This window comes from Lygodium microphyllum, chromosome 18 (genome assembly GCF_053477565.2).
Source record: "Lygodium microphyllum isolate KBCC chromosome 18, Lygodium_microphyllum_v1.1.10, whole genome shotgun sequence".
NCBI classification, from domain to species: Eukaryota; Viridiplantae; Streptophyta; class Polypodiopsida; order Schizaeales; family Lygodiaceae; genus Lygodium; species Lygodium microphyllum.
The window spans coordinates 40,352,552-40,496,730 of record NC_141152.1 but is presented as its reverse complement, the minus strand read 5'-3'; the positions used below and the strand labels follow the sequence as shown (position 1 = coordinate 40,496,730).

The following is a 144,179-nucleotide window of genomic DNA, read 5'->3' as shown; positions in this document are numbered from 1 at the left end:
AAGCATCCATTGAATTTTTCTCCTCTCAATAATGCCATCTCCTTCATTTTTAGCCCCTTATAATGCTTGTTCTTTATGGCAGTTTTCCTCAACTGCTCCACACCAAAAACATGGAGCCCTAAGACGAACGCTAAGAAAACGAGGGATCTATTGCAAGAAAATCTATCTTGTATCACCAACAAGAATTTTCTTCATATTTTATGTGACACAATAAGGAAAAGAATACCATGAATAAGAAATCTTCACACAGCTTATTCTCCCGCGGATTTAATCTTGAACAAAATCGATTATGCTATTTACATTCTTCATAGAATTCATCAAGAGACCACAAAAACACAAGAGAATACACCACTTTAAATGAAAATCATCACATAGTATTCTTCTTCAAAGGTTCTGTAGCTTTCTCTCACAATCTCTCATTCATAGATACATTGTTTTGCATAGTTCAAAACTGCTTGCTATTTACTACAGAAAATGACCAAAAAATCACCAAAATCGAGAGAAAATGTGAGAAAAGTGTAACCAAAGCTACTACCCACCAAGTACTATTGAAACTACATCATTTTAGAATATTTCAGCATGAAAAATCCATGTCAGTCCAGAGTTATATGCTTGTTGTAATAAATGTCAGTAGAGTATTGTGAGAGGCGATTGCTGACCAAATCACTACACCAAGTCAAGAAATGACAACCAAGACATGACCAGCCATAAATGGGCATAAATCAACACCAAACAGTCATCAAGACCCTAAGCAAACACCCAAACATGTCACCAAAGCATCCATCAGTGTGATGAGTAGGCATATCCCCTAGATAGTAGGGCAAAGTATACATAACACTAGCAAGACCTGACATCAGTAGGTGTATGCTTACAAGAGTGCAAAGCCCAAGCTCAAGTCAAAAGCAACTCCAAGATATCAATGCATGAACCATGCAACATTTAAGTATAAGAGATCCCAAAGTCTCAAGTATCTGCAAAATGCTCAAAATAGCATAAACCTCCTACTCAATGTCGGTCAAGCATACAAGATGCTCCCACTGGCACAAAAGGCAGATAAACAAGCTCAACAGCTCAAGCAAACCAAGTCAAAGTACCAAAGACAAGTAACCAAGACAATGCCTCAATAGCATCCAAGGTCGTAATGGAAAAAGCCAAGTCGTAACGGAAAAATCCAAGTCAATGTCCAACTACTCAAGGGAATACTCAAATGAATGTCGAGAGGAGCTCAAACAACTACCATCCACAGCCAAAGCATAAAGCATTCACCAAGACATCATAACCCGTATTGGGTAGCCTAGGCATAACCATGTCATAGATGAAATGCCAGCTGCAAAGAAGTGACAGTCAAACCCAAATCGAGCTCTAATCTCAGCTCAAAATCATTCCGGAGCATAAACAAGACATGTGGCATAGTCCAAATACAAACCCAACTATAGCATAAATAGCTTCAACCCTGAAGTTTCCAACAGCATATAACCTCTGTAAACTGAGCAAATCAATGCTCAATCCAAGCTCAAATCCATAGGCAAACCATAGGCATACATTCCCGTATGTATAGACACCAACTGGGCATAATCGGGCATCAAATGCCAAGACCTGTAAGCATAAAATTGAAGTAACAGGTGGCTGCCCTATTTTGGATAGATCTTGGATTTTTTAAAACAGTTAATGGCTGAGCTAAATCAGCTCCAAATGCATCTCACATAAGAGGCATAATATCCACAAGTGATCCGATATCAATAGACATCAGTAGAAGCATCACATAAGCCATAGGCATACAAATACATGCTGTCTCAAACCTGAAATCTGTTGCAGAATATTTTTTTATCAGAATTTGGCAAATCCGACATCACCATCGTGTCCGGAGCATGCCAAAACCCTAACTTAGACTCTTACCTTACCTAAATCGTGTTCCGAATGCCCGAGATATGACAAAAAGAGTGATTTTTTTGCCAGATTTTGAAATAGACGCAAAAAAATGTGAGCTAGCTGGGAAGGTCTCTGTCCCACGTGTCAACAATGGAGCCCAAAGGGGTACAAATGGGGACCATGAAGGGGATGCAATGGCAGTGGAAAAGGAGAAAAGGAAGATGCGGGAGAGAAGAGCACACACAATGTAAGTGTTGTCCAACTGAATTGACAGCCTTATTGCACTATCATATTATATATGAATAAAGAATGGGCGGTCACTGTATATATGGGTAGGCCCAGAGGCCTTTTACCCCAACAACCTCCCATTAACAGGCCAATGTGGCTAGGGAGTGAAAACAAAGAAAAGAAAAGAAAAAAGATAAGGTGAAGAATCATAACATCTCACCCAACGCCTAATCAGAAAGTGAGCTGTGCAAGAAGTGTCGGGAACCTCTGCAGAAGAAGAGTCAAGTATCCCCGAGTCCATGACATCCAGGAGATAAGCGATCCCGTAGCTCCATACAATGGAGTAATCCAAGAATGCTTCTCATGAAGCAAGCACAACTCATCAGTGCACGGCTGTAAAGCATTAGAGTCACACATAGCATCAGTGTGGTGCATATAAGATAGCAGAGAGCAGTCAAACTCTCCACAGTCAATCATTAAAAGAGGGCCAACATCCCGGACACTTGTCCAACGGGGTCTCAAGACTACATGTGGCCTCAGCGAAGCGGAAGACTGACATATGGATGGCCGTCTAGCTTGCAAAACTACAAGAAAACGACTCTCATGAGCCTGCAAGGGGTCTAGCAACTGACCACCAACATCCTGACCCTGACTGCTATGCATAGCTACGTCATCTAGGCCAATAAGTGCCTCATTTTCAGCATAAACAACTTGTTGTAATGGCACTGTAGCTGCTATAAAATCAGCCATAAAGCCTACTGAACACTCATCAAGAGGGCTAAGAGGTGTCTACGTCTCATAGAAGACAGCATGACTGTTGCGTATGACCTACTGGGCATCCAAATCCCATAATCTATAGGCCTTAAAGTCATCATCTCCATAACCAAGGAGAATACATCTACGTGACATAGGCTCATGTGGCATACGTACAGATGCTTGGCAGCCAAACATCCTCAAGTAATCATAGCAGGGTTGCATGCCACTCTATGCCTCATGGGGTGTAATACCATCCAAGGTCAAGCACGACGTCCTGTTAACCAAATAGACTACTGTCATAAGGGCCTCAGCCCAAAAGCCATAAGACAACCCAGTTGTGGTAAGCATAGAAGCAACCTTTGCATGTAAGGTCAGACACATGCCATGAGCAATCCCATAATACCATGGGCACAAGAAATCAATGCCATACTGCTGACAAGAGGTCCAAAAGTTGGGAGAGAGAGCACAACTCTCATAATCCATCTGCAAGCACCTAGGCCTGCTACCAACAGAATCCATAAACTTGTCAAGCATAACTATAGCATCCTCAATCTGCACTAAGGAAAAAGCCCAAACACAATGGGTAGCATGATCAACAAAGGTCACAAAGTACCATGCTCCACCAAACAAGTGACTGGGAAGGCATAGGTCCATATACTGCACAATTGACAAGATCTAGAGGAGCATGCCTCATACGATCACCATAAGCCAAGGGGGCTCTACAAGGACCAAGAGTACAATCAAGGCAAGCATCAAGATTTGTAAGCGACAGAGGAGGCAGCAATGAGTCTGAACAAGACAAGATCTCCATCTCTCTGTGGTGCATATGGCCTAGGCGATAATGCCATAACAATGCATGTGGTATCCGGATAACTGCAACCATAGAATCTTCACATGAGAGACATGCACTGGGTAATGAGAACCAAATCGAGAACCTCTAGCCAAAACCAAGCAACCATGATAGATCTTCCATGACCTATCCTGAAGAGAAACAGAGTAACCTGCATCATGCAATTGACTGACAGAAATCAGGCTCTTACTGAGCATGGGAACATGTAGAACATCCCTGAGCATAAGAGAAGTCCCATCAGGCAAAGCTAGGTGTATGTTCCCTGTACCAACAATAGCATAAGTCTGCTCAAGGCCCACATCAATACATCCATCAACCTCCCTGTAAGAAGAGAACCATGCTCTATGAGGGATAACATGACAAGATGCCATAGAGTCGAAAAGCCAATCAAAGGCATGGGCCTGATCATTGAGCAAGTAAGCTGTAGGGAAACTAGATGACAGGAGGACATGCTCAACTGCATCATCATGGGTAATTGCATGTACTTCACCACTAGAAAGAGTGGTAATACCTGTTGCATCGTCGACTCTCTGCTCATGTCGAGTCTGTCTCTGTCTCTGTTGCTCTCTAATCCGGTCTAAAGCATTTTCTTTGAACATGCCCAAGCGTCCCACAATGGAAGCAAACAACATCTGAAGTAGAAGAACCTGTAGAAGATGACAAGGAATCTGCTCATGTCGAGTCCGTATCTGTCTCTGCTGCTCTCTAATCCATCTAAAGCATTTTCTTTGAACATGCCCAAGCTTCCCACAATGGAAGCAAACAACATCTGAAGTAGAAGAACCTGTAGAAGATGACAAGAAATCCAAGTCATCTTCTACAGGGCTATCCATAGCATCCACAGAGCTCAAGCAGTCGAGGGTTGTCCCAACATAGGGAACCTGCTCATGAAGACAATCATCTGCTAGTACATCAGTGGTAGAAGCATGTTGCAAATGCTCATGAAACCTCAATGGATGGGAGGACATAAAGGCATCAATCAAGGATGCAAAAGCTCTTACATGAAGAAGAGTCGTAGCCAACTACATGACATAACCAACCATAGTACAGTAAAGCATAAGACATCTGTCATAAGAGCATATGATATTCAGCCATGAAATCAGCCCATAACCATATGCATACACATAGCTCTGCAGTATATCATGCCACCAAGGAACATCCAAGTCAAGTAAAGACCGGCAAGTGGCAAAGCATCCTGCAAGAGTTAAGCTCCAGGTGAAGCCCAAACATCTATACAACAACATCCAAATAAGTGGCTCTGTAAGATATACAACAGTAGACCATGTGTATAGACGGGTAAGCATACATAGCATCTGCTCTCTAACATGGACGGCGGGCAACAGGAGCCCAACTAGCATAGAAGCTAGACAACAGAGGAGCAAGAAAGCCATAACTGTAAATCCTAAGCACTATCCAAGTCCACTAATCAGTAAGTATCCCGCATATCAAATGCAAACGAGCAATCACAACTCAATAGGCAACTGCCAAAACAAGGGAGCAGTTCACTGCTCAATACCTGTAAGTGCATCCAAGTAATAGCCAAGATCCATAATCGGAGCATCAAATCCCATATAGCATCCAAGGTCATAACAGAAAAATCTAAGTCAATGTCCAACTGCTCAAGGGAATACTCAAATGAATGTCAAGATGAGCTCAAACAACTGCCATCCAGCCAAAGCATAAAGCATTCACCAAGACATCATAACCCGTACAGGGTAGCCTAGGCATAAACCATATCACAGATGAAATGCTAGCTGCAAAGAAGTGATAGTCGAACCCAAATCGAGCTCTAATCTCAGCTCAAAAGTAATCTGGAGCATAAACAAGACATGTGGCATAGTCCAAATACATCATGACATCATACCGAGTAGCCGGGAAGTTTCCAGCAATATATAACCACTGTAAACTGAGCAAAACAGTGCTCAATCCAAGCTCAAATCCATAGGCAAACCATAACCATACATTCCCGTATCTATAGGCACCAACCGGGCATAATCGGGCATCAAATACCAAGACCTGTAAGCATAAAATTGAAGTAGCAGGTAGCTGCCATGTTTTGGACAGATGTGGGATTTTTCAAAATAGTCAATAGCTGATCTAAATCAGCTCCAAATGCATCTCACATAAAAGGCATAACATCCACAAGTGATCCGGTATCAATAGACATCAGTAGAAGCATCACATAAGCCATAGGCATACAAATACATGTTGTCTCAAACCTGAAATCTGTTGCAAAATATTCTGTCATCAGAATTTAGCAAATTCGACATCACCATCACGCCTCGAGCATACAAAACCCCAACTTGGACTCTTACCTTGCTTGAATCGGGTTCCGAATGCCCGAGATATGACAAAAAGAGTGATTTTTGGGCTAGATTTTGAAACAGGCGCAAAAAAAAGTGAGCTGGCTGGGGGGTCTGCTGTCCCACGTGTCAATAGTGGGGCCCAAAAGGGGCACAAATGGGGGCCAAAGAAGGCCTACACCAAGCCTCAACAAGCCTTGATAGGCTGGAAGCAAGATCCAGGTGAAGGAAGCTCCAAGAGGTGTGAGCTATGGCTGCCCACAACCTATGAAAACCTTGTTGAGCTGAAAACTGAGTGAGAATGAAGATCTCATACCCCCCAAGAGGTGTGAGCTATGGCTGCCCACAACCTATGAAAACCTTGTTGAGCTGAAAACTGAGTGAGAATGAAGATCTCATACCTTGTGTGGAAGGCCGGGATGAGCTCTTGAAGACCTGCTCTAATACCAGTTTTGAAGGGGATGCAATGGCAGTGGGGAGAAGGAGAAGAGGAAGATGCAAGAGAGTAGAGCACACACAATGTAGGTGCTGTCCAACTGAACTGACAGCCTTATTGCACTATCATATTATATATGAATAAAGAATGGGCGGTCACAGTATACACGGGTAGGCCTAGAGGCCTTTTACCCCAATAGGCCAAAGAAGGCCTACACCAAGCCTCAGCAAGCCTTGATAGGCTGGAAGCAAGATCCAGGTGAAGGAAGCTCCAAGAGGTGTGAGCTATGGCTGCCCACAACCTGTGAAAACCTTGTATACCTAGACCTGTGGACCGAGATAAATCTCTAATATAATGAAGCGATACCTCAATGTCAATGCCCTAACGATGCCTCAGTAGGCCGGGAAGAAGCTCGAGAAGCTAGGGAGTGACGGGAGCTCAAGAGAATGAGCTATGGCTACCGGGAAGGAGACCCAATGCAAGTGGGGAGTCAATGGGAAGGTGAGAATGCCACGAGCCAAGCTCAAGAGTAAGGAAGCCATGCTCTGATACCAGTTGAAAGGTGAGAAGGATTGAAGCTTGCACTCAAGAGCTATGGCGGGAGAGCAAGAGCAAGAAAGAGAGAGACAAGAAATGGGAACTCCAACAGTCACAATGTGTGGCCGGGCCTTCCTTTATTCAAACTGTCACTAAAAGAATAAAGAATAAAGTGACGGTGACGAGCACTCGCCACCTGCAGTATGCAGTGGCGGTGACTGTCAGTGTAGTAATACACGGGCGGCTAGGCGAAGGTGCCTTTACCCCCAACACTAACTCTAGTATACACACTATGTCCACAGGAAATCAATGATGAGGAAGCAACATGCTTGTGAGAAAATTTTCCCTTGCTATATCAAGTGGCTTTATGATTGGATAACTATTTACACAGAGAAGCTATATTTGAGATCCTAGATATGATATTTATTCCTCCAAATGTATTGTGATCTTGTCTTGAGTAATGGTATATGATTAAAGTTTTGCCATGGGTTAGGTCAAATATGGGGATCTATGTTAGCTCAAACTTCCTTCACCATTATGACCTAGGGAGGATTTGATGATCTAAATGGATAATTGAGATATATATTTTATTTGTTGCTTTTCATGAATCATTACTAGCTTTATTGCTAATGAAATTGTACCTAAGACATTGTAGGTCTATCAAAAAGTATTGCATATAGTATCATCTAAAAGAGTTGTTGTTGTATTGAGAAGGCCTACTTTTGGAACTAGATGTTGGGACTATCCCCAGGAACCACCAACATGTGTTATTTTTCATGTATATGAGAGATCACTAAGATATAAGGAAATAAACATTGAAACTTTCAATACACAAGGGATCCATGAGATGATAGCTTGGTAGATAATCTATTATCAGTAAATATTTGTAAGTACATTTGCATTAATAAAAAACCTCATTTTTTATTTTGAAGCATCTTAGTATAGAGCCTATCTTGATGATTGAGTTACTTTGATAGTTTATATGAATAATTTTTGAAAGCAAGTATGCTACTATTTGCTACTACTCAAATGTATTGGAATTCCAAGAGAGAGTGATGGTTATTTTGGAAAATACACATTTTTGGACTTGTTTGGCTTTGTAAAGAGGCTACAATTAAAGCCCAACTTGGCAACAAACTAATCCACATTTTTTACTTAGATTTTATTTTGTGCAAATATGTGAAAATCAATCTCAAGTTCTTAAAGTGGCTTGAGATTTCAACCTAATAGGACTCTACTTGTATGACACACTTCAAAGGAACGAGGTGAAGTTTATAGATGGAGAGTTTGTAATGGGTGCATGATTAGTATAAAAATTTTATTCATCTTTATAAGATTGCTATTATTGGGCATCTAAAGTCAAAAAACTATGAACTCCCTAAGTACCATGATCTCCCAAAGCATTATCAATTTCTGGAGACTAGGGCTAGTTCACCTTCTTTTGGAATGAGAGAACTTGATACAGTACATTGTTAAACTCTTGTACTTTCTCATGATAAAATATGTCCTTTTTTTATAAGTGTGATTTATGACCTTTTAGGATGTTTTCCAAGCTTATAATAGGTTCATGGTATTCAAGATCATGTATATAACTACTTGTCAATCCTTGAACATTGGATTTTGAGAAACCATGATGACAATCCTTGAGAATACATTGAATCCTCAATATGCTCGAATCCAACAAGGATGGTCTAGAGGACTACCATAGAGAAAGGCTTGCAACTTCTTCACAATCAAGTGTGATCAAACAAGAGTCCTTTGAGTTGATCTCAGGAGAGTCTAATGGATTGAAATTTGAAGTTAGTCCAATGATTCATTTCTAAAGCATAGAGGTTAAATATATTGTAATGGTTAATGGAGAAATGATGACACATAGATACTCTAGATATTTGGTTAAGTTTAAAAATCATCCTATTCAAGAGGCCTAATGGATGCACACCCGCGACCTAAGTGCTTACCCCTCACTGCTCGCTCCACATTGAGCTAATAGCAATTGAGGACAATTGCTATCCCACCCTGGGGGTATGATGCCAGTAGGTATATTCCACAGTGGATTCCGTGAGGTTTTGCAATGGATTCTTAAAAACTATATTTATTTGTCGGGGCTCATACACAAGGTGGATTCCTTGTGTGAGAAGTTGACAAGGACGCCTATCCTTTTCAGGTGTCATGTTAATTTAATGTGCAAGTGGATGATTCCATGGCGGGTAATTCCACAAAATACATATTTAAATTAATGGACGTTTATGAGTTTAGAGTGTAGTCATATTAAATTAAGGTTAGGACAGAGTTCCAACCTATTTATTTATTTTGTAGCTGAAGACTGGTAGGTATTCACTTTTATCGGTTTAATTTTATTATTTTCTAACAATTGTGAATGCTTTAGTTGATGTGTAGAGCAGGCGGTGGCGGCGTTGGGAAGCACTGGACGATAGCGTATATTCAAATTACCTAGAAGAAATTATCATTTTTTATGGACGCGTGTCTTATCATTAAAGGCATGGTACTAATATTTATTTAGGCGCGCTTATTTATTGAAGCGCTTGACAAATATTTATTATTTTGTATGCATATGGGTGCTTGGTTTAAATATTTAATTATTGAAAATTGTGTTTAGGGATAGCCTGACTTTTGGACCGCCCAATCACTTTATTCTTTATTTGGACAAAAGCAAGCATAAAAGCCAAAGCATGCTAATTGTAAAATTGGGCTATTTTTTAGCTTTGAGATAAATAAATTTATAAATACATGCCTTGTGATCCACTCATACAAGGCATGGGGGGAGATTGTACCTAAATTGTCTATTTTCTTCATGTCATGCAAATCTATCTTCTTGCTTTTTGAGCTTAAGTAGAGTTCTTTTGTTCTTGGGGACCTTTCGACACTCGCTACGTACATATCCAACATCCAATTTGCACACCAAAAAGAGAGATAGGAAAAGAGGAAAGGAGAGAGGGAGAAGAAGGAAGGAAGAGGATGAGAGAGGATGAGAGAGAGAGAGAGAGAGAGAGAGAGAGAGAGAGAGAGAGGAAGAGAGAAATGAGATATGAAGGGAGGGAGAGACGAGAATGAGTGAGAGAAACGACGAGAGGGGAAGAGAAACAAAGAGGCAACAAAGAAAGAGAAAGAGAGAAAGAAAGAGAGGGGGAGAGAAAGAGAAACAAAGAGTGAATAAAGAGGTGGAAGAAAAGGGTGAGGTAAAGAGAGAAAGGAGAGTAAAAAGAAAAGAGAGAGAGGGGGAGGGAGAAAAAAGGACAGAAAGAGAGAGATAAAAAGAACAATAAATAGATAGCGAGAGAGAGGGAGAGAGAAAAACAGAAACAATGAGAGAATTAGAGAGAATGGAATGATAGAAAAATAAAGGGAGAGGGGGAAGAGAGACACAAAGAGAGGTGGGGAGAGAGGGTCTTTCAATGTTCTTGTTTTATAAGTTTTTAATTTTCTATCTTTGATTTTAATTATAACAAGATGCGTTGAGTGAGAGTGCAGAGAAAAAGAGAGAAAGAAATAGAGAAAAGATTGGAGGGAAAGAAAAATAGAGAAGAAGTGAGAGTGGGAGGGAAGATGGGGAAGAGAAAGAAACATTTAGAGAGACGGGGGGAAGAGAGAAACAAAGGATGAAGGGAGGCAAATAAAAAAAGGGAAAGAGAGAGAGAAAGAGGGGTGGGAAGAGAAACAAAGAAGGATGAAGGGAAATAGATAAAGACAGAGAGACATAGTGAAAAAAGGAATGGACAAGGAGAGATGAAGGGAGGCAAACAAAAAGGGAAAGGGAGAGAAATAGAAATAGAGATTAAAATGGAAAAAGATTACTAATGAGGGGAACAAAAACCTATTGTTTGCAATAATATAGACCAAATGGAAAACGATGATGGCCGTGATGTCCAAGATCACAAGGCGTATCTTAATTAATGTATCCCATGTCCTTGCACTCAATGCAAGTTGGCACTTAGACGAAAGTGTTGCTTGTCCATAAAACATATACAATGCTTCGATGAGTTTCAATCATAGATCATTGACCTGGCGATCTCAGACTTTGAGCGAACAATAAGAAAAGTGTGTATCAATCATGCTTTACATTTGCAAAGCAATTGAATATCATATACAAAAATATTAGACGTGCCCATGAAATTTGTATAGATGGGTAATGCTTCATCCCAAGGAATGCACCTATTGCGCCCCATTAGAAGAGTTTGTGGGCGTGTGATGGATGGAGTTCCTGAGCCAATACACCAATTGGAGGGCATGTTGCAGACTACATCCTCGATACCAGAGGAGACAATGAACCTTTCGAACCTTCCTTTAATCTTGGAGCTTGAGATGGAGGCAATGATCAATGCATTAAAGCCCATGGATGCCGAGTCATCTGAAGAAGCATATATACCATTATATACTGGGTGCCGAGTATCTCACCAAAAGATGCTGCTTGGGCTCCGAAGTGTGCAGGCAAAGTACGGATGGAGCGATGCGAGTGTGACTGAGTTGTTCATGTACATTCTATGCTACGTTGATTTTTTTGACTCTATTATAAAATAAAAAATACTTGTTGTGCTCTTTAAGGTGTCTTTTGATGTTTTTTCAAGTTGCTAAAGTATCATATATTACTACCTAGAAACACGATGCATGAGTCCCATGAGATGATGCATGATTGATGTTACGAAAGCTTAGCATGGACTACAACAGCATCCATGCATGTGTCAATGATTGTGTGCTATTCGAGGAGACTACGGGACTATGGAGACATGTTCGAGAAGTGTGGTGCTCACAAATATTGACAGGACTTACAAGGGCAAACCATCCCTCAGAAGGTTCTCAGACACTTTTCACTTATACTGTGTATACGCCACATGTTTTGTACGTTGGGCATGGTGAGCTTGACAACGTGGCACGCACAGAATAGATCCATAGATGGAGTCCAACGAATATCAGTAGATTCATGCACATGGAGTCACATTGACTCCACCTTTCTACGCTTTGCATGAGAGCCAAGGAATCTTCAGCTCAATCTTACTATGGATGGCATGAATCCATTTGGTTTTCGCTCAACTTCTTACACTATGTAGCATGTAGTCCTTGTTAACTACACTATTCCGCCATGGCTTTCTACGAAGAAAGACATCTGATCCTTAGCTTGCTCGTTCCTGAGCACTACAAAGTTAAGAACATGAATGTCTACCTACATTCATTAGTTGATGAGCTCAAGATTTTGTGGGAGGAGGGGATCGGTATGTAGAAGACATGAGCAAGAACGATGGTCGACGGTCCGCTAATATATAAGCCATTTTCGTGTGAACCATGCATGACTTTCCAGGATTTGGGGAGTGGTCAAGTAAGTGGACTTCCATGCCCATTGTGGTGATATCTAACATAGCTGGTTCAAGTTTGTGTTGACTAGATAAGGGTGTTGTGACAAGTCTTATTATCTCAGGTTATCATGCATGACCATTGTGTGTGGGCCACAATTAGACTCATGAAGGTCACGAACCATGAAGAAGATGTTATATCAAGGATACGCCACTTTCTTGCCGGAGGGTCATGAATTGAGAGAAGGTTTTCTTGGATGATCTCTAGCACGAATGAATGCCCAAAGCTGGTATGATTTGAAAATGGTCCACAAGGAGTCACATCCAAGCAGAACGCAATGGTTCTCAATTTTCTACGAGTTGCCGTATTGGACCCACTTACAGACTAACCATTTGTTGGATCCCATGCATACTTTCAAGAATGTGGGCAGCTTATTATGGGACCACATCACAAAAAAGAGAGACATTGTAAGGGCACGAATGGATTTGAAGGAGATAACCAAGATGCAAGCACTTGGGTATGGCAAGGTAGCATGCTCATGATACAAACTCACATTCTAGTGCATCTCATAGATGAAGTGGAGGTTGCGGCACCTATCCATATGCGATGGATGTTCTTCTTGGAGTGCTTCATGAAAACCCTAAAAAGCTTTGTGTAACAATGAGCTCGGCAATAATATAGCATGGCTGAAGGTTGACTAGTGTCGAAGGCACTAGTGCATATTTCAAAGTGGCTACCGACAACGGTGGATTCAAACAACAGTATGCTATGGTCGCTAAAAGATGATGATAGACTGACCGAAGATGTAATGGTTGGAAATGGAGTAGAAAAAAGTATGGATACTGCCATGGAGTAGAAAGTGAATTGTTTTTGTATGTTGCATCATGCATACATGGAGAAGTGGCTCGCTAAATACGAGTAGGACAAAAAATACTGGGAAGAAGCGCGATCAAAATTTCGACACAGTACATGCTCGTCGTCACTAAAAGCATTAATATAAGCATCTCTACAAATTCATCACAGAGAGCATCGCTATTAGCATTGTAATTAGCATTTGCGATACTAATTGAAACTCTAATAGTGACACTTTGCGACACTGATAGTGACGCATGCAGCAAATTAACAACCCAAATAGTAATGGTTACAGAGGGAAAAAAATTTGTGGCAAGGCAACAAGCTACCCTGCCACAAATAGCACCATGTGCTGTATAATATTCTGCAAAGCAATTAAATATTGGATACACAATCGTCATCAAGATGGGTGCAAAAACTACTTAAAACCACAAGACTAATAACTCATAAAATAAGTACAAGACTATGAACGTTTGTGTCATTTTAAACGTCGATATGAGGTCTATATCTTGTAGTGATGCAATGAGTTTAGATGTAGAGAGAATGCAAAGGCTGTAAAAGCCCAATTATATGTATGGTAGCCATAAGATTTATATTCAAATAACAAATTTTCCTCTTATATACAAAAGATAACTTTGTAATCAAACTATAATAATCTTTGTAATTGAATTGATATTATCTTTCTATTACTTTTTTTCATGTGTAGAATTGGTGAATCTATATCATTGGCATAACATTGTTTTATATTGTTGTAATTCCTCTCATATATGTGTGGTGGGGGGAAAACTTGTTTTGATAATGCCTCTATATGATACATTTCTCTCTTTTCTCTGAGACACCTAATACATAAGGTTCACCATTATTAATATTATTGATTAAAAATATATATATTGGTTAATCTAACAAAGGTTTAGATTATGTATTTTGTTTACCTTCTTGCATTGAACAAATATATAGTGGTGATACTTAGGTCCTCATTTGCAAGGTCCATTTATATTCAACATAAAGAGACATTTGCCCTTATACTAAGCATCATTAAGAGCTCATTCTCCAACCAAACCTCTAACATCATCATAGGATTATAGTGTCATCCTCTAAGCCTTGATCTATCACCACAAAACTTCCATCCATGTAACGTTATCTCAAGTAATAGAAGGTAAAAATAAAATTTTGTGATGCAATCATATTTATAAACAATGGATTTAGAGTATACTTTTGAAGTAATCTCGTTCACTTTTTTATATCCTAACTTTGATATAAGAAGTCCATGCACTTCCCTAATTTGCATATGAACATCAATGATATTTTCTAAAACTTCCTCATCACATAAAAGAAGTCCACAAAGACATATAATGGCATGAAGATTGTGATCCAATTGTCGACTTGCTACATTGGGTCGTAGATATCTCTGAATATTAGTATAAATCTTTGGTCTAAACGATTCACATGTTTTTGGTTCCATGATTGACCATTCTATGCTATCTAGAGTTGAGAGTGGAAGAGACTTAAGAGGTCCATATAAAAATCATACTTAATGATGCATTGTAAAATTTATCATAAAAGAAAACCCTATCCTCATCCAAACTCAAGTCAAAATATCATAAAAATATTATAAAATTTCTCTCTCTAAAATTAAAAGACCCGAACTCGAGTCAAAATTTTATTAGTTTGTTATCCATGGGAAAAGACAAGAAACTCAATCCAAGAGATTCTGAGCTTGACGAAGTAACCAAGGTGATAGGAAAGTAAGCCTACATACTCAAACTACCATCCTATCTCAAGGTGCATAATCTATTACATGTGAGCCTAGTTAAGCCTTATGTAGCCAATCATGATCATATACTTGATGGTGAATGCATAGTATGCTTAAGAGATTCTTGAAATGCTACCCAAAAGGGTCCTTGAGATGAGAAAAACCTCTAGGGAATCACATCATCAAAGAAGTCCTTGTATAATGTCAAGACTATTTATAAGAAGAAGCCACTTTGATTGATGAGGATACCCTTTTGAAAGAATACCCCTAATTTCTCTCAAGATGAAGACATCTCAATTTCTCTAAGAGGATGAGGAATAATGTTTCCATTATAAAAATGATATTAATAAAACAATAATAATTTCAAAAGAATTAAATTAAAATGTAAAAAGTATGGAAAAAGTACTCTTGGCCACGAAATCTGAATCATTAGCACATGTTCATATTTATATATTGTTAGATGTAGTGTAATTAAATTTATTTTATACCATTAAAATATAATAACCCTAAACATTTTAACACAATCTATTGAACATTGAAATTGCAAAAAACTAATTGCCTAGATGTGTTCGTCTTGAAAAACTAGTCGCTGTATAATTTTACAATACATTAATTTAATACCTAAAGCGCCCTAAACCAAACCTATAAAATATGTGATATGAAAGAACACACTTTTCATATACAAAAATAATAGGAGAAGGGAAGAGAACTTGAAAGTGCAAAAAGAAATTCAAATTTAACTTTTGGGTGAAAGTAGAGGGGGCTAAAAAGAATTATCTTTTTTAGGATAGGAGACATGATAACCAAAGGCACACTTTTTTGGGAGACAATGTATACTTGACAAAGGCAAACTCAAATATAACTAAGATGCCAAGATTGTCAAGATTCTAGTGGTGCTATCCATTCACAAGGAGACAAAGAGTATCAAATATAGCAACCTTTGATATCTTGAAATATGGCACTCTCTTTGTTTTTTAAACGTGTAACATGCAATGTTTCATATTAGCACATCACATAAACCCTAAAGAGACCACCATCTCAAAGACTAGAGATCATCGCAGAGCCACACCCATCAATTGAGCTACAAAACACCATCTTTTTTATGCCCACATTTCCATATTGTCCAAACAATTTATGATCCATCACCATTTAAGCATGTTTATATATACTCTACCCTCCACGCCACTACTTAAGCCCTTGTTTTTGTCTACAAACCCTGAAATGTTATTTGGGTTTCAAAACCACTCTGGATTGACTTTTGAAATTTGAGCACACTTCAATAACTTTACTCTACCCAAGCAATAGCAGTTTTGAGTTTTGATATCGTTCAAATGTGTATATGGACAAATGACATCTCAAACACTAGTTTTAATGGCCTCAAAGAGACATAGGGAGAATGTTCATGTGTCCATCATCAAAAGTCCCATTAATGAAGCTAAGGTGCATCCTAAGACTGAAGTGTAGCCCAAGAGGGCCTTGGAACCCACACAACCCAAGATAGTGATGGTCACACCAACCTGAGGTCGTGTTCATTCCACTCAATGATGGATAGCCAAATGACAATTCCACTTAATGATGGATAACTAAATGATAATAACTAAGTCTTGGAAAATTATGATTAAATAATTTTACTTCAAATATTACTTAAATTTCTCTATTTTTTCCTTGTTAAATTATATAGATGGTCACACGCATAGTAGGAGGGTTATAAACTCGATAATAATTTTAAAAAGCACGTATAATTGGTATTTTGACTAACAATTGAGAACTAACTTGATAAAAAATTGACCTTAAAACCAAGTGTAGTTAAGTATTTACTTTTTAAGAGATAAAAGCAAGTATTTTCGTTCACAACGTGATTATAAAGTGTCAAAAAGTAAAATTTTAAACTATGATGTGACTATCGTTGTATTCTAAATCTAATGGTTATCTTATCCTAAAAATCAATGCTTGTGACAACTAAATGGAAAGGAGATTATTGTGGTATAGGCCATTTGGGATGCCCACATAAACACGCCTAGCATCTTACAAGATGTCCAAAAAACTCACCCTATAGAGAGAGGTTTTTCGGTCCCCTTACTCTAGTATAGATGAGAGAAACCAAGTTTCTAGTTATTTGAAGGGGGGCGGGGGGGGGGGGGGGGGGGGGGGGGGGAGAAATAGCTTCCAAGGCTAGGAGCATCAAGGCCTTATCGCGTACAATTTAATGTTTTTCTTTTTATAAGATAACAAATAAAATTTCAAAATATTTGTCAAGGTTTGTACCACATTTCTTAGATTTAGCTTTGGAATATTTATCATGTGGATATACACATCTCACATGCATTTTAAAGGGGTTTCTAGAGCAATGTTCATGAAAAACATGTTTGGTAGCAGTGGGAAAAACTTGAACTAAAAATTTTGATGCAAACATATCAAGTGGGAAAAGAGAATCCACCTTGCTTCACCTAGCTTACCGTGGAACAAATGAAACTAGCATGACTTACAACTACTTATACTTGATAAAATAGTATTCCATGTAGATAGGTCTAAAGTAGAGCAAAAATCTTGCCTCCAAACTTGGATACTATATTCCAAAACCAAAAGTACTTGAAGAACATTTCTTCCTAGGTTGGAACCTATCAAAAAAGCTTTGAGTCTTGAATCCCATAAATGATTTGAAGAGTGAGTGATTTGATACTATGAGATTTGTAATCCTCTCTTATGCTTACACCATCCTCTCCTCTAAAAATACTAGTTTTTAGCAAGGATTCTCTACTCCCTTGAATCTAGAGTTCATCTATGACCCTAAGACAAAGTGTTATTGCAATGCAACCATCCCAAAAGAGATGGCATAGTGATTCTAATTGGCCACACAAATAGTTTCCATCAAAAACTCCCCTCCGACTAAGTTGTTCTTTGTTAAGAAAGCCTATGCATTCACTCAGCAAAGGAAGAGCTTTTCCTTAAAAGGAGCTTTGAAGACCAATTAGTGATGGTGAAGAGATTCTATTACTCTTTTTATGGCATACCAATACCCCAATGTCTATTGATTCTATTAAGTAGAGAAATCTAAGAATTCCAAAGAGCTTTACTTTTTGAGGTCATGAGAAACTTAGTGATCCTCTTTCCCTTATGCTCCAAGAAGGGCATTGCCTATCCATCAAGAATGATCTTGCATCCATCTAGATTATGTGCAATTACTTACCAACTAGATATGTAGCTATTAGATAGACCTCGACTATCTTTTGCCTCTTGAAGATTAAGGACTATGCTTGGGTCCTTAACCGTTGGCTGGCCTTGTACATGCCCAATTTTACTAAGCAAGCACCTCTTCTACCTAGGACTTTTCCAATTGAGGATTATAGATCCAAGTCCAACAAATATTATCATTCGAATTAATATTCTTGTGACTCTTGTCCTAGACTTCTTTGTTAGGAATAGAGGACCATGATGCAAGAAGATCAGCTGTTGTGAACCTTGAGGCCTTAACATTGACAATAACTTGAGTTGATGGCAAGTCTTCAACTCTTAGGTACTATGTCTTACATAATTTTCTATTATTCATGGCTAATAATTCTATGAGCATTTGAGACCAAGGGGTTAAGAACTACCAGCATTTGTTGAGTAGCTTGCTTCTCATTGCCATCATCTCCACTTTAATATTTGTTAAACCAATTCTCATCGATTAAAATTCATCCTTAAGCAGTCCAAGGAGATGGGGGCTAAGAATCTAATTTTTCCCATTTTACCCCTGATGAACTTTGCCATCACTGAATCCTAAGATTTTAATGTTGCACTATTCCATGTTGAGAGGGAAATATAGGTAGATAAAATGGTTCAAGATCTTAAGGTTGATGTGGAGGGGCCATGTTGTGTTGCCCCAACTACAAATCTTGTTGCATAGCTTGTTTGGCACGATTGATTGATTCCTTATCATCGATTACAATCGAAAACCCCAAATACCTAAAGCACACCCCTCTATTCATTACTCTCCCATTCCATCATAGATTTAGGAGAGATTATTCAATCACATTGATAAGAGCCGATTTCTCGAAGTTAAAGTAGAACCATGTTGCCTTATTGTAGTGTTCAAGGAGCTTGGTCACTCTTTGGAGGTTTTTAATAAAAGCTTCTAACGAGGCATTGGCAATCATTAGTGAAGCCTTGGCCAATAAGTTGACCATTCCTATATTTGATGTTGCATATTTCACCTTTAGAGGCCAAATTGCAAAGCATGTTAAAGAGAGGATGTGTCAGAGAGAGAACTAGAGGAAGAGAAAGAGGAGAGAGAAAGACTGTAGAGGAGATAGAAAGACTGCAGGGAGAGAGAGAAATAGAGTGACGAGGAGAGAGAAAGACTAGAATTGGAGAGAGAAAGATAGGAAAGATGAAGAAGCCATGGAAGCTTGGAACAAGAAGGGAGAGAAAGATTGTAAATGTATTGATTTGTCAAAAGATGTGAAAAATTACAACTTCTCTCCTTATATACCAGTGTCTATGTGACATGGCATATTATTAGCATTCTAACTATTCCCAGCTTCTTACAATCCATCCCTTCCCAAAAAATTTTGTCCTCAAAAAACAAACCTAGAAAGAACTAAGAAGAGATGGATAGAACAGAGTACTACTCTGTTTTACAGCTTTACAAATGGGAAATGAATGAAAGATTATCATTACAAGGGCTGAATTTGAAGAACGGAAAGAGGACCCCATTATATACATGATTTGAGGAACTTCAGAAGCAATTGGAGCCATAGAATCTTCAACAAATAGTTCCAGAAGAAAGTAGACAGCTTGCTGAAATAACAGTCCCTGCTGGACCAAATCTGCCATAACTTTTGATAGAAGTGTCCAAATGAGATGTACCACATATCAAAAAGAAGCTCTTGAAGAGTACTTTAAGCTCGTGTAGATAGCTCAATTCTGAAAATGAAGTACGATAAAAACTGTTCTAAACAACGTGCTGTACTGAACCAGTCTGCATCAATACTAGCTCCATAAGCAATAGGCTTCAGCCACCAATGTATCCCTCAAGTATGGATACTCATCCAATATTGAATCAGGTCTCCAAGAAGCCTCTTCAGAGGGTAAACCTCTCCATTTAATCAAATATTCCACAATAGAACGTGATCGAAGCTTCTTTTCACGCTGACCTACAACAGCCTCTGGGATGTACTGAACAAGACCATCTTCATCAATAGGTGGCAGCTCATCAACTAAATCCACTGGATCTCCATAATAGGGCTTGAGCTGACTAACATGGAAGACGTTATGTATCTTTGTAGAAGAGGGAAGCTCTAGTCTGTATGCCAAATCTCCAATCTGCTTAAGGATCCTGTAAGGGCCATAGAATCTATGGGCAAGCTTATTACTGGATCCATCTTTCAATGTAGAGTACTTGGATTTGGGCACCTTCAACAAAACCAACTCTCCTTCTTGGAACTCTAAAGGCCTCCTCTTCTCATCAGCATACATCTTCATTTGATCTTGAGCCTTCCTTAGATTCACCTTGCATTGCTGAAGAAGGGTCTGCATTCTTTCCAACTCTTCTTTCCCATGAGGTTGATCTTTTCATTAAAAATGAATGTGGGCAAGGGCACCTTATAACCATACAAAGCCTCAAAGGGTGAAACTCCTATGCTCGCATGAGTGGAATTATTATAAGCAAACTCAGCCAAGTGTAACTAAGAATCCCATGAGGTTTGGACATCATAGCAAAAATGGCGAAGATAAGTCTCTAACCATTTATTAACTCTCTCTGTCTGTCCATCAGTTTGGGGATGATAAGCCGTAGATGGAGCCAACTTAGTACCCATAGATGTAAATATCGCTTGCCAAAAGTTACTCATAAACTTTGAGTCCCTATCATGGACAATCACCTGCGGTAATCCATGTAATCTGAAAATATGCTCCATAAACAGGTTAGCCACTTGAGAAGCAGTAAACTGAATTTTTGTTGGGATAAAATGAGCTGCTTTGGTGGGTCTGTCAACCACCACATAAATACTATTCCACCCCTTCTTGGTAGTAGGTAAGCCAGTGATAAAGTCCATAGTAATATGAGTCCATTTACCCGTAGGAATAGGCAATGGCTGCAACAAACCTCCTGGCTAATGGGTGTTATCCTTATTTTGTTGACAAGGCATACACTTCATAACGAAGTCCTTGATATCTTTCCACAGTCCTTTCCAATAAAAGCTCTTCCTGATCCTGTCATAAGTTTTGAAAACTCCCAAATGTCCAGCTAAAGGCGAAGAATGCAACTCCTCCATAATTTTTCGCTTGAAAGAAGAAGTAGAGGGAATAACAATCTTGCCCTTCCACCAAATAAGACCATTTTTAAGCTGGTAATGTGAGTTTTCTTCCATAAGACCTTGCTGTAATTTCTGAAAGATTTGGCTGAATTCCTCATCTAAGAGATATGCCTCTTGTAGCTCTTAAATCCAATCACTATGTAATTCTGTCATGGCTGATACTTTGCAGGCCCACATACGAGAGAGAGAATCAGCCACTATGTTATCTTTTCCCCTTGTATGAGTGATGTCAAAGTCATAATTTTGTAATGTTGCTACCCATCGCCTTTGCTTTGGAGTGAGATTTGACTGAGTAAGGAAATACTTGAGTATCCGATGATCACTATGTACTCTGAACCGGCTGCCATATAAGTAATGGTGCCATTTCTTGATTGCATGTAGAATAGCCAACATTTCCTGGTCATAAACATTCATGGCCATCTCCTTATCAGTAAGCTTACGGCTTTCAAATGCAATTACTCCATGCTCCTGAAGCAAAACAGCCCCAATGCCACGGCCACTAGCATCGCATTGTATAGTAAACTCTTTAGAGAAATCCGGACATACAAGAATAGGAGCAGAGGTAAGTAATTCCTTTACCTGGTTGAAGCTGCTATCTGCAAGAACATCCCAAAAGAAAGCCTCTTTCTTCAACCTGACAGTTAAAGGAGCTGCAATTGCCGCATAATTCTTTATAAATCTGTGATAGAATGAAGATAGACCAAGAAATCCTCTAAGAGAGGTAGTAGTAGTAGGCGTTGGCCAATCTTTTATGCATTGCACCTTCTTGGGATCAGCCTGTATTCCTTTTTCACTGACTATATGTCCCAAGTATTCTACTTCAGTCTGCATGAAAGAACACTTCTTCTCCTTAGCAAAAAGCCTATGATGTCTCAACACATCAAAAACCTTCCTCATATGCGACAAATGATCCTGTAAAGTCTTGCTATAGATCAAAATGTCGTCAAAGAACACCAAGACAAACTGAAAGAGGAAAGGTTGCAGAATCTTATTCATCAGGCTTTGAAAGGTAGCTGGAGCGTTTGTAAGGCCGAATGGCATCACCAAGAAATGGTAGAGCCCACGATCAGTCCTAAAAGCAGTCTTGACCTCATCACCCTCTCTCATACGAATCTGATGATACCCTGATCTCATCAAGCAAATCATACGAATCTGATGATACCCTGATCTCATCAAGCCCCCTTAAGCTCATCAAGCAAATCATCTATCCTGGGTATAGGATACATGTTCTTCACTGTTATCTTATTGAGATCCCTGTAGTCAATGCACATTCTGAAAGATCCATCTTTCTTTTTGACTAACAGGACTGGAGATGCATAAGGTGAAGAACTTGGTTCAATAAATCCCATTTCAAGAAGCTCTTTGATTTGCTTGGCTACTTCCTCTCGTTCACATTTTGATAATCTGTAAGGTGGCTTATTGATTGTCTTTGAGTTGGGTTCCAAATCAATGGGGTAATCCACCGCTCTCTTAGGAGGCAATGAAGTAGGTACTTCAAATAAATCTCTATACTCCTCAAGAAGAGCTGTCAAGGCTAGATGGTTTGCTGAATTATTGGGCTGATCCTGTGTTTCTTTGTTCAAATGCAATACAAATATCTGTGAGCGCTTCTTGTACTCTTTCTTGAGTTGTTGAATGGTGATAAGCTGAAAATCAGATCTACTAGGGATTCCCTGTAAATGGATGAGCTGTCCATTGGAGGAAAACTCCATATATAACTGTGAGAAATCCATAGTAATCCTGCCTAAGGTCATCAACCAATCACAACCAAGTACAATATCTATGGGCCCCATTTCCAAAGTGATCAGGTTTACTTTGACTTCAAAATTTTCAGCCATCTGCAAAGAAACCTGTGGACAAATCTGTGTGCTAATTTCCTCTTCACCATTAGCCACTTGTACTCTAATGGGCTGCTGTAAGTCGGTGGGAACACAATTCAACTTGTACATAATGGATTTATTGACAAAACTGTGGGTACTGCCACTATCTATCAGGATGAACACTGGCTTTCCACATATGCTTCCCTTCATACGAAGTGTATTAGGGTTCTTGGATCCCGTCCAAGCATCCATAGAGATAGAACAATTAGTGGCAGCAGGCAACTCATTACAAAATCCACCCGGATCAAATGGGATATCACCGCCTGGATCAAAAGGAAAAGAGTCAGATGGATCATAAAAGTACTCCTGTCCACCATCATCCTCAAAATCTTCATTTTCAGTATTGTCTATCACTGCATTAGCCTCATTTATGTCATCTTCAAAGTCCTCAAAGACTAGCATACTCAGAAGCTTTGGCTTGACATTCTTATATACACACTTTGAAGCATGGTCAGGAGTATACTTTTCTCCACATTTGAAGCATAAGCCCTTGTCCTTTCTTTCCTTGTAAAGATCCATGGGAATAGATTTGGAATTTGTAATGGCTGAAGTGGACTTAGGCTTGTTATCACCCTGCTTAAATTCAACCTTTGGACTGTTTGCTGTCCTGAAATTGCTTTGAAGCCTAGAAGCATTAAATGGAGGATAAGTTGGTACCCTTAAGTTCCCACTAGGCACGTGATTGTTGCCATAAATGTTACCAACTTGTCCTTGCTTTAAAACAGTCCTTGGCTGTCCATAACTTGGCTGAAATGAAGACTCTTTCCTATACTTCCTTCCATAGCGCTCTGCAAGCTCAATAGCCTTGAAAAGTGAAGTAGGATTTTGCGCCATAACATCAGCTGACAAGGATGATTCTAAACCATACATAAACTTATGTAACTTGGCCTCATCACTGATGCTTTCCACATACATGGTCAAGTTGAGGAATTGGTTTGTATATTCTCTTACACTTAGGCCCCTTTGTTCCAAACCATACCATCTTCGTGCTAGCTTCTCTTTTTCAAGAGGCGAAACAAAGACTTCAGCCATAAGTGCCTTGAAAGCTTCCCAATTCTCAATAAGTACATTCTCTTTCTTGATATACCTCCACCAAGTATGGGCAAATCCTTCTAAGTGCAAGGAGGCAAAGTGTATCTTCATATCATCAGTTTTAGGGAATATGTCAAAATAAGACTCCATCTTAGAGGTCCATTCCTCTAATTCTGATGGTGAAGATGATTGGCCATTGAATTTGGATAAGACAATTTTGTCCTTGAATTCTCTATCATGGAAGGGTTGCTGTCCCAAAACTGGCTGATCAGGATTTCCAAGTACAGAACCTCCATATTGTGACTGAAATCTTCCAACAGGTGGCTGAGAATCACCATGTAATCTTCCTGTTGGTAAAGCACCCCTAGAATTCTGAGTATGCAGTCCAAAATCTTGAGTATTAGCTCCATTCAAAGTGCCCAAATAGTCATCATGCCTTTGTGAAGCTTCTCCTACTTCATGCTGACTATTTGGAATGCCTCTTCTTCCAATGATCCCATTTCCATGTCCATTCTGGATAGATGGCTGAAGTGGGACTGAAGGGCCACTGTTTGAACAAGCTTTCTCATTAACTTCCTTTGATGCCATTTGCAACTGCACAAATTTTGCAATTTGTGCCATGAGTTGTTCGTTGGATTCTACCAACTTATCAATGGAAGCCTTGGTCTGATCAGTAGATTGAACCATCTGCTCCATTCTTGACAAGATGGCCTCATGTCGTTCCCTATGTCTCAATTTATGGGCACACAAGGTATCAGTGAGTATACTGATTTCTCCTTGTTTTTGAGGCTCTTCAGGGTTCTCTTAAAGTGCGCTATCCATCATAGAATCCCTGATTTGATGTGCATAGTCCTCCTGGACCTTATTTTTGCCTTTATGACCTGCCATACTAGTGCAGTCCTGCAGTACCCCCTGTCAGTAAAACGGCTATAACTTTGGCTAGAAAACTCCGATTGCAAAACTTTTTTGTGCGAATCGAAGCTTACAATGCCCTCTTCAAGATGAGCTATAGCACGCTATAACAGGTTTAGGACAGAAAATTCTGTAACTGAATTTCAGAGTCTAAACTGTCCAGTCCTGCACCCTGTTTAGACCTGTAAGTGCCCTGTTTTGACCCTGTAATGCAAAAAAGTAACCTCAAATGGCTACCAAACCCTGCAAAGGGGTATATAGGACCTGTGGGTACCCTGTAATACCTGCACCTGTGCTTCAGTAACCAAGGGTGTACCTGAATCTACCTGTAAATACCCTGTGGGTAACCTGTAAATTCCCTGTTTTACCCTATTTCAATCCAATAGGTACTTGAGTCGTTGGAAAGTCTTCAATCTTTAATTCTCCACTCGTTGTACCTGTGTGAGGGATAAAATGGCAGGACGGGCTTCCTACACGGGCTCCGAATCACCGAGAGGTGGGCAAAGTTCCCCCCGGGTCGGTTGGTTGCACCCCTTCGGGATCTTTGATAGTGAGGGAGGGTCACCTCTCTTTTGTCCCACTATCTCCCCCGGCATCCACCTTTTTCCTCGATGGGAATATCAACATGGCAGAGGCTAATGTGCTAAGCAATCAGCATGATATGCAATTCCAAAAATATTCATTCAGCCTTTCATGAGATGCAATTGATTGAGATAAGAGAACTTGAGATGGGAGAATGGTTTTACCTATGCAATTCAGTGACTCACTGATTGCTAGTACTTACCATTTTACAATATTTCAGCTTGGGGAAGAAAAATTTCAACAAAACAGACCAAGGTTATGCATCAAGCTGATCAAATGTTACCTAAGATGAGTAATGGTTTTAAATCAAAAGGAATTCAATGAAATAGACTGAGATTGAAGAAAATTAATACTATTCTCTGATCTATTGATCAATCCAGTGAATTAATTGATCAATAACCTCTCATCAACAAGTGGAAAAGCCATTAGCAATAGGATTATTGAGAGATTTCAGAGATTAGCAAAAGAAAATACCTCCATTAAGCTTGAAAATGATGATGGATATCAGCTTTAACCCGGTTGATGCAAGAGTTCTTCATAATCCACCATAAATCCAACATAAAGCTTGAAATCTCCATGAAATCAGTCCATACATGCTTCAATATGATGAAATCCTTGAAAGATCAATACTCCAGCCTTGCTTGAACACTTGAACTTCAAAGATTCTAGCTCCTTGATGAAAAGCCCCAAAATAATCCTTTCATTTGAGCTTCACTGACATGCACGGGCTGAAATCTCTTCAATGTCTTCAATCTTGAAGTCTATCCAGCTTGTATTCAGCTTTAGAGAAGCCTTGAAGGTCGGGGAAGTCCAAAATTTTGAGAAATTTGAGCTTCCATGTCTGTGGCTATGGCTGCCCTGCTGTGTATTAGGGTTTGAACAGAGGAATGGCTGATCAGAATGCTTCAGAGGCTGAAGATTGTTGCCAATCAGTGCTTAATGAAGCCTTCAAGAGCTGTGGTCAATGGCTGAGGTTGTGGAGCAAGCTGAGCAGGGAGTAGTGACCAGGGAATTCAGCGCATTTTTCGGCGCATTTTTCGGGCTGTTCCAGGGCTGATACTCCTCAGCAATGATCAAGATTGGTAATCCTCCTGTAGCTCATGCAACAAAGATTCTTTGCCCCATGCTTTGACAGAGAGATAAGTTCAATAGAGAGAGATATTTGAGACTTTCTTGACATCCACCATGAAAGCTTCAGCCAAAAGCTTGAAGGAGAGAGAAGAGAAGCTCTCTTTTGAAAAGTAACTGTAGTTTAGTCTGTAACTAAGCCCGGTTAACCATTCTTTACCCTAGTTACCTCCATTTTTGATTGAAATTTGATGACGTCCAGCCATTTAAGCCCTTATCCGCCATATCTAACCTTGGATATCTCCAGATGTAGTCATTTGCTAACTGTAGTTGTCCTGCAGCACTCCACTAGTCACTGTCTTGTACCATTTTTGTCTGAATTTGGTTTTGAAATAGGAAAATAGGAGTAAAAATGGAAGAAAATAATGGATCAAAGACTGAAGCTCTGATACCACTTGTCAGAGAGAGAACTAGGGGAAGAGAAAGAGGAGAGAGAAAGACTGTAGAGGAGAGAGAAAGACTGCAGGGAGAGAGAGAAATAGAGTGGCGAGGAGAGAGAAATACTAGAATTGGAGAGAGAAAGACAGGAAAGATGAAGAAGCCATGGAAGCTTGGAACAAGAAGGGAGAGAAAGATTGTAGATGTATTGATTTGTCAAAAGATGTGAAAATTTACAACTTCTCTCCTTATATACCAGTGTCTATGTGACATGGCATATTATTAGCATTCTAACTATTCCCAGCTTCTTATAGGATGAGTAGCAATGGCAAAAGACAACCCTAATGGACCTCTATTTATACTTGAAAGGCTTCCAATATTCTTCCATTGATTGATATTTGTGCTAGACTACTCTTGGCCAACATGAGAATGTTTGTAATTTTGGGCAAAATCCCAATTTTTAGTAGAACTGCTTGAAGACACTTCCATTCAACATGATCAAATGCTTTCTCCATATCTAGTTGAAGGGACGTAACCTTTTCTCCTAAAGCTCTAGCCCATTACTCTGCAATTAGGACATTTAAGACATTTTCTAAGTTGGATCTACCCTTCAAAAAACCATACTATTTATTTAAATCTATTTCTGCAAAATAGAACCAAGCCTATTAGCTTTTGTGGACATCTTGTAAATAATGCTCACCAATGCAATTGGCTACCACTAAGATAACTTTAGACATTATTTTTCTTTGGGGATGAGGCTAATGATCACCTTCTTATAGGAATCGGGAATCCACCCTTGAACCCAACACTGATTCAACATGTCAATGATTAATTGTGATGCTTCATTCTAGTAGTAGATCAAGCATTCACAATGATGTTGTTGTGGCCTCGAGCTTTATTTTTTCAAAAGCCCCTCCAAGGCATTAAACAACTATTCTTATGAGAAAGAGATGGAGAGCTTAACATCGTCATCCTTAGTAACTACCCTATTCACATAATTTAAGAGGTTCATGATTGGCCTTCTAGTTTGAAAGAGCTATCTTCTTTGTAAAGATCAAAGAAGAATTGACAACACTCCTTAGTAATCTCAACAGCATCTTGAAGACTACTCCCATCACCCTCTTCCAGGATAGTAAGACTTTCCTTGATTTGCTTGAGGTGGAGATACTTTTGATAAATTGTAATGAAATATGCTAAGGGTCCAAAACTTGGTGCCGAATAAATTGCAAGGACAATTTCTCTAACTCTCTTATGTGCGTTTGGCTCCTAGTTTCATGCACATGCTACAAGAGAAGTACTTCATCTTGGGTCAATTTCATCCCTCTTCAAATTGTATGACTATTTCCTAAAGTGTTATATAATGTTGTAGGGTATTCATGAATGAACTCTAAGGGTCTTGTAGACCTTCTTGTAAATCTTCTTCTAGCTTGCTAATGACCCCCTTCATCATGTAACTAAAAACTAGTAGCATAAAATGTCTTGCCCTCAATGCTACATGCATCAAAGTTCAACAATTCTAATAAAACAAGGACATGATCTAATAATGAGAAGTCAAAATTCCAACCTAGATTTGATTACAACAAGAAACCATGCTCTTGAACAATTGCCTCCACTCACAAACACACACGCCACCTTCAATGCAAACAATATAACTATCGTGACATTTGAGAAGCTAAACATTTTGTCTTGGCTAGAGTGTAGTACAAATCGATATCCCCTATTTTCATCACACCCTCTTTTTCCAAAATTTCCCACCCTCTCATGGCAAGTTTTGATGGCAAATGTTATCTTGCATCAACCTTTTGCATGAGAATGCCCCCTTTACAACAATGGATAAGCCTTAATCAATATGATAGAGAATAAGAACAACATTTGTTTGTTGCACCCTTTATGGATAAACCTTAATCCATGAAATATATGATAGAATGAATAAGACAATGGTTATTTCTTTTGCCATGTTGAAATGGTTGTGAATTTGCAGATTGCACCACAGTAACTAAATGATAACATCAACCCCTCGTAAATACTCCACTAACCCATTAGCAAGCTCAAGCGCCTATAAAAGGCTGCATACATTCTTCCATAGTTTGCCATTTTTTCTCCTTTATCCTTGCATTATTCTCTCTAGTTGCCACATCTTAAGTAGTCAAAGATATCCACAACTACTCAGGAGTAAGCTTTCACTCTCAATCGCATCACCGCATCAATTTCTTACATCCATTTAACAAAATCCTTAATGGTACACAACTTGGTAAGGTCCCTTTTTCTATTCCCACCAATCCTTAATGCTTTCTTTGCTTTGGTGGCTTACTTAGTAGATAAGTAGTCCACTAAATACTCTTGTATGCATTCCCTAAGGTAGTTCCCCCTTAACTAATGGGTAACTAATCCATGATTGCATAAGAAATACTAAAAATATCTACCCTATGGTGATTATTTACAAATTAGTCAATTTCTATTTTATCACATTTACTAAAGTTTGTATATTGCTATATATAATTCCTAATGAAGGTTCCCTTTTTACTCACTCAATCTTTTAACCCATTATCTTTTAAAGATACCTAATCTACATATATAATAAATGCTATGCTTTTCTAACCTATTGTTTTTTAAAATATATATCCTTATATTACTACCTTCAAACTAATCTATATGCTATTAAAACACTCACTTTAGTTTTTTTCAACTTTAACCACACAATTTTAAGGTTATCCTTGGAAAAAAACATCAACCCTAGGAAATCTATGGAGCTAAAAGAATTATTCTCATACTCATATGAAAGGTCTTTTCTCACAAACTATGGTAATTACCATACTAGACGTTCATTTGCAATAGTGGTGAGCGCAACACACATTTAGAGACAGAAGGCAGCTACCACATATCACATATGTCTTCAAATTAGGTGCTATCCATAGGGTGTGAAGGGAATAACAACCAAGGTGGTCCCCTAACACCTACAACCCATTGAATCATTGATACTTTTTAGTCCTCACTAACTAGCATCTTTTGTTGGTTTTGTAGGTAATGGGATCACCTCTCCACCATGTACTTATTACCTTGATTTGAAATATGCAATGTTCAAACAAAATCTTTATCTTTTTGCAATGCTCCAATGTATATTCCTCTTATTAAAGATGGTTCATAGACCCATATTTACTTCATTATGCTCTTTCTCATCAAAATAAAAAATATTATCCACAAATTTGATTTTGTTGTCACCATATCTAAACACTAGTAATTTATGGATTCTTAATATGAGATGCTCACTAGTAAAACACACCTGTTTGAGTTTGAGTTGCCCCACTCTAGGTACACCCAACTGTAGAAAATTAGGTTTATCATTAGTCTCAACATTCCAAAGAAGGTAGACTTGGTTTTTGAAATGACTTACAAGTGGGGTCACATACAATGCTTTTCCTAGACTATTAGCAATATTAGGCTAGAGGTTCCACATGTAACCATGTGGGTCAAGGATTTCCACCTATACCAAGCACTCCCTCTTGAACATGTCTCTCCCCACATTGATTGCTTGAGATTGCATAACATAAAGCAAATCTAAACCCTGACAGTAAATGCCTTGAGCTAAGATCATCTTTGCAACTTCACTCTTGTCAAAAACCACCTCAAAGAAGCCTCTTTCCCCATGGTATATCTAATCCACGTTGCCATTCCCTTTGAGAAATGTGTTGAGCCATACAACCACATCAATGACTTTTGGTGGCCCACTAGTAAAAAACACAAGAATGGACTTTGTGTCGAAACACATGACATTTTAATAGACCTTGTCACGATTAAGAACAATCTTTTTCCCCACTCCTTCATGTTTTCCTCCCATATTCTGCTAAAGAGCCCTAACCAAAATATTTGACAGCACCTATGGATTGGCTTACATACAAAGCCAATAATCTTACAAAGAGTTGATCGATTGATAATCTAGAATGGTTGCCTCTTTCATGGGCTGAATCTTCCATGTTGAGGCCTCTTTGTCCTCCGATAATTCCTCTACTTCTCTTTTCCTTTTGAGGGAAATGTTCACAGTCATTTATCCTCTTGAGTTATTCTCATTCATTGGCTTGTTTTGTAGACTTCTATGCGAGCACATCCTATTCAACCCTTCACAGGAGAGACTTAGCTAAGCTTCATATTGTGAGTTGCATGCAAGAAGCTTCTCCCACTATGCCTTTGTATGACACGTGTCTAAGGAGTTATGATAATATAATGCAAATTAAAGAGCCTTATTGAAGGCCTTAAAAAAACCATGGTACTCGAATGGCTCACTTCACTCCAACCTTTTGCTTCTTCCCTTCTCACAACTTTTTAACACCTTTTATTTTTGGTGAGTTTTTCTTTACTTTCACTTGAACTCAAATGTTTAAAAGGGGGTTTCGAATCAAATTACACATAATTGCCATGTGATAACTACAAATTCTATAAACTTTATAGCTAAAAGGGTTTTTTGAGTCAAATAAAACATAAATTTCCATATTCTAACTAAATTTTTTATAAAGTTCAAGTTTTAAGCCTTCTTCTTTACAAGTGCGGCTATGTGATGCTTTGTAATGATATTTTTTGTTACTTTTTTGGGTTAAAAAAGAAAAACATAAGCGTACACGCAACATTGAAGAAAAGCTTAAACATTTGAAAGCTTTTAGGCTTTTCAAGTTTGTAAACTACAAAAGCTTTTAAAAACATAAAGGAAAGCTTTGAACGTTGGAAAGCCTTAAGTCTATATAAAGGGGGGAGAGTTTAAGTAGTATGGGCCATTATCCTTCATTACGAAATTTGTCTCTTATTTGAGGAGAGAGGAAGGTCATATACAAGTGTGTAGAGACACATAATATCTCAGTTCCTCGGTCATCACATTTGCAAGCTAAAAGGTTAGATTCAACTCTTCGTCATTTGTTATTTGTCCTATATCTTTTTAGTTTATTAAGGTTAGATTCAAATCTTCATCATTCATTCTTTTTAGGATTAGTAAATAGTATTGAAACGAAAATGAAAGAAAACAATCTTTTGAACGTATGGCGAAAATGAAAGCGTAACAAACTTTTGAATGTATTGAAAAAAAGGAAAACCTAAAACTTCAACAAACAGGATATTTTGAATGGATAGGGAAATGACATCTTCTCCCATAATTATTTAATTACGAAGAGATTTATGCCAACTCTTTTGGCATGCTATATAGCATGTTTTCTCATTTTATTTAGTTTTTAAAAAAGTTTTTGTATTAGTGTTATTGTTTATTGTTTTTATTGATTTATTTTTTTAGAATTACTATTCCATAATTATTTAATTGCGAAGAGATTTGTGCAAACTCTTCGACATGCTATATAGCATATTTTCTCATTTTATTTATTTTTAAATTTTTAAAGTACTGCTATTATTTATTGATTATATTTATTTATTTTATTAGAAATACTATTAAGAAGAAAAAAAATCATCATCCTTTCACGTCGAAAATTTAAACTATCTAAAAAAAAAGAAATTGCGAAGTATAGCATGTTTTTCCATGAATAAGGGTACTGCAGTTTTATGATAAAAACATATTGTTCTCATCAGCATTAACATGGATGCTACGAAGAAACAAAGTCATAAGGCATTCTTTGGGACTTCTAGAAAAAGGAAAACTATGGCTTCTAAAAAAACATCATTAAAACCGTTTGATACAACTTGGTACGACATAGAAAAATTCGAATCATCTTGGGCGACAAAATGTGAAAGCATCATTGGAAGACTAACAAATTGCGCATCGTGTGGTATAATCACAATGCAACATCATGTTGTCAACTGGCAAAAGAACGATCCATCTACAAAAGAAATACAAGTTATAACGGCTTTGTCAAGCACTATTCTCATCCTTACATGCCAACAACACGGAGTCAACATGATGATAACTAAATACCGACCATGTCTTGTGAAGAAAGAGAGAAACAAATACATGTGTCACTCGTACCAGACTACACAAAATAAATTCTCAATGCAAAGTCATTACAACTTCAACTATTGAGCATCATTGATACATCCATCTCGGTCTGCAAAACGATTAGAGCAATTGCAAACGGAACCTTGGATCGTCGATCTATTCTCAAAAACCCTCTAGTCTCTTGGAAGGATGGATTGCTTTCGTAGCCATCTACTAGAATTGACTTGGTTACATCCAATATTGCACATGTGTTTGCTTTCAACTTGCTACATAATCCACTGATCCAAAAGTACATGGCTATAATAGAACATCCACGTCTAAGGACATGGCTTTGTATCCTCAACATGCAATCCATCGAAAGGATTATAGAGCTCCATCGTGAAAGATCTCCATTTGACCCAATGCTCCAAGCAGATCACAAAAATGAAAGATGTTACAATTTGCTCGAAAATGTAGTTAAGCCAAGCCGATGACATGCATTCCAAAGAGTTGATCAACACGAGTTCGCATGCATAATATTACGGAATAATAACTGTCTCATTAAAAGAACGACGACGTTCAGGATGGACAGCTTGCTTGCAAGAACCTTACCTTGCCTAGATATCACCTTGGAAAATGCAATGTTTTTGTTCTTATTCCCACATGGCCATGGTGCCTATGACCACTAAAAGAAATGTGAACATTCAAAATCACGATCAATGACTCGAAGTACATATGCATACATATTCTCCTTTCGACAGCTTCCATGTATTTAAACAATGCAATAACTTATCTACATACGTACTTCGCTTCAAAACACGACGCATGTTGAAACACCATCAATAAAACTGCTATATAACAAACATGCAAGAAGTGCATATAGAACTTCCAACTCCTTTATTGAGCTGCACATTTCAACCTAATTAATATTTGCAAGTTTTCTTTTGCGAAAATTTTGCAATTCATTTTGCATTCAACCTGCCATAAACCTGGGTTTTGAAGGCTGCTATGTGGTGACAGCTACCACAGTGAAGCGTCTCGACACGATCGCTGGTGGCCGCGGGAGCGACACAAGATGACCTTGTTTCACTTCTTCAACTGTGCCGCTCTCACCTTCGGCCCACACTTCGTCTACTACACAGCCACTCCACTGTAAGATCTGCGACTTCTTTGTTGGGATTTGCGACCTAATCTTCTTTGATTATGTCGACATGAACTCAGTCAAATATAATCATAACGTGGAGAGGTAGAATGAAAGCAACTGCATGTTCGAGAATACATAAGAATCCATGAATTGAGGTTTCGTGTCAGTAGATCGCTCCTTCCCATGGTCCCGGGTAGAGGGGCGACATGGCAGAGAGAAAAAGCTAATAATACATCGGGGGTGCCATTGACACGTCTATCTAATCTAATACAAACGAACGGATTGCGGCTTTTCGTGCTCGAAACTGAGAATCATGCAGATGCAAACTACACATCCACCACGGACGCATCATGTGCTGCTAATCAACTTGAACACCCCTTGACGACTGTTGTAACTGCTTAGGTCAAGACCACGTAAATATTCCAAGCAGGAAAAAGGAATTTCTTGAGTTCATCCTTTCTTTTATGGACGTTCCTTTTTACCTAATTAGTGTAGAATGGCTAGTGGCGTTGCAGGTGTTTCTGTTGATCCGAAAGCGTTTAGCTGTGCATGGTAAACTATCAGTGGCAAAAGCCTGGGCAAGTGGGCAAGTCAAGAGTTTGGACTAATTACTGTTTACAGCCAGATCACAAGGATCAAAACACTTCTCCTAGACAAAAATGGCCTGGAGAGAGGCAAGCGAAGGCTAGGATTCAGGCAATGTGCAGATTGCATGTTTTTCAGCTTTTCAGCCAATCCGAGTTATCTATTTTGAGGAGAAACGTGCAGTACACAAAATGTCGGTTTCGCATGCACCGATATAGCTCTCCATATGGTTGAAAATAGGGGGGTGTTGTAGGCAGAGTTCAAATAGTTGGCTCTTTATTAGTCCCATTATCCTACTAAGAGAACAATATTGGAAGATGAGCAGTGCAAATATTGCAGTATTACACATGATGTATCTTTTAGAATGTGAGTATATAACACTTGGGATTCTTATCAATTCGTGACACCAAAAAGTAGAAAAGAGCACTTAAAGATTTCATTTGCTAGACCAACTAATATTGTCATTTACATCCATAGTGTAACCAACCTCTCATATATCGACTATTGTCAAGATGTATTGGTTCAATGATTCAATTAATTTGAAGCTCATAGAACTCAAAACGTGATTTATATATACTTTGGACACCCCATCACCTCCTCCTTCCCTCCTTGTGCATCTCCTCCTCCTCCTCCATCTCTTTCTACTCCACCTCATCCTCCTTCATCTCCACCTCATCTCTTTCTACTCTTTGTCCTCCACCTCTTTCGTCACACACTCCACCTTCCCTTGTACCTTGGGTCTCTCACCTCAAGAGAAAATGCCTCCTCACAAGGTTTTCATTCGTGAATATTAGTTTCTACTTTCACTTTACATTATGTATTATATGTATGTTGTAGCCTTTACATTTTGATTTGAATCATGAATACTAATTTCTAACTTAGTAGGTGAAATGAATGTTTTGGTTTTAGGCTTTTGACTTTTGACTTAGCCTTTAGAACTGAGGTGGAATGAATATTTTTATTTTATGGATACGATTTTTTCCTCTAATAATGCTATATATGGATCTATTTTTCTTCCTCTAATATTACTAATCTATTATAATTTTAATTATTGTAAATAATATTTTTCAAAACTTGGAAACCTCAAGATAGGTGTGAAATGAAACCTCGAAACCTCAAAATACGAAATAGGACGAAACATTTCTAGTGACTATGCTAAAATCCCACATAAGAAGTGGTTTCTCATCATGAACCGGTGAATATATATGTTAAGGATCTCATGAATTGAAATTTAGCGGGTCCTAAAATTTAGGAGGTTATTGTTTTTGGAAGTTATTCTGATGGAAATTTTGTTCGCATCAAAAGCTTTGAAATTTTACATGGAACAAATATGTCCTTAGTAACTATATTAAATTCTCAATTAGTTGGAATATCTTTTTGTAATTATACCTAACACTAGTCATTTTTAGCAGACACATGTCTTTTGTATTCTCTACTTTTCACTTTTGATAACCCAAGCCTTACATCTATATATTAAAGATTTCACTCTTCACTTCCACTAGCCATGTCCTTAAAATTTCAGCCACATGCGGTGTATATACCTATATAATACTTGTCCAAGAAGCACTTGTGGAGAGGGTTTGCAAAAGAAAACATTGATTGTACGACCACAACTAAAACACAGAGAACTACAAATGCAAAAATGCAAGACCATAAGCAAAAACTAAAACTTAGACATTTGAGACTCTCTAGTAGTGAAGTTATCAATAGTATAGACAATGAGAAGTTAGAAACTTTGGATGGAGAAAATATCAAACATTTTAATGGAAGTCCTATCAAGGACTATCCTCCAGGTTAATATTTGTTAGCAGATATGTCGGCTCATGTGTGTGTCTATGCATGCTAAATTGGGTTGGGCACATGACTGATATTTAGGCATTTTATCGTGCATTATTTGTGGCATTTTAGGGTATTTTTTGCCAGTTGGGTAGCATTTAATACTACTCGACCAATTGCTACTCATGGTATATTTATTGCCTATATATTTTGTGCTTCTCCTCCTCAGTCAATGTATTCATCACCTAGAGTCCTGATTGGAGAGGGGAGCTAGTGCTAGTGCTGCACAACCAATGACTCATTGATGTATGCGACTGTCTCATGTCTTGGTATATGGATTCCATTTCTTGAGCTTTCTTCTGAGTTCTCTTCTTTTGTAGTGTTCTTCTCTTCTTTTTGTCTTGTGCTTAGCAGTGTATTTCAGCATACGTATACTCTTCCATTGCTTCATTCACTTCTAACATGCTATTAGATTCTAGGATCTACATTTTTGTTGATGTTTTTCTGTTGAATATAAGTCTATTTTACCCCCTTTTGATCAGGAGACTTACTACTGCTTGCTATCCAGCATGTCTCTCGTGTATTGCAGCTTGGGTTTGTTGCACACGAATCTGTGTTTTCAGCCCATGTGAGCATTCTGCCCTATTTTTGTCAATTTGTGACATTTATTACTTCATCCAGTCTGCGTTTTGGTTTTCTGAACTTGATTATTGGCTGGGTGATTGTGTATATAGGTTGTTTTTGCTGTTTCTGGCAAATTTTTTGGTTGTATTTTTCACTTCTTACAGTAGTCACCCTCCTCTTCAAATTTTGGTTTCCACTGTGTGTGAACTCTCATTTTGTGTAGAGTTTGTTGTTGGTTTGGTTGTCTTCTCTTTTTGTCCACCTTCTATCTGCTATCTTCTCTTCCTATCCTCTCCAGATGGCTCCTCCATGTACTTCTATGGATGATAAGTTACATGGCCTTGACTATCTAACTTGGAGTGTTGCGATGAAAGCGTGGTTTGTATAGAAGTAGTTATGGTACATTGTTTGTGGAGCTATTCCACATCTTTAGCATCCTTTTTCCATTCCAGAAGATTTTGATGAGGACAATCATGAGGAAGCTGTGTTTACATGGGATACATATGATGTGTATGCCTATTTTACTCTTCTTCGATGAATTTCTAAAAAAGTTCTACTGGCGATTACCTCCTGTAGGATATCTCTAGAAGTATGATTGACGCTTCAGATGTTGTACGAGGCACCTTTTACCATGCTTGTAGTGACACTTTATGGACAGCTTCAACAAATGCAGCTTGAGTCTAAGGACACTATTTAGTCATTTTTGCTTTGTGTCACACAGGCACAAGACCAGCTTTGACACATGCAGTCTACTTTTCCAAAGGTACACCTTATAGGGACAATACTCTACAAGCTCCCCTAGGAGTTTGATGGAGTGCCCAATGCTCTGAGGGTGCATACATTCTTGACACTCCTAAGCTTTATCCATATGTTCTCCATGTTGCTTGAGTATAAGGTATCTTTTCGTCTAGAGGACAGACTTCCGTCTCATTATATAGGTTTTGGTGAGGCTTTTGTAGCTTCAAAGATGGCCCATGGGTGACAGGAAGAAGTTGAAGACCCAATGTTATCACTATGGTAAGAAGGGACACTTGCAAAAGGATTGTAAAGAGTTAGTGGTTTCGAGGAAGAAGAAGGAGAAGAAGAAGAAGCATGATCCGGACTCTTTTGTTGAGTTATCCTCTTTCTCAGACTTTGATTCAGAATCTTCGGCCCAGATGAAGGCCAAGGTACAGAAGGGATCCCCATCTTCAGATTGAGGGAAGGGCTCGGTTACTCCTTTGTTGCTTTTTAGTATAGGTGATGTAGTCATCCCTCACGACTCTTCGGTGCCAGAGGGGGAGTGTGACAGCGTGGTGAGATGGGGTAGGTGAACCTCATGTATATAGGTATATTGGTGCATAAGTTCTAGAGAAGGATGTCCTTGATGCATCGATCGAAGTCTGACAGATTCAACTTGGAGGTGGGATTGACATCCAGGTTCATGATGGGTTGGTATTTGACAGAGAGTGGGATTGGCTCCTAGTCTGAGCTCACATGAGGGGATACTTTGGCAATTTGGCCAAGAGTAGGGAATCCATGATTACATTTGTTCAAAGGCATTTTTGACAGGATGGTCTTGTATTCTATTGCGAGACATTGTTGATGAACATTAATAGCTAATTTGACTCTTCTCTGAGAGGCACCTTGGTGGTGGCTTGTGTACCTATTGCTTGGGTATCCATGGTTCTACTTTGGTGGACATTGTTGTATATACTACGATGGGACCTTACATTGTGTATTGTATTGTATCAGATCACCCATGATTTGAGAGAGGGTGTCAGCAAATATGTTAGTTCATGTGTGAGTTTGTGCATGCTAGATTGGAATGGACACATGACTGATATTTTAGGCATTTTATTGTGCATTATTTGTGGCATCTTAGGGCATGTTATGCTAGTCAGCTAGCATTTAATACTGGCTGACCAGTTGTTGTTCATTGTATATTTATTGCCTATATATTTTATGCTCCACCTCAGTCAATGTATTCATCACTTGCAGGTCGTGATTGGAGAGAGGAGCAAGTGCTAGTGTCCATGTAGCCAATGACTCAATGTTGCATGCGTTTATCTCATGTCTTGGTATATGGATTCCATTTCTAGAGCATTTTTCTAAGTTCTCTTCTTTTGTAGCGTTCTTCTTTTCTCTCTATCTTGTGTTGAGCAGTTTATTTCAGCATATGTATATGCTTCCATTGCTGCATCCAACTCTACCAATATCTACAAAACCCCCCACAAAGCAACTTGATATTCCCATCAATGCCATCGTGGTGGGTGAATAAACTTGGTACAAGAAACTTGAACAAGAAGCACAACTTAATTGGTTGTCTCAGCTGAATACCTCATTGATAACTTCATACAACAATATGAAGGTTGTTGCCCCTAGTAATTTAGATTGAAGTGAATGAATGAATGCAAAATTTAAGGAAAGTGTGTACAAGATGCTCAAGGGGAGAGTTATCTAACAATTGGAGGCTCTCATGGGACTGGACTGAGGGAGGGTCAATGCGTGTCATCCATGGGAGCGTGAAACTAGCCTCCCTTTCCGGATAGGGTGTTAGATGACCTAATTCAACACTAGTTATAGCAAGCATAAAATTCACATAAAGTGAAAATGCAAATGTTACCGCTTAATCTTGGATGGTTGATTGCCAATTGGTTACAAAATTTGGGCCCCTTGCAGTATTTATTAAGCTTCTATTAAGTTGGATGAAGTACATTGAAATTTGATTCCAATCTCCTTCACTATCCAATCTCTCTTGTTGTCTAAATTGACCAGCAGACCTTATCAATTTGCTCCTTGATCTAACAAGGGATTGGTCTCTAATTGACCCTTGGTTGGTCAAAATTAGCCCCAAGCTCAATTGGGATGGTTGGCTTCTTGAAATCTTTGGCAAGTTTTCAAATTCTAGTTGCTGATTTGAAGTATTAAGCGTTCAATTCCTTGGCACGAGACCCAAGGTGGCTACTAAGCCCTAATTTGTGTTGTAAATTAGGGTTTACACCAACAAAAACACAGTTGCTATTCAGCAGGGCTTGAAAATGGTTGAGACCTGTAGAGGGATTTTTTATAGAGGAGAGAGAAAAGCTGTGGAGAGAGAATCTATGATTTCTATGGCAAGAAAGTGCTTAAGAGTCAAATTTGTTGCTACTCTAGTGGAAATGGTTGAATGACTTGAGCCCATGTGGCATGCCTAGATCCCAAAATTGCTGTCACTTGCATGTAGATAGCCTACAGGGGCTGTCATCTGCCTCCAATGGTCTCCTGATTTGTTAGTAGCAGGTCTTAGACTATCTTCAATGGTTGGGCTGATCACCAATGGCTGGGAAATTGCACCAACACCTCTTTCTCTTTCTCTAGCAACCTCCACAATTTTGGAATGAAGCTCCACCAGCCTCTAATAGCCTTTCTTTCAATTGCATGGGCAAGTTTTGCTAAGAGGTAGTCTTTTAATGCAATTTTCAACATTTTTCAGAATCAATAATTTTAAAAATTAATTTCAGCCCTTGTTCCCGCTTAGAATATTAAATGTGTCCATCCACAATTAAATTGGCCAAGCCATTTTGACTCCCAATTGATCTTGAGTGTTAACTAGCTCTTGAATTGGCAATAATTAATTAATTAATGGCTGGATCGTAATGTCACCACTAATATTTAATGACTAATTAAATACCATAGGTCCAAATTGAGACCAAGTACCACTTATAGTACCTATCAAGTGCAACTTATCATAACTTTTTCATGAATGTTTTTCCAATTCAAGGGTTAGTACTTATGTTTATTTTATTGAAAAAGTTTAATCATTTAATTCGCAATGTAATTCAAAATTTTAAAATAATAATCTTACTTTGAATTCAAATGTGAATATTTAGATCCAATATTATATGAGTATCTTGATATCTTTCTGTTCAAACTGTTAGCAGTCATGTTTGTCATGCCTTGTCGTCTCCTGCCTGTGAGCCTCAGTCTGAGTCAGACGAGGACATTAGGAGCTCTGACATGTCCGTCATGTGTTATGATGGGGGAGGCTAGTCACTCTTGATTGGCTGTCTTAGGATGTGTATTTCTTTTTGGCCTCTTTTAGTGGGCAGCCACTGGCTGCACGGCCACTTTTTGGTCAGTGTTGTGGGGCGTCCATTTTAGGGCATTTTTAGGGTTTGCGCCCATTTTAGGGTTAGGGTTAGGGTTTGTCCTTTGCCTATTTATAGGCAGCCCCCCTCCCCACTTGATCACTTGTCTTCTTGCAGATTCCGACACTCCTCCCCCGTGGTGGTGCTGCCATCATCATTAGCCTGATCTAGTGCCCTCATTGACGTTGTGGGCTGCGTGCAGGGACTGATCAGTCCATTTCAGTGTATTCAGCATTCATTTCAGTCAGTGCAGATTTCTCTTTCTTATTTTCTGCTTTCTCTCTCTCTTCCCCTCGGTGTTCGTATTTCCTCTTCCGCAGCGCACTCTCACATGGTATCAGAGCCGAAGGAGAGTACACGGAGCTGAGATTTACACGGGAGATCACCCAAATCTTTGCGTTTGCTGCTAGCCTCATCCCCAACAGTCAAGGCGGCCCTTCCAGGAGGTCAACATCCTTGCGTTTGCTGCAGGCACCCCCTCCAGAAGCTGCCACGTGTCACCAGCCTTGCGTTTGCTGCAGGCGCCCCCCTCTAGAGGCTGCCACGTCATCACAAACCAGTTCCTGCTTGGGTTTTCAGTCAGGGCGGCCACTTCTCCAGCTGGGCGACACTCCTCCAGTCTGCGTTTTGCTGATCTGGCTGTCGTTCCATCTCCAGGCGGCTCTTTTCCTGCTGGCGATCTATTCCCAGGCTACGTTTTGGTGCTGGCAGCTTCTATCTTGGTGATATTCATCAGACAACCTTGCGTTTTGCAGCTCCAGGTGTCTGTAGGCCTCCCCCGCCTACGTTTTGGTGATTGGTGACCATATTGCTGGTCATTATTCGGCATCGGCAAAGTTTTCTTTGGTGTCTTGCAGATTGGAAGATGTCTTCTCATCAGTTTACGGGCTTTGATGACTCAGATGACGAGCTTTTGTCTCGACACTCATCTGAATGGAGGCGTGATTTCTATCACAAGGACCGTCGTCCGGAGTCTATTCCTCTTTCCCGTCCCCCTTCTATTCATGTATCTCGGCGAGCCCCTTCTAGTGGGCCGAAGATGCAGCCTTTGGTACCCCCTGTACAGGTACCCGTACTTCCTCAGCTGCCCAAAGAGGGCCGGTTGGATGGCTCCAACTTTTCTCTATGGTCCTGCAAGGTGGAGTGTATCTTGGACTCCTTCGATCTTTGGGAGCTTGTTTCTGTTCCTATTCCCCGGCCTCAGGTGGATCCCGCAGATGGGACATCTATGGATCGTGCAGCCTTATGGGATCGGCTTAATTCTAGAGCCCGATCTTTCCTCTTTCTGAGTTTGCAGGATTCTGTCCTTGTTCATGTTCACAGGTTGAAGACTGTAGCGGACGTGTGGAGAAAGCTCGCGTCTCTCTATCAACAGAAGACGTTTGCCCACCGGATATCTCTCGAAAAGAAGTTGCGGATGCTCGCTATTGATGATAGTCCTTCCATGAAGGACCACATCAACAGATTACAGGATATGAGGGATGAGCTTGCATCCCTCGGTCGGACGATATCTTCTGAAGACATGGCTATGATTCTTTTGACTCAGCTGCCATCGCCTCGGTTTGATGTCTTCTACACCAGCCTTCTTACATCGAGGACCCGTGAGAAGCTTCTATGGGAGAAGCTATCCCCACTTGTCTTGGAGCATGACGAGCGACTCAGAGAGGTCAGTGCTAGTGGATCTGACTCCACTAGAGCCTTTGTTACAGGTTCGGGAGGACAGAAGAAGAAGAAGAAGTCAAAGGCTAAGAAGAAGGACAGTTCTTCAGGCTCTGACTCAAATTCAGAGAGCCTGAAGTGCCCACACTGTGGGAAAGGGACACATCCCGAGGAGAAATGTTGGAAGAAGTACCCTCACCTTTGTCCGGGAGCGAAGGGTGGATCTACATCGGAGCCTTCTTCTACCTCTACACCAGCTGTTACCCATGAGTCAGTGTTCCTTCATATCCATGCTTTGGAGGAGGATTCTTCTTCCGTGGCTGCAGTGTCTTCTGCGCAGCCTTGGTTAGTGGACAGTGGTGCTTCGAGTCATATGACTCCCCGAGGTGATTTGTTACAGGATCTCCGTCCATCTGAGGGTTCCGTCACTGTTGGTGACATTTTATCGGTGCCTATTAGTGGTGTTGGCACATTGCCTTTGTTTACCGACGGACCTTCGAGCTCCTTTTCACAGGCCCTACATGTTCCGGATTTGGGCCTTCCCCTCCTCTCAGTTTATGGCCTTACGAGGCTTGGCACACGAGTGATCTTCACCGAGCATGCCGTTGTTATTGAGGATTCTTTTACAGGAGCTGTCTTATCTACCGGTTGGTAGGAGAGCGGGCTTTACAGGCTCCATTCCCCTTCTTTGATGCAGGGTCCTCCGAGGCAATCTATTGCTACACCTGTTCTCGCTTGTGCACCTTCTATTCCACAGGTTCCTTTCCATCCCCCACTCTCTCCTCCGGTGGTTCCCTCGTACCTCCCATCCCTTTCAGAGGGGGACGATCTCGATGATGCGGCTGTGGATTCCCTGGCCCCTAGTGTTTTAGAGGGGGATTCCCAGGATCGTGAGGAGCTCCTTCAGCAGAAGTCTACATCGATGGACTTCATCGACATTGGCATTCCTCTTGCCACCCCAGGATCTATTTCCTCTTCGGCCTTCAGCCACATCTAGGATCTGAGAGGGGGTGTTAGCAGTCATGTTTGTCATGCCTTGTCGTCTCCTGCCTGTGAGCCTCAGTTTGAGTCAGACGAGGACATTAGGAGCTCTGACATGTCTGTCATGTGTTATGATGGGGGAGGCTAGTCACTCTTGATTGGCTGTCTTAGGATGTGTATTTCTTTTTGGCCTCTTTTAGTGGGCAGCCACTGGCTGCCCGGCCACTTTTTGGTCACTATTGTGGGGCATCCATTTTAGGGCATTTTTAGGGTTTGCGCCCATTTTAGGGTTAGGGTTAGGGTTTGTCCTTTGCCTATTTATAGGTAGCCCCCCTCCCCACTTGATCACTTGTCTTCTTGCAGATTCCGACTTTCCTTCTCCCCCGTGGTGGTGTTGCCATCATCATCAGCCTGATCTAGTGCCCTCACTGACGCTATGGGCTGCGTGCAAGGACTGATCAGTCCATTTCAGTGTATTCAGCATTCATTTCAGTTAGTGCAGATTTCTCTTCCTTATTTTCTGCTTTTTCTCTCTCTCTCTCTCTCCCTCCGTGTTCGTATTTCCTCTTCCGCAGCGCACTCTCACACAAACTACCTAACATACTTCTATCATCTTGTAGAACCTTAGGCCATATTTTTGAAACGTTGTTTAGTAGCCATCTTGTCTCTTAGCAATCTTACAGGTTTAGCTTGAAAGAGGAAGATGACGTAGTTAGGCAACTTTAAGACTATTTATTTTGTTGAAAAAGTTCAATCAATTTTTTCGCAATGTAATTCAATGCTTTTAAACAATAATCTTACCATGAATTCATATGTAAGTGAGTATTTGGATTCGATATTATTTGAATATGTTGACATATTTCTGTTTAAACTATCTAATGTACTTCCATCGTCTTGTAGAACCTTAGACCATAGGATTGAAACATTGCTCGGTAGCATCTTGTCTCTCGACAATCTTATAGGTTTAGCTCGAAAGAGGAAGACGATATATCTAGGTAACTTTAAGATTGTTTAGCTAAGGGATTTATTGAGTTGAGTAAGTCCTTATTTGACATGTTTATCCTTCTTACCAAAAAGAAGGATGGCACGATGTACTTGTGCGTCGGTTACAAAGATCTCATCAAGATGACCATTAAGAATAAATATCAATTACCTAGGATGAATGGCCTTATAGATTGGCTTTATGGTGTGTGATGGTCGGGTTACCATTAGATAGTGGGTAGCTTTGGAGTTGAAAATTGTGTTTCGAATGTCATATAGACATCATAAAAATTTTAGTCTTTTCTTTTGGATTGATTAATGCTCTTGCAACTTTCTTGTAGATGATGAATGACTTATTTTGTTCGTATCTTAGAAAGTGGATAGTCATTTTTCTCAACAACATCCTTATTTATAGTAAGTCATTGGAGAAACATCCGAAACATTTACATGCTCTTTTACGTCTCTTAAGATGGGAGTAATTGTTTGCGAAAATTATCTAACTGTAAATTTTTTCGCACAAAGTTGTTGTACCTTGGTCATGTCATCTTGATTGATGGCATTCGGGTTGATCTAGAAAAGGTTTGAGTAATACTTGATTAGTCTATTTCGGGGACCATAAGGCAAGTAAAATCATTTTTAGGTTTTACTAGGTTCTTTTGGACGTTTATAAATAACTATGCCTATATTGTTGAACCCTTAATATGCTTGCTTCAGGGTATTCGAAGCAAAAAGAAGTATGCTAGTCCACTGGTTGTTTGGACTAGTGAGCTTGATTAATGTTTAAAAAGGCTAGTTACCTTTGCATCGATGTTGTAGATTATTGATTTGAATAATCCTTTTGAGATTCATACAGATGTGATTGATTATGCTTTAGATGTGGTCCTTTATTAGGATGACCGACCTATTGCATTTGAGAGCCGTTAGCTCACGAACACCTTATAATATCTAAGAGAAGGAATTATTGGCGGTTATCCATGCATTTAAAGTATGGCGTCATTATTTGTTCGGCGTGTGGTTTATTATTTGGACAGACCACCATTCATTAAAATATCTTTGTGATTAGCTCGATCTTCGTGGCCACAAGGTGAGATAGGCGGAGCTCACGCAAGAGTTTGACTTCAAAATTCACTATAGAAAGGACACAATTAGTTGTGAGAGTGTGCAATGGAAGAGAAACACGAACACAGAGAGAGAAATAGAGAGATGAAAGATAGAGCCCGACTGGAAGTACACAAGGGGAAGCAAGAGCAAAGCAAGAGCTATGGCGGATGGAGTAAGAGAGAGAGACATCGTATGTGGGAACTCCAACAATCACAATGTGTGACCGATCTTCCCTTATTCAAATGTCATTGAAAGAATAAAAAATGAGGTGACAGAAATGGGCACCCACCACCTACAGTGTACAAGTGTGTGGGTATTGTTAGTGTAATGAATACATGGGTGGTTAGACACGGACGTCTTTTATCTCCAACAACCTTCCTCTTAAAGGCGAATGTGTCCCTAGTTGAGGGAATAGAAAAAAAGATAACAACATATAAATGTACACAAAGTACAATAGGATGAGGAATAGATGTCATCTCATTGTACGCCTATCATCTTCCCAAGGAAGGCAAAATGTTCCATTGAGAGATTTTTAGTGAGCAGATGAAACTAGCCTTCCTTCCGCGTGGATGGGTGGTAATTTTCTAATTACAACTCAGTTACGGCAACAACATTTGTTACAAAACCGAGAAATGCAAATTAACTTAGAGAGAATGTCTGTGTATGTCTCCACCTCGAAGATCTCACTCTTCGAGAATCCTGAGGGCAGTCTCCATGGTTTGCAACCTGAAAAATGAGAGCACAACTGACAAAGAATGTGAAGACTGAGGCCAATAAATAGGCTAGAAATAATATATGAGAAAATATAGGTTGGCTGCATTAAATGGAGCCGATTGGACAGAAAAACTGTTAGACTAGAGAGTCCGTAGCTTGTCACATGTCATGTTGGATAGTCCGATTGCCACATGTCCTATTGACAATGCTCTTGCGCTCTTGCCACATGGACTGCTTGCTACACTTACCTGTCCAAGAAATGTCAAGCTCTAATACCCCCTCTCGGATCTTGGACATGGCAAAAGGCTAAGGGATCTGGAGTGCTGTTGAAGTAAAGCTTGAGGAAGCACCTTCATAAACAAGTTTGCAAGATTGTCCTTTGTCTTGTAGTAGACTAGGAAAGCAGTCTCATCCAAAATATTCTCCCGAATGAAATGGTATTGGATCTCAATATGCTTCACTCAAGCATGAAACACAGGGTTCTTGGCCAAGGCAATGCAACTCTCATTGTTGCACTGAAGAACAGTAGGACCTCGTTGCAGGCAACCAAGCTCCTCCAAGAGCTTGCAAAGCCACATTGTCTCACATGTAGTAGAAGATGCCGCATGATACTTTGCCTCAGTTGAAGATAGGGAAACCGTGGGTTGCTTCTTGTTGCTCCATGAAACCGCACCAGCACCCAAGGTAAAGCAATAACGTGTCGTGGATCTCCGATGATCCATATCGCCAACCCAATTTAAATCATTTCATCCTGTAAGGACCAAGTCTGTAGCACTGGTACCTGTTGGATAATAGATCCCATGATCAGGAGTCCCTCGTAGGAACTGCAAAATCCTTTGAGCAGCTTGCTAATGCACCATCTTGGGTTCACTCATGAACCCGGCTAGCACACCAACAACATAACATTAGTCAACACAAGTATTGAGAAGCCAGATCAAGGAGCCAACCAACTGTCAATAACGGGTAGCATCCGCCAAAAGAGAATCGGAATGAGTTGTAGCCTTCCAATTGGAGTCCACAGGTGTTGTAAGAGACTTGCATCCCTCCATGTCACACGAAGTCAGGAGCTCCTATACATACCACTGCTGGGAAATAAAGATCCCCCTTAAAGAGTCTGATGTCAAAAGGCGACGTACTAGCGAGACAGTAGGGTTTGCGGGGAGGAACTCAGAGTGGACTCGACAAACATTGAGAAGAGGAGAAGAGAGAAGAAAGTGTGATGAATGGAATGGATGTGATATAAGGGAACGAGGGTGCCGTAGCACAAGGAAGACGATGAAGATAGTCACGAGCCACAAATCGCAATGTCCTCATGAAGGGGTGTGAGTGTAGAGGAGAGATTGGAGAGAAGAGGTGACGGACTGAATGAATCAGCCGTAAAGAATGAGTAACAGAGGCAGCCTATAAATAGGCAAGAGACTATCTAGGGTGGTGTGCCGGAGGGAGGGCGCTAGCTGTCTAGGGTGGTGCCACATTGTGGGCGCCCAGTTTCTTTTTGGGGCTGTCCACTGGGAAACCCTAAAAGCAAAACGCGAAACCCTAAACACAAAATGTAAAACGCAAACAATTTGTGAAGGGTTTCTCAACACCCCCTCTCTCAGGCCCAAAAAGGGGAAGAAGAGAATAGTGAGGTGATGGAATGCTACAGGTTGAAGAATGCTCATGCAGCAGGTGCCACTTGGACAGTGTCCCTCGTGGGGAAACTAGTCACTTGCCCAAGCGCCCTAGTACAAAGATGATGAAATTATGCAATGCATAGGAGGAATGTCGGACTTTGTGTGGTGGTGAGAACCATAAGGATATGTCCGTACTCGATCTCGGGAGTTGGCTCCATGTTGACCAAGTGACCAAGGCAAGAAGAAGAGGAGGAAGAAGATGTAGAGGATCCCTAAGATCTAAGATTTCCACGTGAAAGGGAACCTGCAGTAAAGAACAGTAAACAGAGTGAATTGGAGAACCCGAAACTCAACCTCAGGAGAGAGAAGCCACTAGCTCCATGCATCCATGCAAGAAGGAATACGAAGGCCTCGTCACCAAGTCGCGGTTGAACCTCCAAGACCCCGATCTAGGTAGATCCTCGAGATCCTAGGTATCAATAGGTGAGATGACCGTTGGAAGGAAGCCACCCATCCAAGGGTAGAAGAAGAAGGTAAAAGGCCTCAGCTAAGGTGTGCAAAGGATTGAGCAGTTGGTGGGGACCCTCTTTGAAATTGGAGGAATAGGAGCCCCCTCTGAAGTCGCAGTAGATGTAGATGCCCCTTTGGAGGGCAAAGAAAGATCATCCCCCTCTGAATCCCCCTTTGAGGTAGATAGGGAATCCAAAAATTCATGGATAACTAGGCGAGGGTGAAGGGCGGGGCCCAGATTGAGCAATGAGTGGGCAATAGTCCCTGCTTCTTAATGGAGCGGATTGGGAAGGCAAAGAAGAGGAAGCCACTGTCTCTTGAAGGAGCAGACTGGCGAGGAGACAGTATCAAACAATCACTGTCTCTTGATGGAGCCACTGTACCAAAAAATAGGTGGGAGAAGATTGCTGTTGGCATTGCAATGATCTCCAGGAGGTCGTAGCACCAATCGATTCTCCATGTGCTTAAAAGGACTTAGTGTGCATTGGATGCATCTTATTGCCTTGGGCATAGTACTCTGATAGCTGATGCAGAACGATCTCTGTGGCCCAAAAAGGAGAGGTGGCAAAGGTAGTGCCGGGTGGGAGACGCATATACTCCGGGGGTGTGGGGAGCAAAGGTCGAAGTCAGCAAGCATCGGTGGTGTGTCCGGTGATGCCACAGTAGAAGCACCTAGTAGATTGGTCATCTCTTGGTAAAGAAGCCATGGGTATCAGTGTGCCTTGCTGAAGAAGGAACAGGTGAGCCATGAACCATGAATTGCAATGTCCGCCTCAAGGGCTGGGAGGGCAGTGGAAGGGTTGAAAGTGAGCTGCGAGCTATAGGGAGGAGCTGCCAACTGCCAAGGAGGATCCACCAGCTACCAAGGAGGAGCTGCCAGTTCCAAGGAGGAGCCACCATCTGGTTGAGCTGCCAGTAGGAGGGAGAAGCCCCCTGCGGCAGGGAGGAGCTGCCAGCAGCAGAGGACAGCCGCCAACAGTCTAGCTGAGCAGAGAATAGCTGCTAACAGCCTGGCTGAGCCTCCACGTTGTAGAGAACACCTGCTAGCAGATTGGCTGAGCCACCAGTAGCAGGGAGGAGCTGCTAGCAGTCTGGCTGAGCGTCGAGCATCAGAGAACTGGTGCTGGAATACTGCCAAGTTTAGTAGAAGAGCTGCCAACAGTAAGTGTAGCAAATGGGAAGTGGAGGCAGCAGCAGCAACCCTGAGCGTAGGCTGGAAAATAGCAAATGCAGGAGGGAGCAGCTGCCAGTTAGGGTGTTGATGCAGTGGAAGAAGAAGAGAAGTGGATGCCGAACCCGCCACCAATCTTTACCTTCACTGGAGTGGAGGATCTTTGCCACTGTTTGAGCAGATCTGGCTCTGATACCATGTCAAAAGACGACATACCAGCGAGATAGTAGGGTTTGCGGGGAGGAACATAGAGTGAACTCGGCAAACACTGAGAAGAGAAGAGAAGAGAGAAGATGTAACCAGCCTTCCTTCCGTGGATGGGTGGTAAATCCTTGATTACAACTTAATTACAGTAGCAAACAATTAGTGCAAATTTGAAAATACAATTTTACCTACTGATCTTGGACAATGCACACCGGATTGGCCCCAAAATTAGTGCCCCTTTTGGTATTTCTTTAGCTTTATTGAAGAAGAAGTTGATTTACAATGGGATTCTCTCAATCCCTTTCGATATTCCAACTCCCCTTGCTGTGATGAATCACCAACAAGTCTTTAATCCGATTTGCCCCTTGATTTGGGCAATCAATTGGCCTTCACCCGCTTTTGATGGAGATGGAAAATGCCCTAAATTCAATTATTTGCTGGTCCCTCCACTTAAATAGGCTAAAAACAGCTTCAGCCGTGTTGAATCTAAGTCTTGGAGCTTCCAATTTCTGGCACGCTTCCCAAGGTTGTTGCTAAATCCTAATCTTTGCTTGCAGATTAGGGTTTACAATAGAGAAATTTGAAATTTCTCAGTCTCCAAGGGTCCAAATGCTGAGACCTTCGGAGCAAAGTTGTGACATGGCTGGGAGATGAGAGGAAAAGCTGTAGAGAGAGAAAATTCAGAGTTTTGTCGCAAAGAATGACTGAAAATCAGTCAAATGTAGCTGCTGCCCTGCCACAACAGCTTGTAGATGCAAAGAACTGAAGAAAATCAGTCATTTATTGCTGTTGCCCTGTCTCAACAGCCTGTACATGCTGTCTCCTGTTGTTGATTGGTCTTCTCTTGCCCTTGGCAGCCTTAGAAGGTCCTCGAATGGCTGCAAATCAGACCAGCAACCTCTCCTTCCTCTCTCTTGGAGACTGAATTTATAAAAATGCCTCTCTCCAATCTCTAAAGACGTTTTTTAGTCTTGCATGGGCATTTTTGACAAGTGGTAGCTTTCCCTAATGGTTTTTCAGTATTTTTCATAATTAAATATTAATTTTCAGCTTTTAAATACTGAAAATTAATCTAATAATTATTTTCGTGTCCTGAAAAATAATTTGATTGGCCAATAGTTAAATTGGCTAAGTAACTTTCATTCCCGAGTGTCTCTGCGTCATCTCTGACCATCAGATTGGCGTTAGGTACCATTAAACGCCACTTCTCTAGTGTTACCAACTGACACTTATGGCCAAATGGATGACCTAGACCAACAATTGGCACCAGATACCACCAAGTACTTGTGCGGCATAACTTATAGCAACTTTTGTCTTTGAGATCCCGTGATTTCTTCGAGTCTCGGGCTTGTAAATTTACTTTAACCCCAGTTGCACCTCACATGTGCAACATTTACCTAATCATATGATTAAAAATTAATCCACATGCTAAGTGAGGTTTCAAAATTACATGTCCTCATGACAACCCTCCCCCTTGAAATCCTTGCAATCGTCCTCGATTGCACTGTCAAATGCATCAAAAGCAAAGTACTGTACTGGAATTTCCATAGGGCATCATAGTTAACACAACATTGCGCATTGCTGTTCAACCATTGCTATATCCAACATATGCTGAAAATTACCAGCCAAAATAACATAGCATAAGACTCACAAAGAATCTCAAAAACATTGCAAGATTATCATGTGATATGTCCATTTCTCATGAGCTCAACTCATCTTGCAAAACCAACCCATGGCATAGTATAACCAAGCATAAACCATGGCTAAAGCATCAATGGCATCATAGCATATGTTGTTGTCCATGGAACTAGATGTAAACCATTGAAAACTGAGCATAATCTGATCATAGACTGATCACTTGCTGATCTGAGAACTAATCACAAATTACTGCAAATGTGACCCCAAATTGAGCACAAACTCATTGCAAAAATTGATCAACAATCATGCAAAAACTCATGCATAATTGATCCAAAAAGTGACTATAAACGATTCTCAAGCTGATAAAAAATTGAGCTGAAACTGATCAAAATTTTTATTTTAAAATTGAGGTAAAATTCATGTTAAATTGATCATAAGTTGATGCAAAAGTATAGTTCTAGTGCCTAGGTGAAACTCATACTCATCTGCATATATCTCACAGTGACTAGTACACTAAGTAGTGATCTCATGGCAAACATACTGTTAGCGCAGTAGTAAGTACCTTGGATGCATGTTGAATACATTCGAGATCCACTACATACGAGAGCCGTCCACAACTGGAGGAGGGGAAATGCTACCTCCCCCTTGAGTATTAAGCAATACTTCGGACCCTTGCTCTGCTGAACTTGACGGAGCCTGAACTAAAGTCGGCTAATGGAAGGATGATGAGAATTTCAGCGTGGTACCCATATTCTCAAACAAGCCCTTCCAAAATAAACTGGTTGTCTGGGGTCTCAATCACTAATGATTGACTTTGCTATATCATGATACTCAAAGATGTGTTGCAAAAACAATTGTGCCATATGATCAGCCTTTATTTTCTTCCTCATCGGAATGAAATGGGCTTGTTTGCTAAACCTGCAAATGATAGTCCATATCCCATCATTCCTTGTAGGTGTCTTAGGAAGCTAAAAAATAAAGTCCATTGCAATGCTCTGCCAAGGCCTATTTTGGAATAGACAATATGCTTCTCTGACAACTTTGTTTGAGTCAGAAAGTACCTGAAAGTTTGATGGTTTGTCTGCACTTTAAAATCAGCCCCCAACAAATAATGTTTCCATGTAGACAGTGCATAAATTACAGCCAAGAGCTCTTTCTCATAGACTTGCAAATTCTTTTTTGCACTGGAGAATTCAGCTCTCATAAGCCACAACTCGGCTGTCCTGCATAAGAATAGCCCCAATGCTGTTACCACATGCATCACATTGAACTATGAATGACCTTCTTAGATCAGGCAACACAAGCACAGGATCTGAAGTTATCTTTTCCTTCAACTTTTCAAATGCTGAAATTTCCACTGCTGTCCATCTAAATGGCACATCCTTCTTCTACAAGGCATGCAATGGAGATGCAATTTCAGCAAACCCGCGCACATACTTTCTGTAGTAAGAACATAAACCCAAGAAGCTGCGGATCTCATGCACATTCCTCAAAGGTGGCCATGATCGTATTGCTTCATGTTCCTAACATTCTCACTATCATCTTTATCCTTAGTAAAAACCAAGTACGTTGAAAGATGATTTTTTGTTACTTTAGAAATGGCAGTTGCAGATACAACAGGGACAGATTCACCTTTCAACTTTACATCAAGTGTGAGTACCTTTCCCTTATGCTGAATAGTGATCTTTTTTGCACGAGAATCAATTATTGCACGCATACGGTGACACCATGGCATACCAAGCAATACATTACCACCCTCAAGTGGAGCAATGAAGAACTCTTCATTGTCCACGTATCCTTGTATGTGCAACCGAAGCTTTCCAATGAGCGGTGTGACAGGCTCTGCATGGCCTTTACATGCCATTCTAACATTGGGCTAATCACTAACAACATCGGGCACCAATCCCACTGATGTTTCAGGCTTCTTTCCTTTAGAATCTCCCCGATTTTCTGATTTTCCTACTTGCTACCTATTGGGATAGTCCCTTGCAATGTGACCCTCTTGTTCACAAATAAAATATTTATTTGCAGCCATCAATTCCTTACATTATGCCAATGTTTTCAAGCCCTTTCTTTGTTGTTTTGGTCTCTTTTCAGGCTGATATTCAGATCTGCCCCTTTTTCCAGGCTTAAACAACTTTTTATTTGGCTTTTCCCCACTCTCCAGGAAGTCTGAATCCTTTCCTCGCAGCAAAGCATCAGTTGTAGCAACAGTCTCTATAAGTTGAGACATGCTAGATACGTTGGATTTAATGCAAAAATCCCTGATTCCTTTGGGCAGCCCACAAACATATTTTTCCACTTGCTCATGAAGGGGTATGGGGCGATAAGAAGTAATAGGCAGCAATGCATCCCAAAACTTATTATATTGCTCCAAATTCTTACATTTCTTAGCATCCAACTTATTCCAAGCTGTCATGATGTCCACCTCAAAGGTACTTGTTGACCAATTTGATGCAAACATTTGCTTGAATTGTACCCACGTTGATGGTGCTCTACCTTGCATGAAAAGAGTGGACCACCATTGTAATGCATTCCCTTTCAAAAAAGTGGCTGCCTTTCGAATCTTTGACGATTCCGTGAAGTTTCCCCTTGAATAGGCTGCATCAAACTGGTGAATGAAAGTTAAAGCTTTCAGCCTATCTTGTACACCGCTGAAGGACTTAAACTTCACTTCTTTTCCACCCTTATCATAGTCTTTTGCTGCCCCTTTGGGTGTCAAGTTGTCATACACTGGCTGCTGCGAAAAGGGTGCATTTGCTGAATTTACATCAAAACCAACACCAAACGGAGCATTTGCATGAACAACATTCATTCCTTGAGCCCCATAAGCATTTAAGAGTGTAGATGCAATACCAAATATGCTACTTTGTGCCCCAGGCATCAAGCCAATGCTGCCATACGTAGGGTTTTGCATATTTCTAGCCATACGCAAATACATTGGGCCTTGCACACCATACATTGGTTGCTGCATACCATAGGGATTTGTGCCATACGTTCCTGTATACGGTCCTTGTCCAACCATAGCATGAAAAATCGTGCTTCCACCAAAACATCTTGGCTACCCCATCATAGCATGCATGCTCGACTGTCCAAAATCCATTGGATTGACACTTTCATGATAGTCTTGCATTTGCATTCCTTGCCCTGTAGGTACCAACTATTTTATTTCATTAGCATCTTTGGGAGCTTCAAATGTCTTTGGGAGCTTCAAATGAAGGGTTTGGCATTATCTTTGGTGCATCTTGTTGTCTTGAAGGTGTAGAAGACGTCTTCTTCTTCTTCTTCTTCTTACCTTTGCTGTCCTTTTGGAGCATTCAGAAATCGGGTACATTGAGGATCCTTTTCCAATTCAGCAAAGAGATTTGCTGCTGTCCTCATCCGATTCTTGAACGGGTCATCAAATTCCTCTTCACTTTGTTGGTCATCAGTCTCCTTATGCCCTGAAGACCGTGCATCTTGCCCAACAACCACATTTTCAGCTTGCTGTCCATAATCTGAGCCTTGTCCAAGGTCAGGCATTGCATTTCCTTCATTCCCATGTGAATGTTCATACCGAGAGGCATCATCATTGCTTGAGTCCATCTCACTGTATGAAGACATATTGCTGTAATTTCTCAGCTGAGAGTAAAAATCAGCACTAGAACAAATCTTTGGCTTGCAATTAGGTGCCTCGAGCCCTCCAAATCAAGGGATTGAGTGGTGTACCGGCAATGGAACCATGTAACCAGCCTTCCTTTCGTGGATGGGTGGTAAATCCCTGATTACAACTTAATTATAGTAGCCAACAATTAGTGCAAATTTGAAAATACAATTTTACCTATTGATCTTGGACAATACACACCGGATTGGCCCCAAAATTGGTGCCCCTTTTGGTATTTCTTTAGCTTTATTGAAAAAGAAGTTGATTTACAATGGGATTCTCCCAATTCCTTTCGATATTCCAACTCCCCTTGCTGTGATGAATCACCAACAAGTCTTTAATCCGATTTGCCCCTTGATTTGGGCAATCAATTGGCCTTCACCCGCTTTTGATGGAGATGGAAAATGCCCTAAATTCAATTATTTGCTAGTCCCTCCACTTGAATAGGCTAAAAGCAGCTTCAGCCCTGTTGAATCCAAGTCTTGGAGCTTCCAATTTTTGGCACACTTCCCGAGGTTATTGCTAAATCCTAATCTCTGCTTGCAGATTAGGGTTTACAACAGAGAAATCTGAAATTTCTCAGCCTCTAAGGGTCCAAATGGTGAGATCTTCGGAGCAAAGTTGTGACGTGGCTGGGAGATGAGAAGAAAAGCTGTAGAGAGAGAAAATTTAGAGTTTTGTCGCAAAGAATGACTGAAAATCAGTCAAACGTAGCTATTGCCCTGCCACAACAGCTTGTAGATGCAAAGAACTGAAGAAAATCAGTCATTTACTGCTGCTGCCCTGTCTCAACAGCTTGTAGATGCTGTCTCTTGTTGTTGATTGGTCTTCTTCTACCCTTGGCAGCCTCTGAAGGTTCTCGAATGGTTGCAAATCAGAGCAGTAACCTCTCTTTCCTCTCTTTTGCAGGATGAATTTATATAAATGCCTCTCTCCAACCTCTAAAGACGTTTTTCAGTCTTGCATGGGCATTTTTGACAAGTGGTAGCCTTCCCAAATGGTTTTTCTAGCATTTTTCATAATTAAATATTAATTTTCAGCCTTTAAATAGTGAAAATTAATCTAATAATTATTTCGTGCCCTGAAAAATAATCTTATTGGCCAATAATTAAATTGGCTAAGCAACTTCCATTCCCGAGTGTCTCTGCGTCATCTCTGACCATCAGATTGGCGTTAGGTACCATTAAACACCATTTCTTTAGTGTTATTAACTGACACTTATGGCCAAATGGATGACCTAGGCCAACAACTGGCACCAGATACCACCAAGTACTTATGCGGCATAACTTATAGCAACTTTTACCTTTGACATCCCATGATTTTTTTGGGTCTCGGGCTCGTAAATTTACTTTAACCCCAGTTGCACCTCACATGTGCAACATTTACCTAATCATGTGATTAAAAATTAATCCACATGTTAAGTGAGCTTTCAAAAATACATGTCCTCATGACATAAGAAAACTCCGATGAATGGAATGAATGTGATACAAGGGAACAAGGGTGCCATAGCACAAGGAAAATGATGAAGACAACCACGAACCACAAACTGCAATGTCCTCTTGAAGGGGTGTGAGGGTAGTGGAGAGGTTGGAGAGATGAGGTGATGGATTGAATGAATCAGCCGTAAAGAATGAGTGATAGAGGTTGCCTATAAATAGGCAAGAGACTGTCTAGGGTGGTGTCTGGAGAGAGGGCGTTAGCTATCTAGGGTGGCGCCACACTGTGGGTGTCCAGCTCCTTTTTGGGGCTGTCCATTGTGAAGCCCTAAACGCAAAACGCGAAACCCTAAATGCAAAACGTAGAACGCAAGCTGCATGTGAAGGGTTTCTCAACATCTGATAGATCTCATGACCTAGAAAGAAGTGAAGAAGTTGCATATCCGTTATCTCAAACTTCTCTTGAAGTGCCGTCTTCGTTTGCTTGACCATGTGAGTATGGTCACTTGTCACAATTAAGTCGTCTACATAAAGGACAAACAACTCTAGACCTCAACTTGAGGTATGAACATAAAGCAGGGGGTCGGCTTTGGAACGCTGATATCCCAATTTCTCTTGGAGAAACGAGTCAATCTTCTCATTTTAAGCACGGGGAGCCTCCTTAAGGCCAGAGAGAGCCTTCCTTAACCTGTATACCTTACCATTAGAAGAACTGAAGCCTGGAGGCTGCTCAATATAGATCTCCTCCTTCAACTCCCCATTCAAGAAGGCAAACTTCACATCCAGGTGATAGACTGGCCATCTCCTATGGCTATCCAAGGTAAGGACTGCGCGAATAGTAGCCATCCGAGCTGTAGGTGCAAAAGTAAACTCGGCCTCGAGCAAGCATCCCATGTGCTAACAATTGGATGCATTGTTGGTAATGACTTGCATCACATTTGAGGAGTCAATGTGCATGCATAATACTTTGCTCAGAGAGAGAGAGAGAGAGAGAGAGAGAGAGAGAGAGAGAGAGAGAGATGAAATGATATATTAACGTCTACAAAAGGCCAAAATGACCTATGAGACCATGAATTACAATTATGTGTATGATGGTACAACTGTCTGGGCAAATTATGTAGCACAAAGCAAAATAAGAAAGGAAACTAACTATGGTTGTGTGTAAAACATAGAGCTCTATCTAGTAACAATGAGCTCCAAATGGTGCAATCTCATGTGGGTATGGAGGACCTAGCTCTAGCGCGAGCAATAATCCCCTGTATTCGCCTATGAAGGTGTCGTCGGTGTCTGTGTGGAGGCCTAGAACGTTTGGATCGACTAAGCTGAACGGCTCGATTAATCAGTACTTGTCTATGTGTGGATTGTGGCGGTGAGAGAGGCTCTCATGTGGATTGTGGCTGTAACTGTATTGAAGTCTTTTGAGTCTCCTTTGCAAAGAAGTTTGTGAGCTGCCTCTGTGAAGGGCCTTGATGTCTTGGAGCAACTATACTCTTGAGGCGCATGTCACAAAGTCGTCATATCTCAAGAAGAAAGAGGCCAAGGCATCGTTGATCGGTAAAATCCATGACTTTGGATAGTGGTCCAAATCCATCTCCAAAGAGACGGTGGAAACGATTACGGACCTCATAATACGCTGGGCAGCGGCATATATAATGCTCCTCTGTCTCTGGCTCTAATTGGCATATCTAGCATATGCGCTCCTCTGGTGGGATGGATCTATATCTTCCAGTCTTAATCTCTAGCTGATGTGAGGAGGTGCGCAACTGGCCAATAGTACATCTGATCCCATGGGAAAGGTGGGTGTCCATGTATCTCGGGCGATCAATAAGTCCATCATCTGTAGTGTGAAGGAAATGCTCACGGTAGAAAGCCATCTTTGTCCCTAGCTCCTACCCTGGCATCAACCATGTCCGCCTGATATCCAACTAGGTAAGATCCATCCTGATGATCTTGTGGATCTCTAACCTTCTCAGATCAAGAGATGGTGCATCAAGGGAGTACTGGAAGGGGGGTAACTTGTCCATGCTAAATGCAGCTCAAACCAGGCCGACATTTGTGCATACCAACATGAAGTATCACCCTCTTTGGCAAGCTGCCTAGAGAGAGAGAGAGAGTCAAGCCTTGAAATATTCAAGAATCAAGAGAGTGAGAGAGGCATTGGGATGGAGGAGGGGGGGAGAGAGGCTTCATGGATCATGATCATTTAATAAATTATAATAGGAAACTTAAAAAGCTTAAATTATAATATGTAACTTAAAAGCTTAAGAAAGTAACAAATTTAGGAAGACAATGTATACCTTAGTGATGGCTTGTTGTATGTGATGGTAGATGAATGTGCATGTGGTTCTTCTCCCTCTCTTGCCGGTGTCTACGGTTGGCGAAAAGTATGTGCCAAGTGGACATGAAATGAGTATGTTGATGATGCTATTGGGTGTAAAGGCCCTTATGCTACTCCCGTGTTGATTGATTTGCACATGTGAACACACCCACCCTTGTGGGTGTAAGTGTATTGTACCCTAAGTATAAATACACTCTTTTATTCTTTGTGTGTACCACACTGGTACACACCCATCTCTCAACTCTTCACTCTCACATTGCACTGAACAGATGCATACACCTCTATTGATGCGCACATTTCTTGAGTGCTTCCTCTCACACTCTTCAAATTGGTATTAGAGCATTGGAAAACAAGTTTGCGTTCTCGAGGACTGGGACAGACAATTAATCAGTGGTTAGTTTGACCAGTAGGAATGAGGCGACAGCAGGCGTGACAGTCTGCAGCAGGTGTGACCAGTTAGGTGACAACATTTCAGGCCAGACGCAATTGTGACTGGCAGCTCGGGTTTTCAGCAGGCAATAGCTGATGGGAGCAGCTTGCATGCAGGTCAAACACTAGCGGATGGCACAAACAGGTCAGTGACGACCAGACGCAACATCTTGGGCCAGCGTTTCAGCAGGTGACAGCTTGCAAGCAATCAACAAGTCAATGGCTGGGCCGTTTTGGCATTTTTTGACATTTTTTAATTCCTTCCAGCAAGCAGGTCCCTTATTTATTAATGGGGTTTCATGCGCGCGAGCACAGGACACAGACCTGTGCAGTTTTATGCCTGGAAATTTGGGGCTTTTCCCGGATTTGATGCTGGTTATGCAAAACAATGACATCTGACCCAAAAATTGCAGACATTGTGTGCCTTTGCCTAAAAAGTTTGGGGCTTCTCTTACACAAGTTAAATTTTGCTCAGCTGAGCCAATTTCACAGTGATTTGCGCACATTTGCAAAATTTTTGCAACATTTGCCCGTATTTGATACTTGGGATGATGAATTAATGCAATTGGGGCAGATTTACAGCAAAAATTTTGGGGCTGCTGAGTGGGAGAAATTTGGACTTAGAATGTATCAAATGTTATAAAAGGGCGGCTGAATGCTTGTTATGCAGTGAAATAGTGATACATACATCACTTGGGTTATTGCATTTGGGCATTGTTGAAGTGGGAGCTATCATTTATGAAAATGTATCAGATTTGATTCATGTACATGTTGTAATCAGCACTTGGGTCTGAAATTGCAGCAAAATATCTACTTCTTGGACACCTTTGGAAGTACAAGTGTGTGTACTTGCTGTTACATTCAGCAACCTTGCTATTGGTTAAAAGTATTCAGCATTTTATTGCAGTCTTTTATTGCTAAAGATGGTTGGCAGTGCGTCTACATTTGACACAAAGAATCTCTTTGAGATACGTAAATTTGATGGCAATGGCTTTGATCTTTGGAAATATTGTATGTAGGATATACATTTTGTGAAGGATTGTGATGATGCTTTGGTAGAACATAAGCGTGTTGCTTTGTCAGATGAGGATTGGGCTAAAATGAATAAGAAAGCCATTGTTTACATTAAAATGGCTGCTATAGATGATATCTTAGTTGATATCAAGCGTCTTACCACTGCTTATGCGGTTTGGGAGAAACTCAAGGCTATGTATGAGAATACAACTCTTGTCAATCAGGTCCATCTCATGTGAAAGTTAGTTAACTGGAAGCTTGATAGTCTAAGCCTGCCTCAGAGCATTTAAATGCTTTCATTGGTATTTTGAGTTAGTTTTACAGGATGTAGGCTTGCCGGCTTTTGATCTTAAGCTGAGGGCTATTTTCTTGCTCATGACTTTACCAGATTCATGGGAAGCATTGGTTGTGTCATTGAGCAACAACCCCAACTTGACATTTGATGGTGTACGTGGTTCTATTCTCAATGAAGAGATAGACGCAAGGCAAGTGGGGAAAACAGTGGATCAGCCTACAATGTAAGAGGACGAACTTAAAAGAGGTCAAATGCTGCAAATAAAAACAAAAATTGCAGCAAAAGCAAGAAAAAACAGCAAGATGTTACTTGCTATCAATGTGGACACAAAGGGCATAAAAGCCCGACTGCAAGTACTATAAAAAGAAGTAAGAACGCAAGAAGCAAGGTAATGCAAAAGTCAAGAAGAGCGAGAAGGATGACAACTCTATCTCTAAAGAAACAGAAAAGGCAAATGTGGTATCTAATGTTGTAATTTAGAAGATAAAAGAAGATAAATATGCTGATTTGCTAGTTGCATCTTCAGATCTACATACTGTGATAGTGGAAGACATGTATATCACTAAAAGGGATGTGATAGATGCCTTGTTGTCTGCTCATGATGGTTTGTCACAATCGTGGATTATTGATAGTGGTGCTTCATTTTATGTAACTCCATCTTTGGAGCATTTCTCTTTTTATACAGAAGGTAACCTTGGGAAAGTCTATCTAGGCAACAACCATGCATGTGATATTGAAGGAATGGGTACCATACACTTGGCTTTTGAAAATAATTAGGAATTGATACTTCATGATGTTAGGTATATACTTGGCATTAAGAAGAGCCTGTTTTCTGTTGGGCAACTAGACAACAGGGATTACTTCACTACCTTTGGTGATGCAATGTGGAAGATACAGAAAGAGTCTATGCTAGCCACTAGAGGTGGTAAAAAGGAAACTCTATATTATCTCCACTATAAGGCACTTCTTGGAAAGTTTGCTGCAGTTATTGAAGTGCAGTCACACATGGAGTTATGGCACAAGCGTCTTGGACACATGAGCCAAAAGGGTTCACATGCACTTCCTTCATTTGGAAGAGTTGATGTGAAAACTCAAAGCTTGACTTTTGTGATGACTGTGTTTTGGAAAAACATGCAAAGAGTTCATACTCTCATGGAGTCTCTAGGAAGGCATGTATCTTGGATTTAGTCCATTCTGATGTATGTATCATGCCAATAAAAACCCATAGTGGTTTTGTATCTTTTATTGATGACCATTCTAGAAAGCTATGGGTTTACTTGTTTAAGCTGAAAAGCGAGGCATTGGATACCTTTAAAACTTTTTATGAATTTGTTAGTACCCAAAAAGGCTTAAAATTAAAATGCATAAGAACAGACAACGAGGGAGAGTATGTATCTAAAGAATTCAATAAGTTTTGTGATGTCAATGAGATTAAACGAGAGCTTACAGCTCCTTATAATCCGTTATCTAATGGTATGGCTGAGCAAATCACACTTTATGTGAGAAGATTTAGTGCATGCCGTCCACAGCTAATCTCCTGCAATTGTTTTGGGGAGAGGCATTGAAAACCGCAATGCATATTTGCAGTCGATCTCCACATTGTGCACTTGAAAGTGGCATCTCTTAAGAGGTTTGGTTTGGCAAACCTGCTTCATATGGCCACTTACGAGTCTCTGGCTGTGAATACTATGCACATGTTGACAGGAGAACCAAATCTGATATGAAATCCCATAGAGGCATCTTCATGGGTTATGGAGATGAAGGTGAAATGGGCTATAGAGTTTGGGTCCAAGTATAAAAAAGGTGCTACGTAGTCGAGATGTGGTATTTAATGAGTCAAAGTTGCTAAAAAATGCCACATCTAATGATTTGGACGAAAAGAAAGTGAAAATTTAGCATGATCAGCAACTCGAACAGCCATCATCCACATTGAAAATTCAGCTCCATTTGATGTTGGTTATGATAATTAGCGCATCATCATTGAGCTAGAACAAAAGGGCAGCAAAGGGATGGCGAAAATTAGTATGCTGAAAATGAATTACAGCAGCTTGAAAATGTATTACAGCAACTTGAACATGTAGGTTAGTAGCCCAATAATGAGGTCATTGACATTTCCTTGGATGTGGATCCCTGCTTGATAACACAGATCATTGGGTGAGAAGGTCTACACGTGTTAGTAGACCTATACAGAGGTTTGATCCCTCTTTAGACTGCATTTTGCTCATAAATGAGGGTGAGCCTCTCACATATAAAGAGGCATTATCATGTGAGTTAAAGAAAAAGTGGGAGCTAGTTGTGTAAGAAGAAATGAAGTCATTGTATCAGAATGATACTTGGGATTTGGTTCCATTGCTCAAAGATAGGAAAGCTATTTTTAGCAAATGGGTCTATAAAATCAAGTGTGTGGATAGGAAACCCAAATACAAAGCTAGGCTTGTGGCTAAGGGCTATACACAGAAAGGGGATTGACTTTCAGGAAGTCTTTTCACCTCTTGTCAAAATGACCACTCTTCGGGTATTGTTTGCTATCATAGCATCTATGGAACTTGAACTTGATCAGATGAATGTTAGAATTACATTCCTGCACGGTGATTTAGAAGAAGAGTTGTACATAAAACAACCAAAAGGCTTTGTTATGCCAGAAAAGGAGCACTTGGTATGTAGGCTTAAGAGAAGCTTTCATGGTTTGAAACAGACTCTTAGACAATGGTATAAAAAGTTTGATGTCTTCATGCTTTCACATGGGTTTGAAAGAAGCAATGCAGATTAGTGCTTATATATAAAGAAGGTTGATGATGGAAGCCTTATAATACTGGTGCTTTATGTGGATGATATGCTTATTGTTGGTAAGCATAAAAGCTAGGTTAATGGATTGAAAAGACAATTGAATTCAGCCTTTTCCATAAAGGACTTGGATCTAGCTGAACACATCTTGGGCATGCGTGTGACAAGAGATAGAGAGTAGTAGCTCTTATTTCTTTCATAAGAAAAGTACATCAGCAAAGTACTTTATCATTTTTCTATGGCAGATGCTAAGCCACTTGGTGTTCCTTTACCACCATACCTTAAGCTTAGCAAAGCAGATTGCCCAAAAGATGATAAGGTAGCCAGCTCTATGAAGGGTGTTCCTTATGCTTCAGCTTGTGGTTCACTCACGTATGCTATGGTTGCCACTAGACCTGATATTACTCATTCAGTGGGAGTTGTGAGCAGGTTTATGTCAAATCCTGGCCAAGCACATTGGGAAGCAATGAAATGCATCTTCCGGTACCTTAAAGGCACACAAAGAAAATTTATTTGCTATGGAAAGTGTACGTTAGATTTATAGGGGTATTAGATTTGTAGGGGTATTGTGATACATACATGGTATGTGACTTGGCTACTCACAAGTCTATTAGCAGGTACATATTTACCTTGATTGGTGGGGCAGTTTCTTGGTGGTGCTATTGGGTGTAAAGGCCCTTACGTTACTCCTATGTATATATTAATTTACACATGTGAACACACCCTTGCAGGTGCAAGTGTACCGTACCCTAAGCATAAATACATTATTTTATTCTTTGTGTACCACATTGGTATACACCCATCTCTCGACTCTTCACTCTCACATTGCATTGAACAGTTGCACACCTCTATTGATGCACACATTTCTTGAGTGCTTTCTCTCGCACTCTTCCATTTCTTATGGTCACTCCATCCATTGGTGAGAATGCAACTACACTTTGTTCATATCGAGGGCTCTATCAATCCTCGCCTTCTATTCATCAAATTTCTTGGTCCGCATGTCATCATGGGTGACACCGGTCTATTCTTCACATGAATCCATGTTGGCAAAATGGCTTTTATGATCTTCTTCAATTGCTCTTGCTTTAGGACATTGAATGCAAGATTGCACTCAATGATGGTGTGTGCAATCTCAATGTTTGCAAGTTGTTGCCTTTTTGTAAGAAAGGCAATCAACCCATGCACATGACTGGGGGCTTGGGGGAGGGAGAATTGCCTCTTCGGTGGTGCATGAGCCTCCACTCTTTGTCTTTTGTTGAAGCTGGATGCGAATGTGGAGTCGGCACCACCAATGGTGGAGGTATCAATCGAAGATAAGGCTATAGTACATGGAGTAACAACAACGTGCTACTTGGAAACATGTATGAACCTCTGTAAATTGATAAAACATGCTGTAACAATAGTATGCCTTTGGTTGCTAGAAAACATATAGTCGACAGTATGCTTGATTGTTGGAAAATATGTATTGCTCATTATGTATGCTGTGTTGGATCTTAACTATGTGCAATTGGGATTGCTTGCAATGTTTCAAGAGGGGGGTATGCCACCAACACAATAAATGAACTTAATGATTCAATTAAATTTCACGAAGATTTTAAAATGAACTTTAATTTTGGTATTTCTAGCTCTTAGCATGGTGACCATTGCATAGGCAGTGAAGGATTTGACGTTGAGCATATAGTGGACTAGTGTATAGGCTATATGGTATAAGAGCAAGCCAAAAGAAGCAAGGTGCAGTATGGAATTTTCATTAAATTAAAAGTTTGCACTAACCTCTTGATCTTGGCTATTTGGGGCGCTCTTTCTCTCTCATTTTTTGGAGTAGCCCAAGTTTGGAGAGCTGTAGCAACAAAAGAAGATGCACGCTTGCTTTTTGTGATGAATAGTAAAATGAGAGTGTTTTGCAGCCTTCCCGAGGTGCTTGACAGCCGGTAATCAATTCCTTTCTTCTCCTTTCTCTGTAAGCTCCGTTTTATAGTAGATTAGAATTAGGATTTGCTGTTTACAGCAGATCAGTAGCTAGGGTTTGCAAAAAGTAGTCATTTTGGGTGTGGAGTTGTCTGCTAAAGACGTTTCAACCAAAACCCCTAATCTCCCTCTTGATTTTCTCTCCAAATCATTGAAGATTTGGGATAGACATTAGGGAAAATGTATTCAGAACATGCAAACCTGATTTTCCAGCCACTAGAAGTGTTTAATTCAACATCCAATCTTAGGGCAAATTCATGCGAGAGATTAGGGTTTATGAACATGGGTTTATAGGTTTGAATTATTTCAATTTGACAATGAATTGAAGGTGCATTTGATAGGGCAAAGCTTTAAGATTGTTGGACAATGAGGATTGAGGCCTCATTCGATGAATTAAATCAGTTTGGGAAGGATTGAGATTCACACAAATTGCTCATTGATGGTAGCGTGGTAGCAATGAGAGACCATGGATGCATTTCTCAAAGTCATGTTGGTCAACAATGGAGCGATTGTAGCTTTATATGCTTGAAGACACCCTAGTTTGAGTGTGTAATTGAGATAGATTCAAAGCTTATTGGTCAAGGTTGGTGAGAGCAACTGAGGACATCGAAATTGGAGTAAATTGAGTTCATTGAGAAACTAGACACATGAGAAATCATTAGGAAAAAGAGCGGCGATCTATGATAGTTGTGTTGATCACACCGGCGGGTTATAAGTGGTTTGTGTAAAGGCTTATCTTCAATATTAAAGAAGTATCGTAAGGAGCCCTCACCTTGAGGGCCAATTTGGTGTTGTACTATGCAAGAGTGCTCCAACTCTTAGGTTCTTTGTATCATTTTATTTTTTGGCTTGAATTGAATAGTATATATGAGTATATGTGTTGTAAGTTTATGTCCATTGTCCTATAGATCAAATCTACAGGCTGGTTTTAGTTTGCACTGAGAAAACATAGAATATACGAATATGACTAAAGACAATAACTTAGGCAAAAACACAAAAACACGAAAATGCAAACTGTAAAAATGGAAAAAAGTGGAGTATAATGAAACTAAATTAATGTTGAATGTGTCATGAGGACGTGAAATTTATTACTTTGCTTAGCATTTGATTAAAAGTTAATTAAATGTGCTAATGTGACTTACACATGTGAGGTGTAAGTTAATTATTTAGCAATGTGGAAACCAAGACCCTGAGATATCAGTTGGTGCCACATGTTAAAGTCGTAATAAGTTATACCTAGTAGGTACTAGGTGATACTTGATGTCAGATTTGGGCCTAGACCAATTTATTGGTAACTAATGTCAATATTGACATTAGAGACTAGACATTAATTAATTACTTAGTGCAAGTCTAAGGGTCAATAATTGCTCAAGGATACTTGGAAGACAAATTGGCCTAGCCAATTTAATGATTGGTTGGTGGAATTGCTATTAAGTACTAGTATAATTATTACATTAAATTTTAAAATTAATATTTAAAAATTAATTTAATAAAATGGATAATGCTATAAAATGGGATTAGAATGTTGTTACTTGGCAAAACTTACCCATGCAAGTGAAAAAAACGTTTTCAGGGAATGATGGAAGTCTATTCTAGCCATTATGAGAGAGAAAAAGACTGTTAGAGAGCAAGGAGAGGCTAGTAATGTGATTTGTAGCCTCCAAGGATTAGTTCTATAGCATGCGACAGCAGTTTGGAGCCTTTCAAGAGCAAGTGACAGTAACCCAAGGTCATTTTGGTACTTACGACAGCAAGGAGGGGGAGACAGACTTTCTGGTGGTCTTAAGTTATAGGTGACAGCTTCCATGGCTGTTTGAGCAAGGTAGTAGTAGCTTTTTCGCTGTTTCTCATATTGAAACTCTGAAATTTTTTTCTCTACAGTATTCTATTTCATTTCTTAGCTATCTATTAAGTTATCTCAGGATTTTTCAACAATTTAAGCCATTAGAAGAAGAGATTTTAGTCAATCTTTGCTGTAAATCCTAATTTGCAACAAAAATGAGAATTTAACAGCCACCTTGGGATGCATGCTCAGAATTAAGGGCCTAGGACTTAAATTCCAGCAGTTGAAATTAAGGAATTTCAAGGAAATTCAAGAGGCTAGCTAGCCAATATCAGATTTGGAGTTGAATTTGTCTTTCAAGGAGCAAGGTGAATGCCAATCCTTGAGCAAACCGAGGGGCCAATTGGTTTGGAGTCTTGCCTCAGCAAGAGACACTTGGATTAGTGGAGGAGATCAGAGTATCTTAGTTGTACTCCTTTCATTTGTAATATGAGATAAAGAAATACCGCAAGATGTCCCAGTTTTGGGGCCAACAGGTTGTCCATTGTCCAAGATTAAAGTGTTAACATTTGTATTTTCAATTTATGTGAATGTCATGCTTGCTGTAATTATTGTTAAATCAGGTTAAAACTACATTCTCTGCGAAGGAAGGTTGGCTTCAACTTTCAAGGTTCCATCATCGGGATACTGTTAATTTCCTCGAATTGGTGGACTCGAGGCACTTGATCAATTTAGAAGCTTTGCTCTAGTACTGAAATTGTATTCAAATAAGCATTATAGCAAGAATGTCTCCAGATACTGAGATGGGATAAAGCAGGGATGATGTCTCTCAATCTGAAAATTCACAAAGTATTGGGAGAAATGCAATGCTTGATCTTGGACAAGGCATGTAACATGGACAATAAGCTGACAATATTAGTTTAGACCTAAATGTTGGTCCTTCTAGGCCTTTAGAAGCTGATGATCAACAAGAGAAAGAGGAATTTGATGACTAGTTTAAAGATCAACCAAGGACAACAACTAAAATGTTTATGCAATTAGCAAATAATCCTTAGTTTATGCACTTTTTGAACCTCTTAAAGGAGGGCAGCAAAGGCAAGGAGAGGAAATCGTTTTCAAGAGCTTCGAGACAGCAAGAGACATTGAAGGAAGAGCCAATAGCATGATGTTCCAAACGTGGGTAGTGAGCATAAGAAAATGATGCTAGTGGGGCAATTGATGTATATACAAGGCCAACTTGGAAATGCCAATCCAATGTTTTTTGGATAGTAGGACATGCATGCAATTATGGGGCAGCTAGGTCACTTTGGTGGTGGTTTTAGTTTCTATGCTATGGCGGGTTAGGAATTGCAAACATGGATGTATGGCACAACTTCTTATGGTATGCAACAACCAATGCATGGTGTGCAAGGCTCAATGTATCTGGGTATAGCTGGCAATACGTATAACCCCATGTATAATAATGTCTGTATGATGCTGGACCACAAAGTGGTAAGTTTGGCAATGCATATATGTAGCCCACTGTGTTTGACCCATGATATTAATGGTGGTCATGCAAATGCTTTGTATAGTGTTGTTCACGAGGAAAAATACAGCTAGTAATGCATGCAATGTATGGGAAAATGTACCTTGTTATAGTTGGTAGTATGTAAATTTCCATGCACAGTCACATTGCAATGGTTGAAAGTATACAAACAAGAATGCTTTCTAATGCATTTGGTGCTCCTAGCATGTTAGGCACACGAGGGGCTAGTCAATTGGATTATAAATGTTAAGTTGGAATTTTAGCAATGTGAAAGTAAAAAGTCTCACAATGCTTAAGAGGAAGAAAGGCTTACAACCTAGTGGAGGCTTGAGGCAAGTAAAGTTAGAGGTAAAGTTTCCATATGCTTCTTGGTGAAGCTTCAACATAGTTTCACCAATAGATGCAAAGTGGATGACTTGGCAGAACATCCTTAGTTGTTGCAACTTTACCAAGATACCTTTAGTTAGAGTTGACTTTGGTTTGGGCTCAGTTAGGTTCAACAGAGCGGGGTTACGGAGCATTGCCTAATGTTGAAGGAGGAGGTAGCACTTCCACTCCACCAGTTTTGGATATCTTTCACATGTAGTGGATCTTGGATGTATTCAATATGCATCCAAGGTATTGTGTTGAATAGTATGTATGCCATGAGGTCACTACTTAGTGTACGAGTAACTGTGAGATGTATAGAGATGAGTATGAGTTTCACCCGGGCACTAAATCTATACTTTTGCATTGGTTTATGATCAGTTTGACATGAGTTTTTGCCTTAGTTTGAGGAAAAGTTTTTGATTAGTTTTAACTCAATTTTTGATCAAGTAGGAATAGTTTATGGTTACTTTTGGGATCAGTTTTGCATCAGTTTCTAATTAGATTTTGCAATCAGTTTGTGATCAGTTCTCAGATTAGCAAGTGATCAATTCATGATTAGTTAATACTTAGTTTTCAATGGTCTACAACTGGTTCCATGAATAACAGCATGTTAGTAAATGCCATTGACAATTTCAGCCATGGTTTATGTTGAATTAATGCTTTTCTATGTGTAACCAGCCTTTCTTCCGTGGATGGGTGGTAAATCCTTGATTACAACTTAATTACAGTAGCAAACAGTTAATGCAAATTTGAAAATATAATTTTACCTACTCATCTTGGACAATGCACATCCGATTGGCCCCAAAATTGGTGTTCCTTTCGGTATTTCTTTAGCTTTATTGAAAAAGAAGTTGATTTACAATGGGATTCTCCCAATCCCTTTCGGTATTCCAACTCCCCTTGCTGTGATGAATGACCAACAAGTCTTTAATCCAATTTGCCCCTTGATTTGGCAATCGATTGGCCTTCACCCGCTTTGATGGAGATGGAAAATGCCCTAAATTCAATTATTTGCTGGTCCCTCCACTTGAATAGGCTAAAAATAGCTTCAACCCTATTGAATCCAAGTCTTGGAGCTTCCAATTTTTGGCACGCTTCTCGAGGTTGTTGCTAAACCCTAATTTCTACTGCAGATTAGGGTTTACAACAGAGAAATCTGAAAATTCTGTGCCTCCAAGGGTCCAAATACTGAGATCTTCGGAGCAAGACTGAGAAATGGCTGGGAGATGAGAGGGAAAGCTGTAGAGAGAGAAAATTCAGAGTTTTGTCGTGAAGATTGACTGAAAATCAGTCAAATGCAGCTGTTGCCCTGCCACAACAGCTTGTAGATGCAAAGAAATGAACATAATCAGTCATTTACTGCTGTTACCCTGTCTCAACTGCTTGTATGTGAAATACGCGGGATCTAGAGCATGGCAGATGCAGAAGCTATGGAGGTTGAAAGAGGAAAAAGAAACTCATGAAGACATTGACCTTGACTAGGACAAATTGTTACATAAGTGAATTAGGTTCCAAGATTGAGACTTGGACTCATAAACACAATCTTGTGTATTGACAGTGACATGACACTTTACTGGAAAGAAAAAAGTACTATCATTGCATTAGAAAAAGAGTATAAGTACAATGCTTTCTAAGATTTGAGTGGTGGTACTTTCTCCTACTGTGCATATGGGATTTTGGTCCTGAGCCCTCACTACTCCTCACAAAGGGATTGAAGTAGGTGTGATTGCAAATATCTCAGCACTGTAGATGCTATCTTCTGCTATTGATTGGTCTTTTCTTGCCCTTGGCAGCTTCAGAAGGTTCCTCAATGGCTGCAAATTAGACTAGCAGCCTCTCTTCCCTCCCTCTTGTAGGCTGAATTTATAAAAATGCCTATCCAGCCTCTAAAGACGTTTTTCAGTCTTGCATGGGCATTTTGACAAGTGGCACCCTTTCCAAATGGTTTTTTCAATATTTTTAATAATTAAATATTAGTTTTCAGCTTTTAAATACTGAAAATTAATCTAATAATTATTTCGGTGTCCTGAAAAATAATGACTGGCCTATAATTAAATTGGCTAGGCAACTTTCATTTCCGAGTGTCTCTACGCCATCTTTGACCATCATATTGGTGTTAGGTACAATTATGCGCCACTTCTCTAGCGTCACCAATTGACACTTATGGTCAAATGGATGACCTAGGTCAACAACTGGCACTAGATACAACCAAGTACTTGTGCGGCATAACTTATAGCAAGTTTTGCCTTTGACATCGCGTGATTTCTTTGGGTCTCAGGCTTGTAAATTTACTTTAACCCAAGTTGCACCTCACATGTGCAACATTTACTTAATCATGTGATTAAAAATTAATCCACATGTTAAGTGAGGTTTCAAAATTACATGTCCTCAAGACAACTCTCCCCTTGAAATCCTTGCAATCCTGCTCAATTGCACTGCCAAATGCATCAAAAGCAAAGTACTACATTGGAATTTCCATAGGGCATCATAGTCAACACAACATTGCGCTTTGCTGTTCAACCATTTTTATGCCCAACATATGCTGAAAATTACCAGCCAAAACAACATAGCATAAGACTTGCAAAGAATCTCAAAAACATTGCAAGATTATCATGTGACATGTCTATTTCTCATGAGCTCAACTTATCTGGCAAAACCAATCCATAACATAGCATAACCAAGCATAAACCATGGCTAAAACATCAATGGCATCATAACATATGTTGTTGTCCATGGAACTAGATGTAAACCATTGAAAACTAAGCATAATCTGATCATAAAATGATCACCTACTGATTTGAGAATTGATCACAAATTGGTGCAAATGTGACCCCAAACTCGGTTTGTGAAGTGCATTTTTTATCTTTGCATAGGCTACATCCAAGTTTTCCACATAACGATCAGCCTCAAAGATCTTATTTATTAGTTTGGAGAATAGGTGGTATCTTCTTGTCACCCTCAACCACTTCAAATGGAGCTTTGCCCATAGAACTATGCACTGTGTTGTTGTAAGTAAACTCAACCAAGTGCAAATACAGCTCCCACTGTGTCTTGTTGTGTGAAACATAGCATCTCAAAAGATCTAGCACTGTGGAATTTGCTTCCTCAGACTGACCATTTGTCTGCGGATGGAAGGATGATGAGAATTTCAGTGTGGTACCCATATTCTCAAACAAGTCCTTCCAAAATAAACTGGTCATCCGGGAGTCTCAATCACTAATGATCGACTCTAGCATACCATGATACTTAAAGATGTGCTACAAAAACAATCGTGCCATATGATCAGCCTTTATTTTTTTCCTCACCGGAATGAAATGGGCTTGTTTGCTAAACTTGCAAATGATAGTTCACATCCCATCATTCCCTGTAGGTGTCTTAGGAAGCTCAAAAATAAACTCCATTGTAATGCTCTACCAAGGCCTATCTGGAATAGGCAAGGACTGCAACAAACCTAACAGTTTTTGGTATATGATGCATGTCTTGACAAACTGTTCTATATCATACCTCAAAGCTGGCCAATAAAAGAAATGCTCCACTGCCTTGACCGTGACATCGATACCTCTATGTCTTGCATACAGAGGAGCATGACTTTCAGTGATAACTCTAGGCCTTAACTACTTTGTGACACAAAGTCATCCATGCATCATTAGAAATCCATCTCTTACACAAAGTGTCCATGCCTTTGGCCATTGCAAAGCTGATCATAAACATTAGAAAAGTTCGAATCAACAACATATTGCTCTTTCATGGTATCCAACTCAGTGTGATAAACCATATTGACAGCCGACAACTGAGGTTTACGTGACAGTGCATCACTTTTCCGACTCTTTTTCTGCGATCTGTTCCTCTTTCCAGCCCTATTTTCAGGTCTGCCTTGATTTTCAGCTTTATTTTCAGATTTACTCTTTTTCTCAGCCTTTTCCTCTTTGACATGTGTCTTGGTATCATCATCGTGGAATCCTGCATCCTTTCCACACAGCAATGTGTCGGCTATAGTAGCAGTTTCTATAAGCTGAGACATGTTGGAAACAGTGGAATTAATGTAAAAATCTCGAATGCCCTTTGGCAAACCACAAATATACTTCTCCACTTGCTCATGGAGGGGTACTGCCCGATAAGAAGTAACTGGCAACAATGCATCCCAAAACTTCTTATTATACTGATTCAAGTTCTTGCAATCTTTGGAATTCAATTGATTCCAAGCTGTCATAATGTCTATTTCAAAGGTACTTATCAACCAATTTGAAGCAAACATTTGCTTGAATTGAACCCAAGTGGTAGGTGACTTCTCTTGGATAAGAAGTGGAGACCACCACTGCAATGCATTTCCCTTAAACAATGTGGCTACCTTGCGTATTTTGGATGCCTCTATGAAGTTGCCTCTAGAATAGGCTGCACCAAATTGCTGAATAGAAACAAGTGCTTTCAGCCTATCTTGTGCACCATTGAAAGGGCTCAAACTTCACGCTTTTACCACCTTCATCATAGTCCTTCAGCAGACCTATGGGAGTCAAGTTATCATAAATGGGCTGCTGCAAAAAGGGTGCATTGGCTGTATTTGCATAAAAACCAGCACTATTTGAAGCAACTACTTGACCAACACCAAATCCTTGTGCTTCAACAATCCCTGGGAGTGCTGACACATATCCATATGACCCGCTTTGTACCCCAAGCATCATGCTTATGCTGCTATACATGGGATTAGGCATTCCACTTGCATTACCATGTGAATGTTCATACTGAGAGGCATCATCATTGCTTGAGTCCATCTCACTGTATGAAGACATATTGCTGTAATTTCTCAGCTGAGAGTAAAAATCAGCACTAGCACAAAGCTTTGGCTTGCAATCAGGTGCCTCGGGCCCACCAAATCAAGGGATTAAGTGGGTTCACAGCAACGGAACCATGTAACCAGCCTTCCTTCCGTGGATGGGTGGTAAATCCTTGATTACAACTTAATTACAGGAGCAAACAGTTAGTGCAAATCTGAAAATGCAAATTTACCTATTGATCTTGGACAATGCACACTCGATTGGCCCCAAAATTGGCGCCCCTTTCGGTATTTCTTTAGCTTTATTGAAGAATAAGTTGATTTACAATGGGATTCTCCCAATCCCTTTCTATATTTCAACTCCCCTTGCTGTGATGAATCACCAGCAAGTTTTTAATTCGATTTGCCCCTTGATTTGGGCAATCAATTGGCATTCACCCGCTTTGATGGAGATGGAAAATGCCCCCAATTCAATTATTTGCTGGTCCCTCCACTTGAATAGGCTAAAAGTAGCTTTAGCCCTGTTGAATTCAAGTCCTGGAGCTTTCAATTTTTGGCACGCTTCCCGAGCCTTTTACTAAACCCTAATTTCTGTTTGCAGATTAGGGTTTACAGCAGAGAAATCTGAAATTTCTTAGTCTTCAGGGAAATGTTGAGTTCTTTGGAGTAAGGCTGAGAAATTGTTGGGAGATGAGAGGGAAAACTGTAGAGAGAGAAAATTTAGAGTTTTGTCGTGAAGAATAACTGAAAATCAGTCTTCTATCTCAGCAGCCTGTAGATGCTATCTTCTGCTAATGATTGGTCTTCTCTTGCCCTTGGCAGCTTCAGAAGGTCCTCCAATGGCTACAAATTAGACTAGCAGCCTCTCCTCCCTCCCTCTTGTAGGCTGAATTTATAAAAATGCATCTCTAGCCTCTAAAGACGTTTTTCAGTCTTGCATGGGTATTTTTGACAAGTGACAGCCTTTCCAAATGGTTTTTCCTGCATTTTTCATAATTAAATATTAGTTTTCAGCCTTTAAATACTAAAAATAAATCTAATAATTATTTCGGTGTCCTAAAAAATAATATAACTGGCCAATAATTAAATTGGCTAGGCAACTTCCATTTTCGAGTGTCTTTGCGCCTTCTTTGACCATTAGATTGGCTTTAGTTACCATTGAACATCACTTCTCTAGTGTCACCAACTGACACTTATGGCCAAATGGATGACCTAGACCAACAACTAGTACCAGATACCACTAAGTACCTGTGCGGCATAGCTTATAACAACTTTTGCCTTTGACATCCCGTGATTTCTTTGGGTCCCGAGCTCATAAATTTACTTTAACCCCAATTATATCTCACATGTGCAACATTTACTTAATCATGTGATTAAAAATTAATCCACATGTTAAGTGAGGTTTCAAAAATACATGTCCTTGTGACACTACGGTTCATAATTAGAATAGTTGAGAATTATAAGTTATGGATGCATTTAGTGGGTTACTATCAATAGTTTTAGACTAATTTTTAGTTTTATGTTACGTATATGTTGGTTGGAAATTTCCAGCAAGTTTGGGACACGTGGCATGGTTGGACAATAGTGGCTAATATGGGGCTGTGATGCCTTATGGAAATTCCAATGCAATATGCTTTTTGTTTGGCACATTGTAGTGCAATTGAGGATGATTGCAAGGATTTCAAGGGGGTAATCTATCTTACAACGATATGAAATTTTATTGCTTTGCTTAGCATTTGATTAAAAGCTAATCAAATGTGCGAATGTGACTTGTACATGTGAGGTGCTAGTTAATTATTTCATAGTGTGGGACCCAATACCCCGAGATATCAGTTGTGCCAAAGACAAAAGTTTAAATAAGTTATGCTTGACAATATACTAGGTGGTATCTGGTGTCAAATATGGGCTTAGACCAATTTATTAGCCACTAGTGTCAATGGTGACATTAGAGACTAGGCGTTAATTAATTAAATAATGCAAGTCTAAGGGTCAATAATTGCTTAGGGATACTTGTAAGACAAATTGGTTTAGCCAATTTAATTATTGACTAGTGGAATTATTTTTAGGGATATGAAAATAATTATTAAATTAAATTTTAAAATTACTATTTTGAAAATTAATTTAATAAGCTTGATATTGCTGAAAAATGAAATTAGAAGGTTGCCACTTGGCAAAACTTACACTTGAAAGTGGAAAAAATGTTTTTGGGGGCTAGTGGAAGTCTATTCTGGCCATTGTGAGAGAGGAAGTGTAGGTTAGAGAGCAACTGCTGATGTGATTGGCAGCCACAAGGGACTATTCCTATAGCAGGTGATAACAGTTTGGAGCCCTCCAGGTATAGGTGAGAGTAGCCTAAGGTTCTTCTGGTGCAGGTGACTGAATACAGGAGTGACGAATAACCTTTCTAGTAGTTCTAAGTTGTAGGTGACAGCTTCCATGGCTATTTGAGCAGGGCAACAACAACTTTGAAATTTCTATCTCTATGGGATTCTCTCTCATCCCCAACCATGTTTCGAGTTATCCTAGCAAAATCCAGCCATTTGAGTCATTAGAGGTGGAGATATTGAAAAATCTTTGTTGTAAACCCTAATTTACAGCATAAATTAAAGTTTAATAGCCACCTCGGGAGGTTTTCTCAAAATTGAGAGCCTAGGACTTGAATCCTATCAGCTGAAATTGAGGATTTTAGGGAGATGCAAGAGGCTAGCCAACCAATACCAGATTTGGAGTTGAATTTGTCTTTCAAGGAGTAGGGTGAAGGCCAATTGCCGAGTAAACTAAGTTTAGCAGAGGAGGTTAGAGGATCTTAGTTGTACTCCATCCATTTGTAATAAAAGCTGAAGAAATACCGCAAGGATTGCTAGTTTTGGGGCCAACATATTGTCCATTGTGTAAGATTAAAGTGGTAACATTTGCATTTTTGGTTTATGTGAATTTTATGCTTGTTGTAATTACTGTTAAATTAGGTCATTTCCACCCTCTCCGAGGAGAGAGTCTAGTTTTGAGAAAGTAAATCAACAAATATACACAATGCTCAAGGGCAGAGTAGTCCAATAACTGATGACTCTAATGGGAGTGTGTAAACGCCCCGAACAACGTAGTATGCTTAACAATTATGATATTCGCTTGTTTTCGAGATTTAATATAAAAGAGAATGAACACTTAAAGCTGAAAATGAAAATTACTCACAAAATTACAGCCATGAAAATGTAAAAGTAATGGAGACAAGATTGAGGGTTGAAGATGGGCAACCCCCCGCGGAAGGAATGTATTTCTGCTCAACCCAAGTCCCTTAGGGAAGAGCTCAGTTACAATCAACCTGAGAGTGAGGAGAAGTAATTCTCACTCTCACAAGATCATGCAAAGATGTACAAACACACATGCATTATCTATTATGCAATGATAAGAACTGATTTCTTTACAGTATGAGAGAAGAAAGAAGGAAAATCAGCCTTTCTCCATCGTTGATCAGCAGAACATGGATAGGGCTTGCTTCTTGTTGCTAAAATGGAAGAAAGAGCTCGAGAAGGAGGTGCTGTAATGAATTTGCAGGCTTGCTGTCCTGTAAAACAGCAGTGATAGAAGAGGGAATATGGAGGAATTTGATAATGGAGAAGTGGGGGATGATGATGGGGATGGATGGGGCCAGTTTCTGGCTATCTGTGGGTACTGTACATGAGTTTACAACAAAGAAAAATGATGCTGAACGAAGAAAAACGAGCTCTTATTTATAGGAGGGGGAAGAGCTAGTACAAAAGGGGAAAGTGGAGTAGCACAAGACAAGTGTCCAGCCACATGTCATGAGATGTGACAAGTGGTGGGACTCTTGGAAACTTGTGTGACAAGTGTCTTGACACTTGTCTCTTCTCTATGGCCTTCCTTTTTGGGCTGAATACTGTCAAGAATAGAAACAACCAAATTTAGTAAGCACAGTCAGAGTATAGAATTTACTATTTTTAGAATGACATCCCTATTTTTTAGGACTAGCATTTTTAGGCTAATTCGAGACTCCTAAAATTTAGGGACCTCCTAAAATTTAGGGATCCCCCAATATGGGTGTCATATGAAAGCTTTTTCCGTGTACATCGCAAAAACGGTATCAGAATCTTCATGTGACATTTCTATGCAAAGAAATGTGCAGTTCAAGCTTTCAGCCCACACATGCACATTGTACAAGCATTTCATGATCATGCCATCTTGTTGATTGTAACTGTTTGTTCTGGCGGATCTAGCCCACACTTCAAGGCATCAATCCTTTCTGTGTGCGAGTCTAACCCTGATATGCGTGAGTTCTGATCACAGGTGCCCAATCGGACCATATAGGTGGAAGTGTGAACTATCTTTTCTCTAACCCACCGCGTGGGTCCACCATAACTTGTAACCACTCATCAGTGGCTAGCTCCAATGCACTTTTCTTTATATCTAATTAGTGCAAAGGAAACAAATTTTTAATAAATCATTATATAGACAAATTAGTAAAAAAGGATACAAATTCTGTTTCTATAGAGTTGTGACAGAGTGGGTTGAGGAAGGTATTAATGTGTGTTGTCCATGGGAGATTGATCTTGAGTGCAATAACCACTAGTTGTAGCAAAGGCTGATAAAGAAAAGTGCTGAAAGTGCAAAAATAACCTGTTGTAGATGGAAATGGAGATCAAGTTGATACTGAAGAGTGCTGGAAAACTGAAAGCGTAGCAACTAGTAGCTGGATTGATAAAGTGGCAGTTAGGGCAGCCTGATCAGTAGTCATGGGAAGTAGACCTGCAGTTGGGCAAGATTGAGAAGTGGCTGGAAACTGTAAATGCGGCTTGGGATGTGCAAAGTGCTGGACATATCTCTATTTATAGTAGACACACGAGCCAACCAACTATTGAGGGTTGCGCTTGGGCTATCTTAGGTGGCACCAGGACACTTTGAGCCCATTAAATATGGGCACCTGGTCACCACAACGGGGATACTCATCCATTTGACCTATATCCCATAGGTTCCATTCATATTCCAAGATCGGGTGATGGAGAGGCATCGGTGGTTGATCTCCCTTTTAGATGTGCCTACCTGCTCCCGCAATCTTGTGATGACTTTGTTTGTCTCTCGGAGACCCCTCTCAGTGTCCGCTTGCCATGAAGCAAAATTTGTTTGTATCGCCTCATAGAATTGTTCCTCTCTTGGAGACCTCTCTCAATGTCTACTTGCCATGAAGCAACATTTGTTTGTCCCCTCATAGAATTGTACTTTCCATGCCTCCATCTTTCGATGAAGGTCCTTAGAAAGGTCAACACACATGGAATACTTCACACCGCTTGTTGTGCATGTGGCCTTCTGGGTCTTGCCCTTAGGCGGTCTCCTTGTGATGCTCCTTTTGAATTGAAGGTATCTTTTGTGCTCATTTTCTTACTTTTGAAAAGGTTGGTTGAGCCCGTGTTTCTTTGCTCATGCCACAGCCCTATGGGTTACTTGCAGTTCCCGCTGTTACACACACACACACACACACACACACACACAGATTTCCATGATGTGGCTACTCCATTGTTAGAGATACGACTTCGATCATTGCTTGTGTGTGGTGTAGGATATTCTTACTGTTGAAGGGCTTCAAACTTCTCATTTTTAAGGGTTTTGTTTTTCCTAGGTGAATATAGCATTCACATGCTGGCTAGATGGCCTCTTGTATATCTCATTATTCTTTATTTTCAGCAACCTTTATTGTTGGGGGGGGGGGTTTTAGAGAGAGAGAGAGAGAGAGAGAGGGAGAGAGAGAGAGATGGGAGGTTGAGGTGGGTTTTGTAAATAGGTCTGAATATGACACATTCCGAACTTGTTGGAGGGCTGCATTGGTTTACCTTGGAACTACCCTTGTGAAGGTATGTGTGGTAATGGATTGTACTTCATGGTGTATGTGTATTTGAATCGAATTGCATGAGTTCTTGACTTTTTTTAAACACTTCAAGTTGGCATGGTTTAACAACGTGAAGTCAAAGTATTCAATTTGAAGAGGTTAACAAGCAATTTTATCTTGTTCCCTTGAAAGACAATTGTGAAAAGGTCATTATTCCTGTTGGTTTGTATATTTTCAATGAAGAATGCCACCTTTTTCTTGATTTCAGTTTGATAGTGACATATAATCTAGATGCATAAGATTGTGTTTGATTTCAATATTGTTGTAGAGGACATTATTAGGACACTACGTGATACTTTAACCCATGTTTATGTCGAAACATTTTTACAAAATTTGCATTTTTGGGAGGACTCTTGGTATACAGCTGTGGAGCATATGAGTAATAATATCATAATTTCATTGGTGCATTGCTTAAGACCATACTATGTTTTTGTGCAAGCAAACCTTCCATCATGTTGTGAAAAGACATACTCACTTGTGTCATGACTCACTCTAACTCAACTTTTTGCCTTGCTCTCTGTATAGATCTCAACTGATTTTGTGTATAATGGAAGCTCAAATGATATCTCTCTCACTCCAAAAACAAAGAGTCCCACAAAAACTCAAGTAGGACAAATCATGCATAGGTACAAGCATAGAGATGATGCATAGCTTCATGTCCCACCTCTCTCGTTGCAGCTTCTTTCTCTATTTATTGGTTTACTTTTAGGACTTTTCTAGATATTTCATTCATACCGAACTTAATTTTGTAGTTACTTGCTTGACCGGTTATTTTTTCCAGGGCTTTGGGCCCTCAATTCCTTCAGTCACGAGGTCTCCAATTTCAGTTGGCAGACTTCAGTTGTTAGATTGAATTTTGTAGATGTGGGTGTCAAGTTTCAACCCTTTTTCCTCTCTCTTAGTATTGTCTCATACATAAGCATGCTAGCTGAAACCATCATCCCTCCTCGGATAGGGTGGTACTAACCTAATTTAACACTTATTACAGCAAGTAATTAATTCACATAAATTGAAATACATACTTTACCACGTTAATCTTGGACAATGGATAGCCTTGTGGCCCAAAAACTGGTGCCCCTTGTGGTATTTCTTTAGCCTTTGTTACAAATGGATGGAGTACAATTGAGATCCTTTGACCTTCACTAATCCAAGTATCACTTGTTGTCAAAACTGACCAGTAAGCTTCCAAACCAATTTGCCTCTTGGTTTGCTCAGAGATTGGCATTCTCCTATTTCTTAAAAGACAAATTCAGCCCCAAATTTGATATTGACAGGCTGACTAGTTGAATCTCCTTAGGATTTTTTAATTTTAGCTGTTGGAATTCAAGTCTTAGGCTCTCAATTTTGAGTACGCATCTTGAGGTGGCTGTCAAACCTTGATTTCTGCTGTAAATTAAGGTTTACATCGGTGATTTTTCAATATGGCTTAGGACCACTAGAAAGGCTACTGACCGCTTCTGTATGTTGTCACCTGCACTAAGATCTTGGGCTATTGTCACCTACACTTGGAGGGCTCTAAATGACTATCACCTGTTGTAGGATTGGTTCTTGGTGGCTGCAAATCACATCAGTAGCATCTCCTTGCTCTCTAATCACCACCTTCTCTTTCACAATGGCTGAAATAGAATTCCACCAGCTTCCAAAAACGTTTTTCCCACTTCCACGGGTAAGTTTTAACAAGTAGCAGCCTTGTAATCCGGTTTTTAGTATTGTCTAGCTTATTAAATTAATTTTGAAAATTAATTTAAGAATTATTATAGTGACCTTAAAGATAATTCCACCAGCCAATAATTAAATTGGCTAGGTCAATTTGTCTTCCAAGTATTCACGAGCAGTTATTCACCATAGACTAGCATTAATTAATCAATTAATGTCTAGTCTCTAATATTACTACGGCCAATAAATTGGTCTAGCTAAAATTTGACACTGGGTAGCACCTAGTATCTTTGAGGCATAACTTATTACAACTTTTGCCTTTGGCATCAACTAATATCTCGGGGTCTTGGGTCCCATGTGAAATAATTGACTTGCACCTCACATGTGTAAGTCACATTAGCACATTTGATTAACTTTTAAGCAAATGCTAAGCAAAGCAATATAATTTCACGTCCTTTGAGGTAGACCATCCTATTGAAATCCTTGCAATCATCCTTGATTGCACTGCAATATGTCAAAACATCTGTTGCCAATAGTGGAAATACATGTTGCCATCATAGTGAAAGATGTGCATCTATTGCACAATCAAGCTCATGCCCTCTACATGTCTGAAATTCCAGTCACTTAGACATCCACACACATGAATCATAACCACTATTAGAACCATGGTCCATTAGTCCAACTGGTATGGAACAGATCTGGAATGGAATAAGGTTGAAAACAAGTCAAGAAACATGTGAAAAACAGTAAATACAGAGTTCTGCAGATTGCAATTCTACACTTGAATTATTGAGTTATGGTCACAGAAAGTGTTTTCCTACTTGGGATGTTGTTCTGGATATGCTGTACTGTCCTTATATAGCTGAAATGTACTCAGAAAAAATGAAAGGGAACTGTTCTTAGGCTTTGTACTTTGTTTGTAACTTTCCATCTTTTAATTGATAAAGAAATACCGAAAGGGGCGTCGGACTTTGGGGCCAATTTGGTGTTGATGGAATAAGGTTGAAAACAAGTCAAGAAACATGTGAAAAACAGTAAATACAGAGTTCTGCAGATTGCAATTCTACACTTGAATTATTGAGTTATGGTCACAGAAAGTGTTTTCCTACTTGGGATGTTGTTCTGGATATGCTGTACTGTCCTTATATAGCTGAAATGTACTCAGAAAAAATGAAAGGGAACTGTTCTTAGGCTTTGTACTTTGTTTGTAACTTTCCATCTTTTAATTGATAAAGAAATACCGAAAGGGGCGTCGGACTTTGGGGCCAATTTGGTGTTGAGCGAGAGAGTGAGGTCTCTATTTGTGTGTGTATGTGAAAAGACCATGTATTAATTGAAGGAACTACCGCTTTATGTGAGTCATAGATCAGTTTCACTTGCTGTCTTGAAGCTCTTGAAGATGACTTCCTTTCCTTGGCTTTTTTGCCCTCCTTTAAGGGGTTTAAAAAGCGAATGAACGGAGGATCATTGGCCAATTGCATAAATATTTCAGCTACTGTCCTTAGCCTATCTTTAAACTAGTCATGAAATTCCTCTTCCTCTTGTTGGTCATAAGCTTCAAGAGACCTAGAAGGACCCACATTTTGGTCTAAACCAACATTATCAGCTTGCTATCCATGCTCTGTGCCTTGTTCAATATCAGGTGTTGCATTTTCCCCAACACTTGTGAATTTTCAGATTTAGAGGCATTAAGAGCAAAGCTTTCGACCTTCAATTAGGTGCCTCAGGCCCACCAATTCGAGGGAATTGATGGTATCCCAGCAATGGAACCATGAAACTAGCCTTCCTCGGATAGGATGCTACTGATCTGATTTAACACTAATTATAGCAAGCAGTTAATTCACATAAATTGAAATGCACTCTTTATCACTTTAATATTGGACAATGGACAGCATGTTGATCCCAAAATTGGCATCTCTTGCATTATTTCTTTAGTATTTATTGCAAATGGATGGAGTACAATTGATATCCTTTGATCTTCTCCACTAATCCAAGTGTCACTTGCTGTCAAAACTGACTAGCAAGCCTTTAAACCAATTTGCCTCTTGTTTTGCTCGAGGATTGTCCTTCTCCTTGCTCCTCGAAAGACAAATTGAGCCCCAAATCTGGTATTGGTTGGCTGGTCTTTGGAATCACCTTGAAATTCCTCAATTTTAGTTGTTGCAATTCAAGTCCTAGACCCTCAATTTTGAGTATTGGCTATCAAATCGTAATTTTTGTTGTGAATTAGGATTTACAACAGAGATTTTCCAATATCTTCATTGTTGATGACTCATGGTTGGATTCTGTTGAGATAACTTGCAAGATGGTTGGGCGATGAGAGAGAATGCTGTAGAGGGAGGAATTTTAGAGTTTCATCATGAGAAATGCTGAAAAACTACTGTTGCCTTGCTCAAACAGCCGTGGAAGCTGTCACCTATAGCTTAGGACTACTAGAAAGACTACTACCTCCTCTTGTATGCTGTCACATGCAACAAAAGGACCTTGGGTTGTTGTCACTTGCTCTTGGCGGGCTCCAAATTGCTATTACCTATTTTAGGAATGGTCTCTAGTGGCTGCAAAGCTCATCAGCAGCATCTCCTTGCTCTCTAGCAGCCTCCTTATCTCTCACAATAGTTGGAATAGACTTCCACCAAACCCCAATAACGTATTTTCCACTTGCATGGGTAAGTTTTGCCAAGTGGCAAGCTTCTAATTCTATTTTTTAGCATTATCTAACTTATTAAATTATTTTTTAAAAGATTAATATTTAAAAATTAATTTAATAATTATTTTAGTACCCAGAAATAATTCCATCAGTCCCACCAATAATTAAATTGGCTAGGCCAATTTGTCTTCGAAGTATTCCTGAGTAGTTATTGATCCTTAGGCTCGCACTAAGTAATTAATTGATGCGTAGTCTCTAATATCACCATTGACATTAGTTGCCAATAATTTGGTCTAGGCCCAAAGATGACATCGGGTACCACTTTGAAAATGTATGCATGTGATGTGGTGGATGGATGTGTGGACATAGCAATAGGGGATGCCCATTTTGTAGCTTCCTGCCGTCCCAGTCCCATCCCCATGTTAGAGCCCCCTCTCATGGTAACAGGGGATGGCAATTTATTATTCTTGTCCCTGTGGGCCCGTCCCTATTCCCATCCCTATCCCCAAAACCGGTCCCATGTTACTGTGTGTGTGGGTGAATGTATACTACCAAAGAACATACAAAAAAACCACCCCTTAAAAGACACCCACTCCCAAAAGAAAAGAAAAGAAAAAAAACTGTCCCGTTAGGGGACGTGACAAGGGAACAAGGTAGGGGATGGCCAGGACGGGGGGACGGCTGTTGGGGATGGGACAGGGGACGTCTCCGTCCCATTTTGGCGTCCCCATTCGGCCCATCCGTTCGGGACGGTGTTCTTGCGTTCCGGGGCCTCGGGACGGCCATTCCCTGTTACTATGGGACAGAATGGTCATTGAGCAAGCTGCAGACTGTGATATCAGCTCTGGAGGTTCTAGATTGCTGTGTTTCAGATCTGCTTAGTTCAAGTAACTTCTGCTTTGGTGTTCTGGACTCACCTTGCTTCTGGAGCTCTGGGCAAGGGTGGGGAATGCCTGGGATACTTCCGTAACTTATTGCATATGAGGCAACACAAGGTCATGTTCCTGCTGGAACTTTTTGAGTGGTCGCATGTTGATGTGCACATGTGAGAGAGGACTTGCTCGAAAAGACAGGTAGATTATTGTTGGACTGCTAGCTAGTGTAGACTGAGACTAAGTGACTGAGGACCAAGGGTGGCTTTAAATAGTGAATAGCTGTTGAATAAGTTAAATGACGGATTCTCTAAAAATAAATACAAAGTCTGCCTAATCATTATTATCTATTTCTTAAGTATCAAAATAATCACCTGGAGCCTGTTTTAATGTCTACAACTTTTGGTCAATTATGTGTCCATGGTTGGGACTTTTTTGAAAAGGTTTGGCCTCATTCTATCACTTGAAACTGTCTGCTTTGTTGGCATTGCCAAGGAAAATGTTGCCTTTCTTGAAAACCTTTTTTTTGATGGAGGTTAAACAGTGGAAGTAAAGGCCGTATTCAGTCTAGAATGACTCCAGAGGTACATAGAAGTTTTATGTGACGAAGGAAGGGTTGCTAATACAAGTATCTGTTATTTGACATCGTAGGATTGTGTTTGTTCTATTTTGTTCTGCCTGTGGGCTGGGCTATTGGGTCACTTGATATTTTTTGCTACCACTTATACTTTTTTTTTTGGTTGTGCCGCAGCTAGTGTGCCTTGCAACATTCCTGCAAGTCTCAGAAAATGATAATTTTGACCTTTACCAGGTAACTTTAAGCTCTCTTTGGTCCAACTATCAAAGAACATTAAACTTTTAAATATGTATACTTCCTTTTTTGATACCATGTAAAATTTCCAAGATTTTCTAGCTATATTGTACTTGATTGATATTTAAGTTGGAAAACCAAAAAGCTGATGATGATTATTTGTAGTGGTACAAGTGAAAAAAATGCTGCTTCATTATCTATTTGAGGAGTCTTCTTTTGTGTCTGAGCTCTATAATCAAGGCTGAAACTTTTCTCATCTGGGCATATTATAATTTGCTTTAAAATGTTGCCCTTCCTAAATGAGTTGGTTCACAACATTGCTCCCCGTGTAACCCTTTCCTATTGCTAAAAATCCTTGCAGAAAGTTCATTTCAGTCCGAGATGGGCATGTATAAACGGCCCAAAAATTGTATGCAAGGGCAATCTGCAGTTTGAGTTGATTATCTATCCAACTTGGGCCTTCCTTTACCTTGACCTTGATCAATTTGCTTTGAAATTTTTCCCTTCCTAAATGAGTTGGTTCACAACATTACCTCCACGTAACCCTTTCCTATCACTAAAAACTCTTGCAAAAAGGTCATTTCGGTCCCGAATGGGTGTGCGTAAATGGGCCCAAAATTGTATGCAAGGGTGATCTGCAGTTTTCGTTTGGTTATCTATGCCACTTGGGGTTTCCTTTACCTTGATCATGTTAGCAGTCATGTTTGTTTTGCAGTCATCTCTTGCCTGTGAGCCTCAGTGAAACTTAGATGGGGACATTAGGAGCTTTGACATTCAGTCTGTTATGTGTTGTGAAGGAGGAGGCAGCGCTTTCTAGAGCATGCATTTCTTTTTTAGTTGCGTTTGAGATGGGTTCACACTATTTCCAGCCAGTTTCCAGCCTTTACATTTCTTTCTCAATGGGCTGCAGGATGTGTTCACACTGGACAGGTGGTGATTTGTGCATACTGGCTGTGATCAGCATTTTACCTAGCGTTTTCATCATTTTCTTTCCAAGATGCAGGTCGGCCAGAATTTTCATCCCCTATTTTGACATGCAGGCAACAGCATTTGGTGCTTCCTTGTTTGTGTTTTTCATTTGCAGCAATTGCTTTTTCAGCCTTATTCTTTCATGCTTCCATTACTGCATCCACTTCTGACACTTGCACCAATTGCACTCTCTTGGAGAGTCTGTAACAGCCATCTCGGGACTTCTTGCTACATTTACAACAGTCCTTTCTTGCTCAACTTCTTGGTCCACTACTAGACGCAAAATACGATCAGTGAAGGGCTGATCTGTGGAGCAGCAACAGCTTGTTGTAATATTTGTTTCTGCATTTACAGTCGGCATGGATCCCAACACAAGCAGCAAAAGATCCTCAAAGACATCACAATCTCATAGGTGGCTGGCATTTCAAATCGATCCTAAGAATAGGCTGCATTTTCAGTAAAGATGACATCTGCATTGACAAAACTTTTCGCATGCAAGGATCATATAAATAATAGCCTTTGCTCTCCGAACAGAATCCAACAAAAATACATTTAAGCGCCTTATCATCTAGCTTCTCATGAAGCTCTTTAAGCACATGAGCATATGCTATACATCCAAAGATATGAAAGCAATCAACCTTAGGTTTCCCATCATGTCATGCCTCAAAAGGAGTGATCATCTTAAGTGCCTTAGTTGGAGCCCGATTAAGTACATGATTTGCACATTAAAGGCCCTCCAGCCAAAACTTATGTGGTAGTCCTTTGCTTTGTGGCATACATTTGAAAATCTTGATGAGTGTGCTGACAAAACTTTTCTCATGCAAGGATCATATAAATGATAGCCTTTGCTCTCTGAACTGAATTAAAAAAAAATACATTTATGATTTAAGTACCTTATCATCTAGCTTCTCATGAAGCTCTTTAAGCACATGAGCATATGCTATACATCCAAAGATATGAAAGTAATCAACCTTAGGTTTCCCATCATGTCATGCCTCAGAAGGAGTGATCATCTTAAGTGCCTTAGTCGGAGCCTGATTAAGTACATGATTTGCACATTATAGGCCCTCAAGCCAAAACTTATGTGGTGGTCCTTTGCTTTGTGGCATACATTTGAAAATCTTGATCAGTGTGTGATTCTTTCATTCAGCCACTCCATTTCATGGAGGTATCATCCTCACAATGGCTTAATGTGTAATGCCATGCTTAAGCAAGAATGTCTCAAATGCACGAATCATGTACTCCCCCCTTTGATAAGTGCCTTAGTCGGAGCTCGCTCGGTTAAGTACACGATTTGCACATTGTAGGTCCTCAAGCCAAAACTTATGTTGTAGCCCTTTGCTTTTCGGCATACATCTTGTCATCTCCATGAGCATGTGATTCTTTCTTTAAATCACTCCATTTTGTTGAGATGTCGTCCTCACAGTGGCCTAATGTGTAATGCCATGCTCAAGCAAGAATATCTCAAATGCATGAAACATATACTCCTCCCCCCCTCGATCCATGTGTAGAGTCTCCACCTTCAAACCTATTGATGCTTTCAACTTTGCAACCAAGTGTTTGAAGTGCATAAATGCATCCAACTTTGCCTTGAGACCATACATCCATGTGTAATGAGAATAGTCATCTATAACAATAACAAAATACAAATGATCATTGAGTGCTTTTGTCCACACAGGCCCACATATATTAGAGTATATGAGGTGCATTTTCCAGACAGCACGCAGTGTACCATCCTTCTTAAAAGCAAAGTGATGCATTTTCCCAAGTATGCACCCCTTACATACATGAGGAGGTGTAGTATCAATTGGAGGCAAAGCATCCACCATTTGATAACTCTACAATATCATCAGACTACCAAAGCTCATATGACCATAGCAAGCATGCCAAATCTCCTCATTCTGCATAGTGGGAGTATGTGTATTAACCGTCAGAGCATGATGAGATGTCTTCTAATAAGAATCCAATAAAAAAAGACCTTTGTATTGCTAGAGATCAGTCATCCCCTGGATGAGCATTTCTGAAGTTACCATTGGTGCAATTAGTTTTCTCGGAGGTACTCTTGGAGGGCACTATTTTGATGAGGTTTGGCTATGCTGCTATATATAGTAGCTAGGATTTAGGGGTAGATTGCATTCTATCATGTAGGTTTCAGCACACTTCGATGTTTGGGACTCTCCTTTGTCTTCCGGTGCTGCCATTTGTCATCAGCCTGGTTTGGTGCCCTCATTGATGTCTTGCGCTGTGTGCAGGGGCTGATTGGTCGTCCTTGTATTGAGCGTTCTTTCAGTTTTCAGTGCAGATTTTCTTCTTCTAGTCTCTTCTTCTGTTGTAATCTTTCTCTTACCTTCTCTCTCTGTTTTCATGTTTCCTCTTCCGTTTTGCATTCTTACAGTTCAATTTGCTTTAATTGTTCCAAGTGTAACCCTTGCTATGTATGTCTTAAATTTTACTTGTTTATAGTAGGTCACTACCATTGTAGATTAATTCTTTGCAGAGGTCCAATATCCCTATGCAAGACGCTTGTATAGTTGCCTTGGATTTTGTATTTTTTGTCTAGGCATTTTTAATGTCTGCATATTTGAGTGTGTTGTGCAAGATGACACCATTGAGATTGTGCTAATTATATTCTATGGGTGGTGTAAATCTTAGAAATTCAATGAGTGCTTTCATGTTGTTAATAAGTAGGCACTCTTAGTGCATCCTTAATAGGCCACTCATGAGAGAGTGGATGCTCTTCACTACATCCATTGAAAGTGCTTTCTCTCTCTTATGCCAGTGTAGGAATTGGATTGGCTTGGAGGGTTGTCCATTAACTAGAGGGGTTTGCTTTGGTACCTTGTCATCCTCCAAGATGGGCCATTTGGTACCTACCATTGAATTGGTAGCACTCAATGTTATGAGTAGCCATATTGTAAATACTGCACCATCTTTAGTTTTGATAGCATTCAGCCTGAATATGCTTGGGATTGTTGCATTGTTTGTACTAGAGATTTTCGACCTCATTTTTCGTGGTGTTTTTTGATGTTTTCTTGCCTTTGTTCTTTTTCTTGCTTGCTTTTTCTTTCTGATGAGATTTCTTATACTTTGTCTATTTTGCTTAATGTTTAATTGTATTATTTGTTTTTCTTGAATGCTAAATTTTTTTAAAACTCTTGTTGCATTTGCATTCTTCAAGGTGTTGTTTTTCTTGCAATAAACTCATCTTGTTTAAGCTTAATAATGCGCAAAAAGGCCTATTGAAGAAAATCAGTGATGAGCAAGCTCTCATGAACGCGACCATAGTGTCTCTTCACCTATTGTTGCCACCCCCCTAGCTCTCGCCTTGCCTCATTGCCTTTCACACCTCTATATTCTGCCACCACACTTGATTAATCAACAATTGTAGTATGTAAATAAATCACATAAACTAAAATGTACACTTTACCCTTTTGATCTTGGACAATGGATAGCATATTGGCCTTAAAATAGATGCCTCTTGTGGTATTTTTTTATCTTGAATCGCAGATGGATGGAGTACAACTGAGATTCTCTAATCTTCTCTGCTAGTCCAAGGGTCATTTGTTGTCATAAATGACTAGTAAGCCTTGAAACTAATTTGCCCCTTGGTTTGCTCAAGGATTGGACTTTAGTCTGCTCCTTGCGAGGCAAATTTAGCCCCAAATTTAATATTGGCTAGTTGGCCTCTTGAATGTCCTTAAATTTATTCAATATTAGTTGTTGGAATTCAAGTCCTAGGCTCTCAATTTTGAGCATGGATCCCATGAAAATTGTCCTAATTTCTACTGTAAATTAGGGTTAACAATAGTGATTAACTAAAATCTCCATCTCCAATAACTTAAATGGTTGGATTTTGCCAAGATAACTTGAGAGATGTTTGTGTCAAAAGATGTCGCACCAACGAGATAGTAGGGTTAGCGGGGAGGAACACGGAGTGAACTCGATAAATATGGAGAAGAGAAGGGAAGAGAGAAGAAACTCTGATGAATTGAATGATAAAGTTCTGAATCATCGAGTGAATGTGATACAAGGGAACAAGGGTGTTGTAGCACAAGGAAGATGATGAAGACAACCACGAACCACGAACCACGAACCGCAATATCCTCTTGAAGGGGTGTGAGGGTAGTGGAGAGGTTGGAGAGAAGAGGCGACGGACTGAATGAATCAGCCGTGAGGAATGAATGAGAGAGTGGTCTATAAATAGGCATAGTCAGTCTAGGATGGCGCCTCTTTTTGGGGCTGCAAACCCTAAACGCAAACTCTAAATGCGAAACGCAGAAACGCAAAAACGCAAACTGCGGGTGAAGGGTTTCTCAACAGTTTGGAGGTTGAGTAAGAATGCTGGAGAGAAGTTTCAAAGTTTTGTCGTGAGAAAAGACTGAAAAATTGTTGTTGTCGTGTCTAAACAACCATGGAAGCTATTGCCTATAGCTTAGGACCACTAAAAAGACATTGCCCTCTCTTCTATGCTGTCATCTATACCAGAAGGACCTTGGGTTGTTGTCACTTACATTTGGAGGGCTCCAAACTACTATCATTTGTTGTAGGACTCGTCCTAGGTGGCTAGAAATCACATCAATAGCATCTTCTCTCTCTCAATAACAGCCGCCTCCTCTCTCACAATGGCTCGAATAATCTTCCACCAACCTCCAAGAGCTTCCTTCTCGGATAGGGTGGTTGTAACCAGCTTTCCTTCTCGGATAGGGTGGTAAATAACGTGATTAAGTACTATTTACAGCAATTAACAAATTCACAAAATTGAAGTGCACACTTTACTATATAATCTTTGACATTTGACACCTTGTTGACCCCAAAAATGGTGTCTCTTTCGGTATTTATTTAACTTAATTGAAGAAGAAGTTGATATACAATGGGATTCTCCCAATCTCTTTCTGTATTCCAACTCCCCTTGCTATCCAAAATGATTAGCAAGTCTTTAATTTGATTTGCCCCTTGATTTGAGCAATCAATTGGCTTTCACCCGCTTTGATGGAGATGGAGAACTCCCCAAATTCAATGATTTGATGGTTCCTCACTTGAATAGGCTAAAAACAGCTTTAGCCCTATTGAATCCAAGTTTTGGAGCTTCCCATTTTTGGCACGCTTCTCTATGCCGTTACCAAACTGTAATTTCTGCTACAGATTAGGTTTTTTACGGCGGAGAAATTAGAAATTTCTCAGCCTTTGGTGATCTCAATATTGTAATCTATGGAGCAAGGCTGTAGAAAGGTTGGGAGGAGAGAGAATGCTGAGGAGAGAGAAAATTCAGACTTTCTTTGCGAAGAACTGAAGAAAATCTGTCATTTACTGCTGTTGCCCTGTCTCAACAGCTTATAGATACAAAGAATTGAAGAAAATCAGTAATTTATTACTGTCGCCCTGTCTCAACAGCTTGTAGATGCTGTCACCTGTTGTTGATTGATTTTCTCTTGCCTCTTGGCTGCCTCAAAAGGTCCTCTGATGGCTACAAATCAGACCAACAGCATCTCCTCCCTCTGTCTTGCTAGCTGAATACACTAAAAATGTCTCTCTCCATCATGTAAAGACGTTTTTTAGACTTCCATGGGCATTTTTGACAAGTGGCAGCTTTCGCAAATGGTTTATTCAGCATTATCCATAATTAAATATTAATTTTTAGTCTTTAAATATTGAAAATCAATCTATAACTATTTTGGTGCTTTGAAAAATAATCCGACAGGCCAATAATTAAATTGGCTAGGCAACTTCCATTCCCGAGTGTCTTTGTGTCATCTTTGACCATCAGATTGGTGTTAGGTATCATTAAATGCCACTTTCCTAGTGTCAGCAAACAGACACTTATGGCCCAATGAATGACCTAGTCCAACAACTGGCACCAGATACCACTAAGTATCTGTGCGGCATAACTTATAGCAACTTTTGCCTTTGACATTGTGTGATTTTCTCGGGTCCTGGGCTCGTAAATTTACTCTAACCCTAGCCACGTCTCACATGTGTAACATTTACTGAACCATGTGATTAAAAATTAATCCACATGTTAAGTGAGGTTTCAAAAATACATGTTCTCATGACAGTGGTAGTAATGTGATTTAACACTAATTACAGCATGCATAAAATTCACATAAATTGAAAATGCAAATATTATCACTTTAATCTTGGACAATGGACAGCTTGTTGGTCCCAAAACTGGCATCCCTTGCGGTATATCTTTATTTTGAACTGCAATCTGAATGGAATACAATGAGATTTCTTGAAATTTTTTTCCTCTCCAATTGCCTCTTGCTCTCATAAATGACTAGCAACCCTTCAATTTGATTTGCTCCTTGGTTTGCTTGGAGATTGGTCTTCACCTTGTCCCTTGAAAGAAAAAATTAGCCCCAAATATGCTATTGGTTTATTGGCCTCTTGAATCTTTCTAAAATTCTTTAATTTCAGCTATTGGAATTCAAGTCCTAGGCCCTTAATTGTGAGCACCCTTCTTGAGGTAGTTGTCAAACCCTTCTTTGTGCTGCAATTAGGGTTTATCGTAGAGATTTTCCAATATCTCCGGAGACATCTAATGACTCAAATGATTAGATTTTGCTAAGATAACTTGAGAGATGGCTGAAGGATGAGAGAGAATGTTGTAGAGAGCAATTTCAGAGGTTCATCGCAAGAAAGGTTAAAAAATTTGTATTGCCTTGCTCAAATAGCCATGGAAGCTATCACCTACAGCTTAAGATCCCTAGAAAGGATGGTGATCCCTTGTCCCCTCCTGTATGCTGTCACTTGCACCAAAAGGACATTGGGTTGTTGTCACTTCACCTGGAGGGTTCCAAACTACTATCATCTACTGTAGGATTGGTCCTTGGTGGTTGCAAATCACATTAGTAGCATCTCCTTGCTCTTTGTTAGTCTTCTTCTCTCTCATTATGCTTAGAATAGACTTTCACCAGCCCCTAAAAACGTTTTTCCCACTTGCATGGGCAAGTTTGTGGTAGCCTTCTAATCCGATTTTCCAACATTGTCCAGCTTGTTAAGTTAATTTTCAGAATTAATATTGTGAAATTAATTCAATAATTATTTTTGTGCTTAGAAAAATGATTCTAGTAGCTAGTAATTAAATTGGCTAGACCAATTTGTCTCCCAAGTATGCTTGAGCAGTTATTGACACTTAGACTTTCATTATTGAATTATTGCGTAGTCTCTAATATCACCATTGACATTAGTAGCCAATAAGTTGGTCTAGGCTCAAATCTGATGCCATGTACCACCTAGTATCTGTTAGATATAACTTGTCACAACTTTTGCCTTTGGTGCCAATTGATATCTCAAGGTCCTGGGTCGCACACTGTGAAATAATTGACTTGCATCTCACATGTACAAGTCACATTAGCACATTTGATTAGCTTTTAATTTAATGCTAAGCAAAGCACTAAAATTTCAAGTCCTCATGATAGACCACCCCCTTGAAATCTTTGCAATCGTTCTGAATTGCACTGCAATGTGCCAAAGAATTTGTTACTACTATTGGAAATACATGTTGGCATCATAGTCAAACAATATGTGCATCTATTGCGTAACCATACTCAAGTCCTTTGCATGTGAAATTCCAATCACTTAAACCAATTACAATCCACACACATGAATCATAACCATTGCCAAAACCATAAGGGATGTATGCATATGCCAAAACCCAACACTATTCTGACCACCAAGGCAAAGTAATGGATGAATTAACCATGACGAGTACCTCATCGCTTGTAAATGTATATTGCATACCATCCATGTATCCCATACATGCCTTATAAAGGTACATTGTGAAAAAATGAGTGAGCAACTAGAGAGAGAGTAGGGTTTACAGGGAGGAACACAGAGTGTGTACAGTAAACATTGAGAAAAGAATAGAAACTTAGATGAACAGGATGATGAAGGATTGAAATAATGAAGTGAATTTGATACAAGGGTGCTATAGCATGAAGGATCGTGTGGAGTAGGGAGGTTTGCTGAAGAAGCCTTTAAGTCTATAAATGCAAGGATGATAAGGTGTCACTTGGAGCAGGGAGATTGCCGTCGAAGAGAAGTCTTTGAATCCGCAATGGAGGGATGATAACTGGTGATGCGTGTAGTAGGGAGACTGCTGTCGAATTGTGAGAAGCCTTTGAGTCTGCAAATGCAAGCCGGAAGACTGATGACAGCTGTGGGGAGTGATGTCGGAGATGAAGGAAGAGTGAGAAATTGAAAACTCAAATGTAGCAGTCTTTGATGATGGAAATGCCAGTAGGAAGTGTCACACTTGATGAAGGGGAGGGGCTAGGAACTAGAATGCAAATGTCCGGAGCCTCGAAAGTTGATGCCAAATGATGATGTAGATGTTGGGTGAGAGGAGGAGCTCCAAGGTAGCCAAATGCAAGGATGGATTGTCGCCTAAAATAGAAGATCTGATGCTAGATAGGTGGATGTTGACACTAGTAGAGGCAAGCACCAGACGTAAGTGGGGAAGGGCCCTCAAAGCTGTTGCTTGTGTGTGGATGATGATGCTAGTAGAGAAGGTAAAGCTTGCCACCATAAACACATCCCTATAGAGGAAGGAGACTAGCGCCTGGCAATAGGGATGGTGGAAGGAGAGGAGAGAGAGAGAGATGATGGTTTCACAAAAGAAGTGAGGGAGAGTGTGGTGTGAAGAGGTAAAGAATGGATGGGAAGTGCTGAATATATAGGCATGAATAGTCTAGAGTCTCACCCGCCACTAAAGTCTCTTGAATGACGCTCTAACACTTTGACACTCTGAGAAGGCCCCAAAAAGCCTTTTTGGGGCTGGAAACTAAAACAAAAATAATGGGAATGAAGAAGGGAAACTGTATGGAATGATGTTGTTTCTCGACATCTCCTCTTAGGCCCAAAAAGAAGCACAAAAGAGGAGTGAGGTGTAGAGAAGAAGATCCACCTTGTAATTCGAGAATGCCACTTTGAGGAGACTTATGAAGATAGTCAGGAGACTGGAAGAGCAGTAGAACTTGAAACACAACCTTGGGTGAGAAGCTAGTAGCTCCGTTACACCATGCTAGTAGGAATACGAAGGCCCTAGTCATAAAGTCACAGCTGAAAATCCAAGGGCCCCGATTGAAGGTAGTTTGGGTTGAAGGAGAGGAAAGGACTTCTTGAAAGAGAGCCACTCCTCAAAGGTAAATGGGGGTAGGGGAAGAACTCAAGAGTAGTAGGGTCCCCCTTGTGAAACGGTAGGAATAGGAGGCCCATCTGAAGTCGAAGAAGAAGTAGATGCTCCCTTTGAAGGCAAAGGAAAAGGATCCCCCTTTGTAGCCGCCTCTAAGAGAGTGAGGAACTTCAACTCATGAATCATAGATCTCAGGGTGTTTGATGACGAAGGAAGTACTGTCGGTTGTGCCAAAGAAGGTATTTGGATCTCGAAAGGAGTAGAAGCTGGAGAGCGCCAAGAGGTGTCTTCTCGAACTTGCCGACGTAGCCATCGGACTTGAAAATGGGTGGAAGAAACCTCCACGCAGTGTAGTGGTCTCCATAAGGACTTTAATGCCTCATGAGGTCTTGAAGCCTCGGTCTGCTCGTAAGGACTTAGTGCATGTTGAATGTGGCTTATTGCCTTGAGCATAGTAAGCTGAGAGCCGATGTAGAACAATCTTTGTGGCTTGGAAAGGAGAGGTAGCACATGGAGTGCCTGGTAAAAGATGCATATACTCTAGTGGGGTAGGGAGCAAAGGTTGATGCCAACGAGCATTAGGGGCATGATGGTTCTTGCCGCGATAGGAGCATCTAGGAGACAAGGAATTTGTCAGTGGAGACGCCATGGTATCGGAGGGACAACCTATAAAAGGGGAGGGTGGGAGGGAGAAAAAGGATATCTCCTAGTGAAGCAATAGAAGTAGAGTAATAATTAGATGTGGATACTGAACCTACAACCTGTCTTTACCTTCTTCGATGCAGAGGATCTTTATGGCCCATAGAGTGCCTTTGGCTTTGATACCGTGTCGAGAAATGATTGAGTAACGAGAGAAACAATAGGGTTTGCAAGGAGGAACACAGAGTGTGTACGGCAAACACTAAGAAAAGAAGAGAAACTCATATGAAAAAGATGATGAAAGATTGGAATAATCAAGTGAATCTGATATAAGGGTGTTGTAGAACGAAGGATGCGCTGGAGCAAGGAGATTGCCGAAGAAGCCTCTAAGTCTACTAACGTAAGGATGATGAGGTGTTGTCTTTGGAGTAGGGAGATTGTTGTCGAAGAGGAGCCTTTGAATCAGCAACGCAGGGATGATAATTGGTGATGCTTAGAGTAGGGAGACTGCTGTTTAAGAGCGAGAAGCCTTTGAGATTGCAACTGCAAGTGTGAAGACTGTGCACACCAATTGTGGGAAGTGACGTTGGAGGTGAAGGAAGAGCTAGAAACTGAAAACACAAATGTAGTAGCCTTTGATGATGGAAACGCCAACATGAAGTGTGACACCTGATGAGGGGGAGGGAGCTAGGAACCAAGATGCAAATGTTTGAGCTTGGAAAGCTGACATTAGATGATGATGCAAATGCCAGGTGAGAGGAGGACCTCCAGGGTGGCCAAACGCAAGGATGGATTGTTGCTTGAAATAGAAGATTTGATGCTAGGTAGGTGGATGTTGACACCAGTACAGGCGAGCACCAAATGCAAAGGGGAAAGGGCCTTGGAAGCTGTTGCCTATGTGTGGATGATGACACTAGTAGACTCACAATGCAAACCATACACATTTTCATGCCAACTCACAATGACTAGTACACTCAATAGTGATTGCAATAGTAGAAATACTGTAAATGCATAGTACCTTGGGTGCAAGCCAAGTACATCCGAGACCCACTACATAACCAAGTTGTCCATCACTAGGGGAGTGGAGATGCAACGTCCCCATTGAGCATTAGGCAATACTCTGGACCTTCTATGCTCTGCTGACCTTGAAAGAGTGCGAGCCAAAATCGGATCTAACTAACCACATCAAGGTAAAGTGCATCATTGAGAATGATTTGCCAGGTTACCCTCCTCCATTCAATTGCATTCTTTCATAGGTGAAACAATCTTGAAGCTTCACTGAGAGGCAGACAGAAACTTTATCTCTAACTTTACTTGTCTCAAGAGTCAAAATCTCCTCTAGGTTCTAGGCCTTTCTTTCCCATAAGCATTGCAGTGCTTTATACTTCCACATTGCTGAAATTCCAATTTAACTAATATGCAATATTGCATCTAGTTGACTAGCCCCTCGTGTTTTCTTGATGTGCTAGGAGTGTCAGATGCATTAGAAAACATTCTTGTTTGCATACTTTGGACCATTGCAATGTGATTGTGCTTGGGCAATCGCATACTACCAACCATACCAAGATACATTTACCCATACATTGCATGCATTAATAGCTGCATTTCTCCTCATGCAAGCATTAGTAGCTGCATTTTTCCTCATGACAACACTATATGGAGCATTTGCATGACCAGTATTAATATCATGAGTCCCAAACACAATGGGCTGCATATATGCATTGTCAAACTTGCCACTTTGCGCTCCAGCATCATGCTATCATTGCTATACATGGGGTTATGCATATTACCAGCCATACTGGGATACATTGGGCCTTGCTCACCATGCATTGGTTGCTGCATATCATAAGGAGTTGTACCATACATCACTATATGCGGTCCTTGACCCACCATAGTATGGAAACTAGTGCCACCATCAAAGTACCTTGGTTCTCCCATAATTGCTTGCATGCCCTACTATCCAAAAAGCATTGGATTGGCATTACCAAGATGGCCTTGCATATGCATCAATTGCCTTGCTAGCATCATTTGCTTATGCTCACTACCGACATTTGGAACATCATGCTGCCGTATTGTCTCTTGCTTCAGTTCATTTTGTTGTGCAGAAGCTCTTTGAAGATGATTTCCACTTCTTGCCTTTGTTGCCCTTCTTTAAAGGTTCAAAAAGCGCATGAACTGAGGATCATTTGCCAATTGCATAAACATTTCAGTTGCTGTCCGTTGCTGATCTTTAAATTGGTCATCAAATTTCTCTCTTGTTGGTCATCAGCTTCAAGAGACCTAGAGGGATCCACATTTTGGTCTAAACCAACGTTATCGGCTTGCTGTCCATACTTTGTGCCTTGTCCAAGATCAAGCATTGCATTTCTTTCAAAACATTGTGATTTTTTCAGATTGAGAAGCATCAACCCTACTTAATTCCATCTCATTATGTGAAGACATTCTGGTGTAATGCTTAGCTGCATACAATTTCAACATTAGAGCAAAACTTTTGACCTTGAATTAGGTGCCTTGAGCCCACTAATTCAAGGGATTTGATGGTATCTCGACGATGGAATCTTGAACCAGCCTTCCTTCTAGGATAGCGTGGTAGTAACTGTTGGCGCACGTGTGGAGTAATTGTGCGATTAATTTAATGGAAAATGAATGAGAATGAAGGATTTTAGCCGCTGCCAATCATATGATGCCGGAATATGCTCAAGCTAATGAGGGTAAAGCGAGTTCTTTACTAGAAGGGGAACATATGGTCGTTGTTATGGGTGCGGATCTGGTTCTACAGCAGATTGCTGCCTTCCATGAGAGGGCAGCCATCTTTTACTTCACTGGAAGGACTCCTTTGATCACTAGAATTTGTGCATGGTTGCAATCTATGCTTGCCAATGTGGAGATGTGTGAGGATGATGCTTCAGGGCAAGGGCAGGCTCCCCTTGTGGAAGAGATTTATGATGGACCGAGGGGTTTTTTTGAGGTCCTCTTCCGCTCCTCAGAAGTGCGTGCTCATATAATGCAACGTATCCTGTTGTCCATGGATGGTTAGTTAGTTCATATGGTTCCATGGAGGCCTATGGCGGAGTTTCAGGAGGTACTTAGGCAAGCATGTCCAATTTGGGTTGAGGTGGTTGATTTTCCAACACATATTTGGTGACTTCTTCCCTTGGTTTTGAGATCTCTTGGTGAGGTGTTGGTGGAGCCTCCGTTGGCCTCCCGTAATAGGAATAGGGCATGTATGCTTTGGGATACAGGGAAACCTCGCTCGACCAATGTTCATTTTGAGGTTTCGGGGTTGCAAACTTTGGTTTATGAGCTGAAATGGGGCACATTTGTTGGACATTGTTTCAGATGTGGACAATTGGAACATTTCATTTCAGAATGTGATAGAAGCCAGGAGGTAATGCAGCGGTCTATGGATTGTGATTTGGATATGTATGACCATCTTCCCTAGCAGATGGTTTAGTAGCTTGAAGTTGTTCTTGAGCTGATTGTCCAACAAGGATAAGTAGATGGAAAGAAGGTTGCTTCTCAAGCTGGTCTTAATCGTGCATCCCTTTCGGTGGGTCAGAACTTGTCTCTTGAGGATAATTCTTGGGTTACGTGGGTTTGCCATAATGCTAGACAGGAGCGTGGGTCAACTCTTCTTCACCCAACTCCACAGACTATCACTCAAACTTTTCAACGCTGAGGTATGGGGTCCTATACGAAACCTCAACATGCAGTTGGTGCGAACGAAAAAAGGGTTTCTGATACTGCTCTGCACGTTGATTCGCTAGGGAGACTAATGCCTCCTCAGGAAGTTTTCCGTGCCCAGCAACAACAGCTTTCTTCTCGTACTTTGATTGCTAGTTTGCAAAGGGCAGATCTGGTAGATGTGATTTGAAGCGAGATGAAAAGATTTCAGATAGCCAAAATAGTTGATGTTAAAGGGGAAGGGAAAGTGGGGGTTCAATAGTTTTCTTTTTTGTGATCCATCATGAGAATTGCTTTATGGAATGTTAAAGGTATTTCTTCAGGCAAGAAGCAGTATCGGTTGTGGAAAGTTGTGTCAGTTGGCAATTGGGATGTTTTTTGTGTTGTGGAGGATAAACAACATGCTTTGGCAGTATTATCTTATGTATATAAGGATTATTCTATCTTTTTTAGTGGTTGTGTTCCATATAAATCTGGAGTAATTTTGCTCGTTAGATCTTCATTGCAACCACCTTTGATTTCTTAGGACCATCGAGGCAAATTTATGATTTTGGAAATCCTATATGAGGGAGAGGTTTTATGGCTAGTAGGTGTGTATGCTCCCTCTACTGCTCTTGAACGTCGTCAGCTTTGGGATGACTTGCATTGCCTTGCGATGGCTCGTCAAAGCTTTGTAATGGGTGATTTTAATGCCTGGACATCTGTGGATCAGACGACTTCACGTCACTCGGTTATGGATGGTCCTGAGCGACAGGCTTGGGATGCTCTAGCAGTTGTGTCTTTGAAATAGGACATGTGGTCTTGGATGCATCCCTCTCAGTCACGATATACTTATTGTTCTCTTAAGCATCCAAACACATGGGCCAGATTGGATAGGATATATATTTGTCAAAGTGATTCTTTTCTCCCTGCAGTCATTGATATGTGGATAGAGCGACAACATGTCTTGTCTGATCACTATCCTTTGATCTTGGAAATGAGACACCGTCTTGTTTATGCCTATAAGGTTCTCGTGGCTTGTTTGCCTCTTCGTTTCAATCAATCCTTTCTCCTGCAAAACCAGTTTTTAGAATGTATCCAACAAATAATTGATTCCTTTCGTTCTAGGGTCCTATCAGAAGGGATGGAAGCCCGGGCTGTTTATAGGGATAATGCGTGTATGTTATCTCGACAGTATAGTATTCAGCATGCTTCCCTTTTATGCGCTGAATTGCTGTATGTGCAATCTTTGTTGGCCCATTCGTTGTCTCTGTGTTAGTTGGGGGATACCACTGATGACTTGCTTACATGCATTGAATGGTTGAAAGGCCAAGTTCAATCTTTATAGGAAGAGGAATATGCTAAATACAAATTGCTGCCCAGAGCGGAAGCTTTGCATGACAATAACTGTCATTCTCATCAATTCTTTGCTCGATTACATCAGAAATACGCCTGGGAAAATATTGTGCGTTTGAAGAATGAGCAAGGTGCTATGGTGACAGATCCTGCATCCATCATTTAGATGTGTGTAGATTTTTATAAATCATTGTTGGGCTCTCAAGAGATTCTTTTTGATGCTATACACTCAGCTTGCAGATACATTTGTGATTTGGTTAGTAATCAGGTTCAGCCAGAATGGGTAGCCTTAATGGAGGCTGATATTTCGGAGGATGAAGTGGAAGAGGTGCTGTCCCATTTGCCTAAAAGAAAAAGCCCTGGTTGGGATGGGCTTCCTAATGAGTTGTTTTCAGCCAATGTTGAGCAGCTTAAGGATCTGTTGACTCGCCTATTTCAGGAAGTTTGGAATTCTGGTGTCATGCCTTCAAACTGGAAGATTGCAGTCATACGGTTATTGCCTAAGGTCCCCTCTGTTGAGAAACCCTTTATCCTTCACCCGCAGTTTGTGTTTTGCGTTTAGGGTTTGCAGCCCCAAAAAGGGGCACCACCCTAGACTAACTGTGCCTATTTATAGGCCACTCTCTCACTCATTCTTTATGGTTGATTCATTCAGTGTGTCACCTCTTCTCTCCAGCCTCTCCACTACCCTCACACCCCTTCAGGAGGACATTGCGGTTGTGGGTCATGGCTGTCTTCATCATCTTCCTTGTGCTACGGCACCCTTGTTCCCTTGTATCACATTCACTCCATGATTCAAGACTTCGTCATTCCATTCATCAGAGTTTCTTCTCTCTTCTCTTCTCTTCTCCATGTTTGCCGAGTTCACTCCATGTTCCTCCCCGCAAACCCTACTGTCTCGATGGTACGTCATCTTTTGACATGGTATCAGAGCTGGATCTGCTCCAACAGTGGCAAAGATCCTCCACTCCAGTGATGGCAAAGACCAGTGGCGGGTTTGGCATCCACTTCTCTTCTTCTTCCATTGCATCAATATCTCGTTTTTGCAGGTTCAGGTGTTTTCAGCTTGCTGCCCACACCCCTTTCGCGGAGGACATTGCAGTCTCAGCTGTCCCTTGTTGTCATATATAGTCTGGTGCCTGTTTGCAGCCTTCCACCCACAGTTTGCAATTGTTTACAGTAGAGCGACTATTGCTGATCACTCTTCATTCAGAAAACAATCTCGTTTTTCCAGATTTCAGGTATTTCAGCTTGCTGCCCACACCCCGGACACGGAGCACTTCGTGGTCCAAGCTGGCCATTGCTGTCTACAACAGTCAGGCGCCTGTTTCCAGCCTATCACACACTGTTTGGAGCTGATTTTAGCATGCTGATTGCTACTGCTGGTTTTTCTTGCATTTCTAGTCTCTCTCTCTCCTGCTGTTTGCGTTTTTATTCTTTCTCTCTCTTGCACTGTAGTCTACATCAGATCCAGCGTTCCTTGGCTGCGCTTTCCCACAAAGATCCTCCTTATCAGAAAAGACAAAGACTGGTGGCAGGCTCGGCATCAACATTTGATTTCTCTATCATTTCTGCTGCGCATTGGGAGATATCAGATTGTCCTACTACGGGGTGCTACTACTGTGGCACAAACGGTCATCCCACTGAAGATTGCTAACTTCGACCTTTGCTCCCCCTCTCCCCGCGGAGAGTATGTGTCTTCCACCAGGCACTCCTTGTGTCACCTCTCTTTCTTGGGCCATAGAGATCTTTCTCTATCGGCTATCAGAGTATTATGCTCAAGGCAATAAGCCACATCTAATGCGCACTAAGTCCTTTTGAGCACACAGAGGCTCTAAGACCTTACAAGGCAATAAGCCCTCTTGGAGACCACCCCACTACGCAGAGGTTTCCCCACCTACTTCCGGGTACAGTGGCTTTCATGGCCCACATCTCCTTCCCAGTCTACTCCACTGAGCCCACGACTGTTGCTCACCCTTGGCTCATCTTGAGCCTTCTTCTTTTTGGGTTCTTTTTGGCTTCTTCTTTCAAGTCCCAGATACCTTCTTTGGCACGACTGGCGGCACTTCCTTCGTCATCGGATGCTTCGTAGTTTGTGAGCCATGAGTGGTTGGTTTCCCTTTCTCTCTCAGATTGGGATTCAGAGGGGGATTTTCTTATTTCGCCCTCAGAGGGGGCTTCTTGTTCTTCTTCGGCTTCAGAGGGGGCTCCTACTTCTACTCCTTTAGATTCAGAGAGGGACCTTATGTGCCATGAAGTTCTTCACACACCACCACCTTTCACTTTCGAGGAGTGGCTCTCCTTTGAGCAGTCATTTTCTCTACTCATACCCAGGATTTAGAGGATCAACCTAGATCGGGGCCCTTGGATCTTCAGCAGCGACTTGGTGACTAGGCCTTTGTATTCCTTCCAGCATGGAGTCGTGGAGCTAGTGGCTTCTCTCCCAAGGTTAAGTTTTAGGTTTTAGAGCTCATCTTGTCTCTTGATTGTCTTCAAAGGTCTCCTTTCAAGTGGTATTCTTAGATTATAGGGTGGATATTCTTTGTCCCTTGGTCAATATGGAGCCATCTTCTGAGATTGAGTACGGGCATATCCTTACGGTTCTCGGCACCACACAAAGTTCGACATTTCTCCTATGCATTGCATGTTTTCATAATCTTTATACTAGGGCTCTTGGGCAAGTGAAAAATTTCCCCACAAGGGATAGTGTCCAAGTGGCACCTATTGCATGAGTATTCTTCAGCATATAGCATTGCACCTCCACCTTACTCTTATCTTGTTTCCCTTTTTGGGCTTGAGAGGGGGTGTTGAGAAACCCTTCACTCTTCACCTGCAATTTGTGTTTTTGCGTTTTGCGTTTAGGGTTTGCAGCTCCGAAAAGGGGCGTCACCCTAGACTGACTATGCCTATTTATAGGCCACTCTCTCAGTCATTCTTTACGGCTAGTTCATTCAGTCCGTCACCTCTTCTCTCCAGCCTCTCCATTACCCTCACACCCCTTTAGGAGGACATTGGGGTTCGTGGGTTGTGGCTATCTTCATCATCTTTCTTGTGTTATAGCACCCTTGTTCCCTTGTATCACATTCACTCCATGATACAAGACTTCATCATTCCATTCATCAGAGTTTCTTCTCTCTTCTCTTCTCCATGTTTGCTGAGTTCACTCTGTGTTCCTCCCCACAAACCCTATTGTCTCGTTGATACATCAACTTTTGACACCCTCTCCTATGTGTTTGAAACAATGGAGACCCATTTCTATTATGGGCTCTTTTTACAAAATCTTCTAAAAAATCATTGCCAACAGATTGCAAAAAGCATTTCCGCATTTGGTTCATCCATGTCAATACGGTTTCATTAAGGGCCGGTATATAATGCACAACATTTTGAATGCTCAACTGGGGATTGACTTTGCAAAAGTTTCAGGCCAGCAGGTGGTCATACTTTAGCTTGATATTGAAAATGCATTTGATCATGTAAGCTGGTTTTTTTTGAGGCAGCTAATGTTCACCATGGGCTATGGGCCACGTATGGTTTCTCTTATGGATACTATTGGTCAGGGGGCAGTGCCTCGTATTGCACTTAATGGAGGGATCATTGATGAAATTGCCTTATCTCGGTCTCTTCGGCAAGGCTGCCCTTTCAGCCCTTTGTTGTTTGCATTAGTCACTCACCCAATGCTTTCTTTGTTGGATAAGTTGGCCAATCAAGGTGAGATCGTTGGTTTGTCTCTTCCCAATGGGGCCTTGTTGAGCTAAAAATGCATTAGCTTTACTTAAACAGCCCCAAAACTTGCTTAATTAATGAAGAAACCTAGTTTATTTAAAAGAAACACGATCCTTGAGAGGTTCTGTGTCCCATAAGCACAAATCCACTTGGGAGGGTCCAAACTTTCTATAAATACACATGCTTCCCTCCATTCAAGAAATAATCTCTTTTTTGTAGATTTTAGGTGTTTTAGCTTGCTGCCTACACCCTGTTCGTGGAGGACATCTTAGCCGAAGCTTTCCATTGCTGTCTACATCAGTTGGCGTCTAATTTCCAGCCCTCTTCTTGTAGTTTGGAGCTAATCCCAGCCAGGCGGTTGCTGTTCTTGCACAGACTTGCTGCCGTATTGTTTGCCACGTCATCTGCAACTTGCGTTTGGCAAATTTCTCTCTCCTTCAGTTGTTGCCCAGCTTCTGCAGGTTGTCACCAGGCTATCGAGCCTACGTTTGGCAGTTCTCTCTCTCCTCCAATTGTTGCCCAGCTTCTGCAGGCTGTCACCATGCTATCCAGTTTGTGTTTGGCATTTTTCTCTTGTGCAGACTGTTCTGCCTGCGTTTTTAGTCTTTCTCTCTCCTCACTATTGTCTGCATTAGATCCAGCTTCTCACTGGTGTCTTTGCTAGTGTTCGATATCCAGAGGCTGCCTTGTTGCGATTCGCGATCCATTCAGAGTACGACATACTCTCCATTTGAGGTTCAGTATTCATTCACTGCCTAGTGTGTTTGCTACATGAGCATTGTATATTTAGTACTTATATCACTTTAGTTATTTTTTGTGCTCATTGTCTCTGAGTTACTGTAACTCTAATTGAGTTCTTTTATTAGTCTGTGGTTTGTTGTACGATTGTTATTTGTGTTTTTGTGTCAGAGTATTTCTTTACATGGTATCAGAGCCTGCTACTCTCTGAGAAACCTAGGCCTTTGATTTGAAAGCTTTCCACAAGAAGCAAGAACACTAGTAGGTTGAAATAACTTCGAACACATCAATACCAATTCAGTCTCTAGAACAACGTATGCCGAGAACCGAGCAAGAGTGGGCAAAATAGCTTGCTCCACAAAGTTTTGACATGGTGGAAGACACTTCTGACAACACGGAAGAAAGGCTATATAAGCTTTTCATTGAAGAATATCATGTGATTATGGACTATAGACGAAAGAAGATTGAGGAGCTCGATCGAAGGATTGCCCTTTAGGAGAAGCTACTCAATGAAGGTATGCATGAATTTCTCTCTTTAGATGTTTTGTATAAATCTGATGATATTTCAGGGCCATCGAGACCTCCCTCAGGGATGGGTTCCCCTGTTGGAGAAAGAGATCCGGAGTATATTCCATTCTTTCATCCTCTTCGGTCCACTTTGGTGCAAGGTACTTTAGATTCTTTTTTTGTTCTTTCGTCTTTTACCTCTTCTGCTTTGCAATATATTGGTAGAAATCATGAGGAAGATAGAGTACAATCTATTGACTATGGAAAAGGTTCTCTTGAGGACCAATTCTTGTATGTTAATACACGTCGTGGGGATTATAAGAAAAAGCTAGGTACCTCTTCTTCTACCCTTCCTTCTTTTTAGTTTACTTCTCAAAATTAGAATGAATTTGGTGTTCCTATTTCTACATTGCACGGTGCATCATCATCATAATCATTTCATTTTCAATCTCCGAGCTGTCGTCTGCACACGAGTGGTTGCTGTTGACCTTGAAAAGCTGTGTCTAATCAACTTGATATGTTGCCTGATCAGAGACCTTGTCGCTGGTCAAAACGAACGCCTACTACCCCTCGACTGATTAAAAAGTGACGACGTGACTCCTCTGTGTGTGCACGTTGCAACAGCTCTGATACCAATTTGTTGGGATGAGTGTGCAATGGGAATGCAAGTCAGAAATGGAGCAAGAGTAGTGTTGAGTGTAAGAATGAGAGAATCCTAGTGTACCAAGTTGTCACGGTACACAAAAAATAAAATGTATTTTTATGTTTGGGTATAAACAAGGGTGTGCTCACACTTGTATAAGTTTATCCACACGGAGATTAAGGGATTTTACACCCGAAGGGACTTTACACCCAACAGATAAAGACGGCACCCTTTACTTTCAGGACTATATCCAATAAATATGTAGCGAATAGCCTTATTATCCAACTTATGCCTTCTTTGAGGACGCACATGAGCATACGCCAATGATCAGAAAGCTTGTCGTTGGTGCCAAGCATGCCCAACAAATCATTATTATTGCTGGTCGCGAGTAATGATCAACAATAAAATAAAAAATTTTAAGCGAAGAGAGACAAAATAGATGCCTGAATAATAATTAGTCAGTGATAGAAGAATTGCGATCTACCTCAATGAACTTGAATAATATGGAGAATAATAATTTCTCTTGCTGTTTTTTTGCTGAGTAGAGAGAAAAAAATGCAAAAAATAATTATTTCAGAAATAAATATTACCCGATCAAGGCAGTGGGCAGCAATATGCTGAAATCAGAGATTAATCGCTGGAAATGCTCCAATAATGTGGACAGCAGCTGAATATACTGAAAATTCACCCAATAATATGCCAAAATGATCAAATTTGTCTTCAATGTTGGGAAAGAGCAGGGCCAGCAGCCAAATAATATAACTTTGGAGCACGTCAAGGGCCAAGAAAATGAATTGAGGCAAAAGCCCCAAATTTTGGGTGCCTTAGTGGTGGAATTGGGCAAAAGCCCCAAATTTTACCCGAAAAATGAAGAGAAGTTGAAAAAATTGGATAAAATTTTTACTCGGCTAATGTTGAATGCAGTGTCTGCCTCAAGGTGAATTGGACCTTGATATTGATGAATTTCAGAAAAGGCCCAAATTTTTTGAAGAAATTGGGCTCGAATGTCGAAAAGTCCTAAATTTTATTGGAAAATTGAAGAGAAATCTGATAATCTTTGTAACATTTTTACTCGAAAGATGTTGAATGTCACGGCTGGTGATGAATTGTGCCTCAATGTCGATGAAGAATGCCAAATTATTGAAAAGCCCCAAATTCAATGAAGACTGATGCCAAATTTCTTTCAATTTGATGAAATTGATGGAGAATGCCTGAATTTTATTAAAAGTTGGGCCAAATTGGGCGAGTTTGGTAGAAACCCCCAATTTTGGCCAAATTTGTACTTGAGAGGGGTAGCTTATGTGGAAACAAGAGCTTGTAGGTAATAAGAGAATGATTAAATAATGCCTTTCCCCCTTTTTTTGTTAAAAAATTTTGGCCAGTCCGGGATAGGGCGGCAACTTATTGGTGATGTGTTGGTAGATGGTCAAGGCGTGTGGCGGCACAGGCATCATGTCAGCAGGTCAGCGGGAGGCATGTGTAAAGGGGACAGGGACTTCACGGCGTGTCGGCTACCTAGAACAGGGTGTGACGGGCAGGTTGGTGTGGTGCCAAGCGTTAGGCAACGTGGCTGATGCCATGATAGGGCAGTGTGACAGGCAACCAGCATGTCAACCTCACATGGAAGTTGGGCAACTTCAGGAGTTGGCTTGCGAGCTTCAAGCAACAATGTTGCTGAACTGTTGGTTGCCTTGGGCCAAGTAAATGTAAGACTCGCGAGGCTAGATAGACTATAGGATAGCACTTGAAGTAGCATGTAGAGACCAAGTGGTGCCGACAATGGTCGAAACGGTGGCGTATGATTGTTGATCACAACTCGTTGATGTTGATAGAAGTCGTGTGATGGCAATGGCTTGCCGAGGTGTGGCACTCAATGGCAATGGCTATGAGGAAGATGGTGTGAGCGATGGTGAAGGTGAAGAAGGTAAGTGGCTTTGATACCACTATTGGCCTAGGCGTGGAGTAATTGTGTGATTAATTTAATGGAAAATGAATGAGAATGAAAGAATTGATTGATGCACAACAATACTCGATCACGAATGAGAAGTGATGAATTAATGAGAAAAAGAGAGTATAACGCTTTAGGCAATTACATTGAATAATGCCACACTTATGCAAAATGAGGCATGAAGTGTCTTTAAATAATAAAATATGAAATCCTAATAGCTTAACTATCATAGGAAAACCCTAACCCTAGTGTCACTTAGTGCAAGGACACTAGGGGCAACAACTACATTTAATGACAGTTTAAATGCCTAGGGAGCCCGGATCATGGATCAAAGGGCATCAATGCGTAGCCCATGAGATGGCCTACAATAACTTGATTTAAAATTAATGACAAGCATAAATCCACATAAACTAAAAATAAAAACATTATTACTTTAATCTTGGACAATGGACAACCTAATAGCCCCAAAATAGATGCCCTTGCGGTATTCCTTTATCTTGAACTACAATTTGGATGGAATACAATGAGATTCTCTTAATCTCCTTCTCTCTTCAATTGCCTCTTGTTGTTGTAAATGACTAGCAAGCCTTCAAACCAATTTGACCATTGGTTTGCTTAGGGAGTAACCTTCACCGTGCTCCTTGAAAGACAAATTCAGCCCCCCAAATCTGATATTGGCTAGCGGGCCTCTTGAATCTCCTTGAAATTCTTTAATATTAGTAGTTGGAATTCAAATCCTGGGCCTTCAATTTTGAGCAAGCATCTTGAGGTGGCTGTCAAATCGTAATTTCAGTTGTAAAATAGGACTTACAATAGAGATTTTCCAATATCTCCATCCTTGATGACTCAAGTGGCTGGATTATTTTGAGATAAGAGATGGCTGTAGGATGAGAGACAATGTTGTAGAGAGAGACAATTCAGAGTTTCATTGTGAGAAAGGTTGAAAAACTATTGCTGTGTTGCTCAAATAGCCCTGGAAGCTATCACTTGCAACTCAGGACCACTAGAAAGGTTGTTGCCCTCTCTTGTATACTGTCACTTGCACTAGACAGACCTTGGGCTATTGTCACTTGCATGTAGAGGGTTGCAAACTATTGTCACCCAGTGTAGGATTGATCCTTGGTGGTTGCAAATCATATCAACATCCCCTTGTTGTTTAAAAGTCTCTTTCTCTCTCACGATGGTTGGAATAGGCTTCCACCAGTTGCCAAAAATGTTCCTTGCACTTGCATGGGCAAGTTTTGCCAAGTGATTGTCTTCTAATTCCATTTTTTAGACATTAAGGGCCAATGAATTGGTCTAGGTGCAAATTTGGCAAGGTTTACCACCTAGTACTTGTTAGGCATGACTTATTACAACTTTTGTCTTTGGCACCAATCAATGTCTTGGGGTCATGGGTCCCACATTATGAAATAATTAACATATACCTCACATGTGCAAGTCATTTGCACATTTGTTTAACTTTTAATCAAAGGCTTAGCAAAGCATTTAAATTCATGTCCTTGTGACACCCCCTATGTGAGACAACAATGCTAGGAGGAGGTGAGGGTCTTGCGGTGAGATCTGGCAGCCATCCAAAGCTTGCTATAGGACTTGCTTAAAGATCACAACCTCCATACCTAGGAGTTTTGGGCACAAGCAGCTCTAGCGAACCTAGAGGATAGGAGGATAGAGTTCTCTCTCCACACCTCAACCAGGTTTTGGGTGCAACAATGGGACACTATGCGCAGAGAGCTGCTAGAATTGGAGTATGGAGATGACACGCCGCTCTGTGTTGAGGATGATAAGGTGATGCTGAAGAGAGCAAGTCTAGCGCTGGAGATTTAGTATGACAAAAGGTGTGAAAATGAAGTGGTGTAAGTCTGTTGACTTTATATAGACCATGACTCTAGCATTGATTGGGGAGCTTACTTGGGGTTTAGGTGGGTGAGTAGGGGACAGATTGTTGAATACCTCGAGTTCCAGGAGGGATTTGACATCACAACAGCCTAGCACTTTGATCTAGTGTTGGATTGCATTTGGGAAGGTGATCTACTGGGACAGATTGTTAAATACCTCAAGTTCCAGGTGGGACTTGACATCACAACAGCCTAGCAGTTTGATCTAGTGTTGGATTGCACTTGGGAAGTTGATCTACTGGAGCATGACACACCTCTCTTGTTGGCAGAGCTTTTTCGACCCGAAAAAAAGGAGAAAACCAGTCAAAGTAAGTTTATATGCTTATTTAGTTTGAGATAACGGTTAGAGTCCTGTTGTTTGTAAGGTTAAAATTTCCCTCAACCTTTTCAAAAATGATCAGAAGTTGAGGTGGTCCATTATTTTTGGCTTGGATACTTGAAGGCTAAAACATTTTTGACTTTGTTATCTTTGTCTGAATTAGTGCTGCATATGAGCTCTGAACATTATCTACATGGATTGCCTTATGCATTACTGATATGCTAGCAGTTTTGTTTCTCTTCTCATATTTTCCATAGCTGTGCATAATCATGAACTTCCTATTAGATAGCATACACGTGTTAATTTGAACACCTATTGTGCATATTCAAAAGCTTGTACATGCCCGCTGAAACCATGATTGTGTCTGCACAAGGTTGATTTGCATGAATCCTCTCTCCTATGTGTTAAGCTCTGATTGATTCCATGCTTTGAATCTTTGCAGGAATCTCTTAAAGCATTTATTGGATGGCTAGATGTTCTTGGATTATACCTTGCGCTCACGCAGCTTACCCATCGAAATATCTCTCAAAACCACAAATTTCAAGCTGTTGGATTAGGTAATAATTAAGAGGCTATTCTTAAACCCACTTCCATTGGACATTTTGTTCAAACAAAACCTGTTCTGGAGTATTGGGAATGTTTTTGTTTCAGGCTGGGCATTCGCAGACTCTCTCGTCCATAGGTTGGCTCCACTTTGGGTGGGGGCAAGGGGTCTTGAGTTTACATGGGACTATCTTCTGCAAGGAGTGGAAGCAAATGCAAACTTGGTATTTTTGGAGTTTGCTTGTGTCAAATCATATTTGCCAAACCAAGTTGTATTGCCAATTTTAACACTATTTTTTTCTATGAATTAACAGATTGCAACAATCTCACTTGCGGCTTTAGGATCACTAATGTGGCTGCGCAAGAATAGGCCAAAGGTCATTGTGCCACTCATATATGCAAGTGCTGGTGTGCTGGCAACCATGCCTTCCATTGTCAGGTCTAATCTGCAGCTGTTTACTCTTGTAGTCCATTGTATGTAAATTTCAGTTGTATGTATTATCTAACAAGAAGTACTTTTTTACTTGTTGCACCCACATTCAAATGAATCTGTTTTGAGCTGTTTTGTTCCTACAAAAAATGCTGGCTAGGCTTGTTGACTGTTATGGTCAGGGCTTCTGGTCTTTTGACTACAAAGAACTCTGGCTAGGGCTGCTAACCATTGTGCTGAGGGCTTCTGGCCTTGTGTGATGAGTCTTGTAAGTTACTTGAATTGGGGGCATTTGCGAGTCCATTAGTTTTTTCTTTGTGCTGAGTAGACCTTGAGGCAGCAAATCAAGAGAACCAAGAATGAAAAAATTTCGGAAGGGAATTGCATGGGGAATTTGAAGGAGGGGTATATGTTCAAGTGTTTTTCTTTAAAAAAGGGAAAAATTGCCCCTTAGCCAAAACAAGAAACAAGATTATTCCCAAACTACTTGATATCTATTCCCCTTCACTTCTTTTAGACACGAAATGAATTTTGTATTAATTGAATATCGGGGCATACATTGATACTTGTGGTTAAGGGGCACCGAGACCCTTGACCACGCGTTTTACAAGGGGTCATAGTACAACGTCCACCTAGGTGACCAACCAAGTGGAGCCATAATCAACTTCTTACATCATACAAGGTGCTGCACCAGTATCCGCGACAATGGAACCCATGACCTTGGATTTATTACACCGTTTCACTACTACTTGAGCTAGCGGTTCCTTTAGGAAGTCACAGATGCTACCTACTTGTATGGTGGGCTGAAGAGAGAGAAAGAGGGGTGCATAGCAGCTAAGAAACGGGGTTCTTTGAATTTGAAACTTATGAAACGTTTCTTAAAGTACGAAACGTTTCTGAGAGTAAAAAACGTGGGCGTTTTTAACTTTTTTTATTTTTTTGGTAAGTTGGAATCCAAAACATGGTTTTTTTGACAAAAACTAATGGGCAATGTTAAACATGATGATGATGATGATGATGATATGTAATGACTCGTGAGGCCTCAAGATTTTGAATGAGAGATTGATTTTTTTGTGATTTTGTATAGTTATTGGACTTTGCCAATCTAGTTTTATTCTTGTCTTGAGATTTGAATATTATACGACTTTAGTCTCATTTACGAGTTATTTATGATATGTTATGATTCATTCTTGATTTTGACATTTTGTCAGTTTGTTTTGAAATGAAAATCATGATGCTGCAACTTGACTCAATCCATATTATAGATAGGCTATTTAGATGTTAATTTCAATTTTCTTTATATGATATGTATGAATCATAATGTTTGAGTTCTAAACCATAGTATAGCTTGTCCAAAGACTAACTTTGACATAAGTGACAAGTCAATAACGGATCATGGATATGTAACATATAATGTATTATTCTCAATTGACTCTATTATCACTCAAGCTCAATTAGCCATTCTTTGTTTAAGAGAGACTAACTTTAACATAACTTTGACATAAGTGACAAGTCAATAATGGATCATGGATATGTAACGTATAATGTATTATTCTCAATTGACTCTATTATCGCTCAAGCTCAATTAGCCATTCTTTGTTTAAGAGAGAGTTTCATAGAGGTTTAGAACCTCTTTCCCTAGTCAAAACTATTAAAAGTCCTTATTGCTATAATTCCAACTTAACTAATATCCAACATTGCATCTACTTGACTAGCACCTCTTGTGAACCTGACATCCTAGGAGCACTGGATGCATTAGGAAACGTTCTCATTTGCATACTTTGAACCATTGCAATGTGTACATTGGAATTCGCATATTAATAGCCATACCAATATACATTTTCCCATACATTGCATGCATGAATAACTGCAATTCTCCTCATGTAAGCATTACTAGCTGCATTTTACCTCACGACCAATACTATATGAAGCATTTGCATAACCAGCATCATGCCAATATTGTTCTATATGGGGTTATGCATATTACTAGCCATACCCAGATACAATGGGTCTTGTACACCACGCATTGGTTGCTGCATACTATAAGGAGTTGTGCCATACATACCGGTATGTGGTCCATGATCCACCATAGTATGGAAACTCGTGTCATCACCAAAGTAACTTGGCTACCCCATAATTGCATGCACGCCTTGCTGTCTAAAAAGCATTGGATTGGCACTTCTATGTTAGCCTTGCATATGCATCAATTGTCCCACTAGCATTATTATGCTTACTTTCCACATTTGGAACATCATGATATTATATTGGCTTTTCCTTTGGGGCACCTTGTTGTCTCGAAGCTTTATGAAGACGATTTCCTCTTCTTGCCTTCGCCGCCCTCTTTTTTTAAGGGGTACAAAAAGTGCTTGAACTGAGCATCATTTGCCAATTGTATAAATATTTCAGCTACTGTCCTCAGTTGATCTTTAAATTGGTCATTAAATTCCTCTTGCTGGTCATCATCCAAGAGACCTAGAAGGATCCACCTCTTGTCCAATTCCGTCATTCTCAGCCAGGCGTGCCTTGTCCTAGATCAAGCATTGCATTTTTCCCAAAACTTTGTGCATTTTCAGATTGGGAGGCATGATCCTTGCTTGATCCCATCTCACTATTTGAAGATACTTGCTGTATGGCTTACTTGAATACAATTTCAGTACTAGAGCAAAGCTTTTGACCTTTAAGTAGGTGCCTTGGGTCCACCAATTTGAGGGAATTGATGGTATCCTAGTGATGGAACCTTGAAATCGGCTTTCCTTCTCTGAGAGGGTGACCTGATTAAGCACTAATTATAGCAAGCATAAAATTCACATAAACTAAAAATGCACACTTTACCACTTTAGTCTTGGACAATGGATAGCCTATTGGCCCCAAAATTGGCACTCTATGCGGTATTTCTTTAGTTTTTATTGCAAATAGATAGAGTAGATTCGTTGATCTCCTCGGCTAGTCCAAGTGTCTCTTTGTCAAATTAACTTGCAAGCCTTCAAACCAATTTGTCCCTTGGTTTGCTGGAGGATTAGCCTTCACTCTACTCCTTGTGAGACAAATTCAGTCCCAAATCTGATATTGGCAGGTTGACCTCTTGGATTTCCTTGAAATTCTTTAATTTAGTAGTTGGAGTTCAAGTCCTAGGCCGTCAATTTAGAGCATGCGTGCTAAGATGGTTATCAAATCCTAATTTCTACTGAAAATTAGGATTTACAGCAGAGATTTTCCATTATCTCTACCTCTGATGACTCAAATGGTTGGATTTTGCATTGATAACTTGAGAGATGGCTCTAGGATAAGAGAGAATTCTATAAAGAGAGAAATTCCAGAGTTTCATTACGAGAAAGGCTGAAAAGTTGTTGCTGCGTTGCTCAAACATCTATGGAAGTTGTCAGCTACAGCTTAGGAACACCAGAAAGGCTGCTGCCTCCTTCTATATGCTGTCGCCTATACCAAAAGGACCTTGGGCTGCTATCACCTATACCCGCAGGGCTCTAGAATGCTGTTTTTTGCTATAGGACTTGCCCTAGTGGTTGCAAATCACATCACGAGCATTTTTTGCTCTCTAACAGCCTCCTCTCTCATGATGGCTGGAATAGAGTTCCAAGAGCCTCCAAAAACGTTTTTTCCACTTGCTTGGGCAAGTTTTGCCAAGTGGTAGGGTTTTAATGCCATTTTCTAGCATCACCCAACTTTTTCTCGTGTCTAGAAAAATAATTTGCCTAGCCAATAATTAAATTAGCTAGGTCAATTTGTCTTCCATGTGTCTCTAAGCAGATTTACCTAGCTAATTTAATTATTGGCTAGGCAAATTATTTTTCTAGACACGAGAAAAAGTTGGGTGATGCTAAAAAATGGCATTAAAACCCTACCACTTGGCAAAACTTGCCCAAGCAAGTGGAAAAAACGTTTTTGGAGGCTCATGGAACTCTATTCCAGCCATCATGAGAGAGAAGGCTGTTAGAGAGCAAAAAATGCTCGTGATGTGATTTGCAGCCACTAGGACAAGTCCGGATCTTCTAGAGGTGCAAGTGGGGCAGATTTTCTAGGTCAATAATGATGCAAATGATGCTTGAGGTGCAAGTCGGGCAGATCTTCTAGAGCCCTCCGGACTAGAATTTGCTGGAAGGATCCTTGAATCTCGCATGGTCTGCTGATGTCAGTTATATAACAGGTCTATGCAGAGGGGCCCTAGGAGCTATAGAATCTTTAGGTGGATCAAGAGTGGGAAGAAGTCTCGGCTTAGTAGGCGCTATCTTTGATGGTGTAGGATGAGGAATCGGCATAGAGGCTAGTGCAAAAGATTGTATTATATATCTCTCGTCAAAAGCTACATCTCTGCTAATGATCACCTTATTTGTCCAAGCATCAAACAAACGGTAGGCTTTCGGTTTGGAGAAGTAACATATAAAGATCAAGAGATCAACTTGGGTAGTGAGCTTTTCTATGTGATCATTAGGAGTGTGCATGTAGGCATGATAGGTGAAGACTCTTAAGCGGGATACTACCAGTTGATCACCAATGAATGCATCGTAGGGAGTCCGCTGAGGGATAGCTGTGATCGGACGTCGGTTGAGGATGTACACTGAGGTATTAACAGCCTCAATCCGTAGATGATTGGGGAGCTTTGCTACTAGTAGCATAGAGCGGGCCATGTTTATGATTGTGTGGTTTCTTCGCTCTAGGACTCCATTCTTTGAGGAGGAGTTAGTAGAGGTGAGTTGGCACGAGATACCATGCTCCTGTAGAAACTTAAAGAACTCGTGGTAGGTAAACTCACTACCGCTATCACTCATACAACCAATACGATGTCTTGTTTGGTTATAAACTAGCAATACCCAAAAAGAAAAATATGTGAAAGTATCTGACTTATGCTTGAGAAAGTACATCTACATGTATCTAGAGAAATCATCCACAATAAAGAAGAAATAGTGCGCCATTCAAGGCAATAGTGTGAATCACTCTTGGAGGAGCCTCAACTCTATGTGTGGACTATTGAGGAAATAGGGTATGGGGTTGTTTCCTGAGTTGACATGCTTTACAAATATCTCAAGATAGCTTCAAGTGTGGAAGGCCCTCAACCATGTGATGATGCAACAACCCATAAAGACAGTTGTATTTGTAACAAGCGAGATACATATCGACTAGGGGTTAGACACCCAGTCACACTGACCGGGGTATATAAGATGTAAGAGTCTCAAATTAGGGTAATCAGTTATTATCAAGAACATACTCTTCATCTTCATCTTCAGCTTCCATGGCTTTCTCCTCCCTTCTCCTCTCTTTCTTGTCTTTCTCTCTCTTCCTCTAGTCTTCTTTCCTCTTCTTCTTGCTCTCTTTCTCTCTCTTCAACTCCTCTTCTCTCTCCTCTCAGCTTCATTCATTACAAGTGGTATCAGAACTTTAGGCTTTGGTCATTTTCTTCTTTCCCCTTTCTCCCTTTTCAAATCCCAAAAACCCTAGTTACTTAAGCTACAGGTACAGGTACAGCAAGAAGAACTATAGTTAACCTCAGCTTTTTGGAGCAAGCAGGAGCTATGACTGGAGACTCAGATATATCTAGAGGTAAAATGGTTAAAATAGCAAGTCGTCACTTCTTTTCATGAAAATTTTAGGGGTTCTAGATCAAGTTTAGAGTTCCACGAGTTGGAAGAGAGCAAAAACCCAAGTTACTTTTTGCCTCAGCCCTCCTTCTCTCTTCCTCTTGCAAGCTGCCATGGCTGCCAGCCCACACAACCTCTACAAACTTGCTCCAGACACCTCCAAGGCATCAGCCAACACCTGAACCTGATTTCCCTCATCTTCAACTCCATTTGGAGTACCCGGGTGACCAAGGAAACCCTGCCACAAGCAGTAGGCAGCAGCCCGCAATTTGTGGCGCAAATTGCGTTGCTGCCCTTGGCTCCTGCTCTTGCTCCTGGCCTTTCCCTTGGCACTCTTGGCCTCCTGGGGGAAGGGTTGAACCCTCTTTAGCAAGATTTGACCCACCCTCCTCGACATTGAACCCCCGGTTGAATCCCTTGCCTGTGGGCAGCCATTATTGCTCACTCCAAGCTCTTGATCCAGCCTACAACCCTAGAGCTCAGCCATCAAGCCGCCCCGCCCCCCCCCCCCCCCCACCCCTTTTCCTTACCCTTTTGCCTCTTTCTTACCCGGATTGAAGCTATGGAGATCAGCATGCAAAGATTTCGTGAGGGCAACCATGAAAGCTTCGATTGAAGCTTTTCTTCTTTGAAGCTCAAGCTCAGGAACAAGCATGGTAGCCATCATCATCATTGCAAGCATTCAAATGCCGAAGCCTTCATCCATGGAAGCGCTCCAACCAACCGGGCTTGCTTGATGGCGAAAATGGGCATCATGATGGGCTATGCTTCAACCATCTTCTCCAAGCTTTGAAGAGGTATGTCAATCTGATCTTAATCTCTCATGTTTGTCCACTTGCTGAACTTAACCCCTTTGTTGGAGAGATTAAAGATTGCATAGGTTTAGTAGCTCAATCCCTCTTGTATGCATACATAATATCTAGTCCTGAAACTCATTGTATTGGCTGACATTAACCCCCATCTTGTCTTGTGACTTTGGATAAACCTCAAAGTGAGTAATAGCCATTGTAATTGGGTAAGTAGCAGCCATTGAGTCACTGGACTGCCAAGGTAACTCCCACCCCAACCCTTGTTCATTTCTTGCATCTCATGAAAAGGCCCAATGTCTCCTTTCCAATGCATCTCATTTTGATTGTTTAATAAAAATGTCTGCCATATATACTCCAACTGAGGAAAAAGGCCGATGCCAAGCGAGGTAGTAAGACAAAAGAGAGGTGACCCTCCTTACCACTTAAGACATGAAGGGGTGCACAATCTCGCCCGGGGGGAACTTTGTCCACCTCCCGGTGATCCGAAGCCCGATACTTGTATGCAAGTGCAGGTGCTTTTCCATGATTTCCACCTTCCTTGATGCAATGATGGCCTTTGAGCATCTCCTCAATGCTAGTGGCACCCATATATGACACTTGAAGTGCATGCAATGAGAAGAGATGTATGGTAGTGAATTCACTTATACATTGATGGCAGAGTAGATGGGTATGCAATGATGCTTGGGATAATGCTCAGTATAGTTAGGATGCTATTCATGTTACTGATTAGGCCTCTCAAACTATACTCCATCCATATAAAGCTTTTGCAATAAGAGACATGCAATGATTTTGGTCACAATCGTGCAAGACAGTCACGAAGATTCTATTACAAAAAATTCTGTGAATCTGTGAGTAAATCCTATACCTCACCTCAAAGAGGGCTTTGTCCCCTTCGTTTTGAATCAAAAACCTTTCCAATCGGAGCTATGGTTTGGAAGTTATGCCCATTTTTGTGCACTAGGGTCACTGTGGATAGGGTGCAGATTGCTCAAGGACAGGCACAATAATTCCATTGCAGAACATTCTGATTATTTTCTGTCACAAAGGTTAATAGCTCATCTCAAAGAGAACTTTGTCCCCTCCAACCTGAACTAGAAAATGTCACCAATTAGAGTTTCCTACAAAAAGTTATGTCCCATTTACTAACAGCAGGTCTTGTGGATTGCACGCAGATGGCTGGTCAGAAAGGCAAAAGCAAGGCCCATGAGGAACTCCAGAGGGAGATTAGAGACTCCCAGACCTCCATGAATGAGGGCACAAGATTACCATGGTGATGTATAGGAGGAAATGCCCGAAACGGACCCATACACCTTGCTCAATCACACCCTATGTCAACACGAGCTTCGTCATATGGAACGGCATAATGACATGGTCACCAATCACCGCCAAATAATGTCCAAGTTTAATGAAGCGATCGAGCATATGACCTCTCAAACTCGAGGACTCAACAGACCTTGGAGTAGCTCACTACTCTTGTTGCTCAATAAGCTACTGCTTCATCCCAAGAGAAGGTCAATGACTCTAGGCATGAATCTAGACATCCTCCACATCAAGAGCCATTGCATGGTCCACAGGGTATACTTGATGCTAAGGGAATTTCCCCTTCTACCTATGAGATTGGTGAATCCTCTCATGCACATGATGAGCCCTTGTTGAACTTCCCTGTCAACCATGTAGCCAATACCCCACTAAGGTCCTCTCCCACCCTTGGTCGAAATTCCCTCCCTCTCCCTAGGAGCCCCCATGCACCCTATATGAATCAGCCCCATCATGGACAATATGGTACCAATGGCAAGCATGGCAATCATGGACAGCCTGGCTATAATAGACAGCATGGGATAAATGCACCACATGGGATGTATGGGAAGCAAGGGTTTCATGGGCAGCATGGCCCTCATGATCTACGTGATAAGATCATCCTAACTAAGTACAATGGGCAATCTCCCTCACCATCTGACTTGGAGGAATGGACGTCCAAGTTGGAGTCCTACTTCAATATCTACCCCCGTATTGATGATCATAAAATACTTTTTACTTCTCTCCACCTGGAAGGATTTGCCCACACATGGTGGTGCTATATCAATTGTGAGAATCATCAGTTCATTGACTGGGAAGATTTTAAAATGCATATGGTCCAAGTGCTTGTGTCTCCTGTGGAACAAGAGCGGTTGGTAAGAAGGTGGCACACTCTCGACCAATGTAACCTCACCATACGTGAGTACACAAATCAGTTCATGAAATTGACCATGTATGTGGAGAGCATTAGCGATGATGCTAAATTGCACAAGTATATCTATGGGTTGGAACCGAGTCTATCGGCAAATGTCATGGCCCAAAAACCTACCACACTGCTTGATGCAATTGAACTAGCTGAGAGATATGCAAGAAAGTACTGTAAGAATGAACATTTTCAGCAAGGTTCTGGATAGCCCTGCATCCCTTCACGATCAGCCCCATACGGAGGTGATTGCCGAAGCACTTCTATGCCTAATAACAGCCCCAAAGTACCCACTTACCCCACCTTCCATGTTGAAAGAAAAATGGACACTTTTGGGACAGCATTTGGCTTTTATGGAGAATAAGTATGCTGAAAATGAACAGTCCACTGCATCACCTTCCCATGGATCGAGTAGCCAATGCTTCATCTCGCCGGATGTTGTGAAGGAACGGAAGGAAAAGGGTCTATGTTTTAAATGTGGGTCTATAAGTACATTGCTAATCATGCCTCCAAGTCCCCATACAAGATCGCTAAGATCAAGGTTCATAGCATGCATATCATAGAAGATTGGCACAATGATGAGGATGACCTACCCACCGACTAGGCTGAGCTCGCGGACGATGTTGATAACGAGCAGTTCTATGACCCGGAGGATGGGTTTCCTTTTGACCCGGGTCACAATCCACCACGGATACTTGATCTGACATCCCACCCACCTACCACTTTCCTTTGCTCTATCTCCTTGGACACTTGGATGGGTTCCCGAAGCCCCAGTACCCTTCGCATTCAAGGAAGTATCCACGGAAAGCATGTCTTCATCCTTGTGGATAGTGGTAGCACTCACAGTTTTGTCAATAAATCAGCCATTGATCGGTTGAAATGCACCCCTATGGAATTACACCACCCCTTGAAGGTCTAAGTAGTAAATGGAGAAGAAGAAATGAGCACACATGTATGTCTTGCAGTCCCCTTATGCTTGGCTGAAAATTATGTGGCATTGATTGATCTAATTGCCCTAGATATGGGCCCCATTGATGTTGTCATGGGTTGTGATTGGCTGAAACAATTGGGAAAAATTGCTATGGACTTATCTCAGCTCTACATGGAATTTATGATGCATGGACAACCCATCCACCTAGAGGGAGTTTAAGATTATGCTGATTTTCAGCTCATTACAGCAAAGCAACTCAAAAGGGAGTTTAAGAAATGTTCATAAATCTTTGTTTTGCAATTGAAAAAGGACAATTCCGGTTAGCCCTCTGTAGTATTTAATGATTCAGCCTTGCAGGCCTTGAGGAATAAAGTGACCTATTTCAGATGCCTACAGCCCTTCCTCCTAAGAGGCAAGTGGACCACCCACTTAACTTAGAGCCCCATTCCAAGCCAGTAAACAAGCCCCCTTACAGACTCTCCAAGTGTGAGCGTGAAGAGGTTGCAAAGCAAGTCAAGGAGTTATTGGAGATGGGTTTGATTGAACCGAGTTCTTCCCCCTATGCATCCCCTATCTTGTTAATCAAGAAGAAAGATGGCTCCTTTCGCATGTGCATTGACTACAAAGACACGAACAAAATCACGGTGAAGAACCGCTATCCCATTCCACAAATTGACAACTTGCTGGAAGGTCAAAACAACCTTTAGGACTGATCATGGACTTCATCATTTTCTAATTATGCCTTTTGGGTTAACTAATGCCCCTGCTACATTTCAAAGCCTCATGAACAAAATCCTTCAACCCTTTCTGTTCAAGTTTGTACTTGTTTTCTTTGATGACATCCTCATTTACAGCAAGTCATCAAAGGAGCACTTGACACATGTCAGAAGGGTATTTGACATATTGAGAGAGCATCAACTCTTTGCTAAGGAGAGCAAATGCACCTTCATGCAGACATCTGTGAAGTACTTAGGACACATTGTGAGCAAACATGGCATTCAGGCTGACCCAAATAAGGTGCAATGTGTTAGGGACTGGCCCACTCCTTCCACCACCACTTCTTTGCATAGCTTCCTTGATCTCTTTTCATTCTATAGATGCTTCATTAAGCACTATGCCACCATTGCAGCACCTTTGACCGATCGATTAAAAAAGGAGTCATTCTTCTGGGATGCCACTATTGATCATAGCTTCAAACAGTTAAAGGATGTGCTTACTTCTGCCCCCATCCTTGTCTGCCCTGACTTCTCTAAGCTGTTTACCATTCATTGTGATGCCAGTGGCCGGGGTATTGGTGCAGTATTGTTACAAGAGCATGGTGTGATTGTATTTGAGAGCCGCAAGCTTGATGAGAAGGAGATGCAAATGACTGTATATGACCAGGAGATGTTGGCCAATCTCCATGCCATCAAGAAATAGCACCACTATTTGTATGGCAACCGTTTCCAAGTAAAAAGTGACCATCGAGTGCTCCAGTACTTCTTGACTCAGTCCACTTGACTCCTAAGTAAAGGCCATGGGTAGCAACCTTACAAAACTATGACTTTGACATCTTGCACACTCGGGGAAGGATAATATTGTGGCTGATTTACTCTCTCGAATGTGGACATGCAGAGTATCCTCTATTTGAGAATTGCACAGTGATTGGGTTGAAGAGCTTCAAGAGGCTTACTTGTTAGATGATCACTTCAGCCACATATTCCAGAAATTACAGTATGGGGTCGTGGCTGAAAACTCCCAATATCAGCTCAAGCATGGCCTTATTTGGTCCCATGGCAAGATTGTCATCCTATATACTTTTCCCTTCACGTAGAAGATGATGGAAGAGATGCATTCTTGCCCCATTGCTAGTCACTTGGGTGTTTTCAAAACATATGACAGGATTTCCAAGAGCTTTCATTGGAAAGGCTTATGGAGGGATGTCAATGACTTTGTGACCAAATGTATTCTATGCCAACAGAACAAGGACAGTACACTCAGGCCTGCTGGTCTCTTGCAGCCCCTCCCTATCCCTGAAGGGAAACAAACTCATATCACAATGGACTTTATCACTAGCTTTCCCGTGACCAAGAAAGGGTGGAATAGTATCTATGTGGTAGTTGATCGCCTCAATAAAGCTATTCACTTTATCCCCACTTAAGATCCAATACACTGCCTCTCAGGTGGCCACTCAGTTTATGGAAAATGTCTTCAAGTTGCATGGCTTATCACAAGTCATAGTACATGATCGGAATGCAAAGTTTATGAGCAATTTCTGACAGTCAGTTTTCACCTCCATGGGGACCAAACTTACTCCATCCATTGCATACCACTCTCAGACTGATGGCTAGACTGAAAGAGTGAACAAATGGCTTGAGACATATTTGAGGCACTTTTGCCATGATGTACAACACAGTTGGGATACGTGGCTCCACTTGGCTGAGTTTGCATATAATAACTCCACACACTCTAGCATTGGAGTTTCCCCTTTTGAGGTCTTATATGGGTATAAGGTCCCCCTCTCCATAGTCTTATTTAATGATAAGATAAACCCTCAGAGTTAGGTTGAGTTAGGTTAGGCTGAGTTAGATTGCATACAAGCCTTACTTCAACAATGTAAAGTGAATCTTCAAAAGGCCCAAACACATGAAACTCTATGCTGATGAGAAAAGAAGGCATTTGGAATTCCAAGAAGGGGAATTGGTCCTTTTGAAAGTGCCTAAGTCTTGCTACTCGACTCTTAAAGAGTGCAGCAGTAACAAGCTGGCCCATACGGGATTCTGAAGTGAGTTGGTGACTTGGCCTACTGCTTAGAACTTCCCCCTACCACCAAAATCCACAATGTGTTTCATGTCAGCTAGTTGAAATCCTTCATGGGGTCTGCAGTGGACTATATGGAAGAACTCCCCCCTCCATAGATGAAGAAGGTATCACTTAGTATATCCCTGAGGCAATCATTGGGCAACAAGATAAGCACTTACGGTCTTGATCCATTAAAGAATACCTCATCAAATGGCAAGGCCTACCCCTGGAAGAAGCCTCTTGGCGCCCGGCAACCATTGTCAATGAATTTCCCTACCTCCAAAATGCCCCGTGCACTGAAGACTAGCTGGTTATGCCCCATTTGACCATCCTCTGCCTGCAGACTACACACTGTTTTAGAACAGTTTTGTACTTATCCAAATCTCAGGCATGTGCATCCTACATAGGCTGAAAGTACTCATCATAAGCTCCGTTTTGATATGTGGTACGCCCTATTTGGAGCAACCTATCAAAAGTTATGACCCGTTTACTTCAGCAGACCGGTCTTGGACAGCATGTTGTCCTTGGTCTTTACCCACCCATTTTTCATTGTAAAAGGGCTCAGAGTAGTACTCTGCAACCCTCCCTTAGCCCACCCATCACTCCCCTCTAGTTCTCCTTGTTTTTTAGGGCAAAAACCTTCAGGGTGGGGATGGATTGTAACAAGTGGGATACATACCAACTAGGGGTTAGACACTCAGTCACATTGACAGGGGTATATAAGGTGTATTAGTCTCAGATTAGGGCAACCAGTTATTATCAAGAACATACTCTTCACCTTCATCTTCAGCTTACATGGCTTCCTCCTCCCTTCTCCTCTCTTTTCTGTCTTTCTCTCTCTTCCTCTAGTCTTTTTTCCTCTTCTTCTTGCCCTCTTCTCTCTCTTCAGCTTCTCTTCTCTCTCCTCTCAGCTTCATTCATTACAATATCCGAGATGTCCAAAGCGAAAATACTATATGTAAAGTGTTCGTAGACTTCTATGTAGTGGCTAAGGCTCAGAAAGAAACTGTATCGTGTCATACAAGCCACTAGGTTATACCTCAGTGCGAGCAATCATTAAACGAGTTTGAGAGTCAAGGACCTTGATGGTGGGTGTTGTAAAGAAGACCGCTCATTCCATTTGGCAAAGCCGCTGCACACGGATAACAAGTTCACACCAAGTTGAGGAACATAATATACATCATTTAGCGTAGTGTGATTTGGACCTTGGTCGGTGGCAAAAGTGATGCAATTGTGAACCTGAATCTTGATCAAGGAGTTGTTCACGAGACTTTCTTGACTGTGGGGGCCCAAGAAATGAAAATATCCGTAACGGGGGTCATATGACGAGTAGCTTTACTATTCACAATACAAGGAGTAGTTAAAGTACTTGGATGTGATGAGTGGACCTCTACAATCACCTTGTCGTCGGGAGGCATTTTGTAGATGTAGATGAGACTCGTATCCTCAAATGTCTCTACGAAGACGATGTGGGCCTATGTAGACCACTCTGATAAGGCTTGTGGCATTGAGAACATCGTCGACTATGATGGCTAGCTGGTGGCAGTGTGAGTTTGACCTCTCCATTGCCCCTGAGATTGGTTGCCACCACCCTACTTTCCCTGCTGGGGATTGTCCAATTGAGGAGTGGGGGTCTAGGACTTGGGTTTTGGCTATGTGCCTCTAGCCTTTGATCAACACTTCTCATCAAAATGGCTAGTCCTTTGACAATGTTGACAATACTTAGATTTTTTCTTAGATACGTTCTGCCACACGGGTTTAAGAGGTGACCAGGCGTTACCTTGGATCTCACTAGATTGATTTTGAGTCTAAGTGGAATTTTGAGTTTCTTGACCCTTCCCTTGCTACCCCTTCTCTTGGGGAAGAAGCAACAAGAGTCCTCTCTATAGAAGATGCCCCATGAAACTGATCCAACGACCAAGTGTAATGCAATAGTTGACACTCGAATTCATAGAACGTGGGCATAGTGTGCTATGAGATCACCTACTACACAAAGTTAAAATACTTCGTTGGCAACTTGTTTAGGAACAATGTGACCTGGTCATCAGGGGACTTAGAAGCCCCCCTTATAGTGGAGAATTCGGTGATGAGGAGTTGCCGATACTCTGGCAACTTGACCTTTGGGTAATCCCCAACAGTGATTTTAAAGTTCTGAAGCTCATGGTTCAGATTTATGCAACGGGTCCTATTCAGAGCCAGATAGCGGTCAGTCAAGTGTTTCCAACGCTATGACGCTAAGTCAACATGCCAAAGCTAGGAATGAAACTATGGCAATAAGCCCTGCATTAGCGCAAGAATAGTAGAGGCATTCCTAGCCTTCTGTGAGCGCACAACCTCATATGGAATAAGTGTGGGATCAGGTGGGGGTTCTAAACCCTACACAATATCCCATAGGTTCTAGGAGTCAAGGATATGTCTCATCAGATTTTACTAGATAGTATAATTGGACGTGTTAAAATGAGTCTTATCATTAAATGCATGCTTGGTTGATGAGGACGAAGAACCATGAGGTGTCTGAGAAGATGGATACGGGCAGTGTGTGTAGGTGAAATAGGTAAAGAAACAGGAGGATAGGCATAAATAGGCTGTGGGTGTCCAATGAGTGTTGATTGATTCAAAGGCATTGGAACATGAATGTTTTGATAAGGTGCCGATGGAGGTGGAGACACTGGGACACATAAGCCATGCCCAAATGTTAGCTGAGGCACTACAAAATGAGTAGGGGGTCCACTAGGTAAAGCCATAGAGGTGAACTCTGTTACCAAATGCTCCACACTTGATGCTGTCCCTGCGGGGGGGATAGTCGGAAAGTGTGTGTGGAAGGATGAGCTTCCATCATACACTACCTAGATAAGTGAAATGAGAGGTCCTAAAGGTTGTGCCTAAGTGTGAGAAACCCCTTAGCATGGTGTGCCGAGTATAATAAGGTGCACTTAAGGGAAGTGGAAAGGAGTGTGCAATGGAAGATGAGGAAGGGATGGATGGGAGATTAAATGGATTTATAATAGGTGTAGTGGTGGGAAATGAGTTAGTTTCCTTTTGTTCATCAAATGCAAATTATGATTCTCCAAAATCAAATCGACCATGATATGTAAAAGTGGAAGGAAGAAACGAAGAAGGAGCACTCATCAATGAATCATGTATCTTTTGCTTACCTTTTCTTGAGTTCAAATGGAGAAATCTATCTTCTTCAGGAATTATGAACCGATACTTGGTTTGAAGAGTTCCTTCATCTTGAGAATCGCCTATATTTTGCAAAAAAGAGAAAGTAAATTCAAAAGATCGAGAAGTATCGATTTTTGACATTTGTACCTAACATAGGAGTGAATGAAAGTAGAGATATGTATGGAAGAGATGAAAGAGGTAGAGATGGAGATGTAGGTGATAGAGAGATGAAGGGTTTGTACTCCATGCTAGTTTCCATGTCAAGATGGCCAGTCCTTTGAGTAGCTTCCATCCTTCGTGCAAAATCATTAGGCAAGGGAAAACTCAGATTTACCTTCAATTGTTGTTGAGCTTGATGCATCAAGATAATATCGTACTTGGCTCACGTAATCTCATAAGGTCAAGGGACTCCATGGTAGTGTGATAATTCACCAACTATGTTTAATCTTTGCAGAGCAAGTTCTGTGACCCACTTTGGCTCGAATCTTGATGTGCTAGATTGTCGTGATGTGGTGAAGATGTATTCTAAGTCATCTTCCTTTTTGTGGTTTTGGCTTTGCGAGGGGCTTTGATATCAAGGCTAAGGTTTCTCAAAGAGTGCTTAGCTCTGATACCATGTGAACAATGATATGAACATAGAAAACACAAGACAATTGTACAACAAAGCACAAAGTGAACACAAAACACAATTAGGGTTAGGGTAACATAGCGACAATGAACACATGGAATGAATGAAAGCGAATATTGAATATACACTGCCCATGCAACAAACAAACCATGCAATCAGCAATAGGTCACTTGGCTGACAGCAGCAAATAGAGGGCTGGAAACAGTCACAAACAATGTGGCATGGCCGAACCCTAGGCGCCTAATGGTGGAGAGTGATGATGGGCAGCTCTGGCTGAGATATCCTCCATGAATGGGGTGTGGATAGGAAAGTTCTATGAAGTGCAATATGCAAAAACAAGATTAAGGCTAAATGAAGGGCAGCATGCCCGTTTATAGAAATTTCGGGTCCTCAATAATCTAGAATACCGCCGTCGTCCTCTTCTACAACTGTTGATTGGCTCTTCTATTCTACTTGCCTTATTTACACCAGCTATGCCATATCCTTGCTCATGCAATCAATGCCCAACTCTGCTTGTTCACTTGCTGCTTGAGCCACACGCATAGTTCATCTAGTGCCTCCATCTATTGTGCCAGTCCTTTTGTCCATGTTGCGTAGCTTCTTAGGCACTCACCATTGCCTTGTTTAATCGAGTTGCCAGCTGTTGTTCCGGCTAGTAGCAATTGCCTCGATATAGAGCACTTATGAGAAACTAGAGAAAAAAAGCTGTTGCTCTATTTAGGCAGCCATGAAAGCCATTGTGGAACTATGCAATTGTCAAGAAGACTTGAGTTGGTGCGGCGGCAATGGCTCGTAGGGCAGACAACTGAGGTTTGGCTCTCAATGTCAATGGTTGCGTTGAAGGTGGTTGTGAGCAATGGTGGAGGTAACTTGTAAGTGGTTTTGATACCATTATTGCCCAAGATATGAAGTAACTGCGCAATTAGTTGATAGAGAATGAATGAATTGATTGATGCACAATGATACTTGATCATGAAATGAGAGATGATGTATTGATGAATGAGGGAGTCTAGAGAGTACAATGCTCAATGTGATCACAATAAAAAATGCCACACTTATGTGCTAGTAATGCAGAAAGTGCCTTTTATAATAAAACTTTATCCTATTTCTAATGTTGTTTAGTGTCTAGGGCACTAGGGAAAACAAATGCAAATGTCAATTTAAATGCCCAGGAAGCTTGGATTAGGGATCAAAAGGCATCAATGTGTAGTCCATGAGAAGGCCTACAATAACTCCATGAACCTAGACATGGTGGAGACAATGAAGTAGAAGTACCTCAATTGGAAGAGGTGTGTCAGAAAAGTAGCCACTATGGTAGCATCAATAGAAGCCTGGTGTTGAGAAACTAAGTCATTCAGTACATTTCGCCTACTTCATTCCTATTTTGGTTTCCATTTATAGCCCCAAAAAGGCTTTATTTGGTGGCTAGGCTTGCATATACCTTCCAATATGGAGTAACAGAGCTTATAGCTTCTCTCTCGAGGTTGAGTTTCAGGTTCTATTAGCTCATCATATCTATTGTTCTTCAATACATGTCACCTAACATGTGGACCACCAGAGGTTAATATTTCTTCTCTCTCGCACTCTTTTTCGTTTCTTTTTGGGCCTGAGAGGGGGTCTTAAGAAACCAATTCATTCAGTACATTTCCCCTACTTCATTCCTATTTTGGTTTCCATTTACAATCCCAAAAAGGCTTTATTTCGATCATTATTTAGTGTTAGGGCACCACTTGAGAGAGTTCAGTGGCCACCACTCTAGAGAGTTGAGGCACCACTTGAGATAGTCCATGCTTGTAAATATGGCACTGACTTTCCTCATTCTTCATCCCACGCATTCATGCTTTTTGACACTCTGTCACTATTTTCCATATTCTTGTCTTCTTTATCCATCCTCTCCATTGCCATTCTCGCCCTATGAGGAGAACATTAGGGTTCATGGCTTCGGCAACCATCTCTAGTTGTGGTGTTTTGCAGCCTACATCTTCTGATGTCAACCATCCTCACTTCGCATCATCATTAGGCTTCATTTGCAATAGATTCAAGCCATTTATAGCAGGTCACACCCTCTTTATTAGCCCTATATTAGATACTTGCGTTTTTTTGTTTTCTTTTCTCCTAAAGGATTGCCTAGCAGTCTACGGCTTGCGTTGTCTTATTTAGCTGGTTGACCACCAATCACCTTGATAGCAACTATAATCTCGGAGAGATTTTGGCATATCTTTCATTGCTAATAGCTTGTGAGGATTGCGTTTCACTCCCTACAGCTAGTTGTCCTTTTCTTCAGCCTTGAGTATTTACCTTCGATATCCTATTGCTAGAGGATTGCATTTTACTCCCTTCACTATGTGGATTCCCTATAGGCTTTGCTTCTTGATTCAAAGAGGACAATGCAATTATCTTCAAAGCTTTGGGTTTGTTGTATCTATTTGATTCACTTAGCACGATTTTGTGATCCATCAATCATTATCTTCTTTTGTGTTTTTTGAGTTTTTGTTCTCTCTCCATGTTTTCTATATACACACTGTGTTTCTTCCCTCAAAACCTATTGTCTCTCTGGTTTACTTTCACAGCTATCATATTTTGAGATGGTATTATAGCATTCCTTTTATTTTGACATGATATTAGAGCCAGAGGTGCTTAGAGAGCCAAGAAGATCCGATGCATTGGAGAAGGCAAAGATAGATTGTGGGAGTGGCAATATCTTTTGATTATGCCCCCAAGAAGATCCGGTGCATTGGAGAAGGGTGGGAGGGAGAAGGCAAAGATAGGTTGTGGGAGTGGCAACATCTTCCTTTTCTAGGTGATTCCACCCTTCCTTTTCTAGGTTGACACTTTGGTGCAGTGGCTTATCTTAATAGACACTCCACTAGGTGCTCCTTGTGTTGCAAGAATGGTCATACAACCAAAGACTATCGACCTCGATTTTTCTCCCCACACCACCAACATATGTGTCAACCATCAAGCACTCCTAGTGCTACATCTCCCTTTTGGGTGAGAGAGATTGTTTTGCATTGGCTATCAGAGTATTAAGCTGAGGGCAATAAGGCGTATCTAATGTATGGTAGGTCTTTTTTACAAGCAAAAGGAAGATCATTAAGTGCCACAACCACCTAGAGATTGCTAGCAATGCGCTATGGAGATTTTTCCACCTATTTTCAAGTTGAATGGCTTCCATGGCCATGGTTTATGGTTCTATAGTCCGCTCAACGGAGAGACAATGATTGTTGGATAACCTCTTCTTGTTAGTCCACTTGTTTGAGAGATAGAGGTTGTTCGACTCCTTGCTCTTCTTTTGTAGTTCACTCCACTAAGGGACAGTGATTGCTGTCCATGCCTAGCTTCTTAGGAGTTACCCATTTCCTCACCTCCCTTGCCTTGCTCCATGGACACTAAGTCTGATGTGGACATTGAGGAGATTTTGTGTGATACCACTCCCTCCACGCCCTCTTCTACTTAGGTTTGAGAGGCCACCTTTGGAAGCTACTTAGCCTATGTTCTAGTGGAGCCTCAGATACCTTCTTCGGTACCGCCAATGGCATTGAGCGGGGGATCCTATTCCTTTGGCTTTAGAGGGGGTTCTCTCTCATGCTACAGCTCTTCACCCATCTTGTCGACAAGCCTTTACATTCTTGGGGTGGTTGACTTATCTCTTTCATATCAACCATTTCCTCAACCATTTTGTCCTGCATTTCTTCATCTATTTACTCATCCTCTTTTTACCATTGACACCTTGGATCTACAAGTTCTTCCTAGTTCAGGGTTTTTGAATGATTCGGCCATGGCTTGGTGGCTAGGTATGCATATACCCTCCAACATGGAGTAACGGAGCTTGTGGCTTCTCTCTCGAGGTTGAGTTTCAGGTTCTATGAGCTCATCATGTCTACTGTTCTTCACTACATGTCACCTTATAGGTGGAATACTGGGGATTCTTCTCTCATATACTCCTCTTTTTCGCTTCTTTTTGGGCCTGAGAGCGGGGTGTTGAGAAACCAAGTCATTCAATACATTTCCCCTACTTTCTTCTTATTTTGGTTTCCATTTAGAGACCCAAAAAGGCTTTATTTGGATCATTATTTAGTATCTGTGTGCCACCCATTCATCCCACACATTCATTCCTTCTGACACTCTGTCACTCTCTTCCATATTCTTCTCTCCTTTATCCATTCTTCTCAGTACCCTTCACACCTTGCAAGGAGGAAATTATATGATTCATGGTTTCTATAGCCATCTCTACTTAGTGTTTTGCAGCCTACATCATCTTTGACGTGATCCCTCTTCACATGGCATCATCATCAAGCTTCGTTTGCAGCACACTCATGCTGTTTATAGCAAGTTACACCCTCTTTATTAGCCCTACATTAGATACATACGTTTTTGTGTTTCTTCACTCTTGAAGGGCTACCCAGCCACTTACATGGGGAGATCTTTATCAAATTTCTTGTGTTTTCTTTTTTAGCTGGCTGCCCAACAATCGCCTTAAGAGCAGCCATAATTTTAGAGAGATTTCAGCATATCCTTCATCTTTGACAACTCTTGAGGATTGCATTTCGCTCCCTCTAGAGCAAGCTGTCCTTTCCTTCACCCTTCAGCATTCACCTTCGATATCCTACTATTTGAGGATCGTGTTCTGCTCTCTTCACTGTGCGGATTCCCTACAAGTGCTACCTCCTTACTCAAACAAGACAATATAGTTATCTTTAGAGCTTCTGGTCTGTTGTATTTGCTTGATCACTCAATATGATTCATCATTCTTCATCTTCTTTTTCTATGCTTTCTGAGTTTGTGTTCTCTCTTAGTGTTTCCCATGTATACTATGTTTCTTCTTGCAAATCCTACTCCCTCTTTGATTTGCGTTCATAGCGGTCATATTTTGACATGGTATCAGAGCATACCTATTACTATGAGATGGTATTAGAGCTAGAGATGCTTAGAGAGCTAGTACTCCCCAATTCCGTTATGTCATTGGGAGTTATTCTTATCTTCTTCCTCCCACCCTTCCTTTTTCAGGTTGACACTTTAGTGTTATGGCTTCTCTGGACGAACAGTCCATTGGGTGCTCCTACTATGGCAAGGATGGTAAGACCACCGAGAATTGTTGACTTTGACCTTTGCTTCCCTCACCACAAGCCTATATACATCTACTATCAAGAACTCCTTGCCACATCTCTCTTCTAGGCCCTATGTATCGACTATCAGATTACGCTCAAGGCAATAAGATGCATCTGGTGCACTCTAAGTCCTTATGAGCAAAAGGAGGATCATCAAACCCCACGACCTCCTAGAGACCATGACAATATGCTATGGAGGTTTCTCTCACCTATTTTTAGGTCCAATGGCTTGCACAACCATGACCTACAGTTTTGCAGTCCAATCAACCAAGAGACAATAATTATTGGATAGCGTATTTTCTTAGTCCACTCGTTTGAGAGATAGAGGCTATTTGACTCCTCTATCTCGTTTGGCTCCGTAGTCTGTTGCATTGAGAGAGAGTGACCGTCGTGTATCCTTGGTTTCTCAGGAGCTATCTATTTCCTCACCTCCCTTGCCTTGCTCCAAGGACATCGATTTGGATGTGGGTATCGAGGAGATTACACTTATTGGTCTCCATACTTGGCTCCTTAGGAGTTATCCATCTCCTCACCTCCCTTGCCTTGCTCCATGGACATCAATTCAGATGTGGGCATCGATGATTTTTTGTGTGATACTTTTCCCTCTACTCCCTCTTCTACTCAGGTTTGAGAGGCTACCTTTGGAAGTTATCGAACCTCTATTCCAATTGAGGTCTATATACCTTTGTCAGCATCGTCAGTGGCATTTTCTTCCCCTTTAGATGATTGAGACACCGTGATCCATGAGTTTCTTAATTTCCCCTCTCTTAGAGGGGGATTCAAGGGGAAATTCAGAGGGGGATCTCATTCCTTCGACTTTTGAGGGGTTCTTTTGTATCCTACGGTTCTTCACCAACCTCACTAACAACCCTTTACATTCTTGGGGTGGTTGACACTACCAGATCAACCATTTCCTCACCCATTTTATCCCCCATTTCCTCATGTATTTGCTCATCCTTTTCTTACCATTAACACCTAGGATCTATACTATTTTTCTATGTTAGGGCTTTGGATGTTTGGCTTGGAGGATAAGCTTGCATATACCTTCCAACATGGAGTAACGGAGCTTGTGGCTTCTCCCTTGAGGTTGAGTTTCGGGTTCTATCACCTTATCATGTCTACTTTTCTTCACCACATGTCATGTTACAAGTGGAACATTGGACGTTGATATTCTTCTGTCTCGCACTTCTCATTTTCACTTCTTTTTGGCATGAGAGGGGGTGTTGAGAAACCAAGTCATTTAGTACATTTTCCCTACTTCATTCCTATTTTAGTTTTCATTTATAGCCCCAAAAAGGCAGTATTTGGATCATTATTTAGTATCGAGATGCCACTTGAGAGACTTTAGTAGGCGTTGCTCTAGAGATTTGTGACAACACTCGAGATAGTTTGTGCCTATAAATCTAACACTATGTATCACGAGGATGTTAAATTTTATTGCTTTGCTTAGCATTTGATTAAAAGTTAATCAAATGTGCTAATGTGACTTGCACATGTAAGGTGTAAGTTAATTCATAGTGTGGGACCTTTCGGTATTTCCTCAACTTCAATTGCCAATTATGTAAACATCCAAGATTATTAAGGTAAGTTGTGCATTTCAATTTATGTTTGTTTTCCGATTGCTGTAATTAAGTGCTTGATCATGGAATTACTACCCTATTCGAGGAGGAACACTCTTTTTATGGTTCCATTTCTAGGACACAACTCAATCCTTTGATTTGGTGGGCTCAAGGCATCTAATTGGAAGCCAAAGCTTTGTGTTGGTGCTAATTTCTGCTCTTAGCAGATAAATTACAGCAATATATCTTCATAGAGTGAGATGGAATCAAGCAATGATGATGCCTCTCAATATGGATACTCACATGGGGAAGAAGTAAATGCAATGCTTTATCTTGGACAAAGGCTCGGACCATGGGCAGCAAGCTGAAAATGTTGTTGTTGCGCAAGATGCAGGGCCTTCTAGGCATAATGAGGCTGATGATAAGCAAAGTGAAGAGCAATTTGATGACTAGTTCAAGAATCAGATTAAAATGGCAGCAAATCTCTTTGCTGAATAGGTAAAGGATCCTCAGTTTACCCGATTCCTGAATGCTCCAAAGAAGGACAGCAAGGGCAAGAAGAAGTCGTCTTGTACACCTTTGGGACAACAAGGTGCACCCAATGCAATGCCAAAGCCTTCGCTTGAAGCTCCCAAATAATGAGCTAGGTTACTTTGGTGGTGGCACTAGTTTTCATGCTATGGTGGGTTAGGGGCTGCATGTAGGTATGTATGACAACTCCTTATTATATGCAGCAACCAATGCGTGGTGTGCAAACCCCAATGTATGCAACCCATTGTGTTTGGACTCATGATATTAATGCTGGTCATGCAAATTCTCAGTGTAGTGTTAGTCATGAGAAAAAGTAGAGCTAGTAATGCATGCAATGTATGTGAAAATGTATCTTGGTATGGTTAGTAGTACGCAAATTCCCATGCACAATCACATTATAATGGTCCAAAGTATGCAAACAAGAATGTTTCCTAATGCATCTGGTGCTCCTAGCATGTTAGGTACATATGAGGAGCTAGCCAACTGGATGCAATGTTGCATATTAGTTAAGTTGGAATTGCAACAATGTGAAAGTATAAAGCATTGCAATGCTCAAGGGGAAGAAAGGCCTACAACCTAGTGCAGGTTTCAAGGCAAGTAAAGTTAAAAGTTTCTATATGCTTCTTGGTGAAGCTTTAATATTGTTTCACCAATAGACGCAAAGTGGATAGAAGAGGATGACTTAGCAGACCATCCTCATTTGTTGCAACTTTACCAAGATGCCTTTCAATTAGAGTTGACCTTGGTTCAAGCTTAGTCAAGTTCAGTAGAGTAGGGCTTCAAAGCATTGCCAAATGCTCAAGGGAGAGGTAGCAGTTCCACTCTACCAATTTTGGATAGCTCTCGTATTTAGTGGATCTTGGATATATTTAGTATGTATCCAAGGTACTGTACTGACAATTTGCTTCCCATGAGGTCACTAATTATACTAGTCACTGTGGGATATATGCAGATGAATATGAGTTTCATCGAGCATTGAAACTGTACCTTTGCATCAGATTATGATCAATTTGGCATAATTTTTTGCCTTAATTTTGAGGATAATTCTAATTAGTTTTAGCTCAATTTTTAATTGGTTTGAGAATTATTTATGGTCACTTTTGGGATCAGTTTTACATCAATTTTTGCATTAGTTACTGATTAGTTTTTGCAATCAATTTGGGATTACATTTGCAGCAATTTGTTATCAATTCTCATATCAGTATAAGTGATTAGCTCATAATCAGATTATGCTAAGTTTTCAATGGTTTATAACTGGTTCCATGGACACCAATATATTAGTAAATGCCATTGATAGTTTCAACCATTGTTTATGTTGAGAATATGCTTAACTGTGGTTTTGAAGTTAGAACAATTGAGAAACATGGGTTAGGGATGCATCCAATGGGTCTTTAGCAATAGTTCCAGACTAATTTTCAATTTAATGTTATGTATATACTAGCTATAAATTTTTAGTAACTTTGGGGCATGGCATGGTTAGACAATAGCAGCCATGTTGTGACTACGATGCCTTATGTAGATTCCACTGTAGTATGCTTTTCCTTTAGCACAATGTAGTGCAGTCAAGGACGATTGCAAAGACTTTACGGGGGCAGTGTGTCACGAGAACGTAAAATTTTATTGCTTTGCTTAGCATTTGATTAAAGTTAATCAGATGTACTAATGTGACTTGAGCATGTGAGGTGCAAGCTAATTATTTCACAGTGTGGGATCTAAGACCTCGAGATATCAATTCATGCTAAAGAAAAAAGTTGTAATAAGTTATGCTTGATAGATACTAGGTAGTATCCGATGTTAGATTTGGGTCTAGACCAATTTATTGGCTACTAATATCAATGATAATATCAAAGACTACATTAATTAACTAATTAATTAATGCCAGTCGAAGGGTCAATAGTTGCTTAGGGATACTTGAAAGACAAATTAACTTAGCCAATTTAATTATTGACTAGTGAAATTATTTTTTTGGAGCATTAGAATAATTATATAATATTTTTAAAACTAATTTAATAAGCTAGATAATGCTGGAGAACGAGATTGAAGGATGCCACTTGGCAAAACTTGCCGATGCATCAAGTGGAAAAACGTTTTTAGGGACTCGGTTCAGGCATTCTGCCACTGTATAGCCTAGAAGAGAGATAGGGAACCGTTGGTCCATTTTCTGATGAGAAAACAACGATTTGTTGTAAAAGACAACTAGCTCACTCTCTTGTTTCTCTCTCCATATTTGGATCCGTTTTTTTCATTTGGTTTTAGAGTTGAGTTCCTCATCGGCGAGGTTGAGAGTTGCTCCCATTGCTTAGCTATCAAGGAGTGCTGCAAAGTCTGCTCGTGCGCCACCCACCATTGTGTCAGTGAGCTGATGCCTTTGTGCACCTCCAATAGCACCAACAGGCCACACTGCTTGCAACACCACTCCCGCCTCTACACTATCCTCCATGCTATCCTGTCAGCCTTCGCACGTTGCACCACCTTTGCAAAACCACTATGGCTTCCATCTGCGCTCCCTGTGCCAATCACCCTAGCTGCCTACTGCAAAGCATGCAGCTTTGCCACCAGCTTGCTTGATTGCTACTTGTGTAGCTTTGTCTTGCCACCTACCACTGCAACTTTGCCACCAAGAGCTACCATTTTTGCAACTCCATGCCAGTCTCATTGCATGCCATAGCTTCTGCTTGAAATCCACAGCTCGTCAGTGTCTTGAACAATACCACCCAACCTTCTAGCATCCATTGACATTTCGGATATCATTGATACGCTTCTTGAGGTGGTCAACATACCCAAAAATGTGGGGCTTTTGCCTAATTTGAGCTTTTGTGCACGTATCTCCACTAAAATTGCCAACATTGTGCAATGTCTTCAACATTGGTGCAAGAAATTTGGGGCTTTTGTGATTTTTTGGTCTGGCGCGCATGTGGAGGTGAAGTCCAACTGCTAGTTGTTGTCTATGCAAATCTTGAGACAATATTACACTAAATTTGAAGGCTACAAGTATGAAATCTGTTTTATTTCTTGAAATTTTATCAAGAAGGGTTGGGGATTTTGCTTGGCACGTATCCTAAGGCATCAAACAGGTACAATAGCAGCATTTAATTGCTATTTGGATAAGATTTGGTAGAATTTTTTTTGGAAAATTTGGGGATTTTCAGCATTAAATCTTTGAAATTTATATTTGGCATGCATTCCAAGGCAAGTGCAATAGTACAACAATAAATTATTGTTTATTGCAGATTTGGTATTGGTTTGTGTAGTCTTGGCATGCATTTCGAGGTACTCAACAATTTTAGTACTTGAATTTATATCCCATGTTGGGATCTTGGTACTCGTAAGAGTACGCTTTGCACTTAAGTTTGGAGGTGTGGTTGCAGTTTGTGCATTTATTGCAGCAATGGCTCAGCAAGGTCACAATGAGCATCACAACATTTTGAGTGTCCTCACTTAGGAGGATGAATTGGCTCACACCAACCACTCCTGGTGGAGTTTTATGGTGAGACATCGGCTTGTTGCAAAGGGTCTTTTGGATTTTGTAACTAGTGACTCAGCCTCGACCATGAGGCTTTGCACCTCAAACACTTCATAGACGAGCTAGAGGATAGCAAGCTACCCTTGCTGTTGCCCATATTCCTCCTACAGAAGAACAGAATAAAGGGGATTTGAAGGACGCACATGCTTTATTTTTTATTGCTCTTTCAGTGTGAAGAGGGCAATTATAGCCCATTTCTAGTCATGCAAGACCTCGAAGGCAGCGAGGGATATCTTGGAACATATGTTTGCAGCGTGCAATGAGGCAAGAATCTATTACTTGCAAAGAGAATATAGATGAGGGTGATGCTATGCCAAAATGTCTCACTTACATTCAAGATGGAGAGAGCAGCTATTAAATGTTACGGAGGTGTTGATTGATGATGAGATGATAAATATCAACTTGAACTCTCTTTCAAAGACTTATCTTGGGTTTCCCACTTTGCTAAATTTCTCTTTGAGGGTGGCACAACAACCCCTCACATTCATTTTTGCAAATTGTTGGCTGATCTACGAATCTCATCGGAGGGTCACACACCCATTTTCTTAAATTGTTGGAGTGATATTGTAGTAGCACGAAATCTTATGTTTCATGCTCACATGAAACACATTGAGATTCACTATCATTATGTTAAAGAAAGTTGCTTTGCAGGAGAGATCAACTTGGTGTATTTTCACCAAAGCGTTATTACATGAGAAGTTTGAGGCTTTTCAAAAGTCCTTAAACTTACTACCCTTGTAATTCATTACATTGGCATTGTAGGGGTGTGTTAGAATTGCCCAATTCTAGGCATTGTCTAATGTAATTTAAGTGATATGGACACTTATTAAAGTGTCATTGTAGGGTGTGTACACTTGGTGTCTTAGGACATTAAAGTAGTGACCCTAGGCTCTAGAGTAAATAAACTCAACTCTAGTTAGTTGATGAAACTATGGTTAGGTTAAATCTTTAGACCTAAATCTTAGTTGTACTTTCATCTATCATTTTCAATTTAGCAAGCAAGTACACTCCCGGTTTTTGCTCACACGTTGTCTACTGTTCACTCCCTCATTTCTCTCTCCATAGGTGGTCCTGTTTTCCTCATTGCAGCAACAACCTTTTCATTTGTTTCATTCTTGTTCTGCTGTGGACTTTGACACATCTGGCATCCTAAAAATTCTTCTATCTGGAAGTTTGCCTTTAGAATTCATGGTCATATTGGTCACATTAGGGGTTGGTTATTGTGCCATGTAGCTTCTAAGATATGAGCATGGCTTGTCATCTACGATGTGGCTAATCCATGGTTAGAGATTATATGCGTGATTTTCAATCACTATTAGAGATGTGTGGGACGATGTAGGATATTCTTACTATTCAAGGGCGTCACCAAGCTTCCTCTTTTCTATTGTCACACTTTTGACATTTTTCAGGTTTTCTTTTTCTCAGTGGTTAGTATGGTCGAACTACCTCTTTTACATCTAGTCATTCTTGACGTTCAACAATCTACATCAAAGCAACCAAAGAATCAAGGCCCTTGATGTGGCGCCATCATAAGAGAATCAAAATTAACTGGGTCCGAAGCTGCAAAGCGTAACTATTCTAATAATATTTAAAAATGAAAGTTCTTAAAATAACATTACCATCCTTTGAAAAAACGTTTTGGGATGTGGGAAAGTGCTTGGGTTATTTTCGAATGGGAAAATGCCACGTGTTAGCTGTTTCCAAAAAGGGAAAGCATTGTGGTTTTGAAACGTCTTTAAGGCTGGTGTTTGAACGTTTTAGTGTTTCAGGTTCCTCCAAGAGGGATTTCGGTATTGTTTTCCCACTTTAATCATTTGAACAGTGCTCTCTCCCTTTGTAGGGCTATGGCTTCCAAACAAACTGAGAATAGACAATTTTATAGAGAGGATTGAAGAGTCAATGTACACAAACTTGGCATGAGAAAACCAGGAGTTTCCTAACAAGGCGGTAACATAGTGCTTTCATAACTTTCTACTCGAGAACTCGAATAGGGTTGCCTTGCATTAATTGACAACAAAATATGGTCAATTGTTAGATGCACTAATTTCCAGCACTCAAATGTCCTTTCCTTTAACCATCTCCATGATAAAGCACTCTAAATGCATTTAGTATATTATCTTGCCATGTTTACCTTGAAGGTTGATGCTTATTTTACTTAATATTCACTTGATAATCTAAAGGAATATTCCATGTGAAAAATATGTAAACATGCCGAAGCCACCCTAGCTAACCATGGAGAATCTTGCTTCGTTGCTAGGTCTCATGAGGGAGATTCAATTACTTTCTTTAGGGGTCATTTCAGATCAAAGTTTGGTGTATGAGTCTAGACTACAGTTTTTTGGGTTGCAGCTTGACCAGTCAACAAACATGCTTGATGAGCCTTGATATATGGTTCATTTCTTTATTTGCATTTTTAGATGTGTGTAAGACTGCTTGTTGCATAAGCCTTGCTTCTACCTCCTAGCATTGTACATAGCATGTGCATTCTTTAAACCCATTTATAGTGGTCCAATGGGTTCAGCCCTACCAGGTTATGTTTAATTGGCCTTTGCTCAATAAATGTATGGAAGCAAGTCTTCTTATGTGAATTGGACATATGCTCCACCAATTGCTACAAGGCCTAGATGGAGAGTTTCACATTTTCAGTGGCATAAGGACATACATATAACTACATAGGAATGTGTGCAATGTGCATAGATCTTATTGATGTGAGACATTTGGAATGTCGTTTTTGTAGTTACTTGCGCCATACATTCGGTTGGGATTTCTCCAATGTTGTGACGTTCAAGTTCTCAGCATCTGTGATTATGGCACTATTAACATGGCAACTGTTCAATGCTTGTCAAAGGCCAGCCACTTAAAAGGACATCTTTCTACAGTCTTATGTGGTTCTTTCTTGAAGCGGTGCAAGTGCCATCCTCTTGTATTTTGGGGCTCTCTATGGTAAAAACACTGACTTTATTGTGGGAGGAAGATAGCTAAATTGAATGTCCAAAAGGTGGGACTTGAGTGTAGGGCATATTTTTGGAGCTCTTGTAGTGGAACTATTGGATTTTTGTAACAAGAAAATTGTGTCATACTCTATTCTAATGAAAATCTTTCATGGTTTTGTTTCTCTTTTAGACACTACAGGTACTACAATCTTTACTTTGAGCTCTTTATGGTTGTTTTTGCGATTTTTAAAAAAATTCAAAAGCAATGTTTCTCCCTTGTTTTATTTTGGTTTTTCCATTTCAGTTATTCTTAATTATGTTGACCCCTTGTGACATTTTTGCACATGTTGAAGTTTCAATTAATCCTACTTTGACCTTAAATATCCTCCACCTTGCACCTTCCATTTCAGTTGTTATCAATTACGTAAAGCCCTTGCGATATTTTGTGCACGTTGCAATTTAAGTTAATCATGCTTTAGCCATAATATACTCAACTCAGTCTTCTGTGTCTTGAAGATTCATTTCAACTTGTGAGCATTGATTGTGAATGAATCTTAAAGGTTGTGAACAAGATTGAGATTCGTATCATTGACGAAATAGCATTTTGTTGTTAACGAGTATGGCATATGGTGACATGTCAATATTGCCATCGTGTTTGTTTTCCAATAAGGGTTTGTTGGATGAAAAACAAGCGAATTGTTTTTGAATAAGGGGTATACCCATGGCATTCAACCTCTTTGAACTGTGAAGTGTGATAGTGTTGAATATAGAAGTAAATCCAAAAGTAGTAGGGATTGCTTGAGAGTTGCTAAGTATACAATGGAGCTGTAACATTTTCCTTTCCTTCATTGTTTTTTATTAGACTTCGACACATTTGAAATCCTAAAAAAGCATCTATCTTGAAGTTTGCCTTTAGAGTTCATGGTCATATTGCTCACTATTGTGTCGTGTAGCTTTTATGATATTAGCACGAGTTGTCATCTACGATGTGACTAATCCATGGTTAGAGATTGTATGTCTGATTTCAATCACTATTAGGGATAATATGCATGACTTCAATCACTACTTGCATGGGATGGTGAAGGATATTCTTACTGTTCAAGAGCTTCACCAAACTTTGCCTTTTTGATTGTCCCACGGTTTTCTTTTCTCCATTGGTTAATGTGGACATTGCATGTTGGCCAGACGGCCTCTTTTACATCTAATCATTCTTTACTTTCAACATTTATGAATGTGCCCATGCACATACACACAAAAAGCAACCACAAGCATTGAGAGAATCACTACATGGATATATTTTGGGATTCTCGACATCGTGGAGAGAAGAAAGAACATTGTGGTAGTCAAATCAACAATCAAAGCTTGATGATTCACGTACTAAAGAATCATGGACCTTGATGTGGTGCCATCATCAGATGAATAAAAAATAGATAGGCCCAAAGCTAGAAATCAAAACTATTCTAATAATATTTAAATGAAAGTTTTAAAGTAACATAACCACTTTTTGAAAAAACATTTTGGGATTTGGAAAAATGCTTGCCTTAAAATGTTTTGGATGGGGAAATGTGGTGTGTTAGTTGTTTCAATAAAGGGAAAGCATTTTTGTGGTGAAATGTTTTTTAGGCTAGTGTTTAAACATTTCAATGTTTCAAGTTCTGCTAAGAAGCATTTCGGGACCATTTTCCACTCTAATAATTTTAATAGTGCTCTCTCCTTTTGTAGACTTACAAACAAAAAGAGAATAGATAATTTTTACAAAGAGGATTCAAGAGTCAACGTACGTTAACTTGGCATGAGAAAACTAGAAGTTTCTTAACAGGGTGGAAACATTATTCTTTTATAACT

The 144,179-nt window shown here is 40.5% G+C and overlaps 1 protein-coding gene across 2 annotated transcripts; it reads left to right on the top strand.

The window, feature by feature from the left end:
- Positions 1–33,938: 33,938 nt before the first annotated feature.
- LOC148020786 (seven transmembrane domain protein) lies at positions 33,939–142,527 on the top strand. Of its 2 annotated transcripts, XR_015694633.1 has the most exons (8): positions 33,939–34,150; positions 79,958–80,027; positions 85,989–86,048; positions 112,027–112,141; positions 112,236–112,351; positions 112,442–112,566; positions 141,242–141,348; positions 142,139–142,266. XR_015694633.1 is itself a non-coding variant. In XM_087698600.1 (7 exons), exons 1-7 carry the CDS (start codon positions 34,074–34,076, stop codon positions 142,260–142,262), a joined length of 687 nt encoding a protein of 228 aa, XP_087554726.1. In that variant the 5' UTR covers positions 33,948–34,073; the 3' UTR covers positions 142,263–142,527. The 2 variants fall into 2 exon arrangements, 1 of the variants encoding a protein (XP_087554726.1); XM_087698600.1 differs by lacking the exon at positions 141,242–141,348 and having other exon boundaries at positions 33,948–34,150; positions 142,139–142,527.
- The last annotated feature ends 1,652 nt before the right edge of the window (positions 142,528–144,179 follow it).

Bases quoted from the DNA above. Each gene is read 5' to 3' on its own strand.
- LOC148020786 (XM_087698600.1), top strand. From the start codon at position 34,074: ATGACCTTGTTTCACTTCTTCAACTGTGCCGCTCTCACCTTCGGCCCA. The intron at 80,028-85,988 runs GTATGTGTGGTA...GTTGTGCCGCAG, and splicing joins TTGGAACTACCCTTGTGAAG to CTAGTGTGCCTTGCAACATT. The intron at 112,352-112,441 runs GTATTTTTGGAG...ATGAATTAACAG, and splicing joins TGGAAGCAAATGCAAACTTG to ATTGCAACAATCTCACTTGC.